General features: G+C 42.8%; 2 protein-coding genes across 3 annotated transcripts; both read left to right on the top strand.

Moving 5' to 3' along the window:
* The first annotated feature begins 59,181 nt into the window (after positions 1-59,181).
* On the top strand, positions 59,182-121,210 carry LOC147432578 (syntaxin-52-like). 2 transcript variants are annotated; one of them, XM_086492459.1, is made up of 7 exons: positions 59,182-59,563; positions 119,137-119,238; positions 119,945-120,051; positions 120,274-120,374; positions 120,471-120,515; positions 120,611-120,743; positions 120,831-121,210. In XM_086492459.1, exons 1-6 carry the CDS (start codon positions 59,334-59,336, stop codon positions 120,740-120,742), a joined length of 717 nt encoding a protein of 238 aa, XP_086348585.1. In that variant the 5' UTR covers positions 59,182-59,333; the 3' UTR covers position 120,743; positions 120,831-121,210. The 2 variants fall into 2 exon arrangements, with proteins under 2 accessions (XP_086348585.1, XP_086348584.1); XM_086492458.1 differs by having other exon boundaries at positions 120,611-121,210.
* LOC147432579 (uncharacterized) lies at positions 80,359-82,371 on the top strand. Its single transcript, XM_086491487.1, has one exon. It carries the CDS (start codon positions 80,359-80,361, stop codon positions 82,369-82,371), a length of 2,013 nt encoding a protein of 670 aa, XP_086347613.1.
* Positions 121,211-124,366: the final 3,156 nt, after the last annotated feature.

The raw sequence follows: 124,366 nt of genomic DNA on the forward strand, positions 1-124,366 counted from the left end.
GCAAGGCTTTATCGGTGAGTTCATGAATTGCAGGACATGCTTCAGCCCTCGTGCAAGAAGGAGATAACATTCCCCATGCCAAGGCACTCTCGTTGGTACAACCCTCGCGGCATATGATGGAGGTCAATGATGCTGGTTTTTGCATGCAAGGGGCGGCTCCCACAACGGTAGTTGTTGAGCTCTCCAGGTTTTCTTCCTTGCATTTTGAACTCAAGGTGTTACAGCTTTGATTGGAAATTGTCGATGCTACCCAATGTTTTTCTTGGTCGTTGTCTTAGCTTCACCTCGAACTCTAAAATATTTCTTCTTTTAATCTCCAATAAATTCATATACAATTTTGTAAACTCCCTCAGATCTCCTTCTTCGTATCTCTATGTCGGCTTCTTAATCACTGATTCTCTCTCTTTGAAAAGCTTTGGTTTCTTCAATTCACGGTCTCCCATCTTCACAATCCAAAGAGTTAGTAGTCAATTGAAATTTAAACTGGCCGTATCGAGTCTCGATCATCTATAAGCAGATTTAATTTGTCAATTTGTCGATTAATCTTTGATTCGCCTTAATTTGCAAACTCGATGCAACAGATTCACAATTTACTCTTTAAAATTTAAGTTCAATTGCCGATTTTTTTTTCTCAAACCTGAAGCTATGATACCATTGTTGAAAGGGGAGATGGGGAGAATGGTTGCTTCAAATTATCAAGCTTGCTTGCACACTTCTTTGTCAACCTTTCACCATCCCTTTCAATTACCAAGTACTCACACACACCTAGACTATGTCAGTGCACACACACACACACAAGAGAACAAATTGACAAGGGAAGCGTGTAAGAGACTGTAAGACGGGTGTAAGAGATGCAGACATAATCATGGAGTACACAGAGTAACACAGCATAGCATAAGAGAGAGGGAAGGGAAAATTAAGAGAATCTACACAAGAAAGGCCTAAAGATTGCAGCCCCAAACTCCATGGCACCTCTTCTGGAGTTTGGTATTTGATATTTGATATTATTGTTGGTGCCAAAAATTGGAGGCCCCTCTTTTACACTTTACTCCCACTTTAGTTACGAGTGGAATACACTACTTATTGCATGACCCTCTTAGGGTGAGTTCTCACTGTTCTATTTACAAAGCATCCATAGTGGCTTATTGATAAAAGATCTAAAATACTGTGTTAGAATAAAATGACTGAGAGGATTATTAGTTGCCGGCGTCTCATCGTCAACTCCCATAATTCCAATTTACAAATCATCATGCACTCATTGTTAGTAAAATCAAATAGATAGCACATAATTAACCATCAAGCCAGCTATCCCAATTGCACTTAACCACATGCAACAGGAGGGTGCCCAGTCTCATAACACTTCTCATGGACAATATGCAGAGAGCCTGTTAAGAAGCGTTTCCCGCAAGAGAAGTTCAATTCCTCAACAAGACCAAAAGAAAAAATTAAAGCAAAGACAAGCAAACATCAAGGGAGTCTCTCTTTGATTGTGAAGAGGTGCTTCTCGCAAAGAAAAGAGTGACTTCACATTTGGTCACTTTTTTTTTGTGAAATCCCTTGAGGATTCATTCGCACAAAGCCAACCTTGATGTGTATGCAATGCACAAAACCACAATGTGCACGGGATTAGACACTACCATCAAAAGGAATGGTAAGACCTTCCCGTACATGACGAGTATACACACAAGCACACAAAATGACATGTATATATGTTTTGCATCATTAGCCATGGAGGCTGCACCTTCAAGACAATGGACCAATGAAAATCGACATCGACATGAAGATGAAGATGAAAATATCAAATAAAGCTAACGAAATGAAGATGAAGCAAATGACAACAAACAAACGACAAAAAAAAAGAAGACAATTTTGAATAGGACAACCCTATGATGACCTCTTCACAAAAAATGAATGAATGAATGAAATTTATTGTATTGCCTAGGACTACTATTGAATCTGCTACATCTCACTTGTGAACCATAGTGATGAATCCAATTGAGAACCACTATGGATGTATCATGGGACATTGAACCATGGTGATGAATTAAATTGAACCGCCATGATGTATCAAGTAGATAAATCATGTTAGCCTAGGAGTACACCATGAAACGAATCCATGAACCAAAACACATGAAATCTTTGTAAAACACCAAGTTTATCTTAAGTGGATGATTGCAAGGGTAAGCCCAACTTGTGGCACCATGTGGGTAAGCCCTCTAGTCACCCAAGAAAGATAAGTGATGACATGGGTCCAATAGCAAGAGGGTGCAACCGCCAATGATTGTAAAGCACTAAGCCTATTTGAGAGGTTGTTTTCTAATCAATCTTTGCACTTTGAGCTATCATCATTGTGTCTACACTCTACCTTTGTAGCTCTAACCCTAACCCTAGCATCATGTTGAGCTTAAGGGTTCATCCACCATAGCCTAGCTCAGTAATGACGCTTCCGGTAGAGCACGCTTTTGCTCCCCAATTCTAACAACCCACACAAAATTTTCAATTTTTAAACGTGATCATGTAGCACCACCCACTTAGCATCATCATTAGAATTGGATCACAAAATGGGAAACATCCTTCTGATGTCATATAATATCTTAGGTGAGATAAGAATCTGCACTAAGGGTGCCATTTGTCCATTACCACAAATTTAAGAACATCCTCAATTTTCTCGATCCCCAATTACACCTATGGTGACTTCAATATCTTCAATCTTCTCTTGTCTACCTCAATGTTGATCAAGCAGCCTTAAGCTATGGCGTGGTTCAATTGCTTTTTCAAAATCCTACCTCTCATTCCACCACTTCTAAAAATCACCAAGCTACAGACTAACCAAATAGCTAGGCAAAGCTCCTACATATTGGTTTTGCTTATAGAATTTCACGTGATTCCGATGTTGCAATGAGACTATCACCTTGCCCCACAATTAGGCTCAAATTTTTATGAAAGTTGATTTTGATGTTGCACTGCGACTATCACCTTGCCCCATGAATAGAATCTATATTCTATGAAAGGTAAATGGTGTTGCTAAGCTTTGCAACTAAGTCTCTCCAACAACCTCTTCCTCTTGGAACTTCAGCTCTGGAACTTGAGATATTAAACAAAAAAATTATTGAAAGAGTATCCATGAGAATGATAAGCCTTGGGACTAAGTAACACCCATGTTAAATGCGGGGTGGAGTGATGGGATCGACGGTCCTGGTTGAGGGGCGGGATCTTGGGCGCACTAAGCACGGTTGCACAAAAAGCGAGGCATAGTAAATTCGGCCGATGGGAAAAACAAGGTGCGCTATCGGGTTTTGAATCGGTGGCCTTACAGTCAAGGTTGAGGGTCGCATAGGCTAACCACCTCACCTACGCGCACATCATGTATGCCTAGTCGTTTTTATGGCTTTATATTGTGAAGTGATATGCATTGTTCAGGCTGTCCAGGTCTAGTGCCCATCCAAGTTTAGTTTTTGATTTGACTGTTGCGACTGCGATCTGCTCTGCTTTCGCACGTGAGCTTCTTCGCCTTTGATCCCATTGACACCCCCCCCCCCCCCCCCCCCAAAACCCCCCCCCCCAAAAAAAAAGGGAGGTATGATAAGTTTGCTACAGAGCTTTTAGTAAGGAGGAGTTGAGAGCTTGCTACGATGTCTACTCTTTATTAAAAAAAAAAGCAAAACTCACAATTGTGAGTGAATTATATTTATCAACCCAAATAATTACAAGGTCTTGTCATGCTCGTGTTGAGCCATGACGTCTTCCAAGGACCATAATTACATCGGCTATCACGACAGCCATCCCACCCAACTTGCCCCCTTATCCTTGATACATAGGGTCCCTTATCATGTTCTTTTGAGATCTTTTGATTACTGATAGCCAAGATTTTTCCCTGTCCTAGGCATGCCCTCTGCTGTCAACAAGGCACAAGTAGTCCTAAACCAATCCTCGAAGTGTTGCTTGCGTCTGAACGTCCATATTAGCACTTTGCTTTCTTGTATAATTTTTGCGAAGCTTGCCACCTCAAGACCTCCTTCAAACACACGGCCGTCTACTCTTAGATCTTGTTCTTTGGAAAGAGGAATCCCAATCAGAAGCTTATAACAGTATTGAGAAATGCAAGTTCCATTGAAGGCTACCTCACTTTTCCTTGTGTAACTTTTCCACTCGCTCTCACGCATCAAATTTGTTGCATCTTTTGAGTGTTGACTTCAAAATTGACTCCAAGATCTTAAACTCACCATCTTTGCTCGAGGAAAATCTACTAAATGTGAAGTAAACCAAGCTAAGAAATCTAAGAAACCCTAGGGCCATAGAGTCGAGAGGACAATACCCCAAGAAGATCAATACCCCTCTGCACCTATGTTGACCACTCTCCTAAGATTCTTGGGAAATAAGGGCCTTTGACTTCAATCATGTTTCAATTTCCTTGAGCTTGGCCACACTCAAAATGGCTCTCCTCCCACAAGAGGTTGCCCTAGTATGGCAATAAGTTTTCCTTCTATTGTAGGCCTCAAAATTAACCACCTCTTGGGATGTGACCATTTCCTCCACACACCATTTCTTTCTCTGTGGACACTCGTCGATGCTCGTCTCGTGTTTTCACTCTTTTGATAAAAAGTGGGCTTTTGGCCTTGACATTAGGCTGTAAAATTTTCCCACTTCCTTATTAGCAATCTATTCCACAATGTACTTTCGATCGCCAGATGCCAAAGCCAATCAAGTCTCACAATACCACAACCTACAATCCTTTCAAGACTTTCAATATTGGCAAAACGGTCTGTGAAGTACAAGAAAATGCAAAGTCTAACCAGGTTGTCATAGTAACACTTTATTTTTCCCAATTTATTTATTTATTATTTTTTCTTATTTATTTCACACACTCATGGCACACTTATTGCAAACACCCATGATCACAAACAATTAGTAAATCTACAACAAAGTTATTAGCGCTCTTGACACATAAAACTTGGAAAATAGTTATTGCATACCATACACACTAAAACTACAAACATGCCAGAAAGAGAAAAACTAGTAGTAACACCTTTAGTATTAAGTATTTTGAGTATGTTGCCGCGATTTTGACAGCAGGTCAAGGTAGAAGGTATCTCGTGAGATACCCTGGAATTGCAGTGACGGGGAGAGAGAAAGAGGAAAAAAAAGGGGGAAAGGCCGCGTGTCAGCAATTTCGTGAGAGGTGGGGATCTTTTTTTTTTGGACGTATGCCACAGGAGCCGAGTCTTTCTGCCTCGTCGAATTTAGCTACAGCCGCGGAGTTTTTCTCCCAGAGCCAAGACAAGAGCAGAGAGAGGGAGGCGTACAGGCTTCATCGTGCACAAATGCTCAGAAGTCGGAATCGACCCAGAGAGCAGGAAAGGGAGCATGGCAGGAGGGTGGTACCGATCAAGGCGAGGCTGACAGGCACGATGAGTGGGGTGGGCGCATTTTCCCTGATCGCCGGAGGGCAGAAAAGTGGTGAGTGTGCACGCAGAGCAGGACCAAGCTGCTCTCTCTCCTCTCTCTCTCTCTCGTGCTATTTCCTCTGCACGCAAAAGGCATGCATGCCGTGTGCATGAGGAGCTATAGGAGAAAGACCACATTTCCCTCGCTTGGATGCTCAAGGTAGGAGCAGGAGCACGAACGGAGTCGAAAGGCGATGCGGAGCTGCTCACGACAACATACGCGACGGGTTCGTGTGCACGTCATGCAATAGAGAGATCCAGATCGATTGTTAAGGTCTAGGGGAATCTCGTAAACAAATTATTTAATGGATCGTGCAATCGACCCAGTATGTCCAGCAAACCGATTGGTATTTTGATGATATCAAAGATGCGCATGGGCCAATTAGTTAGATTATTATTTTTATCATGAAGATTTTTCTAAGCATGACAAAGCTAAATGGGCCTTCATTCATCTTACTACTAATGTTGCATCGTGGTGGATTGCTATCAAACAACATGATGAACATCCATGTACATGGTTTTCATTACAAAATTTGTTTTTGCCATAATTTTTACCTACATATTATAAACCAAAGGCACTTAGGCAATGCAATTTAGTCCTTGGACAAGGTAAAAATGAAGGTGCACACTTAATTTAGTGTCAGGCCATCAAGCATGGCAGCTAGAGAAAATCGAAGCATAAATTCATCTCAAGTTTAGCAACCCACCTTAGTGCTGAAGTTGACATGTGTGATCTCTACAGACTATTCCAAGGCTATTAACTTAGCATTGAATGCTAGCTGTTATGATATGCATGGTAGTGATATGTGTGAACACATTTAGAACTGGCGGGGCACTTTTTCCTTTACTAGGAGAGTTTTTTCCTCGTGCATTGTATATACGCCTGTCACTCTAGGTCTTATTTGCACATCAAGAAATATACTCTCTTCTTCATCTTCTCCAATTGTGTGTGCATCCCTGTTACCCTAATTCCAACAATTGGTATCAGAGCAGTTGTGTCCTCCTGGGCATATTGAGCAGCACCCCCTTGCTCACTTTCTCCAAATTGGGTGATCTTTGGTGAGCGTCAACAAGTTAAGTGATACTTTGGAGGGGATCATTGAGCGTGGTGTGCTCAAAATTTTGATTCGGGCTTATTTGTGCCTTCATTTCCACTACGAGCAATACCATGCATGCAATTTTTCCTTTTGTTCCATAGAGCACATCCGTTATAACCCTCTTTAGGTTGTGCTACATAGCACGTGTTAGTCCTACTTTGTTTTACCTCTTTTGGAGCTATTTTCACATTAGGTGTAGTCACTCGCCATGGCTGACAACAACAAAGATGTTTGCTTCTAAGGACAAACTGGATGTGATAACTACCCAATGTGGGCTCACATGATGACGCATGTTCTTATGTCAAAGGGATTTTGGAATGTTGTGTAGGACATTGATGTAAACTCGGCCCCCATGGCATTGATGTACGCACATCTTTTGTGGATATAGGCTCTATTGAGGATGTTGCAGGTTCTAACAGATTTGTTGCTGCTGTAGTTTCTGTACCTACAATTAAGCAATCTTGTTGGGGTGTTAGAGATGCACATGCTCATGCATTGATTGCATTATTTATGAAGCACCCTATTATGCCTCACATTTGCTCATCAAAAAAGCCTTGGGATACTCTAGCTGCCCTTTACGCGCGCAAGTAGCAATGAGGTAAAAAATGCATTGTTGCGTAAAAAGATCATGCAAGAGGAAAATGACATGGACACTTTTCTTGCTAGTATTAATGATATCAATGAGCAAGTCATTTCTGGAGGTGAAATTATTTTGACAGTTTTGTAGAAGGCAGGAACCACCTCTAGCAGGATTGGCAGGTATCAGAAGCTTTGAGAAGCAGTAACCAGCAAGTTACCACGATAACTAATAGTGCATAGTCAGTCAGACACCGAGCCTATAAATAGGACCCACTATTCATTTTTGAGGACCTTTATGTGACTTTTGTAATCATCTTGTAATGACATCTTGGATTGCTACGCTCTCTCCCCTCTCTCTCTCTCTCTCTCTCTCTCTCTCTCTCTCTCTCTCTCTCTCTCTCGCTCATTCGAAAGCCATTTACTAGCATACTTAATACTCACCAGTTGTACTTTGAACATTTCTCTAAATACATTTCCATTTTCAATTTCCCCCATGAGAGTAGTCACCAGAAGCAAGGGGGTAATGATTAAAGAGTTTCGTACTGAAGAAGAGAATCAGACTGCTGAAGCCAAAAAGTGGAAGCATCAGAGAAACGTATGGAAGGCTAAGGGTAAAGAGAAGATTGTAGATGAATGACATAGCAGAAGGAGATTGCAGTGAAATTATTGAGAATTGGTCAAGTAAACTACCAGAATAACCAAAATGTCCAAAAGCTCAAACCATTCAAAAGTTACCATCTCAGTCGTTGGAACCAAGAAAGGAGAACGCAGTAGATAGTCTCAAGGAGTCTATGATTGTTGCAGTACAAAGTCTGGTAGATGAAACCAAGCAAGTCAGAGTAGACTAGGCCAAAGCTGGAAATAATGGCTTGGGAAAGGAACAAGTGGATTCATCACAGAGCCAACCATCAACCAAATGTGAAACAATGGAATGGAACTATGAAGACACTCAAGAGGAGAAGTCTTTTGGTTCAAACAATGGCAACTCTGGCAATGACCAAGATGAAATTTATGTGAAGGCCTATGAACAGATCCAAAAGTTAACAATGGAATTGGATGATATTAGACGCACATTGCTTGAGGTGACCAACTTCATCAGACAAAAGAGAAAAGCCAAAGCAGAGGCTAGAATAGCGGATTTGGCAGCCATTCGAGATGATGAAGTTCATGTGATCTAAATAAGCTCAAAAAACAGTGGGAACCATTGTCTGGTGTGATTTTAGATGGAGGAGACGGAGTCAATATTCTTGGTGAGCATCTAAGACAAAAGCTGGGAATAATAGAAATGAAGCCAGCTCCATTCAAAATAAGGATGATGGATCATAGAGTAATTCAAGCCGCTGGCCTTATAGAGAACATGCAGATAAGAGTGGGGGAAAAAAGTTCAAAACCAGCTTTTTTATGCTAGACGTTCAAGGAGCCATAAATGACTACACAAAACAAACCTGAACTATCCAAGGCTCCAATAGAAGAATTCAGATAAAGACAAACAACACCAAAACATGGAGAAAATCTATGAGACTAGAGGAACTTTATAAGAAGTATGGAACGAAGAAGATTGAGAGGATGCTTGCCTCCATGGACATCTTTCCCTTAACAGGAATTGATGTTAGTGCAGTATTGATGGACAAGGAACAAACTGAATGACAAAAGCAGCAATATCCTAAACAATTTACTACACTAAATTTTGGAGAAAGCTCACTTTAGATTGATGGTTGACTACCAAAATAGTCTACATCAGAAAATTTTAACTTTAAACCAGAGGAAGAATCTAGTTCAACAAACGGTTTGGCAACTTCTGAGAAGAAACCCCATTATTACTTTACTCATACCAGATGTTCACAACAATTTACTGGAAGTCAATAATCCTTTTAATGACTATGTTGCTGGTATTCAGACAGGCAAAGAAGCAAAGTCATTGGCCAAGAGAAAGGGAGGTGGGCCAAACTGGTTATTTCTAGATGATAAAGAATTGGAAGAATGGAATCTTGGCTCAGAGGAGAATCCTAGAATGATTAAAATCAACAAGCATCTGAGGCCAAAGATTAAGGATAAGGCCAAGGTACTATTTCAAAAATACAAAGACGTATTTGCATGGGAACATACGGATATGAAAGGAGTAGATCTAGAAGTGTGCTAGCATCGGATACCACTTAAGCCTGATGCCAGACAAGTACGATTGTAGAGGTATAGAATGAATCCTAATCACACAAAGAAGGCAAGGAGGAAATCAATAATCTTCTTAAAGTTGGGTTCATCATAGAGGTGGCAAGTAGCGAGACTGGTTATTTCCCATACTGGTTGTTCCAAAAAAGAATGGAAAACTCAGATTATAGGAAGTTGAATGCTGAGATTATTAAAGATCCCTTTCCATTACCATTCATGGATATGATGTTAGATGAGATTGCACGCCACAAAATGTACAACTTCATGGATGACTATAGTGGCTACAATCAACTGAAGATTGCACCAAAAGACAAGGCCAAAACAACATTCATCATTGAATGGGGAGCATTTATGTATTTGGTAATGCCACTTGGACTTTTTAATGCTCCGGCAACCTTTCAACGGTGTATGATGGAGATATTCAATGAATTTTTGCATAAGTTTTTGGCCATCTTCGTGGACGACTTTATTGTCTTTTCCGTTAGAAAAATGCATTTATTGTTTCTAGAAATAGTCTTTGAGAGGTGCAAGGAGAAAAGGATCTATTTAAATCGGTTCAAATCTTTTTTTATGATTGGAAGGGTCAACTACTGGGCCATATTATCTCAAGAAATGGCATGGAGATGGTTGAAGATAAAATTAAGAGTATTCAGCAAGCTAGAGCACCGACCACTATTTCAAAATTAAGTTCATTTTTGGGGTATATAAATTTCTATTGAAGATTTGTTCATATGTTTGCAACTAAAGCATTACCCCTATCTCAGCTAACAAAGAAAGGGAACAAGTTCATATGGACTAAGGAATGTGAACAAAGTTTCCAGTGCCTGAAAGATGCAATTAGCAAAAAGGATGTTATATTTCATGTACATGTGGATGTGTTGGGTATGGCAATGGGGCTATATTGGCTCAACCCGATGGGTAGACATACTATCTAGTCTACTTCGCCAGTCGACGATCCAGTACAGCTGAACAAGGCTTTTCAACTACAGAAAGAGAGGCACTGAGAATGGTATTCAATGCCACAAAATTCAGACATTATCTACTAGGCAAGCTATTTCACTTCTATGTTGATCATCAGGCTTTACTGTTTCTCATCAACAAAGTAATTATACAAGGAAGGTTAATCAGGTGGATGATGTTATTTATGGAATTTGAATTCAAGATTTTCCACAAGCCAGGCAAAACACATTGCGAAGCTGATTTTCTTTTCAGAAGCATTGAAGGCTATGCAGAAACATCTTTGAGAGACAAACCAATAGATGTTGAATTATTTCAAAACGCAGTTGCCTGATCCAGAATGGCAAGAAGTGTATGATTTTCTTCAGTTGGGAAAATTTCTAGATGACCAATCCCGAAGTAGTAAGAAGGCACTAATTATCAAGAATCTCAAGTTCACTATCATTGCAGGAGCATTATATTAGTTAGGAATTGATGGTGTACTTCGTCGATGTGGGCCTATGAAGGGCAGAATGCAAGTCATCACCAAAGCTCATAATTGAGATGCAGGAAGCCATTTCTCAATTAACATCACCTATAAGAAAATTCTTCAAGCAAGATTATGGTGGCAATCAATGTTGGTTGATGTCAGAACATTTTGTAAAACGTGTGATATATGCCAAAGGATGGGTAGGCCTACAACAACTAATATGACACCTCTGACTCTAGTACAACCATTGTGAGTATTTATGAAATGAGGACTCAATTTTATGGGACCATTCAAGAATAAATAAATACAAAGTACGGTGACTCCCAAAAAGAATAAATACATCATTATGGCTACTTGTTATGTCAGGAAGTGGAGACTAAAGCACTTCCAGACAACACTGCTAGGTCTACTGTCTTATTTATTTATGAGAACATCATATGCAGATATGGCTATCCTATTGAGATAGTGTCAAACGCGGGCACTCATTTCATTAATGACACAATGGAGATCCCAATGGAGACATTCTCAGTCAAACACAAGAAATCAACATCGTATTATCCCCGATGCAATGGCCAGGCTAAAAGCAGCAATAAAACAATCAAAACAATTCTCACTAAGTTTGTTCAGAAGGAACCACATCAATGGGATACCAAACTTTAGACAATGCTATGGGCATACCGCACTACTTACACTGTCACTATAGGAATGACCACATTTAAGCTGGTTTATGGAACAGAAGCAGTAGTGCCAATAGAATTTGTCATTCTAAGCTTACGACTCGCAGTTGAGCATGGGAAGATTTTAATCAAAATTTGAAACAACGAATGGATGAATTGCTATAGCTGGATAAGATAAGAAAGAGGGCTTTACTAGAACAAGAAGTGGTGCAACAAAGAAGGAAGCATTGCATGACAATGGGATCAAGGTCAGAGAGTTCTAGAGAGGTGATTTAGTACTGTTGTACTAGCCCAAACTGGGACCAAAGAAGCCAAATTTGAAAATAGCTTGGTCAGGACCCTAAGAGGTACATTGGGTTTTCTCTAATGAAGACTCGGAGTTTTGTTGGGTTTATTGTTACCTAGAGTCTACAATGGGGCCAAGATCAAGTTATATTATTCCACAACAGAAGAGGTTCCAGTTGAAATAGTACCAGAACCAGAAGAGAAACTACTGGAGTTGTTCTACATCAGGCCTGTTATGCAACCAATAGAGAATTCAACACCAGTATCAATTTCAGCCTTCCAACCAGGGTCACCAATTCCAGTACCAATATAGATTCAAGTTGTCCTACCAGTTTAGTTCCGCCAATTCAGTTCCGGCCACATACAACCGCACCATTAATATCATTCACCAGTCACAAGTGGTAAATGTAGCAAATCCCAAAAAAAATCTTGCCAAAAATGATCAATCGGACAAGCCAATGCATGTTTCACACGTCACAAATAGAGCACAAAGATCAAGGGTGGGCGACAAGTGGAGCATTCATGGCAAGGATACATATAACTATGCGACAGGTTTGCCCATTGACATTTTACTTGCAACCTCTGGTGCCACTTGCTTCTCAACCTGAAGAGCACGCTTTGAGTTCATTGATAGATTCATCTCTACAGACCCAAACTCCTTCAATAGTTACCATCCCTGACACGCCTCATTTCTCTTTCAACGAGTCATTCATGACAACTACCACAAGTAAGTCATCTTCACCCAAAACCTCTTTGTTTGAGTCGTATATGGGAAGAAAATCGAAGTCAGAGAGCATGCAAGAAACCCTTGATAGAATGACAGTGGAAAGAGAGAGAGAGAGCCTTAAGGCTTCACTTGAAGAGTCTTTGGGACTAGTGGTTCAACACATTAAAATAGCTAAGTACGTGTTTCAAGAGAATGAGCAAGCTTTGCTCAAGTTATGGGGTCTAAAAGTCATTGTGGAGGCTGCGACACTTCCATTTGATGGAAAAATTACACAACAGGTACTAGCTTCATACTAGCCGGATAAAGGTACTTCTGTTGTCAATGAAAGGGAGCCAAATTTGGCACCTGGAGAGTTGGAGCATGTTTTCAGGCTCCCAATTAATACTCAAAAAACCACACCAGCAATGACCGATGCAGTCAGTCAATTTTTGAGAGAGGATGACCAAGCGAGGAAGAAACACAAAGATGGTGCTCAAGGCATTCCAATAGCAGTACTTAAACACACTGTAGTATATCAATTTATTGTTGAGACCATCAGTTTAAAGAATAAGTCAATGTATTTGTCAGACAAAATTGTTTGTGATGCTGTTGGCCAAGGTTCAGAACCCAGACACAAGTATCAACATCACACAATTTTTGTACAATAGTGTCATCTAGCAGACTGTCAAAGACAACAAAGACAAATCCAGGAATTTATTCAAGGCTTGGTACATCTGGCAATTTGTGTATTGGGAAGATTTGCCTGTATTTATGGTTGTTCAAACAATCTAAGACAAAGTCTCTACTTCTCGAGAAACCAAGATCAATGTGGAATCATTAGATGAGGATAGGGATGATAAAGTTCACAGGCAAAGGAGGGTACAACAAAGGTATCTGATGACAAAGGCAAAGGAAAAGAGCTGGTTGGAAAAAAACAGTCTCTCACTAACACAGCCACTGGATTTGCAGCAAAGAAGCCAAGGACACTTGAACTGATCAAAGGATTCAAGGCCAAAAGTCAAAAAACTAGGTGACACTAATACCGCTACAACACATACCACTACTGTGAAGGAGAAACCTACTGAACAACCAATCATCACAATGAAGCCACAACAAGAACCCGACAGAACTGAAGAAGGCAACCAGGCATCTGGCAGTGGCTCACCATTGAAAACCAGTAATTTACCAATGGTAAAGTTGAACCGTCCACAGGGGCTCTAGATAGCACCCCTTAAGGGAAAGGTGATCATAAAGAAACCTGATCGGGCTGCTTTACCATATCCTTTTCCAATGATCGTCTATGAGACAGACCAAGCTGACCCAAACGTCATAACTCAAGGTTGTGCGATGGCCATCCAATCTGAATGGAATACAATTGTGAATTCCATTGGCTCATGCATCTACTTCCAGTGCTAATACACAAAGATTTCATGGTGAACTTCATCAGACCCAGGCTGAGTTGAAGAAGCTACAGGAGGAGAATGTTGTGGCTGGTCCTCTAAGAATCTAACCCTACAGATACGGGAACAACAACAAAGAAGAGAGATGGAGGGACTTGAAAAGAAGATCCATAAGCTTACTCACGAAAATAGAATAATGATGGAATCAAAAGAGGAAGCCGAGAGAAATGTTGATTGCTTTTCAGACACTTCTTGAGGCTAAAAGAGCAGACTACAGGGGACCTATACAAGACACATCAAATGATGAAAGAGGCCATTTTCCAAAAGTACACTTATCACCATGTGGTGCAGACTGTGGACAAGAATGGATATTTAACCCTCAATGTGACTGACCTAGAGAATTTTATTGAAATAGCTCAGTCCAAGCTACGAGAGAAAGCAAGTCAGTACACTACAACACTAGCCAATGAAGCCCTCATGGAATATCTAGACAATCAACAAAATCAAGATGAGGACTATGAAGAAGAAGAAGATGATTATGATAAAACCCATGATCAAGATCAGCAAGATCAGAAGAAAAATGATGATGATGATAATGAGGACGGACCGAGTGGCCACAACATTGGTTCAGCCGCGGGTGGTTCAACAACTCGGAGCAAACCTCCAAATGAGTCTTTAGAAAAACCAATTGAAGACCACACCCCACCGGCTGGAGAAACTCATAATCCACCTCAATAGGCTGGAGGACATGAAGGTGAGGCAAGTCACAATCAAAAAATCTTGTTAGACACTAATTGTGAATTTGACCATAAGAATTCTACTGAACTACTGGCATTAAGAAAAAGACTGTGAAAAGATAAGAATCTTCAGATCCAGCATTTTTTGGAGGATGACGCAGTCTACTCGAATCTGGAGGGATTCCAGATGCTTTATGTCGGAGCAAGACGGATGGCTACATATTGGAAGTCAGCCACCAGTTATCACAACCAAGAAGTTTGTCAGTTACCTACACATCCTGTATGTGTCCAAGTATTGGAAAGGATTCTAGAATGGGACCTCACTAATGATGACATAGTGGTAAACCTCGGTGCTAAAGACTTGACCACAACAGCTCTTAAGTCACTAGGGCTTCAAGTGGAAATGATGTTAGGTAATAAGCCAACATACAAATGCCTGACAGATAGTTGGCAGCAAATGAAGGAGATGCTCATTTACATGCAAAGTGCAAGGGGTTCTAGATTTGAGGGTCACAGCCTTATTAGAAAATAATACAGCTAGCAGTAGAGGACCCAAATGTGCGGGAACAGGAAATACACCTGAAGGCTCTTTGGGCCACTTAGTACGGGTTACCAAGAAAATGAGCAGCAGGAGAATCATATGGTTTTGAATTTTCTAAAGTTTGTTCCTAATTCTCCATCACTTTTATATGCTATCCCAGCCAAATAAGCTCAATCAACTCGCTTTTTTCCAGCTTTCTATCTAACTCACACTGAGCCAACACATAAGAAAAAATATTTTCAGATAGTCGATGGGATCAGAATCTGGTATGAAGAGGCAACCAAGAATGACTTGCATGGAATTAAGTATTGCAGGACGCGCTTCAGAAGACTATGGTCAATGAACTACTAAGTGAACTTCGCAGGTTTCAACTCTTAATGGACCAACGGAAAGTTCAAATCAAAAGGCTGATTAAGATCACAAACCAACTGTAACAGCTGAAAATTGAGGCCTGTAAGATTGCAGAGAAGGAACTAGCTGGCAAAGAAAGTTGTGAACCCTAATACAGAGAAATGGCTGAGATCTGGTTTGAAGCTCGCATTATATGCAACCAGTCATTGCCTCAAGGATGGATGCACACTACTTCCTATTGTCACAAACTGGCCAGAGCTAGACTGATGTTCTATGTATAATGTTGATACTAAGACATGGAATCCTCTAATGCCTTATGAAGTGGAAATGAAGACGGCTAGTGATAGCCGTTTTTCGGCTCTCCATAATTGCCATAGTAAGTTACTCCACCCTACCAAATTCACCCAAACGCTATGGCTATCCCTACCATTTCACTGTACATAGGCGTGTGTGAGTTAGGGGGTTTTTCCCATATCTTTTTAAAAACCCTCAGCTAGCTAGTCACTGGGCTAGTTGAGCCAAAAAAACAAAAAAAAACAAAAAAAAGTATATTATGGCCTCTTTGTGTGTAAATATTTCATTGTATATATGGCCTAAATATAGGGATTTTTTATAATTATTTTGGTATTTTATTTAAATATTTCTACTTAGGTGTGTGTTTTATTAAACCTATGTACACCTTCTTTCATCCTCTTACACCATAATTATATTTTTTGCCAATATGTACATACTCTAACCTCATATTTTTCCTTTATACAAATCACTCCCACATTTTCACCCTCACCCTCATGAAAACAAAAAATTGATTTCTACTCATTGGTTACGTTTATTATATTATTTACTTGCATACCTTTTCCTCTTTCACCCAATATAATTCAAGGAGGGACCATATCATATGATTCCAATATCTTTCCATATCCATAACTCCTCCATATTTTTATTATTATTTTTACTCATTATTCTAACACCATGTGCTCATTGAGCTAAAGTCCATGAATAGTCCATACACTAGTCCCACCATGTATATATTTCTTTATTCACCAATAATCCTCCTCCATGCATGGGTCAAGGGCAACTTGGATGCTTTGTATTATAATATGACAAAGGAGGGACTCACTCTTGGATGCATTGTACAAATTCAACAAAGGAGGGGGCCACTAAAAGACTTTTGCAGGCATAAAAATAGGCTTTTTGGTGAGAATTTTGGCACCTATCTCCACTCTGAATTTGGAGCGGTGGTCAAAAGAGAAAATGTAACCCACGCTCTGAATAATCACCTCAAATTTTTGCATGATTTTTGAAGCTACCAACGGTGAGCTATGATTTTTTGAGTGGACCCCAGTCTGCCCACTTTTCTCACAAGTAGCCCTTAGTCTTCTCTCACCCTTCCACACACCTACTCACTCTTACACATCCCTCCCTCTCCTTCCCTCACTCAAACCTGCAATTTTCATGGCTTCTCCCACCCTCTTCACCATTACCCTTCTCTCTCATCCCTATAGTTCTTTTATGAACCTCTACATACATACACCCTCTCCATGTCTCTCTCTATTGCTTCTATGTTACAATTTCATTTACCTCTCCTAAAAATATCTAAAATTCAGCATCTTAACCATGATAACTTCTGCAAATTGAGGATTTTTCATCAACAAATCCTCTTTTCATCGTGGTGGTCAACCGTGGCGGCGGCGTAAAGAAGCGAAGAAGAAGAAGAAGACCAACGGTCATTTTTTCCACAATCTACACAAGGGTGAGTTCAAGCTTCTTCAAAGCTTCACCATCTCAATGATTCTCTTTTAATTCACCCCTCTTCCTTCATCAAATCAACTCATCCTACCCATTGTAAATGTATCACTAACAATTCTAGTGATTATTACCACTAACAACTAACTTCTCTTGTAAAAATGCACCCACACTATCAACATATGGAGTAGGCAACCGCACAAGTAAACCAAATTCACTCACTCCCATGGAAGTTTCTCTCCTTTCACCACATCAATAATTCTCTTACTTGAGCCCACATCCATGTGACTCAAGAGAAAAGAGAGACCCCATTCTCATTTGAAATTCATAAAAATTCATAATCCTTGATCTTTCCTAATAAAATTGATTAGGCTTAATCCTAATCAAGGCTTCTAAAACCTATAAATAGAACCCATTCCTCCTTGTAAAAGACATCACTATACCATTGCACACTAGATTGAGCGTACCACACGCCAGTTCTATCTTGGTTGTAAAGAGAGAGTAAGCTTTCTATTCAACATCACCTTGGTGCATAGAAAAGCTTGAGCTAGTTTGAGTGAGTGCGAGTAGAAGATATTCTTCCGACCATTGTTGTATCTACCCCAACATCAATGAATTGGTAGTTTTGGGTGCAATTCATGTCGAAAGGCTCACGCTTCTCCTCCAATTTGGCTTGGCAAACTCATTCAGCTTCATAAGGTGACTTGTTGCATTGAAGGTTGTTGTTTTGTTGCTTGTGATTCATTGGCTATTGTTTGGCTACCATTGTAAGAGGGTGGATGGTGAGAGGGCTCCCATAACCCTAAGACAATGTGTTAGTGATGCTATAACCAAATCTTGTCACTTGATTCCGCAAGCTCTAAGTTCCTTTTTTGTGCAAAATATAAAGTTGAAGCTAAGTTGTACACCATCTCTCTCTCTCTCTCTCTCTCTCTCTCTCTCTCTCTCTCTCTCTCTCTCTCTCTCTCTCTCTCTCTCTCTCTCTCTCTCTCTCGTGTTTTAGTGTGTGAGAGTGTTCCATTGGTGTTAGGGTTAGTGTAAATTCCTTGCTTGTTTGTGGGTTGCTCTAACGATTCTCCTCTTTTGCGTCCTAGTTCGCTCTTCAACTAGGTGGTGCCCCTTGTGTAGTTGGGATTTGGCTGTGGGTTTGTTGTTTTGGTTTGTGTTGTGTTGTGCCCCAGCCCCATTGAGCAGCACGGGAGCCTTGAAGGGTGTCTAGAGGTTGCTCTTCTTGTTGCCCGCTCCGGACCGCCTCACTAGGAAGGACCAATTGGAGCAAGAGACACTGTTCAAGCTGATTCAAAAGGAAAATGCTCGAACCACTACCTTGGAGGCATCCCAGGCACCAACCAAGAGGAAGAAGGCACCTGATAAGAAGACACTGGGTGAGTTAATTGGTGTTCTACTACTAGCTTTTGCAAGATGAAGTAGATCCAATGGTTTCAACATGCACCTTTGGAGTCGTATGATGACATAGGAAGGTTCGATGCCCAAATACAACAGTTATAGAAAGTAAATGGGAATTTTTATTGGGAAATTGAGAAACAATCTGGAAATCGTTATTTGGAATTTTGGTTTATACCAAAATTCAAGAAAGGAGAGGAGAAATGTAGAGGTGGGAACCACCTCTAGCAGGATTGGCGGGTATCAAAAGCTTCCAGAAGCAGTAACTAGTGAGTTACCACAATAATTGATAGTGCGCAAAGAGGGCACTTAGTGCAAAGTTTACTCTCTCCTTTTGTCCATGATGCATGTATTTGGTTGCTATAGAGTCACATGTTTGGTACTTTGATAGCGGTGCTACAAAGCACATTACTTTGCATCATGATTTGTTTGCCTCTCTCGAGGTTGTTCCTCACACAGGAATATGGTCACTTGTGCCAGCAATGCCTCTTATCGTGTTAAGGGAGTTGGAAAGATTGTTATAAATACTGCAAATTTTAGTTCTTTGACACTTGTTGATTCCCTTTATGTACCAGGCATAAAAAAGAACCTTTTTGTCTATGTTTTATTGAAAGGCTATTTCAAATGCCAAACTTTGGAGTACACATTTTGGGCATCTAAATTTTGCTAGTTTGCTACATTTGCAAAAATCTAATATGGTTGCTTCTTTGCCGCCTCTTGATGCACCTCCTAAGCATGCTTGTGAAGGCTATAATTTGGGTTAGATACAACATTAAAAGTATCCAAAGGATGGTTTAGTAAGGGCTAGATGCAAGTTGCAGCTTGTGCATAGTGATGTTTGTGGGCCTATGCAAATTCCATCCTTGGGTAATTACCTATATTTCATGACTTTCTTGATGATTACTCTACACATGCATGGGTGTATCCGCTTAAAGCTAAGTTCAAAGTGTTCATGTGTTTCAAGCCTGGTTATGACTAAAAATGTCTCTAAATGTACAATGTGCACCCTCAAGAAAAAATAGGTCTCTTACGAAGATGGCACGATGTATGGTCAAGAGTCAAGCCTTACACATTTGTTTTGGCTTGAGGTTGTCATGTGTGCTACTTATGTACTTAACCTGTGTCCTACCAAAGCCTTGCAGTCTATTACTCCTTTATGAAGCATGGCATGATAAGGAGCCATCTATTGATCACTTGCACGTTTTTTGTTGTTTAGCTTATGCTTTGCTGCTACAAATGAAATGCAAAAAATCGTTTGATAAGGCTATCAAATGCATTTTTGTTGGTTACAGTCCTAAAAGCAAAGGTTATAGGTTATACCATCCGTTAAAAAAATGTATCTTGGTTTCACAAAATGTTGTATTTGTGGAAGATTAATCATGTTCTGCCTTTGTTGTCATGTACCAGAGACGATTATGTAAGCTCACTGGACATTTATGTTACTTTGTTGCCTCTTTTTAATGGTGGAAACTTGAATGTAAGTTCCAATGAGAAAAATGTATAGCCTATGGGGATTCTTGAAAATGTTATGGATCAACCTATTATTGATACATATGTACATGATGTACTTGATGTGGAAAGGCCTGAGAATGAAGAGTCTAGAGGTATGCCAAATGGTTTATGCATACTTTGCATGGAAATAAATTGGATCAACCTATGTCTAGTTGTTACAGTTCGTAACCTCACACTACTCCGAGTGTGCACAAGGAGGGCGACAACCCTAGTTCACCACCCAGCCATATAGGATAATTATGAGAAATCCTTACTCATTCCCGGGCTTTATATTGTGTGGCATGCCATCCACATTAGCCCGGCTGCCCGGGCATCTGAAGCTCATCACTCAAAGGAGGAGAACTGGGTATGGAGAAAAAAGACACACTGCCAACATTGGAACAAGAAGGATTCCTCATTTTCACATGACTCCACACTTTGGAGAATGTCTCATCATACTCCTATTTGCCCTTTAGAGATCCCAAAAACTCACGTCAAAGCTCAATAAAGAGAAGAGAGTTGATCTCATGCATACGACTAAGAGCGTCAGCTACCACATTGTGTTGTCCTTTAAGATATCAAAGCTTTGCATCATACTCCTGAAGAACATTGTTATTGAGGCATAGGGTAGTGGGAATAATAACTAAATTAACCATTAAAGCATTACATCATCATCCCACATAATCAAAACAATTTCAGTACTTGAACATGATCTTAACAGAATCAGGGAATTGAAGGAAAACTGAAGACTGAATACACAGAGAAGCATAGAGTCTTAATGGCCATAGCCTTGCATTCATCACCCTTCTCCCATACAACGCGCTACCATTAGGTGCGAAGATAACTACTTAGGAAGAATGAAGAGGTACAAAGCTCTTCCCCAATTACAAACTGAAAGTAAAACTACTAAGGTTCAAGAACACTTTACTGAAAGAATATGCAAGGCTAACACCTGGCACAGCCCGGTGGCAAAAAGTTTTTGAAAACCAAAATAAAATAAAATTTTAACTTGTTTCCCATCAATCCCTTGTTAATCAAAATCTAGTGCTCACAAGATAAAGTAAAACAAAGTGTAGTGCCTAGAACCAAATCCAAGATACACAAATGTATTACTATATCCAATGAAACACCACCCTTTCCCACTTAGTGTTGAAAAACACTATTAATCATTTAAACATCAGTTTCCCCTGGTAACTCCCTATTGGGCTCCTCCAAGGTAATTGTCTCTTGATTCAATTCTGCAGCAACAACTGTTGTATTTCTAATGCCTTCTTCCACTTTTTTTTTATCATCAAGCATTGCCTCCTCTTTGTCAAAACCTGGAAATTCCTCAATGAATTCTTTGGTGCTCACGATCTCCCCTGGAACTTCTGTCACTGCACCTGTCTCAGTTTGTTCAGATTCCAAATTCTAAAATGAATCATTTTTACTCTCAGGTACAATATCTCCTACATTCATTGCCTCATGAGTTTCCACAGCACTAACCAAGGTATGAAAATCAGTACTAGATTCAGGATCAACTTCAGTACCTGTGACCATCTTTCCTTTATTGCCTTGTTCAGTTTTATATCCTTGAGTAAACCCTGAACCTGATGCATCTTCAACTGCTCAAAATCCTCCTTCAAGCCATCAAATTGCTTTTTCAAAAGACATAATCTTCATTCTGCTCCTCCTTTGCATAGCTTTGATAGGGAATATTTACAAGGGAAAACATTTTTCTTCTCAATTCTGACCACAGCTGGTCACCCTGCTTTTTGACTTCATTCTTCAAAATTTCTACATCATGTGGTAAGAGGTACCAGCCATTCAATTCAAGGTCCTCCTCATGCATATCCCTGATCTTTGCTTCAAGCTCTTGAAAAGCATGGACTCTACTCAAGAGTACACTATTCTCTGACTGCAGTTTAGAATAGTCATGAGCTATGACTTCCATTTGAGTATTCAAACAAGACATCCACTGCTCTTTCCAAACTTGAATCTACTCTGAAGATTTCTCCTTTCTCTCCAACTATGATCTGTAAAAGTTAATAGAGTTTTTAGCAGTAGCTAATTCATCTTTGAGTTCATGAATGATTCCCCCCTGTTCCTCAATCAACTTCCTGTCTTCTTCACTTCTTTTTGAAACATTTTGTAACTGAACCACCTGAGTTTGTAACGGAGATTTTTCCCTATGCAGTACTGAACTATTCAGTTGTGACTGAGATGAAAAATTTCTCACCAGTTCAAGAGCTTTATAAACATAAAAATTTGCAATTTGTTCACCAAATTTACCAAATTGTATTGCCTCCTGCAAGTCTGTTTTGATCTCTGCTACTGGGCTACTAAACTTCTTTCTTTTGAGTTTCAGAGAAGACTTAGGGGAGAACATTGTAGTAGTATCATCTTTCAATGCAGGCTTGGGAGTTTCAATGAAAGAATCCAGATCAGTTTCAAACTGATCACCCAAATTTCTCCATAGGTCTTCCTCCTCCTGTTCTATTGGGTTAAATTTCTTGTCCTGCTCCTAAGGATCTGCTACCTTCTTCTTTCTGTTCTCTGCTTGAGGACTGCCTGCTTCATTTTCTTTCTTTCCCTCAAGTTGACCTCCAAAGACAGAGACTTTTGGGGAAATTGTACCTAAGGTCGTCATACTCATTGCATGGATTTGTAAAGCAATGGATAATATCCTCTTTCACCCTGAGCTGGTGGACCAAATTCTTTGTTCATCAGGGCCTCAAAAGCTCTGCCAACTGAATTATCTTCCTCCGATTGAAGATTAAAAATTGTAGGGATCAATTCAAGGCACGCTAGTAAGTACCAAAAATATGTACACGACTGAGCAAAGTCATAAGGGAATCGTTGTTCCTCCATTGTTTCCATGGAAGTCTTGCAAATTGAAGAAGGTTAATCTTTGGTAACCACTCATGATGTGCCAACACAGACAAGTCAAGTTCTTGTCTCATCTCCAGAAGGTGTAGCTGACTGGACCAATGTCCACTGCCAATGGAGATGCTCCCAAAGGAGTTGAAAGTTCTTCATCAATTTTAACATCCTCAGCTGCAATAGCCTGAGCTCTGTGTAAAGCTTTCCTTGTTGACCGTCGCGTCCCTCGACTAGTGTGCTCTTCAGATTCTTGACTAGGGATAGCAGAGGGGATATCAACGGTGAGTGACTTCTTCGACATGGCTAGGAAGTTTAAGAAAACGTAGCAGAGGAGGTGTAAAAAACGCGCGTAGGAGAAAGAGTTTGTGTGTTGCCAAATATAAACTTCCTGGTAATGTTTAAAAGTAGATTTTGAACTTACCCGACATGACATTCCGACATCCACGTCACCAATCTCTACGGAAAATATTCCATGTGCTAAACCATGATTATTTTTACTCTCTAAGAGATGATTCACACCCACAAAGGGTTTTAACCTAAAGCCATTAACTGCCTTTGGGAAAATTCTCCCCTGTTCATCTGCCAGCAAAAATGTTGAATCTCCTATTTCTTCTGCTATCTGAAAAGGCCCCAAGTACCTTAACTTGAGTTTACCAGGTCTTTTGCCAAGTCTACTGTTGTACATAAGTACCCAATCACCTTCTGCAAAGGATTTGTACTTAATGTTCTTGTCCACCCAAGCTTGTCTTCTTCTTTGAATTGCTTCAGTGATATATGCTGCCTGAATTCTACAATTCTCCTCTAATTTCAGTAATTGTTCCTGCCTGGAAACTGAAGACTTATCTTCTGACAATTTATACTGAAGTGCAATCCTCAAACTTGGAACAACAAATTCCATAGGGACTATGGCTTCCAGACCATATACCATCTTAAATGGTGTCATCCCTGTGCTAACTTTAAATGCTATTCTGAATGCCCACAATGTTGAATCTAGTTTGGTATCCCAATCCTTCTTGTTTTTTGAAACAATTCTCCTCAGGATCCTTACTAGAGTTTCACTACAAGAGGTTGTGTGCTCTTGTGACGCTGTTAGCGACGGAAATACACTGGGTTTTTATAACCCCCGGCGTCGCTAAAACCGTCGCTACGAGAGCGTCGCTATATGCGTCGCTATAAGCGTCGCTATATAGAGACGCTCATAGCGACGCTCATAGCGACGGTTATAGCGACGTTTACACTGAAGACTATAGCGACGCTCATAGCGACGCTACAGAGCCATAAATAGCGACGGTTATAGCGACGCCCGAGAGAATTTTCTTTTGGTGGCAGGGCATTGAATGCCCTGCCACCCATCAACCATATTGTACTTGATTCACTTTTTAAAAAAAGTGCAAGGGTAGATAATAGACCCAAAATAGTCACCCACGAGACGCATTGTTTGCAAAATTGACAATTGTACACATCATAGGCAAAATGAATTGATTGGCAAATGTAATAATGACAATTGTACAACATCATAGGCATAAAGAATTGATTGGCAAAAGGAACTGCGGTGACAAATGTAATAATATACATGGTTCAAAAAGACGTATAAAATCCGTCTCATGATACATAAGCTATGAGAAACCCTAAACTAATGCTATCTAGCTACGGCTAAACTGACGTCGTCTAGTCAGACGTCTCATCGCGTCCAAGCGGCGTATCTGTCAGATTCTGCAAAAAAAGACAATAAGACAGCTTTCAGTAAGTATAAACATATAACGACATTTATAAAACAATACAAAAAATAAAAAAGAGTAAACCCTAATACTAACCATGCCGCCGCGAGAACTGAGAATGTCCATCAGGGCGTTTAAGCCCTTCCTGCCTGCGTACTCGCGCTCGTACGGTGTGGGATCACGTCCTGTCATCGACCACTGTCAAAACATACAAAGATTTCATTATGTTAGAATTAAAAAACTCATAAACCCTAAACTATCGAACATAAAGAGCAATGTGAAAACACTTACAAAATCGGCCTCAAATGATGCCCATCCACCGCTCCCCAAGTGGTGCGAGCTCCCTGCCTCTACTCGCGCTCTGGCTGCATCCTTTTGTTGCTTCCACTTGTCGGGATTCTCGCGCGCTGCTTTCTTCGCATTCTTCCAATCTTCTTTGGCCAGCCAATCTGGCCTGTTCCACCCATTCTTGATTGCTTTTTGCACTTCGGAACGCTTGTGTTTGCAGTATTCGCGCATTCGAATCTTCATCAGGTCTTCATTGAAGCGTTGATCCCGTGTTGGAACGGGAAACTCATCATGAAGTATGCTGATGACTCTGTTTTTTAAATCACTTGGTACTTCACTCCATTTGTTTAGTATGTAGTGTCTAAACAGCTGAGAGCAAAGACCACGCATGCGCGAGATCACCTTCTTGCCGTCATCATCCATGATGATGCCGCCGCTGAAGTCGATGGAGTAAGACAAGCCCTCTGGCCGGTGATGCGTGAACCTGACACATTTTATGCCAATCGTGTGACTTCAAACCGGTAAGCTTTCCTTCTTTAGTAAAACACGTTCGGAGCGAGTGCATTACGCCAGTGGGGGTCCGCAAAGATCGAATGGTCTCTTTTACTTTGCGTTCTTGGGCTCCTGTGAAAATCCATTGTGCTTTAGGGAGTTTTATCGATCCATCAGACGCTGTTTGCGGCCAATATTGCTCCATATGATCCACATTTCTAAGGTCAACTCTGGCTCCCAAAGTATCTTTCTTGCCGGTCAGATGGTCCCATAGTAGATTACCCACATTCTTGGATATGTGCATTGGATCGAGCAAGTGATTGATCATGAGTCGGGGCCAGTACGGTAACTCGTACCATAGAGATAGTCTCTTCATCCCTAGAGGCAATCCGTCATCGCACATCTCCTTCTGCTCTAACCATGCTTGTGCAGACATCCTTGGTGGCTCTCTTCCCAAAAAGCCGTCGCGTAACACATGATTCTCTGGAAGATACGCTTGATGACCTTCGTAGATTTGCTTCTTCAGTGAGGGTGCCCTACGTGCATTCAGTCTAGGTCCACATGTGACACATGCTCTGTATCCGCTTGTTTGAAGCCCTGCATGTATACACATGATAATAGATCAACTATGGGAAAAAACAAGATTTACAGTGTTTGAGTGAGGAGTGTCAATAGATCACCTGAGCATTCTGTTAGCCCGGGATAGTCATGCATGGTCCACATTAGAATGCCTCTGATCAAAGCATTCCGTCGTCCTGTGTGTCGGCTCATATCCACCACCTATATGCCAATCCACAATTGTTGTAGCTCTTCCAATAGTGGACGAAGATTAGCCATAGGTGCCCCTTCTTCGTAGTCAACCACGGGGGAATGTTGTAGTTGACGATGACAACGGGCCATACACTGTAAGATGTTGATCTTTGACCAAATGGATTTACGCCATCCATAGCTAGGCCTAAGCGCAAATTTCGAGCTTCCCTAGCAAAATCCGACCATGTTCCATCTATATGTTTCCAGGCTGCGCAATCTGCAGGAATTCATAGCACACCATCCGAAGATTTATTCTCCTCATGCCATGATGCTAGGGCGGCCATGGACTTACATTCGAAGAAATGCTTGATGCGAGGAAGCAGAGGAAAATGTCGCAAAACCTTTTGTGGAATTTTTGTCCCATGGAGATCTACTCGATATCTTTCGGAATCACATTTCGGACACTTCTCCATGTCTATGTGTTCCCCTCTGAAAAGAATGCAGTCATTAGGACAAGCGTGGATAGAATTGTAATCCATCCCCAAGTTTCGCAAAATCTTTCTTGCTTCATCTCGGGAATCTGGCATCACATTGTCAGCTGGTAGTATGTGCTCTTTCAGCAATCTACACAACATAAAAATATGATACAGTCGTGTAAAAATCTATCAGATCATTATACATTTAGAGTTTTATTAAAGTAAACTAATTGTAATAGATCACCTGAAAAGCGCTGTGACGCTAGTGTCACTCCATCCAAACTTTGCCTGCATGTTGAGAAGAACCAGGAGTGCTTTCAATCTAGACATACGTGCTCCATTATACAATGGCGTATCGGCTTCACTTTTCATATCATCATAGATAAGCCTTTCTGAATCCATGATCGTCTCGATCATTTCATCAATCTCGGGCTCAAACATTGCCTCGTTGGGAATGTGCTCTGCATGATCATCCCCCGAGCTGTCAGAGGCTACATCTTGTGGCCTCACATATGCTCCTTGACCAAAGCGCCTGCGAACACGTCTATTGGGTTGCAAGATTGCTGCTTGTTGGCCAGTGTCAGAGTCCGACGAGTTATAATTGGCAACAACTCGATCTATAATAGATGGATCGAACTCGCCAAATTCGTGAACGTGCTGCAAAGAAACACGTCTTGTCCGTCGCACAGCATGCTTGCATTGATTACAAGGACATAAGACCCTCGTTGAGAGATAGGTATTTCGGTTGGACGGTCCCACATCCTCGTCACTACTCATAATGAGGATATATAAAAAACTTATAACCTGGACAACAAATTTAATATTCTATTGGCATTCTTCGTCTTATCTCTCTCTCTCTCTCTCTCTCTCTCTCTCTCTCTCTCTCTCTCTTTACCTCACATTCTCTAGTCATGTCCAATCTCCGCACACCTCGGTCTAGAGGTGCACGGAGATCAGAACCACCGGGTTATAATTTCGTCTTTATTGGTCAAGACCTATATTTGTGGGTACAAGAAATCTACACACCCACGTCTACATGATACTGTATGTAGTGGACAAAACCCCTTTGCCTCTTCTCTAGCTGTAGCACTTCACAGCATCTTAACATCTTTTCACAGTAGATCTTTTCACTGTTCGTCTAACTCTAAACCCTAAACCGTAAGTAATTCTTGCGTGGACTCGATCTAACGTAAATAAGCGTAAATCTAAATAAACGTAAATCTAACTAAAAATAAACCTAAATCTAATTTAACGTAAGTCTACATCTAACCTAATCTTTAACGTCTTTTGGGATAGTTTCCTACGACATTAAAACTCTCTTCTTCTTGTGTGTGTGTGTGTGGGGGGGGGTAAACCTAAATAAACCTAAGTCTAATCTAATATAACATAAATCTAAATCTAACGTAAATTATGTTATATTAAAAACAAAGAACTAAACTAACAGGGATTATAAGAACCTTAAAACTGATTTAACACATAATTTTTCACATAACTCGGCAAGAGTTGGCATTCTCATCACTAAAGATGTGAGAGTTAACTTCCGGCGGTGACGCTGCCTCATCTCCATCCACATCTGACGACAGCAATTGGCCCTTTAGACCGTTCTTGCTCTTGTTACTAACTTTGAAGTTGCTGTTGAATGACTAGAGGTTGTCTAGATGGTCATTGTGTCGAGGATGTAGTGACTCTTGCCGCCCTGAAGATCCACCTTCTTCCCTATCTTCTGAAGACATTTCACCAGTACTTTTGGATCGACGGAGCCCACCATGAGTGAAGGCAGTAATACCCTATATTCCATTGAGGGCTTTCTTCACCCGCTTCATGCAGGCATCGCAGTCTATGGAGACCTAAATCTAATATAATATAACGTAAATCTAAATCTAGCGTAAATAAACGTAAATCTAGTTAAAAATAAACCTAAATCTAATTTAATGTAAGTCTACATATAACCTAATCTTTAACGTCTTTTAAGATAGTTTCCTACGACGTTATAACTCTCTTCTTCTTGAGTGTGTGTGTGTGTGCGTGTGTGGATGTGTGTGCCAATAAAAAGAGATAAATGGTATAACCTTTCTATCACCCATGCCAAGTATGATAGATTGATTATGCCATTTCCCTCTTGAATAATAGGTCTTGAGTTCAACTCCTCGTCGGCTAGATTTTTAGGTCTTTTAATTTTAATTAGTTTCCTACGACGTTAAATTAGTTTCTCTCTCTTTCTCTCTCAATGTGTGTGCGTTTTTTTGGATCGTATGCATGTTTTCTCTCTCTTTTCCTCTCTCAATGTGTGCGTTTTTTGTTTATGCATGTTCTCTCTCTCTTTTCCTCTCTCAATGCGTGCGTTTTTTGTTTATGCATGCTCTCTCTCTCTCTCTTTTCCTCTCTCAATGTGTGTGTGCATTCTTTGTTTATGTATGTGTGTGTGCGTTTTTGTTTTTGTTTGTACTCTCTCTCTCTCTCTCTCTCTCTCTCTCTCTCTCTCTCAAAAACACTATGTGTGTGTGTATGTGTGTGTGTGAGAGAGAGAGAGAGGGAGAGAGAAAGAGGGGAAGGGAACATGAGAATGAGGAGAGGGAAGGAGCATACCTGGCTCTCCTTCCTCTCCTCGTGTGTGTGTGTGTGTGTGTGTGTGTGTGTGTGTGTGTGGAGAAGAAAAAGAGAGAGAGAGAGAGAGAGAGAGAGAGAGAGGGAGAGGGAGAGCGTTACCTGCTCCTTCCTTGAGGGTGCCGAAAAACTCAGATCTGAGATCTGAGTTTTTGGGCGCGCTCGGTTATTTTTTTAGCCCAGCCGGCGTCGCTATGAGCATCGCTATAAGCGTCGCAAATTTACAATTTCTTTGTAAATTTGCGACGCTCATAGCGACGCCGGGAAAAAAAAATTTGAGCGTCGCTGTGTGAGCGTCGCTAATATGAATAGCCTCTTGTAGTGTTTTGTTGGTAGACTATGCCTGACCATCAGCTTGTGGATAGTAAACCGTGGACTTCTTGTGGATAATCAGGTGATCCATCTCCTTCTCCAAGCTCCTTGAGAAGTTGAGAGCCTACGCCAACACTCTTGGCTATGGAATGCAAATCCAACCAAGAGCTATGCTTCAATGCTTAAGCTTTCCATCTTCTCCATCTTCATTACTAATGCTAAGTAAGAAGAGTGAAGATAAGTGAGGAATTATTTCTTTCTCCTATGGAATACTTCTTCTTCCTCTTCCCTACCCTCATTCCGTGCTAGCTCTCTCCACCTTTGAAGGTGTTTGAGGTCTTGGGACTGAGGCTTGGGATAGTTAATGATTTCTACAAAGTGCATGTTATGCTTATTGCAAGAAGGCTAATGGTTTATTGCAAGTAGATTAATTGTATTGCAAGGTAGATTAATTGCTGCTTTAGGCACAAGTTGATGCATAAAAGTATACATCTTCATGCACTCAAATGATTTAGGGAACACAAAGACTAATGATGTTCACGAGTTCTTGATTGTTTTCAAGCTAAGATTGATTGTTGATATTATGCAAAAGCTTGTTATATGAAGCTTCCATCTCCATAATGCCAAAGAGGTCTCAAGGAACACAAAGATTGTATTGTACCAAGTCTCTCTTAATAAAAGAATCTATAATACAAATGCCTTTTGGAGGGGGGACCGGCTCCACATAAATCCGGTCCTCAACTGTTGTCATATTCTCTAAACTCTCTCTCTCTCTCTCTCTCTCTCTCGCAAAAGTATTGCTCATGCCTAGTTAATTAAGTGTTATGATTAAGTTGCTACTACCAATTAAGTTCACCCTCTATGCTCTCAAAGTTGCTCACTCTAATTCTCTTAATTCCGCTATTCTCTAAATTCATAGGCCATTTCCATTACAAGAAGAATGGTGGACAACCCTCTCACACTGATCAAACTGCTAACACTAACCATAATAAGAGACCTCCTTTCTCTACTAACTTTGACAAAAACAAACATAAAAGCCGTACCTTTTTCAAGAGACGCAGATTTGACAATTCTCCTACAACTGCTCAACCTCAAAGCAACAACAACAACAATACACAGCAACAACGAGGCAACCAAAATTCTTTCAACCAACGTCCTACTGCAAACTCTAATGGTAACAAAAAGGTGAAGTGTTTTAAATGTTTTCAGTATGGTCATTATGCAGATAAGTGCCCAAATGGTCCTGCTAATGGCAATGGTCAATTTAATGGCCACTCTAATGGAGTCAATCGAAATCCAAGACAAAAACCCTTCAACAACAACCGCCCCAATGGTGCTACTCTTAACCACATTGAAGATGCTAATCCTGACGACAATGAAGTGGAAGCTAATTACGGTGAGGGATATGATCTTGAGTATGATAACGATGACTACCCATCTTTAGGTACTCTTATATCTCCTAAACTTTGTTTAAAGTGCAAGGCACTGTTAAGGGTGAAAGTGTCACCATTCTGTTAGATAATGGTAGTAGTCATGATTTCATTTCTACACGCTTGGCACAACAACTATCTCTCTCTGAAATCTCATCACCTCACAAAGTCAAGACTGTTTTTAGTAATCAACGTTTTAATTATAATACCCAAGTAACTGTTGAAGTTTGTATTGGTGAATTTACACAAGCACGTACATTTCTGGTAGCACCATGGTCTAGATATGATTTTGGGAATGCCATTTCATCATGAATTTGATCCGTTGATTAATTATAAAACTCGTATTATGTCTCTCACTCATAATAATAAAAATTTCTTCATCCAAGCAACACTAGCAAATCAAAAATTTCCACCCCTCTCTCACACTCAAGCCAAAGGAGCAATTCGGAAACAGGGGAAAACATATCTAGTGTTGGCAAATCAAATTTCTGTTGAAACTGAAACTTCACGCAACTCTACACACAATGAATTTCTCTCACAATTTAAAGATTGTATCATGCATGATCTGCCACCTGGAATTCCACCATCACACCCAGAAGATCACAAAATAGATATTATACCAGGTAGTGAACCTCCTTGTAGAGCACCTTATCGTGTAAATCCAACCGCACACAGGGAGGTACAAACTCAAATCACTGATTTACTTAATTGAGGCCTAATCCAACCTAGTAGTTCACCATACGGAGCTCCTTACTTCTTGTCAAGAAGAAAAATGGAACCTTTCGTATGTGTATCGACTACAAGGCTTTAAACAAGATCACCATTAAGAATAGGTTTCCTATTCCTAGAGTGGATGATCTATTAGACAAACTGAAAGGGGCAAACATCTTGAGCAAAATTGACCTTAAATTAGGGTATTATCAAGTCAAAATGTTTGAACATGATGTCTACAAAATTGCTTTCAGAACACAAACTGGACACTATGAATTTCTTGTCATGCCATTTGGTTTGACAAATGCACCAGCCACATTTTCACATGCATGATGAACAGAATTTTCATTGACCATCAAGATTTTGTGATTGTATTTTTTGACATTCTGGTATTCAGTGAATATGAAGAAGAGCATAAAGAGCACATAACATGTGTATTTGATCTGCTTGCACAAAATCACTTGTATTTGAATCCTGAAAAGAGTTCATTTTTCAAATTTGAAATTGAATATTTGGGACACATTGTATCGGGTAAGGGAATACATGTAGACCCCAAGAAAATTGAAGCCATCCAGTCATGGCCTAGACCCAAAAACTTGCATGAGCTACGATCGTTGTAGCTATTACAGGAAATTTGTTCGTAACTTTGCTTATGTTACCATATACATGTGGTAGTGATGTGTGTGAACATAGTAGGACCGCTGGGGCATTTTTTCCCTCTTTAGGAGATTTTTTCCCCGTGCATTGTCTATAGCCCATCACTCTAGGGCTATCTATATTTCCATTGCACACTAAGAAACACACTCTCTATCGTGTGCCTTGAGCTTCCTTCGTCTTCTCCAAGCTGTGTGCGTTTCCTTGCAACCCTAATTCCAACAGCTTACAAGTCACATTATTTGACTCTTTTGTTGAAGAAAAATACACCTTATGAATGGACTGAATTGCAAGAAAGCTCATTTAATGCACTAAAGCATGCTTTGACTAATGTACCTGTATTGCAACTGCCTGATTTTGAAAGACCAGTCTTTGTTGTAGTCATTGATGCTAGTGGAAAAGGTATCGGTGCAGTCTTTATGCAAGATAACCATCCACTTGCTTCTGAAAGTCGTAAATTCAAACCTTCTGAAACAAAGTTTAATAGTTATATAAAGAATTGACTGCTGTGATACATGCATTGAAAATCTGGAAACACTATTTAATGGTATTGACTTGATCATTAAAATTGATCAACAAAGTATCAAATATTTACTTTCTCAGCCCTTAATAGAAATGGACATATTAAGTGGGTCTCTTTTATTCAAAATTTTCAGCACAACATCCAATACCAGCTTGGTAAGAAAACGTTGTAGCTAATGCTTTGAGTAGAAGACCCTCACTTAATCATCTATCAACTAGTACAGGAACTTCATTTGACACTATGCCTAACACTTATGCACATGATGATGACTTCAAAACGACATGGTTGCATATGCTTGACAATTCTGTGCACACATTTCTCGAATAGACTATTCAAGAAAACTTCCTTTATTTCAAACAAAAATTGTGTGTAACTAAACCTTTCCATACATTAATTATTGAAGAATTGCACAAACCACCCTATGTTGGACATAGAGGATTTGCTGTAACTTTTCAAAATTTATGTCGTGATTTCTATTGGTCTACTATGAGAATTGATGTTAAACAATATGTTTTAATTTGTTTGATTTGTCAAAAGATCAAAGCAGCAACACGTAAGAAATTGGGACTTTTACACCCTCTCCCCATTCCTAAAAAACCTTGGAACATATTTTAATGGATTTTGTTACCGGTTTCCACTCACAACGCACAAGCATGACATGATTTGGACTGTTATTGATCGTTTTTCTAAACAAACGTATTTCATTCCTTCTAAGAAAACACTCACAGCACATCAAGCTGCACTTTTGTTTCTTAAGACTGTTTTCTCACATCATGGTTTGTCTAAAGTCATTATTTTTTATCGTGATCCAAAATTTTGTAGTGCTTTCTAGACTACTGTGTTTGAAAATCTTGGCACTACACTTGACTTCAAATTTTCATTTCATCCTAAATCTAATGGTCAAACCAAAGTCAACAATCGCACTATCATTGATTTGTTAAAGGCTTATGTTACTGCTCAACCTAAGAAATGGGATGATTACCTTCTACAATTTGCATATAACAACACCACTCACACTGCCACAAGTAAATCTCCATTTGAAGTTGTATATGGTCACTCTCTTCCTACTCCTGCTACACGTCTTTCTAATGTTGTGTCTGCAAACTGATGATTTCACTACTGACTTTCATGATTTTATGCAAGTGTGCATTCTGCCATTAAACACTCACAAGAACTTTACACTAAGCATTCTAACAAGCACCGCAAGGCACACCAATTCAAAGAAGGTGATTATGTTTTACTTCGCATTGAAAACGAAGGATCAAAAGTGTTGATACCAATGTCTTTGTTAAACTTGCTCCTCATTTTTATGGACCTTTTAACATTTCAGTTGTCATTAATGATGTTTCTTTCCGTTTAGACCTACTTGCACATTGGCACATTCACAATGCATTTCTCATTAGTCTTTTGCGAACATTCAAAGGATCCCTATCTACACATCACATTTATGAAGACCCACCTTCACTTGTAGACCAAGAAGAGCAACTCATCCCGGACAAAATAGTTGATTACGAAACCACCACTACACACGCGGGTATGGTTTATAACCGTTACCTTTTGACTTTCAAGGGCCACCCTAGAGAGGATGCCAAATGGATTCCTGAAAAGTTCTTTCGCAACTTCCCAGACTTTCTCCACAATTTCCATCACTCAAGTCCAATTGATTTCTCTATTGAGCAACTGAGGACAGTTGCTATCCCTGGTGGGAGGGATGTTATGAGACTGGGCACCCTCCTGTTGTAGTGGCTAGCTGCAATTGGGATAGCTGGCGTAATGGTTAATTATGTGATGTCTATTTATTTTTCTAATTGAGCTGATGATGATGATTTTGTAGAGTGGAATGCGGGGAGTTGACGAAGAGGCACAAGCAATAACTCTCGGTCATTTTATACTCGCACAGTATTTTAGATTTTCATTCCAATAAGCCACTATGGCTCTGTAAATAATTGTAGTGGGAACTCCCCTTATGAGTCATGCAGGAACTGATGAGCTTCACTCACTCACAAAAGTAAAGTGGTTGTAAAAGAGGGGCCTCAAATTTTGGCACCTTAAACTCACAAATAATATATTAAATACCAACTCCACAAGAGAGGTGCCGTGGAGTTTGGGGCTAGATTTAGGCCTTTCTCTTGCAGATTCTCTTCTCTACTCTCTTATGCTATGCTCTATTTGCTGTGTACTCTCTACTCAAGTCTCTATCTCTTGCAGTTCTCTTACACACTCTTACAATCTTGTTTATGTCAATTCCATGTTCTCTGTGTGTGTGTGTGTGTGATAGTCTAAGTGTGTGTGCGTGCTTGGAATTTGGGAAAAGAGGTGGACAGGTTGATGGTGATGTTTTGTGAGCATGTGTTGAATAGTTTTTAAGCAACTGGTCTCCCCTTCTTCTCCCAACACTATCCCTTATGGGAGGGATGTTATGAGACTGGGAACCCTCCTGTTGCATGTGGTTAACTGCAATTAGGATAGCTGGCTTGATGGTTAGTTATGTGATGTCTATTTGATTTTACTAACATGGAGTGCATGATGCAGACAAATAATAATCCTCTTAGTCATTTTATTCTAGCACAGTATTTTAGATCTTTTATCAATAAGCCACTATGGCTGCTTTGTAAATAGGACAGTGAGAACTCACCATGAGGGGGTCATGCAATCAGTATTGTGTTCCATTCATAACTAAAATTGGACTTAAGTGTAAAAGAGGAGCCTCCAATTTTTGGCACCAACAATAATATCAAATATCAAATACCAAACTCCAAAAGAGGTGCCATGGAGTTTGGGGTTGCAATCTTTAGGCCTTTCTTGTGTAGATTCTCTTAATTTTCCCTTCCTCTCTCTTATGCTATGTTGTGTTACTTTGTGTACTCCATGATTATGTCTATATCTCTTACATCCCTCTTACACTCTCTTACACGCTTCCCTTGTCAATTTGTTCTCTTGTTTGTGTGTGTGTGTGTGTGTGTGTGTGTGTGTGTGTGTGTGTGTGTGTGTGTGTGTGTGTGTGTGTGTTGTTATAGTCTACGTGTGTGTGAGTACTTGGTAATTGAAAAGGACGGTGAAAGGTTGACAAAGAAGTGTGCAAGCAAGCTTGAGAATTTGAAGTAACCGTTCTCCCCATCTCTCCTTTCAACAAGAAGGACCTCTAAAGAGGGGGAGCTCAAAAGAGAGGTTCGTGGGAGAGGCCCCTTGTGAAGATTAATACAAGTCAAAGCTGCTAAATTGAATTTTATTTGAAGGTAGAAGGGCTCTATCGACTCTGAGATCCAAAGGGTTGTCAACCCTCAAGTAGGACATGTGAGCAAAGAGCCGAAACATGCACAATAGAGGGCTTGTCGCTGAATGCAATTGGCATTAATGCCTTGCGCAGGAAGTCCCTATCACCGCAAGGACGAGGGTTTATGGGGCTTTGTGGCTGACAATCGAGTAGAATAGTTGAGGGAGCAACGAGCTGAGAAGAGAGCTTTTGCAGGAGCAGTTGCGACTTGCGAGGCTTCAATGTGGAGAAGGCTAAAAACAACGGCTGTAGACGATGTCTGAGCGAGATCGTGTGGGCTCCAGGACTAATATGGCCCTCTTGAGCAATACAATGCGAGCAATGGATCATGATTCACAATTGGGTGAGGAGTTTGGAGGTGATGACTGGGTGAAGTGGATATGGGTGAGAGTCACTGAGAGAAGTGGATTTGATAGCAAGCAAAAAATCCGTCGACATGGGCTTTGCCCAAAAATAAAAAATTTCTCATTCCCCTTCTTTACATAACCAGCTGGCTCAACTAGGCTTTCCAAGTTCTCACGTGGTCGACATATGCCCCACTAAATAAAAGACTTTGGGCACTAAATGTTCTCCACTTTCCAACCGGCCAAAAAAGGAAAAACACACACACACACACACACACCTAACAATAGAGAAGCAATTAAGTGAGATTAATAAGTTCTAGAGACCAAGTAGCTCTAATAATATGACAAAAGGATTTAGGTAGGCTCAATCAAGGATCAAATGGAATCCGATTTTAACACTTCAAAGCTTTATGGAATGACAACGAGAATCACTTTGCGCACACACAAATTGCACTAGCCAATGGTAGCTTCAACAAAAGTTGTGAAGCGATTAGTAAAGCAAAAATGAGCACAAAAACACGAAAAATTAAACACACACAAGATTATTAAGCCACTAATCAAAATGCCACAAAATTAAGAAGGGCAGTGGTTCATTGGTATTGTCAAGAGCATGCCCAAGCTTAATTAGCAACAACGATGGTGATTAGGGCAAAGGGAGAAAGGCAAATATGATTAGGCTTAGGGGAGAACCATAGGCTCTGATACCACTTGTTAGAATTGGGGAGTGAAAGTGTGCTCTACCCTAAGTGTCATTATTGAGCTAGGCTATGGTGGATGAAGCCTTAAGCTCACCATGATGCTAGGGTTAGGGTTAGAGCTATGGAAATTAGGGTTAGGCTATACCTTAGGGAAAAAGCATAAAGGTAGAGTGTAAACACAATGATGATAGCTCAAAGTGCAAAGCTTGGTCAAAAAATAGCCTCTCAAATAGGCTTAGCGCTTTACAATCATTAGCTAGAGAGGTTGCACCCTCTTGCTATCAGACCATGTCATCATTTGTCTTTCTTAGGTGGCTAGAGGGATTTCCCACATGGTACCACAAGTTGGGCTTACCCTTACATGGGTTGAGCTACATGATCACATAAAAAATTTGGTGATTGTGTTGCCTTCATTAGTACATACTAAGACTATATAGCGTACATTGCAAATAATATGTAGTATATGATAAGAATATATAGCATGCATTGCACATCATATGTAGGCCTAACTACCACGATCGTTGCCACCATAATTTTGCCAATGCGAATGGCAATTGAAGAGTGCATGTGCACACATACATGCATGCATGGTGCGGATGTAGTGCGGTGTGTGCGTGCGAGGGAGAGGGAGAGGGAGAGAGTAGACCATTGTGTGGGTGGAGTCAACCTCTAAGTGAGGAGCTCCTTGTTCTTGGTATATGTAAAAGAATAAGGTGATGTCAATGGACGGGCACCCATAGCCCGGGCATCTGGGCAAGGCACATACACCTTTATCCCAACAATCTCCCACTTAAAGGAGAATGTGCCAATAAGTGGGTCCTATTAGCAAAACTACTAGTATGTAAAAGAAAATAGGTGAACGACTCTCTCAATCTATGCCCACTAGCTCGCTCAACCGATTTACATGAAGCTGTATCGGCTCTAGTGATAGGTGAGCATGTGTATCCACGCTAGAGCCTGCATGTAAATCTCGTAGACAACTCTGATGGTCTGCAAAACTCCACAATGCATCATGCTAGTGTGAGTCGCCGTACGATCGATAATCTCGGCTGCAAATGCTCCCACTGCAGTTGCTAGGTCGGGCTTCGAAACTAGTAGGTGACAAAATTTGCGCAAACTTGGATTTACTTGCCTCCCCTGCTCTATTTTCATGTACTGCATCATCAAGACTATTCACATCGCGTATGGATGCGTCAACGCAGACACTTGGATGGCTACGTCCTCTCACCCATAGGTAGAAGTGTGTGTCCTAGCACCAACTCATCAGCCTCTAGCATGAGCATATCAAAGAACTCCATATCTGTCATCTCTACCTGTGTCTCTAGGGAGCAGACCTGCTTTACCTCTGTTAAGGCGGTTACGCCGCTAGCGGAAGCTAAATAGCGAGAACTCAACCAACAACAGAATTTGTCAGACGAGGACGGAGCTTGACCCGCAGGCGCATGGAAACAACTAGGTGGGTGTCAAATCACCTACTCGACCTTCTAATGACAATCACTACTAAGGAAATCAAATCTAAGTTCTAAAACACGCAAGTGACTGAATTCCGTACTACGAACGAATGCTATACGAAACAGGATCTAGAATCATCGAATCGATCTCAAACTCAAGGGGAAGTCTATACACTAGGTAAGAACAACACCCTAAAGACTTGAACTGTAAAATCAACCTATAACCACTCCGTGCGGTAAACGCGTATGAAGACAGGCCGAAAAATACAGGTGACCAAAACTTGACCCCGATGGTACGAATGTGTAGCTCTACTCGTTGTGGTTCTATAGATATGCTGCACGCTCTATTCCGACACACGAGTTGGAAGAAAACTCACACCGAAGCTCGTAGGAACTTACCACACATAGAAGCCGATAACGCGCACTCTTGGTATCAGTGCGTAGCTCTCGCCGTTGCTAGCACAATGGCGGTGTCGCTTCTCCAATGGCGGCTCCGTAGCTCGCGTAGCAAGGAGATAAGACTCTCTCTCTCTCTCTCTCTCTCTCAGACACAGTCACAGCGCTCAAAACTCACTTTGATTAATAATTGAATCCTCCTTTTTTTAGGTTACAAAACTTTGGCTTATATACCTCAGCCTTGGAGGTGAGAACATCTCTAATTATTTACATCAGCAGGTGAAATTAAGTCGGGATTACAGGCTGGAAACTCAATTGAGTCCCGTTACTTAATGAATGGCTCAAATCAAAATTAATGTCGGAAAGACATTTATTACAATCAATGGTTACATAATGATGGGTGTGAGCAAAAATGCGGGTGTGATCCTCTGCTGGCTCAACACTCCCCCCCCTCCGCGTTCATGTCGTCCCTGACATGACTTTGAGGCTTGATCAATAGAGTCCTGTCGTCTTGAGCATCTGCAAATGTGATTCGTAGCGTAGGTTGCCGATGGTCAAGGTTGGGCCGAATATTTTGCTTTCGTGAGTGAAAAAGCCGGTGTAGAAAGCTTCTTCGAATGTTTGCATGTGGAAGCTAGTAGACTCGAGGTCGTGGCTTTGTCTGGCGCGAACACTTCAATGCATGCTAAGAAAGTCCGGCAGATTTTCTTTAGCATCTGACACGAAAGGTCAGGAGAGCCAGTAAAGAGTTTGATGGTGCCCGTTAGGGTTTTCACCATGTAGGCTTTACCTATTCTCTCTCCTTCCTTTGGTCCTGGCATCCTGGGATAATTAAGCCAATTTGGCTTCTTTTCTGCAATCTTGCCATGCTCTTTCCAGCTTCTGACTCTTGGCACCGGGCAGAAGGTTGCATCCTCCCGAATCTCTTTTGGAGCCTCTACCAAGTAGATGAGGTAGGCTGGGTATTTGTTCAGCCAACCTTTCCTCCATCTAGGTTGAGAATCTACAATCTTCTTTGATTGTTCATCCTTTGTGATGTCGCCTTCATAAAGAGCGACATATTGCTCCTCCTCTATTCTCTTTTTCGTCTTTATCACTTCAAATTTCATCAGAGGGAAAGGCAGGCTTGGTTGCATCCACTCTTCGTGGAGCACTTTTGTGTCTAAACCTTGAAGTCTAATGGAAATGAGGAGTCTCCTTTCCCATTCCATTTCCGCCTTGGCACTTTCCTCTGTTGACTTTTCTATTTGGTCTTGGAGCCTTTGTTCTTCTCCTTCAGAGATTCCTGAAGTCGAGGCCACTTCTTGAACTGGGGCTGGATCTTCGATTGTGGTTGCCTCTCCAGTTTCTGGTAGCTCTATGGCTGCTCCCCCTGCTTCTTCTTGTGGTGTCTCTGTTTCTCTTCTTTGTTGCTCTTGGAGGTCTTGGAGCTGTTTGCGGAGGGCGTCATTTTCTGTCCTTAGTGTTTGGTTTTCTGATGTGAGCCTCTCCTCTGCAGCCAATGATCCCTCCGCCATGTGCAACCTTTGCACTTGCTCTAACCTCAGCTCTCTTTGCAGACTTCTGACCTGATCTTCCAGAGCTGGTACGAGGGCTCCCTCTTGTTCTGTTCCTGCTCTGCTAGCTCTAGGGGTGGTCCTGAGTCTCATGATTGTCCTTTCTTGAAGTTCGACTCTTTCCCTTAGCTCAATGAGCTCATCCTTGGCTGCCTCCAGCTCATCTTCTATTCGCTCCTTTGCTTCCTGTGAGCTTGTTACCTCTCTTGAAGCTTCGGCTAGTTGGAGTATCAAGCCGTCCCTCTCGTTTTCTGCGTCGTAGAGTGATGCTTTATGACTTTCAAATTCAGTCATAGCATTCTCTAACTTCTTCTGCAACTCTGCTTCCTTTTGTTTTGCTGTCTCAAGTGCTACTTCCTTTGCTCTGGATCTTTCTTTAATCTTGCTGAGCAATTCATGCACCATGTGCATGTCTTTTTCATCTTCATCTGTCAACTTGACAGCTCTTTCTGCCACCACCTCCAATGGCTTCGGCTCGACCATTTTTTCTTCACTCTCCATTGTACCCTTTGTCTTTTCTTTCGTCCCTTTCCGATCATCTTGTTTCCGTAGGGATATCCCATAAACTGCCTCCAGGGCCTCTTCTTCACTGTATCCGATCGCTACCAGATCCTCATAATCATCTTTCTTTTGCTGAACTGGATCTATCCTCTTTTCCTTGGTCCCGGCCTCCGGCTTTTCCATAATTTCTGCTTCTATTTCTATTGTGGTTTCCTCCACAATAATTTCCATCTTCTTCGGGCTTGGTACAACAGTAAAAGAGGGCTGATTGTCTTCAGTCATCTTGGCTTTCCCTTTGTTTGCTTGCCTTACTGTCTCTTTAGGTTCAGTAGACTCATCTATTTTTTTCTTCCCCTTGTCGTCCTTTTGCAGCTCAGCTTTTAAAAGCTGTACTTCCTCTTCAGTATAAGGCTCGACAGGTTGCTGCTCCAGTATGGCCTCCGACTCCTCATAAGCTCTAATATATTGATCATATTGATCAACATGTGGCCTGGCTGAGCTGGTTCCGACTTTACTGGGGTCTGGCACCCACATTTCTTCGAAGTCCCCCTTGAGAGCTCTTTCCGCTCTGAACTGCTCCACCAGCCTTTCCATTCTTGCGGCTTTTTGACTTTTGGTTTGCTTGGGATCGGCCTTCTTCTTCACTTTCTTCTTGAGCGGCTCGTCCACAGCCTCTTCAGGTTCTGAAACTATTTCTAGTTTTCGGCGTGCTCTTGTGGACGCCCTCTTGGATACTTCTTGCTGTTCTTCCTCCTCATCGGCTTCTCTAAGCCACTCATTTTGGGAGGGAATCTGTGGCCCTTGATCCCTAGCTCCAATAGCTTCATAAGCTATTCTTGTTAGGATTTCTCCTCCTCCTATGTACCTTGGCTTCTGGTTGTGCATGGCGATTACTTGCTCGTGGATGTATTGAGCATAATTCACCTCCTTTGTCACGTTGCTCTTCAGTGCCCATGTGATGGTTGTCGCAATGGCATGGGGTGGTGTAGTGTACTTCTGCGGTCTTTTACTGCACACATGGAAAAACTGGTTGTATAATCGGCAAAGGGTTGCCGCTCGTTGATGTGCCATATCTCCGTAGGTTGTATTTTGTTTCTTTGATCCATAGACCTCTATGGCCTCCCTTCTTTCTCTGACAAAACTCCCTTTGTTGTGCAGCTTCAATGCATCTGCAATGAGCTGTGGAGTGATCTGTACTTCAACTATTTCTCCATCCATGGCTGTCAACGTGGCTTTCCCATCCTTCTGAATGGATGTTGCCAACTCATACACTCTTCTTGTGTCTACACCCGATGGTCTCGAGGTGAAGAACCTGTGTAAGTCAGCCTTTTCCAGGTATCTGCTTATGTTCTCTGATCTGCTATAATCCACTAATTCTCGTGGGATCATAGGTACATCGATCGATTGCCCTTGAGGATCTCTGAAAGTCCCCTGGTAGATCTTTATTCCCTCTTTTTCTAGTACTGCTTCCTCCACCCAAGTCTTGGTTGGCTTGAGGGTTTCTGTTGGAATATCAAAAGGTTCTGCCTCTGCAAGAGCATCCTTGATGGTTGGTCTTTTTCTCTTAGTTGCCGATGACTTCGCGGAATCCATGGATCCTGTAACTCCAATTTCAGAAGTTAGCGTCTTTTTAGTACTGAAAGCCGAAATGAAGCTTTTAACTATTCAAATGACTTGAAAATTGAAACATGAGCTATTCAGGGCCTAAGGATGCAATGTAGGTGAAAAAATATGCAAACTGGGCTCAAAAACATGCTTGAGACATCATACGCGTATGATGTCTTTTGTGTCAAAATGACTTCATATTGGTTGTGCTTGTAGGTGAGAGTGTATACATGAGTGTCATATGCTTGGATTTGAGTTTGAATCCCATTTGGTCAAGTTTTGGCCAGTTTAGTCCAGTTCAGGCTCTTGGCAAAATTTTGAAAGGGAAATGGATTTTATGATCCAAATTGGGTAAAACTTGGTGGATCACCTTCAAATGGCATGTAGAACACTTCTGTTTGGTGGTTGAAGCCCTGAGGTGCCAAAATCACATAGTGAGACATCATACGCGTATGATGTCTTTTAGTGCATTTTTGGACCAATTTTCTCTATAAGCTTGGATTTGGCTTTAGATAGGCTTATTCATTGGATTTATGAAGTTTGGGTAGAATTTGGACTAAAAATGGCTCTGGGGACATCATACGCGTATGATGTCTTTTTCATCAATTTTTCATGGGATTGGTTCTGTGGACTCTCCATGTGCTAGTGAAGGACTGTTTATACTCAAATCTTGGTTTGGACTTGAATATGTTGGATTTGGGACAAAAATAGGCTTTGTATGAAGGATTTTCTCTTAATTGGGCTAATGGGGTGATCCACTTGACCAAATGGTTCCAAACTTCATATGTAGCATGTATTAGATATATATAATGGATGTATGATGACAAATGAGCATTTTTGGCTCTGTAAGTGCAAATAGACATCATACGCGTATGATGTCTTTTGTGTCAAAATGGTGCTTTTTGGTTCCAGATAGCTTGTAGATGTGTTAATCAACAATCCTACAAAGTTTCAATGAGTTTGGAGTTATTTTGACAAAATTAGGACCAAAAATCAATTTTATGGCATAATTTGCGTCTTTTTGGTTTTCCTTGGGTTTTCTAACTCCAATTCTCATGATACTTGGTTCATAGGATGTGATTAACATGTGGAATGAGGCTATGCACTCAAATGTTGAAATGGATGTGAAAATCATGCTGTGAGACATCATACGCGTATGATGTCTTTTCTTGAAATGTTGGTCTTTTTGTGCAAAGAATGCTTTGTGCTAGTGCCCTAAGCCCTGCTAACTAGTTTTCAACTTAAAAAGTCATCAGTTTAGCTAAAAAGCCCCCTTATAGGCATTTCAGTCTCCGAAGTCGTCTTTTTGCCTTGGAGTTGAATTTCTTCAACTTTTCTTCTTGAGAGTTGCATTTTCAGCTCATTGGATATGTTGTGAAGCCATCCAGTTGGTTGGACTTGACTTTGGCTCTCCGTTTTCCATCTTTATCCATTTGGTTGCCCGAAAGAGTCTTTTTCACCATCGGTAAGTGAATCAGCTTTCTTTTGGGTTTTGCTTGCAAACATAAGTCATCCATGTATAATTGGAACTGCTTGTGAAGTTTCATGTCATTTGGTCGTCAATTTTAGCCGTTATGCCAAAATGACGCTTTGTGTGTCCGCAGCCGAATCGGTTGTTCTGACTTACTTTTGGTGGTACAAACCTGGAGATACTCCATGGTTGCATTGCCCTCGATGTTGTTAAGCTTCCTGAGAAGTTTTGTGTCGTTCCGACAACTTTTTTCTGTTTGCCTCTTGCAGGCTCTGTTGACCTAGGGTTTTTCCAGTCGTTCTTTCTCGAGCTTTGAGTGCTAGAAACTCATCCTCTATGTTAGGGTAACCCACCTCTAAGTTCTTGCAAAGTTTGGTTAGGCGGTTGTGCCCCTACCTAGCGTTCTTCCCCATTCCCTGTCTGCTCTTGTTTCTTGGTTTTGGTGAGTTTTCGCGACAAAAGTTAACGATAAGCATCAAAAGCTTATGGCAGCGAGTCTACCTCTCATGTCTGGTGTCCTCTGAGCTCTCGTAGCAGTCGTAGAAGGCGGTAGAAGGCCGGATGCTCCTGTGTGCTCTTTGCTCTCTCCAAGAAGGTAATAGTGGAAATGAGCTTGATAGTGAAGTGAAAAATACTTAACTTCGGGCTTCCCAGATCACTTGTTACCAAATTTGACATGTGCTCCTATCTCGTCGTGAAATGCACTTTAGGATTTGAAATTCCTCAATTTGGACTCCATTTGACCTGTTTCTGAGAAATCTGTCCACTTTGCCAAAATTCTGTCATTTCGGGCTTTCCGCAACTTTTTCAGAATTGTACCCAATTTTTATCCTGGGTTTCCCTTGTCATGAGGATCATCACCGTCTATTCTTTTCTTTTTTCCGATCTCATTTCACCTGCTTTTTTATTTTTCTTTTATTTTTATTAAGAAAATCATAAAAAATAAAGGAAAATAGCAAATTGAAGCCAAAAAATTCCAAACATACATGATAAATAGCTAGTAACCCTGTGTATATGAATATACACTTCTTTGTGATTTTTGGACTTGGATTACCACTTTTTTCCACTTTTTAGCTCCAAAAACACTCTTATTTAGTGATATTTACACATCTAGAGACCCAAATTCATCATTTGATCTCTTCTTGTTGCAAAACAAGGTATATAAGGGCATAAATATTATCAATATCCGCAATCAAACATAAAAAATTGCAAAATCATGTAAGACACTGCCCTTGTAATATAATTTTTGTTTTTCTTTGTTTTTCCCGCTTGTAGCTGCTTTGTAGCTCCTGTATACCTCCCCCCCTCCTAGTCTGAGTCCTCCCGGACGACTATGAAGTGTCTGTGGGTGAAGCATTGTAGTTGTTTTGGTCATAAGTTCCCAATGCAATTGTAGAGCGACGATACAACATTCTTTCCAATAAAGCTGCTCTTTGTTTGATTGAAGGATTGGTGGTCGGGTTTTGGGTTGGTCTTGGCACTTCGGTAGTAGAATCAGTAGATGGATTCTTCGTTACCTTGTTGTCTTTTTTCACAATCCAAATCTGCTTCCGCTTTGCTTGTGCTTGCCACAAACTCTTTGCGACCCAAACCTGCTTTGTTCTGTGTGTTGATTTCCTCGCCTTGAAATACCTAGGAGTTTCCGTTGATTGTCTTGAAGGGAGTTCCTGTTTATAAATCTTTGGGATCCAAATTTGCTGGCTGGAGCTTTGTGCTGTCATGAACTTCTTTGGAATCCAGATCTGTTTCACTTTCCTTGATTGTCGGGGATCACTCTGTTGTCTGGTATTGAAGACTCTGTTTGTTTTTTCTGGCACCACCTTTTTTGGTCTCCATACCAACTTTGACTCCGTTTTTTTCCAAGGTTGAGCTGTTATATTATTGCTTGTCTTCCTTATCCACTGTTGAGAATTCCTCGTCGAAGAGTAATCCGGTTGTATAGAAACTTTTGGTTGCCATTGCTTCTTCTTTCTCTCTGTTTGTTGTTTGCCCTTGTTCGTGGATTCTTCCTTTGGAGTTGGCTCTGCTCCTTTGGTGAACTTAACTGATTGACTTTCACCTTCGTATTTGATAAGCACTGATTTAGAACTCCAGTCAATCATTGCATTGTATTGCTTCTGCCATGGTTGTCCTAGCAATAATGGATGTTGTGTAGCTTGGTCTTCAACCACGTAAAACATATGAGGATACACATATTGGTTAATCTGTATATGTAAAACTGTGCATCCGACAGTTTTGATTGCATTCTCAGAGTAACCCTTTAACTCTTGCTTGGCAGCAGTTAGTTTAGTGTCATTTGTCAATTGTCTATACAAACTGAGTGAAAGTAGGTTAGCTTGAGCTCCTGAATCCAATAGTGCTCTGACTTTGATTTGGTTGGTTCCTACTTTGCATTCAATGATGGGTTCTTCTTTGTCATTATCCATTTTTGTTATACTAACTGCGTTTATTCGCATTGCTCCTTCATTGCGCTGTTTCTGACGCAGTAGTCTTCTTTTCTCCATTCTTTCCTTCGCCTCGGCTTGCGCTTCCTCCACAATCTTTTTCTTTTTCTGGACACGCAGCTTTTCTTGATGTATTTTGAGAAGCATGTCTTGTGTTAGCGACAACAGATACTTTTTCACTCTGCATCCACTAATCCAATTGGGCATTTCTTCTCCGTCTAATGTAGCAAGCTTGACGGCTCCACTTGGTGATAGATCTTTAATCACCAGAGGTCCCATCCCTCGCTTTTTAAGCTTCTTAGCATGCTGTTTCAGAGTGTAAACTAGGACATAGTCCCCAACTTTAAACTCTTTAGTCCGCACATGCTTATCAAAAAATTCCTTTTGTCGCCTTTTTTGAGCGTAGATAGAAGCTACTGCTTTTAGGCGAAGCTCATCTAGCTTTTCTAGGTCATCTATTCTATCAGAGAGCTCGTGCCCTGTCCACTCTAGATCCTTAGCCACCCTTAAGGTTGAAATCAAGAATTCTATTGGTAAGATAGCATTTAGCCCAAAAACCATGTTATATGGGGTCGTTCCTATGGATGTTTTATACGCTACCCTATATGCCCATAATGTTGAATGTAACTTTTGGTCCCAGTCAGTTCTCGACTCAGATACAATCTTCGTGAGGACCGTGCATATGGTTTTGTTTGTTGCTTCAGCTTGTCCGTTTGCTTGTGGATGATACGGGGCTGATTTCCTATGGATTACCATGAATTCATCTAGAAGGATCTCTATCACTTCATTTATGAAATGTGTGCCTCGATCACTCACAATTTCTATTGGCAATCCATATCGTACAAAGACGTATTCATACAGAAATTGTGCCGTGGTCCTGGCATCTGCTTTTTGAGTTGCCTTTGCTTCGACCCACTTTGTTAGATAGTCTGTAGCCACAATGATGTATTGTGTATGAGTCTTATATGCAGGAGGCGAAATGGGTCCAACATAATCAATCCCCCATTTTGCAAAAGCTCTTGCCCCCATCATTGGTCTAAGCGGCATATCATCTCTTTTAAGTGGTACTTTGGTCCGCTGACAGTCATCACACCTTTTAACGTATTCCTCAGCGTCCATATGTAATGTTGGCCACCATATTCCTGCGGCTAAGACAAGTTTTGCTGTCTTATCACCTGAGAAATGGCCTCCACCTACTCCTCCATGAGCTTGCTCCAGGATTATCACATACTCAGACTCTGATGCGCAAATCCTAAGCTGGTTGTCTTTACCTCTCTTATAGAGTTGATCTCCTATTAAAGCGTAATCTCTAGCTTCTGTCTCTACAGATTTCTAACGAGCTTTTGACGTTCCTTCTGGGAAAGTTCTATTTGTGAGATATTCAACAATATACTGACTCCATTCTGGAGCGATCATTGTCTGATATAATGTCGAATACTCAGCTGGAGGTTTTGATGAGCAGACAATACATACAGTGACATATTCATGTACGCTTTCTTTCATTCCTGGCCAATAGACTCCCAATTGTAACAAATTCCTATATGTGTTCCTTCTTGAACAATGAAATGCACATTCCTGAACATGTGCTTCGCGCAGATATATACTATATTCCTCAGGATTGATGCATAGTCGTAAAACATGATCATTTCCCAATTGATACAACCTTCCTGCAATCAATTGAAGATTCTTGGATTGCTGAATAGCAATATGTTTCAGGTTGTATGCTCTTCTATCGAACTCTCCTCCATAGGTTAATAGGTCAACGACATTTTGAGACCACTTAGGTATCATTTCTATGTTGAACAAGTACGCGTCTGGCATGTCGTCATCTACTCCTATAGGGTCTTCTCCATTCGTTAATCGCGAAAGATGGTCAGCTCTAAGATGTGTTTTTCCTTTCTTCACTATTATCGTGAAGTCGAATTCCAGTAAGATAATGAACCATCTCACTATTCTCCCGGTATTGCATGGTTTATTCACAAGGTAGAGCAAGGCTTGGTGATCCGTAAAAAACACAAACTTGTTGGCTAGAAGATAATGCCGAAATTTCTTCACAGCATAGATCATTCCTAATCCTTCTCGCTCTGTTGTGGTGTAATTCTTCTCTGCATTGTTGAGCTATCGACTGGCGTAACAGATAGGAAAATCCATGTTTCCTTCTACTGGCTGAGCCAGAATGCATCCTATTGCATATGCCGAAGCATCTATGTGCACATGGAATATCTTCTCCCAATCTGGTGATTTCAAGACTGGAGCGGTAATGAGTGCCTCTTTCAATTTCTTGAATGATTCCTCACATTCCTCTGTCCATTCAAAGTTCACTATTAGCCTGTAAAGTGGTTGGCCTATTATAGCGTACATGTAAATGAATCGTCTATAATATCCACAATGTCCCATAAAGCTCTGTACTTGTTTCGCATTGGTTGGTCTAGGCATATCCACTATAACTTTTATCTTCTCTAAATCCGTGGATATTCCGTTTTGTGAGACAATATGTCCCAGAATTCTGCCCTGTCGGACCATAAACACACATTTCTCAGGATTGAGACAAATGCGATATGTCCTACATTTCTCAAATACTTTTCTTAGGTGTTCTAGATGCTCATCTCTCAGTAGAGAATGTATACATAAGTTATCCATGTATATTTCGAGAAACAGCCTTAAGTATTCTTTGAAAGCATGCGTCATCAGCCTCTGGAAGGTTGCGGGAGCATTGGTTAGACCAAAAGGCATAACCCGATAAGCATAAATTCCCCACTCCGTTGCAAAAGCTGTTTTATGTTGATCTTCCAATGCTATGGCTAGCTGGTTATATCCTGAAAAACCATCAAGAAAGGAGTATGCTGTTTTCCCTGATACACGCTCTAGAACATGATCAGTTATCGGCAGGGGATAATTGTCCCTGATTGTTGCAGCATTCACTTTCTTTAGGTTGACACACACTCAGAGTTTTCCGTTCTTCTTAGGTACTACCACAATCGGAGATACCCAATCAGTGTGTTCAATCTCGTATATGAATTCAGCTTCCATTAGCTTATCTATCTCTTCTTTGATTCGCTTAGCAAACGTATCATTATATGTGTATGGTCTCTGTCTGCTAGGCTTTGCGTCTTGTTTCAGTGGGATTGTGTGTTGGCATATCGATGGGTCAACTCCCTTTAAGTCCTTATAAGACCATGCAAACACATCCCTATACTCTCTGAGAAGACTCAAAAGTCTCTCTTCCTCGCCTGGAGACAAATCTGTGGCTATGTATACCGGTCTAGGTGGCTCACCTGGAGCTGCTAAATCAACTTTTTTTGCATCCTCCGGTCCGTCATAAGATTCGTTCTCCTTCCTCTCTCGAATAGGTGGGGTTAATATCACCTTCCTATCCTCTATTGTGAATTTCCTATAGTGAGAGGGAACATCCATGTTTTCCTTGATTTTGGCGTTTTTGTCCTCTCCACTCTCAATTTCTGTAGTCCAAACTTCTTTCAGAGTTTTCTTGAGCTCTCTGTACTTGTTTCTACGTTCTAACTTGGACTCTGTGTATTCTCTGTTGCGCTTGTTCTTTTCTGATTTTTCTGTTTCAGTTTCCGTTCCATTATTTTGAACTTGATTTCTTGAGCCTCTTTTGTCTTTTCGTAAGCTCTTTTGATCTCTGCCTCTCATTCTTTCAGAAATCTTATACTTAACACAATCTTCAGCCTTTATTAGCATTAGGAATTGATTTTTTCCTCTTATTCTAGGCATCGGATTGGTTCTAACCCCTTTTGTTTTTTTCTTTGCTCTATAGTGTTTCTGGCGTTGTTTAGTTTGGTTCGAAAAATCATAAAATCGGACATCCATTATAGGTTCTTCGTTTCCGCTTGAATTGTCCGTTGACTCGTTGTCTGCTTCATTTCCCCACTCTGGATGATTGGGAATGTCGTGAAACACCTCTTCTTCATCTTCCTTTTCCAGTGTATCGTTCTTTTCAGTTTCTTTTTTGAGTACAGTTCTCAACATGAAATACGGAACCACGTCGTACCCGTCCTTGTCGCAAAATTTCGTTGTGGGACCATCCGGAATTGCACAAACATCTAGGGTTGCTAGAATGTGTGTCCACTCTAATGGTTCAAACGTATCCTCTGGAAAGGGTTCTCCTACATAAGTTTCGTCTTCGATAGCCCTTTCTAAAACACATTCTTCTCGTTTCAGACTTCCACATTTCGAAGCTCCACACATCCATAACTCCTTGGGTTTACCTAACCAAGCTGGAAATTCGGATCCCGCCAAAGTAGCTGAATCAAACTCCTCTACCGGTGTTCGGTTTACATCTTTGTAGCTATGGTCTTTCAGGTTCACACGTGTAGTGGTTTCCATACTTCTCAGGTATATGTGATCGTAGCCCCAATCCTGGACCATTTTCAACTGTCTCATGAATGGTCTTCCCAGTATGATATCATAGTTATTCTCCTTGCCAAAATCGACAATGGCGAAAGTATGTTCGTATTCAATGCCGCAAGAAGTCACTACAACTTTCTCTAATAACCCCATAGGTTTCTCCATGTGTCCATCTGCTAATTGGAGTTTCAACCTAGTCTTCCTTATTACTGGTTTCCCCCATTTTTTCCAAATTTCTTTTGTAGCTATGGCTACCCCAGCTCCGCTGTCTAGTATTGCTATTGTGTTCACTCCTTGGAATTCAATTGGTAAGGTTGTATTCCCCTCTTCACCTTCGCAATACTCTCCGACCTTGTTTAAGGGTACCGGCTTAGCGTTCTTTTGTGGCTTGCTCAGCTCCTCAATGCTCTCTTGCAGTCTCGATGTTGGGTCTGTTATCCCGAATTTCTCTAAGCATTTTCCTACAGTGGTCCACATATGTGGTCTTAGCCTCAAAAGCTCAGCTAGAGTGATAGTGCATGTCACTGGTGTTGACAAAATCTCTATCAATCCTTGCGAGTCCATGACTTTTTCTGATGAGATTTTTCGTGAGGGAAGTGCTCTAATCTCGGATTTTGCTTCATACTCTCCTAAGTAGGAAGGTAAGGTTTTCAGTGAATGAGGTTTGCTCTCCATTGTTCTAACAGAGCCCCCATCTCCCCAGTAAGATTGCAGATCCAAGTCTACTTGAGATCCTGCCTCAAATTCCACTATGGGAGGATTCCTGATGTCCTTTTCCCAATTTGTCTGATTAGCTTGGCAACTTAGCTCGTTTGCAAAGTTTGCCTCTCTCACTTGTTTCCAAAATTCATTGTAATCATCATCTCTTCCATAAGACCTCTGTATGACTGGATGAAAACTCTCTATCTCCTGATCGGTTGTGTTCAACACTATGCGGTCATCCTTGTGTGTATTTTCAGGCTTTTGTGCACTGGGAGTCTTTTCGGCTACCCGTGAAACAATAGTCTCTTCCTGAATTGGGTTTTCCGTTCCACAATTCATTGTTTCTTTTGGTGGTTCTAATAAGGCTTGTGCAGTCTCGATCATTCTCTGGCACATTTCAAGTCTCTGCTTTTCCAATTCCGCGTTTGGGTATGTCATCCACCTCTGTTCTTGTGTTTGGTTGTTCTTTAACCTAGCTTCGTAAGCTCTCATCAGTGCGTCCAATGGTTCGTGTACTTTGTCGACTAGCACCGATCCCCCTGAGCTTAAGCTCGTTGTTTCTTTGATACTCTTTTGTTTCGTTCTTTCCGGGCTCATCTCTCGTTTCCCGTTTTGACTCTCAAGTTTTTCTAATCTATCTTTAGTTCGCTTTAGTTCCTCAGCTAGAATAGCGTCTTCACGTTCTTTTCTCAACTTCATGCGTGCTTTTCTAGCTTTCCATGTGTTTTTCTGACTCCGCGGTCCTTGACTAACTACGTCAGTCGCTAACTTTCCATTCTCAGGTTCTCTAGTGGTTTTCTTAGCTTGAGCTCTAGTAACAACTTGCGTTGGTATCAGAGTTTCATTTTCAGACCCACTGCTGGTAGGAATAGTTTCTAACATATTCAATGTCGTCTTTTGCACTTTGTTTGGATTCTTTGAACAATCCTCAATGAAGTGAGTAACCCCACACTCAGTGCAATAAGCGTTAATTCTAATGATTTCCGTATGTGGGCAAACATTCATCAGATGGTCACCTCCACACTTGTAACAAGGTCCTAGTGTTGGTCTTGGTCCCATTTGATTCGTCCTTTTTGGATATGATGGTCTTTGTCCTGTTAACCCTCCATGAGCTATGAACATTAAGGTTCTTGCGTCCAAATTGTATCTCTCTTCATCAGAAGCACTTGTAATTGTTGGTATTCCAACATTCCCCATCATGCCCCATGGTTCTGGTTGTTTTGGTTCTTCTGGTGGGTAATACACTGTCGGAGACATGTGTGCACCCGATTCTTCATAATAGGCTTGAACAGGCACTAAGGCTTGTTCTTCTTGATTCTCTAAGGTTGGTGCATATCTAATGCCCACTGGTCTTGCTCCTGGTAAAGGTGGTTGTTGTCCCAATACCGGTTGCGGTCTTTCTATCCCCATAGGTTCAGGTACATTTCCCGTTGGGTATCGAGGTACTGGATGTATCTGAGGTGGTGCTAATTGAGCAGGAGGTGCATACTGGCGCTCCCTTACATACCCTTTGTTGTAATAACACTCCTCTGTTGGGTGATTTGTCCATTTTTGCTCAATCGCACACCATTTCAGTGGTTTTGGCAATGGTTTTTGGTATGGTGCCATCCTTTTTAGAGCATCTTCTATCATTTGCTCTACATTTGGCATGGTTGTTGTTTGAACATTCTTTTTAGTGGTAGTCTCGCTCGCTACGGAGGAGGAGCTACTGGATGCAAAATCTGTATCCGCTGACACCTCTCCATAAACCGTACAGTTATCCACTAAGTACAATGCCTCTCTCGTTACTTGCTCGAAACTTGTACAAGCTTTCAAGTGCAAGTCCTTCTTGAGAGTGTCGTTTCTCAGTCCCTCAATAAAGAGAACAGATAGTCTGTCATCTTGTGGTCGTTCACGTACTGGACATCTCTCAATGTATTGTTTGAAGCGAAGTGACGCTTCCTTCACTTTTTCGTGTTCTCTCTGTTTAAAAGCATATATTTGTGAGACCGTATTGTGCTTAATCCCTCGTTTTGAGAATTCCTCAGCAAACTCTCTTAGCAAATGGTCAATGTCATGGAATCCCCCTATGTTCATTGGTTGAAACCATGTCAATGCAGTACCTTCTAGAGTAAGACCAAATCCCTCGTATTGTGTATGGAAATCTGTTATCTGCTCAGCTCTTAAGACTTGCTTAAAGAGTGACACATGTGCATACGGATCTCCTGAACCACCATACTTCTTTGGCATACACTTGGCTACTTGAGATGGTCTCATACGTCTATGATCTGCTACCAATCTCATTGCTCCTGTGTCCCGGCTAAAGCTTTCTCTAGCATCATGGACTTCATGGGTTACCCTTGTCGGTTCCCCTGCCCTGAATCTACTACTGGGAGGTAAATGTGATGGTTCCGCTTCAAACCTTGGACCTAGAGTGGTATAGGTGGGGATTGGAACTGCACTACCTCGATTCGTCTCCATTGACTCTCTGGAATGTAATGATCCCATTGGTCCGAGCTTCGAGTCCCAAGGTTGACTGAAAGAGTCAGCAACCTGAGTTCTTTGTCCTCCTGTTGTCATTGAGTTTCGCACTCCATTTGTTGGTGCTGGTCTATGTGAGCTAGAAGTAACATAATACTGATGTAGTGGTCCCCCAAAGTATGTATATCCTTCTAATTCTTTCTTGCCCATTGTTGAGTATTGCCTTCCATACTTATCGTAAGCGGCAATTTTCACTTCCGATCCCTCTGTGTAGGTAAAGACATAGAGTCTTTTTTTGTCTGTCAACTCTCCGGTGTAGGGTTCTTCACATCTATAATAGAGATCTTGCTCCCCATTATTATATTTGTACAGCCCCACATAGATGTTATCAGTGTTGATCCTTGTAGTTTCATTCTCTCTTCTTAACCTCGCATTAGGGAAGTTCATTATTGGTGCTTTCTCCTCGAGTTCTTCATCTATTTTGGCTTTGGTACCCATCAATCCCCACTTGTCCACAATGTTAGGGTTTAGGACTACCAAGTACATGGTACCCTCATTATCTAGATATCTATCTCCGTTATAGCTCACAGGCACTAAGTCCTTGAACTCACTAGGTCTATCTTCTATCTTTACACAATAGCGGTCCATTCCATCTTTGTAGATCTTGGCACCTTGCTCATTGTCGTACTGGTATTTTATGAACAATAGCTTCATGGTGGCGGAAGGGTTTGATGATCCTGCTGCCATATTTTCTCTGTTGTTCAGGTTCAAGTGTTCCAAGTTTTCGGTGAAAATCTCGTAAGATCTCTCCGAAGAAGTATCAGAAACACTTCCTTCAAAGATCGGCTCTAATGGTTGCGCCCAACTTTGGTTTACACTTCCCTCGGTTGATATGACACTTGCTGGTTCCCCTTGTTTTGGTTGATTATTCCGGAGATTCCTGCCGGATCTCAAATTCATCAATTCCCCTAAAGGACTGTAACTTTTCTGTCTCGGCAATTTGTTTTCCCCAAGTTTTTGTGGTCAGAATTGATCCAAACTGACTGATACTTGGTCAACTGTTTAATCTTGTCAATTGGACAACTTCTGTTTCATCAAGTGAGAATTTTGTTGCAGTTATGCTGAAAAAGACATTATACGCGTATGATGTCTTTTTTCACAGATTTAGACTATTTTGGTTATGCTCACTCTCAGTGACCCCTTTATGCTCTGTTCACTCACAAAATTCAGTTTGAACTCTGTTTGAGCAAGTTATGGCTAATTTAGGCTTTTCTTGGCAATTTTCCGCTTTTGACTTGTTTTTTGGGTCAATTGTGATCCAAATGGGATGAAACTTGAAATATAACCTCTAGACAGCTGTTACAATGGATCTGTGTTAGCAAAGTATCAAAATATGTCCAAAATTAGGTCAAAGACATCATACGCGTATGATGTCTTTTTCATCAATTTGGGTCCAAACTTGATATTTATGCTTTCAACAGTGATTGTAACAATCTTGTCAGGTCAGATTTCAAAAATAAGCAGTGGAAGTGCCAAAAGACATTATACGCGTATGATGTCTTTTGTCCCAGATTTTGACTATTTTTGGTTTTAAGCCTTCTCCAATGTTTATAATTGAGTTTCAAGTGTTTTTGTCAGGTTTGAATGTAAAAACAAGATTTGAATCCAAAATTTCCTATTCTTTGCGTTTCTTGGACTCCGACTTGTCTTTTTTTGGGTTTCTTTGAGTGTTAATGTTCTTGTTTTAAGTTGATCTTAGGGTAAAACCCCCCTTCTAAACACTCTGGCAATGTCAAATTTTCAATTTTAGGCTCTGTTTAGGTCCTAAGACATCATACGCGTATGATGTCTAAAGTTGCAGATTTCCAGTTTTTCAGCACAGAACTCTTCCAATAGCTCTTTTAAGTGCTCAGCAACAATCAGTTACGCAGAAAATTTTTCTGAACTTTGTTTATTGCATATTTCACTACCAAAGAGACTTTTTCAGTGATCTAACATGTAATCAAACACATCAAGCAAATAGAACACCAATTGATAGCTCTAGATCAGGATCAAATCAGGCCCTACCTAAGCTACTTCTAATCATAAAATGGATTTTTTGCAATTGAAAATATAAAGAGATTTACTACCACACAAGGAGTAGCAAATGCTTTTTATGTCAACAACCACTTAAACACCATCAAAAACAATCTAATCTAAGCTAAACTAAAAATACTGTCAACACGGAAGACCCAGGAATACCCCACTTCCTAGTATCTCTCGAGACCTTCAGAGTCCACCACTCCTAGATCTTTTCTAACTAAAGTATACAAAGTAGTTTATACGACTCACCTCGTAGGATTAGTCTAAGGTCACCTACTTAGGGCTCTCGTCCCCGGCAGCGGTGCCAAATGTTAAGGCGGTTACGCCGCTAGCGGAAGCTAAATAGCGAGAACTCAACCAACAACAGAATTTGTCAGACGAGGACGGAGCTTGACCCGCAGGCGCATGGAAACAACTAGGTGGGTGTCAAATCACCTACTCAACCTTCTAATGACAATCACTACTAAGGAAATCAAATCTAAGTTCTAAAACACGCAAGTGACTGAATTCCGTACTACGAACGAATGCTATACGAAACAGGATCTAGAATCATCGAATCGATCTCAAACTCAAGGGGAAGTCTATACACTAGGTAAGAACAACACCCTAAAGACTTGAACTGCAAAATCAACCTATAACCACTCCGTGCGGTAAACGCGTATGAAAACAGGCCGAAAAATACAGGTGACCAAAACTTGACCCCGATGGTACGAATGTGTAGCTCTACTTGTTGTGGTTCTATAGATATGCTGCACGCTCTATTCCGACACACGAGTTGGAAGAAAACTCACACCGAAGCTCGTAGGAACTTACCACACATAGAAGCCGATAACACGCACTCTTGGTATCAGTGCGTAGCTCTCGCCGTTGCTAGCACAATGGCGGTGTCGCTTCTCCAATGGCGGCTCCGTAGCTCGCGTAGCAAGGAGATAAGACTCTCTCTCTCTCTCTCTCTCTCTCTCTCTCAGACACAGTCACGGCGCTCAAAACTCACTTTGATTAATAATTGAATCCTCCTTTTTTTAGGTTACAAAACTTTGGCTTATATACCTCAGCCTTGGAGGTGAGAACATCTCTAATTATTTACATCAGCAGGTGAAATTAAGTCGGGATTACAGGCTGGAAACTCAATTGAGTCCCGTTACTTAATGAATGGCTCAAATCAAAATTAATGTCGGAAAGACATTTATTACAATCAATGGTTACATAATGATGGGTGTGAGCAAAAATGCGTGTGTGATCCTCTGCTGGCTCAACAACCTCTGCGTGCATAGACTCTGACAACACCTGTTGTGTCTCGCTAGAGCACTGTCGCTCTATCTCTATCTCTATAGAGTCTACTGGTATGCCCTGCATAGCTAAATGCTCTGTCTCGTGAGCATGGTGGAGCTCATCCGCGAAGAAGACATGTTTCATCTCTTGCTCAAAGCATGCCAACAACAAAATCGAGACTATGCCGTCTCGAACCTCAGATACATGCATAGGATATACCAAGTCACTTTGGGCTCCTCTGACAATCACTAATGAACCACAATGCATCTGGAAAGACTTCTCTCTAAGAAATATCTGACACCCAAAATCTGCTAATTGTCTCACCGAGATCAAACTCTGTCTCAGTTGAGGAACATAGCGCACATGTCGTAGCATATATGATGCACCGCTGGGCAATGCCAAGCAAACATCTCCTATGCCTGCAATGTCAAATGCCAAACCATCGGCCAAGTGCACACAACCAAAGCTCCCACTAAAGAAGATGCTAAACCAGTCACGATGTGGTGTGACGTGAAAAATTGTTTGATACCAATTGAAGAGTGTGTGTGCGCGGATACGTGCGTGCGTGATGCGGTGCGGTGTGCACGTGCGAGAAGGGGAGAGGGAGAGGGAGAGGGAGAGAGTAGACCATTGTGTAGGTGGAGTCAACCTCTAAGTGAGGAGCTCCTTATTCATGGTATATGTACAAGAATAAGGTGATGTCAGTGGACGGGCGCCTAGAGTCTGGGCGGTCGGGCAAGGCAATAGGCTTTACCCCAACAACAATAAGACAAAGATTGACAACGAAGAAAAATAGATAGCATCTAAACAACTAAAATTGCAGGTTTGTTATGTCATTCTTGTTTTTTATGCTTTTGTAGAAGGTAGGACCATGCACTTGACTACAAGGAAGGGCACGACTTCCATTTCTTAGAGATTGTGTGCCACCTATCCACCATTCTTTCAAATAGAAGTATGACACTCAATTTATCTAAGCACTATATAACAATGCCATATTCTTTGAAAATTTTTGTAGTGTAGGATGTTAAATTGTTGCTTTGCCTTTGTTAATATTTCTTTTAAGGTTAAGATTCTTTTGAATTGAAATTGCACTCAAGTGGACTTCCAATAAATCCAATCGTTATATAAAAATTCTTTCAAATATTTGTAGTGCAAAGCGTTAAATTGTTGCTATGCTTCTATTTGTAGTGTAAAGTGTTAAATTGTTACTTTGCTTCTATTTGTGCTCTTTCAAAGGTAATCTTCTTTTCAATCACAATCTTACTTGCGTGATTCGCCTATGTCGTCGAGGCTATAGGGAACACCGTCGGATGAAGCTCCTTTGCGACACGTGGCCGAGGGAGGGGCTCTAATTCCTCCCTACTTTATATTTAGTATAGATAGATATAGATTTAAAGGATACCACTTGGTCTTGATGCACCCACACCCACCTTAACCCCTTGGATATTGCATTTCCATATTAGAAAGAAGTGTGTAAATGAATCACATTACATCACTACTAGTATGGTCGGTCGCCTTCTTCCAGCATGTCTCTCTCTCTCTCTCTCTCTCTACACGCACTATTTGCCTATGACACCGGGGCGATAGAGAATACCGCCAGATGAAGCTCCTTGCGACACCGGGACCGGAATTCCTCCCTGGAATTCGTCCCCAATATAAACGAAAAGGCCGACCGAATAAGAGAGCATATTGTTATTGTTTTGTCTGCTGCACATTGGCGTGATGTGAGGGACTGTGCGCGCGTTTTGAAGGTGCCCCCGCCCTTCATTCCCGCATGATCTTGGGACCAATTTGCAGAGATCCGCGTCGCTTCCTTTGCACGCCGTCGTAGGGTCACATACGATGGCACAGAATGATTCATGGATGCGGGAGTTTGAGGATGCTGTCCGGCTTGCAGAGGATATAGCAGCCCGCATTGCAGAGCGCAACTCTGCAGCCCCTGTTGGCAGTGGGTCCCGTGCTGCTGACAATTCCCGCCTTGTTTCTGCCACCAGACGGAAGATCACCATGCTTGGTACCCGCCTTGACAGCCTTCAGTCCCTCCTGAGCAATCCTTCCCTCACCAAATCTTTGTAAGTCTTTTTTCCTAGCATCTCTTTTTCAATATTTCTACCTACATCTTTTGTAAGGCAGACTCATACACACATGCCCCAAACATGAGAATAAACTTCTTACAGTTTGAATCCTTCTGTACATATGCCCCACTTTTCTTGAGTCATAGGTGAGTGGAGACAGATTTTTTTGGGCACCTCTGCATTGTTCTGCAGTGCTGAACATGTACATTGTCTTACACCGATTGTTCAAATACAATACAATTGTGTACACGAGTACTTGTCATCATAGATTCATACTTTTTCTCTTTAAATTATACTAGTCTGCTCTACCCATTAACATATTGAATGAAGAATTGAATTGTCTTCTTTTCTTTTACAAGAGCTTGCAGATTTGAACATTCAACACATTCTTTATTTCTCCATTTTAAAGTTCTGTTCTTCTTCCAAATTGTTTTGAGAGCTGTTGATATTTGGTGCTTTGTTAATGAGCAATGCATGTTCTGTGCATAGGTACGAGCAGTCTCTTGAGTTACACAGCCTCGTCCTTTTCACACTTCCTTAAAAATAAAAAGTAAAATACGTTCAGTTTGAGTCCAATTGACAAGAGTCAACCTCGTGGTTAGCCCATTAGTCTGGTTTGCATGTGTTCTTGAGATCAAACCTCTATTCGCGATGTGTGCTGAAAAACGCTTGCGTCCGGGGGGTTGAGGCCTCTTGCATTTTGGTTGTCCCGGAAATGAAGTATATGCCTGTTTTCCCAATCGAAATGTGCCAATGCACACGCGACCCCTGTGTTGAGTGGTCCATTGTGCAATTTGAACACTGCCTAAGAAAACTATGTGCAACAAGCTGAAGAAGCGGCAGCCCCGTATGGATGCAATCTGATGATGTGGGCCGTGGCAGCTCTGTACGGACCCGGGAGACAATACAGATGCTTGGCGAGGACTATGAATCGTTGATGTGGCAAGTGTACGGAGATCTGGACGAACACTGGGATGATTTCGTGGCAACAACGCACTCAAGCTTTTTATGTATGTGTGTGCGCATCTGTCGCACGTGTCAGTGCAAGGGACTGGCCGTACACTGTGTGCGAGCCACAAATGGTTGCAAGCACACAAATAGACTAATCTAGCAAGCTCAAGAGAGCAAGGGTGTGTCACGCACCGCCCTACACTCGCCTTCGTGGAGGATTCCTCGTCGCGAAAGAGGGAGCTACCGCCGTGCCGCGCTCAACCGCCTTGCCGCCGTCGTGTCTGCGTAACGCTCGATCACACACTCTCTCTCTCTCTCTCTCTCTCTCTCTCGCATACACACACACACGCAAGGAGAAGAAGAAGAACATGAAGATCGAGCAAGATTACTCTTTAATTGCACAAATGAGAGAATGAGTGAGTTTTAGGTTTAGGTGACTTTATATGAGCTCGCCCATTCACACTTGGGCGTCCATGCTTAGCCAACTAACCTTTGAATGTTCTAGTTAGAGTGCGCCTCTCATCGGCGATCACTCTTACCTTTTTCCTATTGGATCGACAAGCGTGGTCCTTGACTCAAAACAATGTAATGTCCGTGGATGTTTACTGTGCCGACGTCCATTTGCCAAGGTCAGTACCATGCGATAGGTGGCGTTGGGCAGTCCCCAAGCCTCATATTCGCCCGGTGTCGACTTCATTGTCGCACCAAGGTCAACACCAAGCGATAGGTGGCGTTGGGCAGTCCCCAAGCCTCCTATTCGCCCAGTATTGACTCAATTGCTTCTTATAATGACTGAGCGTTGGGCAATCCCCAAGCTTCCTATTCGTCCAGTATTGACTCCTCTGCATGAATTGTAATCACATAAAGGGTCTCCATCGTTCGGTTACATCAAGGTCAACACCAAGCGATAGGGAGCGTTGGGCAGTCCCCAAGCTTTCTATTCGCCCAGTGCTGACTCCACTGTCTGACTTGTCGGTTAACATGCCCCCCTTCCTGATGTAGATTCCGTCCTCGGAATCTATTGTATTGAAGCTCGGTCGTCAAGGTGGAAGAGTATTTGAGATGAATGGCCTTAGCCTTCTTCTATTAGTACAAAATCAAACAACATTGGCACAGTAATTGCATTCTCATATACAATCAAAAAACATATGCAGTTGTAGGCAGATAAATTGATTGGTAACAGAATTTTAAACCATTTGTCAGCAATAACATTAAATTGTAATATAATCAAACTCCTAAACAATTGTAAAGGTTAAAAATTAAACAAGTCTGGGGTCGCTAATTTAACGATCAACAATTAATACCATGGGCAAGCTTCTCAATTTTCTCTGGTCAATTAAATTATTTAATCCCGAGAGCCAAGTATTTCATGTCCGAGAGCTGACTAGAGGCTATACCTAGAAGACCTTGTAGTTAAGCTACGATAAAAGGAATTGCTCATGGAATTATCTCTTGACTTATTTCTGTCACAAAGGGATGACGTGGCTACGGACAGTAGAAACCCTAATTTCTGCCAGAAACCCTAAAATTCCTGCAAACCCTAATTTTTGCCAAAAACCCTAATTTCTGGAAATTGCGGAGGCTTATTAAATTTTTTTTTTTTAAAAGAAAGATGAGCGACACAAATTTTGCTTTTTCTCTACCTAATGAGAAAGAGAGAGAATGCTTTTGCTTTCAAGTTTTGACTCTCTGTGAGAGAGAGAGAGCAATTGCTTTTGATTTGAAGCTTTTGGGGCTCTGCTTGTAACAGACTTGGACACTCCAAGTCAAGAATCAACCGCGACAGCACCAAATAACCACTTCAAAACAATTCACAGATCACAATAGATTTGCACTGGCCCGGCGGAGTTCCGTGCCTAGAGATATTGGCTCCAAAGACTGGCGCCCCTTTCGGTATTTCTTTTTATATTAATCAATCATCAAAGTACAAGAGAGCGGTTAGGGTTTCACTCTCAGACTCTGCGTCCAGATGCTCTGAGAAGTGAGGCCCTCACCACTAATTTAAAGGTTACAAGGGATGCCCAAAAGCAGAGCCCCAAAAGCTTTTAAACTCAAAAGCATCAGTTCTCTCTCTCTCTCTTAGAGAGTCTTTTCTCTTTTAAAAAAAAAAAAAAAAAGCAAAAGCAAAATTCGCGTCGCTCATCATTTTCCAAAAAATAAAAATAAAAATAAAAAATAAAAAATTTAATAATAATCCGCCTCCGCGATTTTCAGAATTTAGGGTTTCTGGCAAAAATTAGGGTTTGCAGGAATTTTAGGGTTTCTGGCAGAAATTAGGGTTTTTGCTGTCCGCCACGTCATCACTTTGTGACATACCCCCCTCTTGAAAGCATTGTAATCGACCGCGATTACGTCTGCAAAACCGACAAAAGCCATAAACCGTCTTAGCAGACACTGACTGTTAGTACCTACGTACTAGGAACACACATCTAGCACATGTACAAAATCGACAGTCACATCACACGACATCACAGGACATCACCAGACATCACAGGACATCACATGACATTCAACATTCATTCGGATCTTAGACCATGATTTATCGGCAATGTAGCTAGCAATCACATCTAGGTCCAATCGGGACCTCATCGATGTCTGATTGACTAACCCCTATTGCAACCATGTCTATTCGAGATCAAGTAGACCAAAATGCTGCAGTCATTTCGTCTATCAGTTCCTGCACTCACAAGAAGTCAAGAACAAATCAGTATCATAATCAGGAATTCCATTTCATAAAGTCATCCAGCAGAATACTGTCAGCTCTCAGTATCCCTGAAGCTCAAAGAGACATCAGTGACTTTAGTATCAAAATCAAGGCATCTGTTGACAAAGGAGTGGAGTAACTCCCCTCTTGTGCATCCCACTGCACCAGATCTTCGGCCAAGCTGAATTCTGGGTTCCATTTGGAGTAGACTATGCTAAACCAAAAGCATCGAGGTAAAGTTTCACAATCTGAGGAGTATCTGCTAGGTCCTCCTCCTCCATCCACTTCGCATCAAATGCAGGAAAGTTCTTGAACTTAACCAAGAACCGCCTTCGGACTTTACCTTTCTTCGTATCGTTATGTGCCAAAATCTGTTCATGAACAAGGATCTCCTCGTTTTCTTCCACTTTGGGTTGCTCATCAGGCTCCCCATCATCAGGCACATCACCCTTAACAGGTTTCAAGAGACTCACCTGCAATGCATTGTGAATCCTCCAAGTATCTGGCAGTTTCAATCGGAAGGAGACATCATTTATCTTGTCAGTAATCTGGAAAGGTCCGTAGTATCACATACTAAGCTTTGGAAAAAGCCTCTCCTTTCCCTTCTTCTTTCTTAGGCGTGCCTTCTCAAAAGTAAGAGCACCCAATCATCCTCCTTCAGTTTCAAGTCGTGACGATGGCGATCCGCTGGCTTTTCTTGTCGTTCTTGAGACTTCTGTAAAGTCTCGCGAACCTTGGCAAAAGCCGTATCCAAATCTCGCGAATATTCATCCGCTTCAAATTTCTAATCTTTCGTGCTCAGGAAGGATGGAACCTTCGTAGCAGTTTCAACAATCTCACATGGCGTCTTCCCCGTCGGAGAGTGTATCGTGTTATTGTAGGCAAATTCCACCAAAGGTAAGTTCTTTTCCCATTGAGTCTTCTGATGCGAGATACAAGACTTCAATAAATCTAAAATCACTGAATTGGCAATCTCAGATTGCCCGTCAGTCTGCAAGTGGAACGATGACGAGAACTGCAACCGCGTGCCAATGTTCTCCCAAATTGTCTTCCAAAACAAACTCATAAATCTGGGGTCTTTGTCGGAGACAATCGTCTCAGGCGTGCCATGTAATCGGAAAATCATCGTGAGATAAAAAAAAAAATGAAATCCATTTCAATATTTTCCCAGGGGCGTGTGGGTATGGGTAAAGGCTGTAACAATCCCTGTGCCTTATGCCTGTCAAACTTGACCTTCTGGCATACCAAGCAACTGCGCACAAACTCTTCCACATCCTTCTTCAGTCTTCGCCAAAAGAAATCTCTCTCTACCCCTTTCATGGTGGTAGCAATGCCGCGGTGACCCGTAAAAGGTGGACAGTGGCAATCAGTCATAACCTTTTCCCTCAACGGCTGTGTAACTCACAACAGTCTTTTTCATAAACCATCTCCGGATGACCAAGAGCGATACAGTGAATTCTTATTGTGAAAGATTCTGGAGCTCTTTTCTTCCCGCCTCTTCATTCAAGAAGATCTCGTTCAGAGAACAGATTGAACGGTTTACCTTGGGTCTACCTACAGAGATCTGAGATCACTGCTTGGAACGGAAGTCAGCTTCTATTCAGGAGTTGATGAGTCATGCGAAGCGGGGCTTTGCCATTCACTCTGGCAGTCTGACCTACCCCACAGATGAGGCCATGACACAACGAGCCGAACAGACTTCTGGGAATGAAGTAGAAAGAAAAAGAGCAACCCAGAGAAAAATGATGCACGACCCAAGCTTACTCTTGAGGAGAGAGCTCGCTTCATCAGAGAGGGGAAGTGCTTTGGATGCGGGGAACATGGACATATCTCCGCGAAGTGCTCTAAAAAGGCACAGAAAGAACAGAATGATAAGAACGACGACAGGCCTCAGAGTTCGAGAGCACCTGAGGAATGTGGCAAAAAAGACAGATAGAAAAGTAGAACTGGTACCACATGGCGTGGGACCTGCACCGAATCTAATGATGAAAGTACAAACTTTGCCGCTTTTGGGGCAAAGTGAAGGATCAGGAAGCTCTTTTGAAGGAGCCAAGGCCAACTTCTTTTCACTTGGAATTGGCGGCTCGATTTGGAATTACGCCCGACAGACTGACGCCACAGGCAGAGGTAGTTCGATTGGCACCCGGATGGGATATTTCCATTACACCGAGCATTGGCAAACTTTGTTTGCAATGACAAGGGTGTTCAGGGCACGCGAGTGACGTTCTTCTCAGGATCCCTTGGTACCACAAGAACTACGCCGTGGTTGACTACCGGGCCGAGAAAGCGACTTTGATAAATGAAGGGCTTAGAGATTGTACTTGATGAACTTCAGTTTCTTCCTCATTCTTTTGGAAGAGAACTGAACGATGGATAAAGGTTGAATATGTTTTGACCTGATCAAAAGAACGCCAAGATTTTTCTCCACACTCATGCCGATTGCTTTTTAGAGGGCGTGAAGATTAAACCATTGATCTGATACCTGGAAGCACGCCACCGAATCGGCCACCTTACCATGTGAGCCGAGTACAGAATGAAAAGATTATGAACCCAATGAAAGACCTCTTGGAAAAGGGTCTTGTCCAGCCTAGTACTTCACCGTATTGCTCTCCAGTGTTGTGGGTTTTGAAGAAAGACGGATCTTGGAGAATGTGCATCGATTATAGCACTCTCAACGAAATCACCATCAAGAACAGATTTCCGATCCCTAGGATCGATGATATACTCGACAGGTTACAGGGATCCTCGTGCTTTAGTAGGATTGACTTGAAGAGTGGATATCATCAGATCAGGATAGCGCCAGGAGATGTCTACAAGACAGCTTTTCGAACGACTTTTGGGTTATTTGAGTTTTTGGTGATGCCTTTTGGCTTAACCAATGCTCTTGCGACATTTAACGGGATGATGGACAAGATTTTTCGAGAGTACAGGCTATTTGTTGGCACTTTCTTTGACGACATCATTGTTTTCTCCAAGAATGAGGCAGAACACAGAGATCATCTGCTTCAAGTCTTTCAGGCATTACGATTTCACACGTTAGTGATTAATGCAAAGAAAAGTGATTTTTTTCCTACCAGAGATACACTTTTTGGGACACATTGTGTCAGCACAGTAGGAGTGCAAATGGACCCGGCCAAGATAGAGACTATCTGTGATTGGCCCGATTTGAGGAATGTCCATGAAGTTAGAAGCTTCTTGGGACTGTGTTCGTACTACAGGCGGTTCATACGAAAGTTTGCAGAGGTTGCTTCCCCTTTGCATACCTTGACACAGAAAGGAGTGGGGACCCACAAAGGTGACTGCCTTTCGGACATTGAAAGAGAAATTGACTACGGGACCTATTTTGACTTTGTCGGACTTGCAGAAGTCATTTTAAGTATATTGTGATGCTTGTGGTCGTAGTCTGGGTGCGGTCTTGATGCAAGAAGGCCATGTCATAGCTTACGAGAGCCGTTTGTTCTCTAGGCCGGAGATGACAGCACAGATCTATGAGAAAGAGCTTTTGGCGGTTATCCATGCTCTTACTCAGTGGCGGCATTACCTACTCGGAGCGGATTTCACTGTCTTTATAGACCATCAGAGTTGGCGCCACTTCTTGTCACAGAAGCAGCTTTCGGAAAAGCAGATGCGGTGGACGAACATCTTGTCACAGTTTCACTTCCAGATTGTCCATGTGCAGGGACAGAGAATGTGGTGGCAGATGCTTTGTCTCGGAAACCGTTGGTTCTGGCTGTTTCCGCGATACATCATAGGAGCTTTGAGGATATGGTCGATCAGTATGCCACAGATACAGATTTTGCAGATATTTTCACACGGATACGGGATGGGGCGACAGTAGCTGGATACTCCCTTCGGGAAGGCTACTTGATGAAAAAGACTATGTTGTGCGTTACACAACCGTTGAGGGATAAGGTTATGACTTAATGCCACTGTCCACCTTTTACGGGTCACCGCGGTATTGCTACCACCATGAAGGGGATAGAGAGATACTTCTTTGGGCCGAGACTCAAAAAGGATGTGGAAGAGTTTGTGCACAGTTGTTTGGTATGCCAGAAGGTCAAGTTTGAAAGGCATAAGACACAGGGATTGTTATAGCCTTTACCCATACCCACCCACCCTTGGGAAAGTATTGCAATGGATTTCATTTTTGATCTCCCGAGAACACAAAATGATCACGATGATTTTCCGATTACATGGCACGTCTGAGACGATTGTCTCTGACAGGGACCCCAGATTTATGAGTTTGTTTTGGAAGGCAATTTGAGAGAACATTGGCACGCAGTTGCAGTTCTCGTCATCGTTCCACTTGCAGACTGACGGGCAATTTGAGATTGCCAATTCAGTGATTTTAGATTTATTGAAGTCTTGTATCTCGGATCAGAAGACTCAATTGGAAAAGAACCTATCTTTGGTGGAATTTGCCTACAGTAACACGATACACTCTTCGATGGGGAAGACGCCATGTGAGATTGTTGAAAGTGCTGCGAAGGTTCCATCCTTCCTGAGCACGAAAGATTAGATATTGGAAGCGGATGAATATTTGCGAGATTTGGATACGGCTTTTGCCAAGGTTCGCGAGACTTTGCAGAAGTCTCAAGAACGACAGAAAAAGACAGCGGATCGCCATCGTCGCGAAAAAGACAGCGGATCGCCATCGTCGCGACTTGAAACTGAAGGAGGATGATTGGGTGCTCTTACTTTTGAGAAGACACGCCTAAGAAAGAAAAAGGGAGAGGAGAGGCTTTTTCCAAAGCTTAGTATGTGATACTACGGACCTTTCCAGATTACTGAAAAGATAAATGATGTCTCCTTCCGATTGAAACTGCCAGATACTTGGAGGATTCATAATGCATTGCATGTGAGTCTCTTGAACCCTGTTAAGGGTGATGTGCCTGATGATGGGGAGCCTGATGAGCAACCCGAAGTGGAAGAAAACGAGGAGATCCTTGTTCATGAACAGATTTTGGCACATAACAATACGAAGAAAGGTAAAGTCCGAAGGCAGTTCTTGGTTAAGTTCAAGAACTTTCCTGCATTTGATGCGAAGTGGATGGGGGAGGAGGACCTAGCAGATACTCCTCGGATTGTGAAACTTTACCTTGATGTTTTGGTTTAGCATAGTCTACTCCAAACGGAACCCAGAAACTCAGCTTGGCCGAAGATCTGGTGGAGTGGGATGCACAAGAGGGGAGTTACTCCGCTCCTTTGTCAATAGATGCCTTGATTTTGATACTAAAGTCACTGATGTCTCTTTGAGCTTCAAGGATACTGAGAGCTGACAGTATTCTGCTGGATGACTTTATGAAATGGAATTCCTGATTATGATACTGATTTGTTCTTGACTTCTTGTGAGTGCAGGAACTGATAGACGAAATGACTGCAGCATTTTGGTCTACTTGATCTCGAATAGACATGGTTGCAATAGGGGTTAGTCAATCGGACATCGATGAGGTCCCGATTGGACCTAGATGTGATTGCTAGCTACATTGCCGATAAATCATGGTCTAAGATCCGAACGAATGTTGAATGTCATGTGATGTCCTGTGATGTCTGGTGATGTCCTGTGATGTCGTGTGATGTGACTGTCGATTTTGTATATGTGCTAGATGTGTGTTCCTAGTACGTAGGTACTAACAGTCAGTGTCTGCTAAGACGGTTTATGGCTTTTGTCGGTTTTGCAGGTGTAATCGCTGTCGATTACAATGCTTTCAAGAGGGAGGTATGTCACAAAGTGATGACGTGGCTACGGAAAACAGAAACCCTAAAATTCTTGCAAACCCTAATTTTTGCCAAAAACCCTAATTTCCGAAAATCGCGAAGGCTTATTTATTTATTATTTTTTTAAATTTTTAGAAAGATGAGCGACGCAAATTTTACTTTTTCTCTACCTAATGAGAAAGAGAGAGAGAATGCTTTTGCTTTCAAGTTTTGACTCTCTGTGAGAGAGAGAGAGAGCAATTGCTTTTGATTTGAAGCTTTTGGGGCTCTGCTTTTGGGCATCCCTTGTAATCTTTAAATTAGTCGTGAGGGCCTCACTTCTCAGAGCATCTGGACGCAGAGTTTGAGAGTGAAACCCTAGCCACTCTCTTGTACTTTGAATTGATTAATATAAAAAGAAATACCGAAAGGGGCGCTAGTCTTTGGGGCCAATATCTCCAGGCACGGAACTCCGTCGGACTAGTGCAAATGTATTGTGATCTGTGAATTGTTTTGAAGTGGTTATTTGGTGCTGTCGCGGTTGATTTTTGACTTGGAGTGTCCAAGTCTGTTACAATTTCCTTTTCTTTGACTCCCCAAAGTCTTTTCACAGTGATTCAATTTTGATGTGTGTGCTTATTTTGTATGCCTTGGGTTTTTTGCTTTCAAGGGAAAGCGCCCACACTAGGAACCTCTAGGGCTCTAGTATCATAGGCGATACATATGAGTGAAGTACCAAATCAAGCTGAGATTTCTCTTCCTGCTTAAGATTTTACTTTGTGGCACTTTGATTTTTTTGTTTGTTCGTTTTCAGCATTTTAATTTTGTAACTTTGGGGGGTCATATAACAATGTTACCCTCCCCACGCTCATCACATTAGTAAACTCCCTTTATAATACTTAAGCTAAAGGTCAATAGGGACTAAGCCCACTAGAAAGCCCTAGTACATTGCACACAATGCTACCTAAATCGGATTAAAAACCTAAGTAACCATTGATTATTAGGAAGGCATTCCCCATGGTATTAAGAGAAGATCTCTAACGTCTAACTTGGTCAAACTGGCTTAGTCGGACTGCTTGATTTTTAAACCTCCATAAGTGATTATGACAAAAAATTACATTGGATTTAATGTTTGGTACTAAGCAAATGCGCGGAATATTATGCTACCAATCACAATTAAAGCAGACAAACATGGATACAAAAAAGATAAGGGGCAATGTTAATGGATAAGAAATACCTGTTTGTGTTGATGATTGTGCTTGATCTGAAGAGTGAACGAGAGAAAGATTCCATGAAGGTCCAAATCCTAACAACAGCAACACATTCCTGTATACACTATAAAACACAAGAATACCTCTAGGAGGCACATCAGTGGGAATAGGCACCAACCCTTATTGAACACAATTAAACAACATAAGTAACCCTAATCTAATTATTTGCACTCCCCTTAGAGAGCCAAGGAAATAGGATATTGTAGAGATTGGGGGGAAACCCTAAGGCTAAACCCCTATCCTCGTCGTCGAGAAAAACAAAGTCATCATGCGTGAGACCATATGTGCCATCCGTGTAATCATGTAAATTGTCTTCATCATTAGGGGTACCAATGTTTACTAAGGTCACTAGACGTCTATAGTCATCTTGGTCAAGAGGGTAGTCTTGTGCAATGGGAGAAACGCTCTCTACTAAGTATGGATTAGTCGTGGTCAAGAGACGTATCAGCCATTCTTACTCGTTGAAATTGCTCTCACATGCTAGCGTACCTACCAAATCCCATTCATAGGCAAGCATTGGAAAGACCATGTGAAATACTTGTGAAAAGTAACGAGGGTACCTCTCACCCAAGGTAGTAGTAGATGACTCTAGCATACTAGCCATATCTGTACACATAGATAGATGATGATTAGAGTGTAAATATTATAAGGGTCGTGTCTAAAGGTCGTTTCCTTGTGCATAATGTGTTTTTATGATTTTGTGTTATGTATAGAACTCGTAGGTTTCTAGATTTTTGTTTGGTGGCTCTTGCTCTTTTACTTTTTTATTTTGTTTTTGTGAGTATAAGGCTTTATATATACATTCTCTAAGATTGGGAGATTAAGAGGTCAGGGAGGAAGGTTGAGGAGGAAGTAAGTGAATGATGGATGTCAGCAAACACTCGCCCCTTCCTTGGGTAGATCATACCTTTTGGAATGATGTCGTCACCTTTTGAAACCAATTGTTCCAAGTTGTTATGGGTGAAGACTTTGACCAATAGTTTTCGACCGCCCGAGGCATTTCATCTAGCTGCAAGGGTGGTAAGGTACTCTCCCATGATTTTATTTGCAACGTTGTTGTAGGTGGTGAACTTACACCGGGAGGTGCAAATTCTTCCTTGTTTGTATGGATATGTACAATGGTAGGTGGAGGTTGTGGCGAAGCTTCTATTTCCATATAGGAACTACACGAAGAGCAAGAAGCTTCATTTGACTTCCTTGTTTCTAAGTTAGGTGGAACAAATTGTTCTTTCTTCAGTACCCGAACTAACTCTGGAGCAGGTGTATAGCATTCCGTGATTTTTTTCCTTTCCGCGATCTTCAATTCGTTTTGGAGCTAAAGGATTGGGCTCACATGGGTCAGGTGACCAACAAGAGCACCATTTACGTTTTGGTACCTAGATTTGATCATTTTCTTCATAGTAGCCTTGGACTTCTAATAGTCATTTTGGAATCGATCGTGATTTGGTCTTGACTCTCCTAGAGCGCGCTCTTTGTTTTCCATGAGAAGTTTTTTTTGAAATGGATGGAAGGGTTGAGGTATCTAGAAGTAAGGCCTTGGAGACCCATTGATATGTACTCTTAGGTCGTGCAGGTTGAGTACTTGCAATATTACTGCCTGCTGCAACTACAAGTATTGAAGTGCTAGGTTCATGGGCAGCCGACAAGGACGAGTTAACCACTGTGGTTTGTGAATCTTGGCTATCCTAGAGTCTGCAACGTAGGTGACTTTGCTTCAATGATAGGGGTAAGAGTCGGTGGTCGTGTCGTGACACTGCTAGTATCCCAATCAATAGTGCATTTGGTTGTTAGCATCCACGTGCGTCCTAGGTTTATATTACCCTCCATAGTTCCAATAGGCATGACCAAAAAGTCTTGAGCTACAACTCCATTGTCATAACTGACAGAAGTGTGCTAGATTCCAAAAACTGCAGTTTTTTTCTTGTTGACACCCTTGACTTGGATGGTGCTTGTGGATAGGGTGGTTTTTCTAGCTGACACCAAACTCCTTAGGATAACAAATTATGTTTAGCACCCGTGTCCAATAAGGCGTAATATAGCACTTTTCCATAGGCGCTATTTAGCTCAATAGGGTATCGTAGAGGTGTGTCAGAGTCCAACCAATCCTCGTCGGTTTAACGTGGAATACATGTGTAACTCCAAGGTTAGCCTCTCGTTGGCGTCTTATGCATCGTTGTCGTTCCTTAGTCTTAGCTTGAGCTTGTATCTTCTTCAATTCTGTTTGTGCTTTGGCTGTCTTTTTTTGATGGATGGCACGTAGATCCTCTTGGCTTAAAGGATCATAATATCTTTTAAATTTCCTTCCATTGAGGAATCCAATGGTTTCAACTCCATCAAGAGTCTCCACACGAATGGTCCCCTGTGGGGTAATTTCACATACTCGATATGGTCCTTTTCTCGCATATTTCAACTTTTTCTTTTCATTACGCACTCCATACATAAGGACTTTATCACCAACATTGATATCCTTGTTCTTTAGATGACAGTCAAACCATTTCTTCCTCCTATCTTTCTCCACAAGTGCGTTTTGCATAGCCAATTGCCTTTCTTCATCTAACCTTTGAAGGATATGTCACAAAGTGATGACGTGGCTGCCAGAAACCCTACTTCTACTGAAACCCTAACGCTAAAACCAAAAACCCTAATTCTGTTGAAACCCTAACTCTAAAATCAAAAACCCTAATTCTGTTGTAAACCCTAACCTTAAAAGGGCTGCAGAAAATGCTAACGTGGTAGGCCAGCTGTCACGTGACACATCCCAACCCTATGTGTCCGTGGACAAGCTACACCACAGTAGGGTTCAGTCAGTTCAGTCAAGTCTAGATTAGCAGTGATCTGGCACTTTTGTGAGTCTATTCGTAGACCGTGCATGCCCAGTCACTTAGCATAGATGCATATCCTCCGGTTGCACACAGTATGATCATCAGTATTCCCTTCAGAATCCATCAGATTCAGTCAGGGGAATTTTCCAATGCATTTAGCCTATTTTGCCTATTTTTGGTATTTTCACATATTATTTTTAAGTGACTTTTCAACAAAAGTAGGTAGGGCAATTTTGCTAAGTTTGTATATAAGCAAATCCAAGTTAGCACTAAATGGCAGAAGAGGCAGTAGGAGCTTCCAGCTCATCAGGCAACTTCTCAGCAGTACCCCCTCAGTCATCTAGCGTTTTTGCATCTTCACCCATCCTTGGCGTTTTTGCATCTACACCCAAGCCCTGGCGTTTCCTTCCACAGCAGGACATCGCCATCGACCTTCAGTACCCTAGCGTTAGTAGATTGTTGCCATCGCTAGGAATTCACCAGCTTCCCTAGAGTTTTCCCAAAACAGCCCAATTAGCGTTTTTTGATTATAGAGTCAGATCAGCCCAGCGTTTTTGGCTAGCAGCAGGAACCATTAGCGTTTTTGTTTTCAGCCTTAACCCGGAGCAAATACACGCAGTTTTCAGCCTATGGTACAGCAGCAGATCAGCCCCCAGTCGGTTGCAGATGATCTCCCATTTTCAGCCATAAAAACGCAGCCAAAACAGTCATTTTCAGCCACCGAAACAGTCCCGAAATTCAGCGATTAGAAGATCTCAGATTTCAGCCATCAAGTCGTCATCGTCATCACCGTCGTCATCGGCATAGTCCCATTGCATTCGCATTGTACACCTTTGTGCAATCAAAGTAGACCACTCTCGCCGACGAGAGTGGGGTCTTCGGAGGAGGGTTTTACAACCTCTCGGGTGTCGTATCTCTTCTATCTCCTTCTCTCAGTCTCATTCACTTGCACGCACAATCCACTCACTTTGTTCGTGATCATAGCACTCTCCACAAGACGGAAAGCTCTCTCTTTCCCTAAGAACTAAAAGGAACCTTGAGCAATAAAGATCACTAATCTTGAGAAAAAACCACATTTATTCCGCTGCACCTAACATTGGTATCAGAGCTTTGGAAGTGTTCTGCATTACTCAAGGAAAGAACCGCAAGAACCACAAGAATTTTTTTTGCCTGTTGAGGTCGCACGAACCCAAGTTTACTTGGGCGTGGCGATTCCTAATTGTGTTTTGTTGAATAGTGATAGGAATCCCAAGAAAGAAGGGCTTGTCCAGCCTCCCCTTGTGTCTCTTTTCACTCATTGAGAGCGGACCGTGCACTTAGCGGCCAGCCAATCGATGTGAGGTGGGAAAAAGCAACCTTGGTGTGAGCGCAAGGCCGCCAAGGGGTGCGCCCGCAGAAAAGGGTAGAACTCGGGTGAAGAGAAGATCCTTCTCAACGCGATTTGCAAGCGAAAGAAAACCTCAAGAACCCGAAGAACCCAAGACCCTCAAGACTCAAGAACCTCAAGAACCTTAAGAACCCTAGATTCTCACGGATCAAGGACCTCAAGAATCTCAAGACCCTCAAGAACCCAAGTTCCTCGCGAGCTTAAGACCCCAAGATCATAGTGCATGGTCGTCATCCGAAGCGGAATGGATACTTCGCATTCGGGTGATGAGCATGAGAGAGGTGAAGAAGAATTTTCCCCACCAAGAGGTTTTTCCGACCCTTCCTCATCTACGACAAAGATTGCACTAACTCCTATGGAGGAGTTAAAGCAGATGTTTAAGAAAAGATTGACAGAAATGAAACGCAGACACGCAGAAGAAAAAGCAAAAAGAGAAGCTGAAAGAAAGGCAAGCCAAGAACGGTGCGACCGACACATGCAAGAGTTTTTGCGACTCTTGTATCCCATGCCGACACAGATGCAAGAGATTCAGGAGACGGAGACTCTCTCAGTCTCTTCTTCTCCACAGCATGACACACAGGATTTGCATGATTGTGTGAAGCATGATGATGATTTGATTGATAATGATTTGCATCATGATGATTTGATTGACAATGATAAGCATGATGATTTGGATGACAAAGATAAGCATGATGATTTGAATGATATTGCTAAGCATGATGATTTGGATGCCAATGACAAGCATGATGATTTGCATGATCAAGATGCGATTTCTCACAAGCATGATGAATTGCATAAAGATGATGTGATTGTTCACATGGATGATGTGTTAGTTGATGCTGTTCCTAGCGAAGCTAACCTCGTTGTAGGTTCGATCAATCACCAAGAATCGATCTTGGCTTTCGAGTCGAGGTCCACAGATCCCCCACAAGAAGATTCGATAGACCCCGAAGCACCGATCTTGGCTCTCGAGCCTTGGTCCAAAGAACCATCACAGGAAGTATTATATGTCGCATGATTGATACTCACGCATTTTTCGAGTGTTTCATTCGTGAAGGTTTCCTGTATTGTAGTCAGCATCGTTATGTGATTCCTTTTCCTATGCATGACATATTGTATGTTGAGCACGTTTCTCTCATGGACGAGCACGAATGTATGCGGATTTCTCATGAAAAGCTGAAAAGTATGTATGTAAGGAAGTCACATTTCATGTCTCTTCCTTGACACAGTTTCTGAAAGAGCACATGATAGTATGAGCACCAAGTATGGGCATTTCCATTGTGATTTGCCACAGTTGATTGATTTCGATCAAACAGAAAATCTTCGAACGCATTGTTTGCATGTGTTTGATGAACGGTTTATCACTCCGTCTCTATGTTCATCGACATTGCATACACAGTCTTTAGAGAAGACAAGATTTTTTTCCTTCACTTTACATGGAATGGGTATGTTCATGGTTTTCTGTTGGAGATGGTTTCAGGAATTTTCAGCCATAGAGATTCTTGAAGACGAAAGAAGCAGGACTCTAGACGAAGTTGAAGCAAGAAAGGAGATTCAAAAGACTTTGTGTCGCTTTCGGCGCGGCCCACAGAAGTAAGCGTTGCAGACCTTTATGAAGTTCAAGTACCGCTCGATCCACACAGCAGAGTGGGCCAGGCGCAAGAGTCCCTTCTAGGATTCCGGATGCTGTTGGCGATCTCCCTCGACGCCATACACTTCGGTATCAGTACTTCACTTTGAAAAGGAGGGGATGTCATGTGACACATCCCAACCCTATGTGTTCGTGGACAAGCTACACCACAGCAGGGTTCAGTCAGTTCAGTCAAGTCTAGATTAACAGTGATCTGGCACTTTTGTGAGTCTTCGTAGACCGTGCATGCCCAGTCACTTAGCATAGATGCATATCCTCTGGTTGCACATAGCATGATCATCAGTATTCCCTTCAGAATCCATCAGATTCAGTCAGGGGAATTTTCCAATACATTTAGCCTATTTTTCCTATTTTTGGTATTTTCACTTATTATTTTTAAGTGACTTTCCAACAAAAGTAGGTAGGGCAAGTTTGCTAAGTTTGTATATAAGCAAACCCAAGTTAGCACTAAATGGCAGAAGAGGCAGCAGGAGCTTCCCGCTCAATAGGCAACTTCTCAGCAGTACCCCCTCAGTCATCTAGCGTTTTTGCATCTTCACCCATCCCTGGCGTTTTGGCATCTACACCCCAGCCGTGGTGTTTTTGCATCTACACCCCAGCCTTGGCGTTTCCTTCCACAGCAGGACATCGCCATCGACCTTCAGCACCCTAGCGTTAGCAGATTGTTGCCATCGCTAGGAATTCACCAGCTTCCCTAGCGTTTTCCCAAAACAGCCCAATCAGCGTTTTTAGATTACAGAGTCAGATCAGCCCAGCGTTTTGGGCTAGCAACAGGAACCATTAGCGTTTTTGTTTTCAGTCTTAACCCGCAGCAAATACACGCAGTTTTCAGCCTATGGTACCGCAGCAGATCAGCCCCCAGTCGGTTGTAGATGATCCCCCATTTTCAGCCATAAAAACACAGCCAAAACAGTCATTTTCAGCCACCGAAACAGTCTCGAAATTCAGCGATTAGAAGATCTCAGATTTCAGCCGTCGTCATCACCGTCGTCGTCATCGGCATAGTCCCATTGCATTCGCATTGTACACCTTTGTGCAATCAAAGTAGACCACTCTCGCCGACGAGAGTGGGGCCTTCGGAGGAGGGTTTTACAACCTCTCGGGTGTCGTATCTCTTCTATCTCCTTCTCTCAGTCTCATTCACTTGCACGCACAATCCACTCACTTTGTTCGTGATCATAGCACTCTCCACGAGACGGAAAGCTCTCTCTTTCCCTAAGAACTAAAAGGAACTTTGAGCAATAAAGATCACTAATCTTGAGAAAATACAACATTCATTCCGTTGCACCTAACACCAGCAGTACGACATCTCTGCAATTTACGGCGAGAATTACGGCAGTAGGAAAAGCATGCTGATTTGCGGCAGTTTTGCTTTTTGGGCTGGCTACCCATGTTGGGAGAAAAAGAGAGCTTTTCTGCTTTATTTTAAAAGCTTTTGATTGGACAGCTTTTTGGAACTTGCTTTATTTTATAAGCAAGAGAGAGAAAGAGCCTTTGCTTTATTTATGGGCTTTTGATTTTAGCTTTTGGGGCTTTGCTTTTAGCAACCCTTGTACTTTTAAATTTGTGAGTAGGCCTCTCACAACTCAGAGCATCTGGACGCAGAGTCCGAGTGTGAGCGCCTGCCCGCACTCTTGTACTTTGAACTCATATTAATACAAAAAGAAACACTGAAAGGGGCGCCAGTCTTTGGAGCCAATATCTCTAGGCACGGAACTCCGCCGGGCCAGTGTTGAATCAATTATGAATTGTGAACTGCTTTGAAGTGGTTATTTGGTGCTGTTGTGGTAGATTTCTTGACTTGGAGTGTTCAAGTCTGTTATAGTGGTATCAAAGTATGGCCGATTTCTCTTCTACGGGAAATCCGATCCCAATTTTTTTTTCCGCGGCACCTATGGCTTCAGTCAAAGATCAGTCGACTCCCTTTGCATCCGGAGATGCGGGAAGGGATTACAACGAAGATTCCGGCAAGGAGTATGGCCCGCCTCGGCCTACTCAGGCGGAGCGTTGTCAATTGTTCGGCGATGCAACAAAGATGATGCTTAATTTTGCCAAGGACCGGAAGATGGCAAAATATATGAGCAAGACCTCTTTGGAGGAGGTGCACACCCAGTGGCAGAAAACCACAACACCACCCACAAAACCCGCTCTCAAGAAACCTCCTGTGTCACAAAGTGGTGACTGTCCGAAACCCTAATTTTGTTGAAACCCTAACCCTAAAAATCAAAAACCCTAATTTTGTTGAAACCCTAACCCTAATCTTGATTTGCTGATGTGGCGGGCTGACACGTGGCTTGTTGTACGGACACCAGCGTGATTTACGGAAAGCTGGGCAGATTTTGGCTTTTGCTTTTTCTCAACGCAAGAGATGAGAGAGAGAGAAGCTTTTGCTTTTATTTTATAAAAGCATAGAAGTAGGGGGTACCCAATGATGAAAAAGGTAAAAAAAAAGCGAATCTGAGCTGATCCGTCTCCAAGCGTAGAGCGAGGCAGTGATGACGGTGCTCAGAAGGCCTCAACGAGGCTTGAGGCAGCCAGCAGCAGGGTGCAGACCAAGAAGCTACAGGGTACAAGGGTCGCACGCAAGCCTTCAGGATGCTTCTGCAAGTTATGCATAGGTGTCCATCGTGCTGGTAAAGTAATGGAGCTTGCAGGTAGTGGGCGACGAGCAGAGAAAGAGAAAGGTGTTGGGCGATGAGCACAGAAAGAAAGGTGGCAGGTGGTTCGACCGGCAACCAACAACTTGCCGTAGGCGGGTTAGGGCAAAATAGCACACTTGAGAGGTAGCGGCAGTGCCGCATGGAGCAGGGCGAGAAACAAGTTTGTTTTTAATGCTCGCATTACCAGTGCGAAGCATGATTGGCTCAGGAGTGAGCTGGCTAGTACAAGGATCAACGTTTTGTATGTAGCTGTCAGAGTTCAAATCCTCCTCTTCACCTGTGGTTTTACATCTCTCATTGTACAGAAGGCAAGGATGCAGAAGAATCCTTGGAGATTCCGAGGTAATAAAATAAATGTAGAGCCACTAGAAGGCGACACAAATGAGAGAGAGAAAAAGCTTCTGCTTTATTTTAAAAGCTTTTGATTGGACGACTTTTTGGAACTTGCTTTATTTTATAAGCAAGAGAGAGAAAGAGCCTTTGCTTTATTTATGGGCTTTTGATTTTCAGCTTTTGGGGCTCTGCTTTTGGCATCCCTTGTAACTTTAAATATGTGCGCAGGCCTCTCACAACTCAGAGCATTTGGAAGCAGAGTCTGAGTGTGAGCGCTTGAACACAGATTAATACAAAAGGAAATACCGAAAGGGGCGCCAGTCTTTGGGGCCAATATCTCTAGGCACGGAACTCCGCCGGGCCAGTGTCGAATCAATTGTGAACTGTGAACCGTTTTGAAGTGGTTATTTGGTGCTGTCGTGGTAGAATTCTTGACTTGGAGTGTCCAAGTCTGTTACATCCTGCTCCGAAGAAGTATACAGAGAAGAATTAAAAAAGGTGGTCGATGCACGAATTGCTCAGCTTTTTGACGCGCAAAACAAAGCTAAAAAGCACAGCAAAAAGTAGAAGAAAGGCACTGACTTCCCGGGTTATTTGGGTCGTTAGTCGACTTTTGACAAGGCAAAGAAACAGAAGAAGCGTGTTTGTTCTGCCTCGCTCCCGGCGAAGTGAAATTCTCTCTGTCCATAGTAAAGCGGAAGTGGATAGGTGGACCCGTCGATCCCTACACAGGGTCCGGTGCTCTGCTAGTTATTTTGTTATAAACTTTTTGATGTTATGGTATACCTAAATTTTGTCATTGCATTAATACATGGTTGCCTGTTCCATTTAGATCGGCATTTAAAGTTGTCATCTTCTCATGTCTTTGTGCACTCTATTTCACCCTCCACTATATTCTCTCTCTCTCTCTTCCCGCAATGCGGTGTACACCATAGTTTTTTCCAGGCGCGTCCGATTGCCCAATCGGGCTTCCTCACGCGTGCGCGCATGGTTGCCGCATGGTTCAGTTTTTCGGACGCGAGCAGGGGATTTTTGACGCGCTGGCAAAAAAACCCCCGATTTGTCAAATGTGGCCCAAAACGCCTCTGTGCGACTTGTGAAAAACCTGCAGCCATCCCGTTTGTGCAGAGAGAGCCCCCATCAAAGCTTGAGAGCCGAGAGGACTCGAGACCGCGAGCCGGGAGCCCTACCCAGTGCCCACACACTCTCCCGCGCGCGGTTGATTCTTCACCTACGCCGTCCGTTACTCGTGAGGCCTCCACTTTGTCAAGGTTTGCAACTTTGCAGTGTGCACCTTGCAAGTTTGCAGAATCCACATGGGCCGAGTGAAGCGTCCCGAATGGCAGTATGTAGAACAATTGAAGCCTCAAAAGAAAGGGCAATTTACATGTAAATGCAAGTATTGTGGGCATACTTGGGACGGCGGTCCCTCCCGTATTCGTGCACATTTATTGTCCCTCTCTGGCTATGGTGTAGGCCCATGTGGACTGGTGCCAGAGGACGTCAAAGAGGTGGTCACAAGATTGCATGTAGATGTACAGAATGATGGGAAGGACCCAAATGCATTTGTAGATGCCTTGGTGGATGATTTGGGAGCTAATGCCTCTGCCTCAGGCTCAATGAGTACACATGCATCAGGGAGTGCTCATGTAAGTGCCCCTGGGACTTCGGCTTCCAAATCAAATGTGGGGTCCTCGAGCAAGAAGAGGAAGGTTGCACAAGGGCCCTTGGCAAGTGCATTTAGCTTGCAAGCACGCAAGCAAGCAGATCAAGCCTTGCGCAGGTTTTTTTATGCAGAGGACATTCCTGAATGGAAAGTGCGGAGTCCTTTCTTTTTGGAAATGGTCAAGGCAATTGGACAAGTTGGTCCATCGTATGTGCCTCCCACATACAATGCTTTGCGCACCACAGAGTTAAATGATGAGGTCAAATGCATTGGTCATGAGATCATGGGTGTGCGCGAGAAATGGAAAAAACATGGATGCACAATTGTATGTGATGGATGGTCTTACACTAGACGCAGGTCTATCATTAACTTTCTTGCATGCTCTATACATGGTTCTGTGTTTTTGAAATTTGTGGACACATCTGGGGAGACAAAGACATCAGAATTTATTTTCAAGCAGCTTAAGGATGTGATTATTGGGGTAGGACCCTCCAATGTTGTGCAGGTATGCATGGACAATGCAACTAATTGTGTTGGGGCCGGGCAAATGGTGGAAGAGAAATGGAAACACATTTTTTTCACGAGGTGTGCATGCCATTGCTTGGACCTCTTGTTTGAGGATATTGGGAAGCTCCCTTGGATTGCAAAAATTCTTGAAGATGCAACAAAGGTTGTCACATTTGTCACAAGGAAGTCCACTGTCTTGGCATTGTTTCGAATGCTTAGCAAGAAGGAATTGTTGAAGCCATCGGCCACTCGATTTGCCTACTACTTCATCATGTTGGCTAGTCTTGTGGATGAGAGATGTATGCAAGGTGTGCGTAGGCTTATGATTGATGCAAAATTTGTGAAAATGAAGGCATCCAGGACTGCAAAGGCCATAGTGGTCTCGGACATTGTGTTTAATGCATCCTTTTGGCAAGAGGCCAAGTTGATTTTGAAGATTTGTGCTCCCATCTTGAAGATACTTCGTTTGGCTGATAGGGAAGGAGCCACCATGGGGCTTGTGTATGAGCTTACGGATCGCATGGTTGAGCAAATTCAAAACATGCAAGGTATTGATGCGGCAAGGATGCAAGAGATCAAGGACCTATGCGTTGATAGATGGAATATGATGCACACACCATTGCATGCTGTGGGATACTTGTTGCATCCTATATGGCGAGGAAGAGGGCAATTCAATGATAGTGAGGTTCATGACGGGTGGATGACATTTTTGGACAGGTATACCAAGGGTGATTTGACCATGCAGGGTACCCTCATTGATGAGTTGGACACTTTCCTCACTGAAAGAAAGTCATTTGCTCATCCTATTGCAAAGGATCCAAAGAGAATGCAAGAGGGTGTAAAATGGTGGGAGACTTTTGGGGCTTGCACGCCCACATTGCAGACTCTTGCACTTAAGGTGCTTTCTCAAGGGACATGTGCCTCTCCATGTGAGAGAAATTGGAGCACCTTCTCTCTCATTCACACCAAGAGAAGAAATAGGTTACTTCCTGCTCATACCGAGAAGCTTGTCTACATACACACCAACTTGAGGCTCTTATGCAAGATCAAAGAGCGCGGCTATGAGAGAATGGAGGTGACATTGGAGATGCTTAACAAAGAGAAGGATGAGGATCGCTTGCTTGAGTTGCAGGAGATTCAGGAGGCTATTGCATAGAGCACTGCTGATGTATGGAGTCTCTTCCGATTAGCATGCCCAGTGATATTGGGACTTCATGCTCTGTTGCTGAGGATGAGGCTTGGGATGAGGATGAGGATGAGGATGATGAGGGTGATGATGAGGATGATGATGAGGAGGTGGCCTTTGATGAGAGTTAGAGCTCATTGCATTTTGCTCTAGCCTCGGTCCTGACTCCTCTTAGCTCTACAGTCTACTTATGTTTTGGATTCACTATTTAGCATGGAGCGGCTGGACTCCACCCTCTAGGCTCTATTTATGTTTTGTCATTTGAATTTTGGAGTACTCAGAACACAGTCTTGTTGGTTTTGGAGGCTCCATATTTTGCCATCTAGTATGATCATGATTTATTGATCATTTGATGTATCTATTGATCAGAGATCTTGATCTGTTTCTCGGCTCCCGACTCCTTGATTTAGCTAGATTCTACATTTTCAAGTTTCTATGATGTTTTAATGCATTATGTGGCTTTGGGCTACTCTCTAGAGTTTATTGTTTTAATTTTAATTGCTATTTGTTATGAGATATATATATATATACACTAATTTTTTAGTGCCGTATGGTATTCCACGTATGGAATCTTCGGGGGGCTGAATCGGGCTTATATCGGGCTTCCATACTCGCCCGAGTGAGACGCATGGTTGCCGCATGAAAAAACTATGGTGTACACATAAATTCATCCTCCACAATGTTATATTTTTCTTGAGTACGCTTTTATTCATAACACCCATTCAGGGGCACAACTCAGAGCATCTGGACGCAGAATCGGAGTGTGAGCGCGTGCCCGCACTCTTGTACTTTGAACACAGATTAATACAAAAAGAAATACCGAAAGGGATGCCAGTCTTTGGGGCCAATATCTCTAGGCACGAAACTCTGCCGTGCTAGTGTTGAATCAATTGTGAACTGTGAACTGTTTTGAAGTGGTTATTTGGTGCTGTCGTGGTAGATTTCTTGACTTGGAGTGTCCAAATCTGTTACAGGATATATAAGCGCTCAACTAAAGGGTTATCATCCCAACCTTCTTGTGAAGCTACACGTAGACTAGGAATTAAAACTCCCATGGCATAACTGCTTCTTGGCCATATACCATTTTGAATGGTGTACAATAAATAGCCACTTTATAAGAAGTACGATAAGCCCATAGGGTTGAAGTTAGCTTCAAATCCCAATCTATGCGATGAGCTTCTACCGTTTTGGTTAAGATAGAGATTAAGGTCTTCTTGGTGCTCTCAGCTTGGCCATTTGCTTGTGGATAATAAGGTGTGGACTTATGGTGAGATATCATGAAGTTGATTGTGAGTTCTTTTATCACTCCATTTATAAAATGAGTGCCATTGTCACTCATAATTTCAAAGGGACAACCAAATCTTGTAATAATGTTCTCAAAGAGAAACTTGGCAGTTGATCTCTCATCAGCCTTACGTGTCGCCTTGGCTTCCGTCCACTTTGTCACATAGTCAATGGCAACGATAATATACCGAGATTGAGTGCTACGAGCTGCCGGACTAATTGGGCCTACAAAGTCCAACCTTCTCTTGAGTCACTTTAACAGGATGTAAGGGGATCTTATCCTTTCGTTGTGTGATCTTGTAACGTTGGCATTCATTACATCCTTTTGCAAAAACTGATGCATCTTTAGAGCCGATTGCAGATCTGTACCAGATTGGACAATTGCAGATGAGGGATCAGGGAGGAAGTGAATTCATGGGCTTGAAGTGCTCGACTTGTGGAGCAAGTCGATTTTTTCAGATTGGCAATCGCCACCAATAGCGTGATTGCAACACCTTTCTAGCTGTGAGTTCCCCTGAGCAATGTCCTCTGGCTATACCCATGTGGGCTTCTTGCAGTATGTATAAATACTCATCCTCACGGGCACAACGTCTAAGAATATCATCCTTCCCTAACCTGTAGAGAGTTCCTGCAATGAGAGAATAAGATTCACATTCTTTTAAAAGTTTTCGAGCTATGTCCTTACGAAGCTCTTTGGGTGGAAAACCATTAACTAGAAAGTTTACAATCTTCTCACTCCATTCATGTATGGTTTCAACTAGGAGTAGAGAAGTATTGGGCAATTCATCATGGACTCCAGTAGGGGCTTCACCATTGGGTATGCGAGACAAATGATCCGCCGTGACATGTCTTTTACTAGGTCTCACCACAACGGTAAAGTCAAACTCAAGAAGAATTAACAACCATCGTGTAATTCTTCTCGTGGAACAAGGTTTATTTACTAGATACAACAAGGCTTGATGATCCACATAGAAAACAAACTTGTTGGCAAGAAGGTAGTAGCGAAATTTCTTCACTGCGTAACTCATAGCTAAACCTTCTCGCTTTGTAGTGCTGTAGTTTCTCTCGACATCATTCAATTGACGACTTGCAAAGCTAATGGGGTAGTTCAATTTATGTTCTCCTGGTTGAGCTAGAACACACCCAATAGCAAAGTTTGATGCATCAATATGCACATGAAAAATTATGTTTCAATCGGGCACTCGTAAAATGGGAGTGCTTGTCGAGGTCTTTTCAATGACTCATAAGCATGGTCACACTCCGTGGTCCGGTGGAACTCAATAAGAAGCTTGTACAAAGGACGAGCTATTTCGACAAAGTTTAAAATAAACCGTCGGTAATAACCAACATGGCCCATGAACCTTTGAACTCTTTTATAGTTTGTAGGTCGTGGCAATTCAGCAATGGCTTTAATTTTGCTCTCATCTGTGGAAATCCCATTTTTGGACACTATGCCTTAAAATGACTCCATATTTAATCCAAAACTGGTACTTGAAAGGGTGTAAGGAGATGCGATATAATCTGCACTTCTTAAAAACTTTCCGTAAGCATGATAGATGTTCTTTCCAAGAGGAATAAACACAAAGGTAATCTAAGAAAGCTTCGCAAAACTCCCTCAAATATTCTCTAAAAGCAGTGTTTATTAATCTTGGAAAGGTAGCAGGGACATTGGTTAAGCCAAAAGCCATAACACAAAATGCGAACACTCCAGATTTGGTTACAAATGCTGTTTTAGCTTGATCTTCTAGCGCAATTGTGATTTGATTGTATCCAGAGTATCTAAAAAGCTATAAGCTTCCTTTCCTGCAACTCTTTCAAGCACATGTTCTGAATATGGCAAGGGGTAATGGTCCCTCCTAGTGGCTGCATTGACCTTCTTGAGATCCAATCACTATTGGAGACACCCATTCTCAGTGCTCAATAGGGTATATGAATCCGCATTTCATAAGCTTTTCAATCTCTTCTTGAATGATCTTTGCATATTTAGGATTCATTGGGTAGGGTTGTTGCTGAACTGGTTTAGCCATGGTATTCATGGGGATTGTGTGCTGCACCATGGAAGGTGGAACACCTTTCATATCATGATATGTCCAAACAAATATATCCCCAAATTCCTTGAGAAGTTCTTTAAGTACACACTTCTCAGTCTCTGTCAGATCTTGGGCAATTAAGACAGGTTTGGACTCTTCTCCTGGGTTTGCTAACTCTATTTCCTTAACTATCGCGAGACCGTCATAAACTCCATTTCTTCCATCGATAGGTTTTCTTTGAGGCTTTGTATACACAACCTTACGTTCCCCTGCGGTGTAGCATTTGAAATGTTCAGGTGCAGAGTGTAAGTCTGTGGGGTTTTGTTGTTCTATGGACTGTGATTTCACTTCCGATTCCTTTTGTTGTTGAGCTAACGCTCGATTTTGTCGTCCCTTACAGTTGAACTTTGGCTTCTCTGTAGCCTCTACTTGTGCGATGTCAATGGGTTGTGGACTACACTACATAACGCTTTGAAGGTATTCACCCCAGTTATTTACCAACTTCCGATAAGCATCACATGCCCCTATATAATTAAGCCATTCTGCGGTAGATTTATTTTCATTTATTCTAGCACGCACATTTACTCGATATCGTCGCCTCTTATATCTCTTACTCTTGTCTAATTTTCGATTACGGCCGATCTCTAGTGAAGAGTCACTAGATGAATCGCTACTTGTGTCTTCTGCTCCTTTGGATAGATTGTCATCTAAGGTAACACTAGGCCCTGAATGGTTTGTCCCCACATTTGCACTAAGATTTAACTTAGATTCTTCGTCCTCAAAGTCAATTTTAATTGATCATTCTGACCCCATATCGTGTGGGCTATAGTCTTGTGAGACGCTACTGGTTCCAATGCCGGTCGGACCTTCATCTTGCAGGGCATTAGAAGCTACATGCATTGCTTCTAGCATATTTAAGGGTACGAGTGGTGGCATTTTCTCCCCTCAGGTGTTACCCAGGTCGTCCACCTGTTTCTACAAGTGTCTATGGTTGTTGCTAAGTGGACCCAATCCACATTGTCCAACTCAGTCATCCCAGGTAGTACATCCATATAAGGAGAATCTTTCCCAACATCAGTGTCTGCTTTACACGTGTAACAATACTGCATTGGGGCCGAGTGAACTGTGGTGTCAGATCTATGATCAATTATAAACTTGTTTCCTAGAGGATGTGCTCGACCAGTTACAAGATCCACTCGATGACATAATCTTGGAACTGTAAGTAGACATGGTTTTTAGATCAATCATGCACCATTTTTACTTCCCTCATGAAAGGACGTCCTAAGATCATCTCAGATGCCATAGTGTGCTCGGAGAAACCCACAACAATGAAGGTAATTCTTATTTTATGTCCAAAGACCTTGATCTTGAGATCTTCTAGCATCCCAATAGGTTTAACAATAAACCCATTGGCCATCTTTACTAATATGGTTGTGGTCCCAAGGTGAGGTCTTCCCATAGTTTCCTCAGCAAATTTTAGTCACAATGTAACCGGCCTGTTCAATCCAAAAAGGGCGGTAGACTTTACTTCAAACCTTGATTTAGCTTTCACCCATTATTAGTCGTCTATTATACCTGTGCTATAATGACACAAGAGAGGGGAATGGGATACAGATGCTAGAATGCACCTGTATGAGAAGACCGACACCAGATTGGCCCCTAACTTAGGCGCCCCTTTCGGTATTTCTTTATTGTTTAAAAGAGGGAATAAACGCTGTGGTTCTTTCCAAGCTGCCCCGCACAACCTTGGATGAATTTTGACTGTTCTGGTCTGATTTCGGTAGCATAACTGTACTAGAACCCTTCACGGCCAGTATTCCCACGCATTGAATGACTTTCCCGACGTATACGGGCACTTTGCAAAACCTGGCGAGAATCTGCAGCACGCTGAATTCTCTGTTGTCAGCCCTAAAAATGTGCCAGATCGCCTGTACAGCGGTCCCCTTGCGTCCCCGAACCTCCTGGGGTATTAGGGTCCGTTTAGGGCCAAAACCCTAAACCTGCAAAAATACACAGCAGGCTGTAATTTACTGTTTCGGGCTCCGTTTCGCGTGCCGGTCGCATCCGTAGCAAGTCCTCGAGCTCCCACACCTGTAGGGCTACTTGCCCTTTGAATCGGACGAGATTTCTGGCGTGAAACCTCTCCGAATTCACCTGTACCTGCGGGGGGATTAGCCGCTAGCTAATCCAGTACCTGTGCAAGAGGCTCTTGCCTCGGCAATCGCGCATGAACCCACACAACTGTACATTGGTCAAATGAAAAGCCTACTAGAGGGGCATAACATACTGCCAAAGGGGAGAGAGAGGGCAGTGCGTAGTGTGCAGGGCATCACTCCTGGCACCGCACTGTGCATAAGAGGGAAAGCAAGCACTCCATAGCTCTTAACCTGTGACAAAATCTGAAAATCAGCCTCCTCTCTCATTTTAGGCGCCCCCTCTTTGGCCAAGAGTAGCAGAAAGCTCACAGAGTGCCACATGGCACATTTTCCGACTTTGGGCATTCCCGGCTAAAAATATCTCAACTGGTGCGTCAGTTGACTTTGCAGCAGAGCAAGAAAATGTTCCCCTTGTCATTCCGGAGGTAATGATGCCAACACATTTTCAGGTCCCAAGATAGCAGTTCCCTAAATTTTAGGAGATGCTGCCATTGTATCTTTCTAGGTCATCCGACCCTCTTTGTACACTGCGGCCACATCCAGAACTGAAATGTAGCCTCTGTAGCAAAGGATTTCACTTTGGCTAGTCAATGACCCCACTTGGCTAACCATAGTCCTTGTCCAACCTTAGTGCTCTCTTGCCCTCAGGCCTGGACTCCCTCTGAACAGTTCCACACTAGCTATGCAATGCAGGGCAGTTAGATTTCCCGAGGGGTGTTTCCAAAAGGTGAAAGTAAATAGATAATAAGAAAGAAATCAACAAAAAGGATAGATAGTAGTCACACGCTGGTGACACACAATGCTAACCCCAGCGGCACCATCAAGGATTTCCTTCACAGTTAATCCCTTGGTAGTGATTGGTATGGTTGCATTGGATTTATCGCCCTCATAGAATTGTCCCAACTTGTTATCAGGTATTTATACAACAAGGTTCTCATCTAGGTCGGGTTGTGGATCTGAGTGTTCCTCCGCTATTGGCATCTCCCTAGCTCCATCCATTTGTTCTTTATTGAGGAATGCTCGAAGAGCGAAGAATAGCTCAGGGTCTCTGTATAGTTTGGACATGATGGTGGTTCTAACCTCTGAAGCCATGAAATCCATCAATTTGGCAATATTTAACGGCACCTTTTGGGCTTCAGTCCCTTGACGTGGGGAAGTTGGGATCTCCATTTTCTCGATAGGGTCAGGTAGTCCCTCTGTAAACATTCTTTCCAACAAGAAGTGAGTACGTCCACTTTCCTATGACTTTAAGTTACTTTCTTCTTGGATGACACTAGGTATGGCTAGGGGTCTATGGACTTTCTGAGGTGGTTGTTGCGTATGGAACAATGTGTCTGTAATCTGGATCTGCTTAGGTGTTGGTTCTAGCTCCCTTTGGGTATCTTCTACCAAACTCCTTAATTGCTTGACTTGCTCGATCTCCTTTGTAGGGTTTGGATAAGTTCCTATCTTTTTCTTGGATCCTGGCTATTGTGGCTCATGACGATCTTCCTTGCTGGTTTCTTTCTTAGTGTTTGTTTTGGTCTCCGCGGTTTCATCTGAATTTGAATTCTCTTCAGCGTCGTTCATATATACGGGGTCATCACCAGTCCCTATGTTGGGTTTTGAATTGGGGTCTGACTTTGTTGCTTTTTGCGATCTCTTCCTTCGTGTTTTCTTCTTCTTCTGAGATTGGGCAATTGATGCTGTGTCTCTTTCCTCAAGAATAAATTTTGTTTTTGGAGCATCGATCGTGTGAGTACGTTTACTGGTACCACAGGCGTACTTTGTGATGGCTCCTCGGTAACTTCAATCAAGTTTAATGGTGTGATCTTCGGCGCATTTGGATTATTCGGACATTGAGCAATCGAATGATCTATGCCACACATGAGTATCAGCATTGTAGACGTGCTCGCTTGATTGGTTTGCATTAGTGTTGCGTTCTTTTGTAGCCTAATAGGACACTCGGCCACACGATGTGGACCTCCATACTCATAGCATTGAAGAGGTGGTCTCTTGGCAGTGTAGTTGATATTTTGGCCTCTTGCAGCAAGAGCAGCTACTTGATAGACAGGTTTGACTTGTCCCCAATAGTGCTCCATGTAGTATTGTGGACTTTCTTCAAGCGCATCAATCCCATAGGCAATATTAGGGTCTATATCCTCCTCACAGCCTTCCAAACACACAATAGATGACTCACAACCCACTTGATTCACAGAAGTGATTCTTGGATGTGGTAGTTACGGTCCTAGCACTGGAGGTGGTAAGGGTGTTGTTTGAACAACATTTTGGGCCCTAGGGACCATGTGTTGTGACGTTTGTTCAAGAGGTGGAGCCGGCATCAATGCAGGCACTCGAGGTGTGTCTGTCTATGCTAAGGTTGGTCTATTGGTCATCGCGCGCTTAAATACTATGCAATCCTTAGCTCGATGACCATACCTTCCACAGGCATCGCAATTCCCATTGAATTTTACTCTAAAAGTAGGGCATTCACTAGTACTATGCGGACCATAGCATACTGAGCACCATTGTTGCTCCCTTCTTGGATATATATGATTGTTTTGCGGAGAACGATTGTCTCTAAGACTCTCTTGAATGGCCTTGGTGAGATCTGCTAAAGTCATCTCAGATATCTTTGGCTCCTTAGCAATAGGCTTTAGGGTCATTGGCTGATGCCACGATGGTTGCGAGCTAGTAGATTTAGGCTCAATAGACACTCTTTCTCCTTGAATTATTAAATTATCCTCCAATTGGATCGCATTGGTGGTGATTGCTTCCCGAGTGGTGATACCTCTAATGACTAGGCCATTGTAGATATCCTCATGTCGTAATCCCCTAATGAATCTATCAAGCAATTGATTATTATTGAAGCGCTCATTTAGATTACAACGAGAATTCAAATGCTTTATGAGACTGATAAAGTCTCTCACCGACTCTCCTTCCTCTCGTTGGGCTTTCTGGAGCTGAGAGGCTACACCCCAAAGCACTCCCTCTTGTATGTATTCTTTTAAGAACAGTTTCCTAAGAGTAGGGTAAATCATTTTTTCTTCCACCCTTAGGGTTCTATACCATAAGGTTAGACTTAAAGCATTACTCTTATGCAGGTCATTGTGTTCTCCTAGGGAATCGCATATTTGTTCAAACACTTCGATATGCTTTCTCACATCCCCATCTCCACTAAATTTTTGTGTGAGCTTGGCTATTTGTACTGCCTTACCTCTAGGGCCTAGGCTCTCTATCAGGCGTGTTATGCATATTCTCAGCAATAGATCGACCGATAGCTTGAGCAAATGTTGCCAAGTCATCTAAGTGAGCAGGCACCGGGGGTGAAGGCGCTCCAGAGACTACATTTGGAGTAGGTATTGGCATTGGGCTTGGCGCATAGGAAGCCCTTGGGTTCCAAGTTTGGTATGGTGTTGTGCCATGTGGTGATCCAAAGTTCATGTGTGGCCCTAGGCATAGCAGGTGTCGGATGGGACATGCTAATGCTAGCCGGTATGGTCCCATGGAAATAAGAGCTTGGGTGTTGTGGTTGTGGAGCATAGGTTGTTGAAACAATGGGAGGGGTAGGAACTACATGAGTACGAGGACTTATAGGTGTTTATGATTGGTACACACTTGTAGGTACTGTTGCATGCATTGAGCTACCATGTAGCGGTGCTTTACTAACAAATGAGGTCCATGGCATGTTTCTTGGCATGCCCATCATTGGGGGTGGCATGGTAGCCGTGGTGTCATCAAGGAAAAGATGAGCTAGACTTGGAAAGGTAAAGCTATCACTTGTGGGCTCAGATTGCACTGAGACCCCTGGCGAAACAACATATGGAGGATCCATCGGAGTTACCGAGGGAGTCTCCATTTGCGATAATGTTGGTTGTTTAGCCTTCCCTGTATCCGAGCATCTCATGAGACCTGTTGAAGGCATGTGGATCCTCTTGTTCTGTCTCTCTAGCTCAATAACCCTATGGATGACCTCACAAACTCTTTGTTGTTGATCCTCTACACTAGTAGCATCCGTTGTGGATTGTAGGACATCTAACGAACCAACGTGATAGGTGTGACTTGTATATAGGTCGGTTAGAGTTTCTGTTTGTAGTTCGTACTCCCAGTTCTCATTTAGGAACGCTCCATCTAGGATTGAGGTGCTAGGGGTGTCTTTTGAACTTGATGCAATGTGGTTCTCTATGGGTTGACCCTTAGTGGTTGCTAATTCAGGTTCATTTGATTGCTCTCCTAGCAAGAATATTGTTATAGGGGCTTTCGCTTTTAACTCTCTTCGTTGCTCTGCCTTGCGTAAGCTCTCGATATCCTTTTCCCTAGCCGCAATGATATATCGCTCAACCTCTTGCACTTCGGCAAGGCTTCTACCATCAGGTAATATAACCTCAGAGGGGAATAGCTCTGAAGAGTCAGGGGGTGTAGTGAATGGAGTATTCACATGCATACTCTCTAAGAGTATCGGGTCTATGTTGGTCATGAATGGCGAATTTACTTTCGCACCCTCCTCATTTACATCGTTAGCTCCATGTTCGGAGCAAGTGGCTCTACTAAAGGTTTCCTTTAAGCGGCTAAGCACACTCGGCCCGAATCGTGGGTCCATGGCATGCATGTCTTGGCTTGAGCTATCGGGATTAGGCATTGGGTAACCCTTCATGATGTCGTAGTCAGAGGAAGAGTCACTGGACGCGATATGCGGACCCTGAGTTGCACTACCTTGGGTCCCCGCCGAGGGTCCGGAGACTAAGGTAGGTGGGTATTGAGAACCCGCGTAAGTCGAAGTGCTCGATAGTTGCTTGGCCTCTAGCACACGACTAGAGCTCAGATGCATGTGCCTTTGGCACCCTACAAGCGTCGGCGAATACCCTTGAAGGTTAACCGTTTGATTTTTTTTGGGACGTTTTGTACCTCGTTTTCACTCGTTTTTTATGTTTTTTAATGTTTTATTACAATCAGTTTTTGGATTAGAGCATGTGATAGCTCAAAACAAGCGTATCGCTCAGGGACCGTGGTTTGCTTTACATCACAACGTTCGGTTATCTGAAGCTTCGTTGGTCCTTAAAAAGATCTATTTTTACTTAAGCGTGAGGTTAAAATAAGTAATTCTAAAGGGTGACTGAGGCCCCTGGGCGTGGGCTTGGGCTTGGGCTTTGGAAATATTCCCGATCTCGGTCCTACCTTTTTTTTGTTGTTTTTTTTTTGTTAGAAGGTCGCCGTGGCCGTGCCGCGCGCACGAGCACACACACACCTAACCTACCTACTTGCAACTAACAGAGCTACTGTTACACACTAACACAGTACTAAAACAACTAATTAACTAATAGGTTTACTTCATGTACCTTACAGAGCTACATTATAGATATACTACCTTAATTCTAACATCTTATGAACAGAAAACACAGTACATTGCAACACCTTATTAACAAAAACAGTACACTGTAGCAAAACAAAGGTCACAAATCCTTCTCAATAAGCCACACACCTTCTTTCTCTACCTTTTCTACATTTCATAATGCACCACAAAGCAGCGTAGAGTACTATTTGAGCTTAATGCAGGGCATTTTCCCGGTAGCGGCGCCAAAAATGTGCGCATTTGCGCACGTGTCAATGCAAGGGACTTGCCGTACATTGTGTGCGAGCCACAAATGGTTGCAAAGCTCAAGAGAGCAAGGGTGTGTCACTCACCGCCCTATGCTCGCCTTCGGGGAGGATTCCTCGCCGCGAAGAAGAGGGAGCTACCGCCGTGCCGCGCTTAACGGCCTCGCTGCCGTCGTGTCTTCGTAATGCTCGATCACACACACACTCTCTCTCTCTCTCTCTCTCTCTCGCATACACACACACACACACACACACACACACACACACAAGGAGAAGAAGAAGAAGATGGAGATGGAGCAAGAGCACTCTTCAATTGCACAAATGAGAGAATGAGTGAGGTTTAGGTTTAGGTGACTTTTATATGAGCTCGTCCATTCACACTTGGACGCCCATACTTAGCCAACTAAACCTTGAATGTTCTAGTTAGAGTGCACCTCTCATCGGCGATTACTCTTACCCTTTTTCTATTGGACCAACAAGCCTAGTCCATGACTCAAAACAATGTAATGTCCGTGGATGTTTACTTGGCCGACGCCCATTTGCCAAGGTCAGTACCAAGCGATAGGTGGTGTTGGGCAGTCCCCAAGCTTCATATTCGCCCGGTGTTGACTTCACTGTCGCACTAAGGTCAACACCAAGCGATAGGTGGTGTTGGGCACCCTAAGCATCCTATGCGCCCAGTATTGACTCAACTGCCTCTTGTAATAACACCAAGATTGGCACCAAGCGATAGGGAGCGTTGGGCACTCCCCAAGCTTTCTATTCGCCCAGTATTGACTCTTCTGTGTGAATTGTAATCACATCACCAAAAGGGTCTCCATCGTCCGGTTACACCAAGGTCAACACCAAGCGATAGGGAGCGTTGTGCACTCCCCAAGCTTCCTATTCACCCAGTGTTGACTCCAGTGTCTAACTTGTCGGTTAACAATGTGCCACGTGGGCAAAGTCATCTGATGCTTTTAGTTGAGTGAATTAGTTTAGTAGTGATTGGAGGTGAGATCGGTGGAGGCGGATCCAAATGTAAGGGTGCAAAAAGTGTACCCCTCTGTCAAAAAACGCCTCAACGTGGAAGAATAAAAGAATCTCCAGAATTTTGAGTTGAGACTCATAAACTACGAGTAGGGTTTTGTGGATGTAACCGGCTTGGCACTAACAAAACGGTATTCTCACAATAACACACGAATAGAATTGGAAAACTTAATCACTTGAACTTCAAAACTTAAAGTAGTTGCGACATGAAGTGGAGTTTTGCCTCCAAACGCACTTGCTCTAGAGTCTGGTGCTCCTTTCGGTACTTACTAGGAATCACAGAGTACAACCGTCGGGGAGTCGCTTTGCAACTGTGCCACCATGCATTGATTTATTGTAGACGACACCCAAGGCACTTATAAATAAGTCTTGGTGAAAGCACCAATGCCCAAAGCTAGGTGCCCCCAAAAGCAACAACTACTAAAAATCAGTCAACCCACCCTAAAGCCTTGCGCGTTTCATGCCAGGAGTAGCATTGCGTTTTACGGGAACTGCCACATTAATAGTACGATTGCCATGTCATCAATTGACGATGTGTGTGTGTGTGTATTTTTTGTCTTTCGTCGATGAGTCTTTGAAGTAAGCCCCTACATGTGTGATTACATGCTACTTGAATACCCGTGCCCGTTCGGTGGGCGGTATGCGCTATGAGCTTGACGACGAGAAGATCCATCGCGATAGACACGAGATATATTGGCTGCCCGGTACAAAGAGAAGGTTTGCTCGCGGTTGCAGACAAGTTGATCATCGGATTCACCCTTTTCCACTGCACCCTTGACTTGGTATCAGAGCAACGACGTGCTCTTGAATCGGATCGGTGATTTGTGCGAGTTTTTGGTGTTGAATTTCTGTGTTGACGAAAAGGGATGGTTTGCTGTTTTTTCTATGTTTTTCACTCATTTGGGGCTGATTTCGGCTGAAGTAGGCAGATTTGCACATTTTCTCAATTTACCTTGACCTAGCCTCTATGGACATGAGTGATGACTTTGATACAAATTCAGCCCGTGATGATGAAGTACACAATGAGGGCACTACCGGCGGTGATGGTGAACCGCTCATCAATGAGGAGTCGGGAGATTGGTCCCAGTTCTACTTTGTCACAAGACGGGGACCACGTGCCAATAGAAAAGAACATACTGAACAGACTTTTAGCACTTCAATAACAATTGAACTGAAAGAGAGAGACGACACACGACACGGAGTGGCGGAATTCCACCCTAGAGAGTATTGGCCCCAAACCTTGGCGCCCCTTTCGGTATTTCTTTATATTGCATTAACACAGTACAAGCCAGTACTCCGGACTCTGCACCTTCTCCAAGAAGCATGCCAAAGAATGAGCCCTAACCTCATATTTAAAGGCCCTTGGCCTAAAAAGCAGTTACAGTGAAAAGCCTTCAAAACTCAAAAGCTTCTGGTCCCCAAAAGCAATGCCAAAAGCTGCTAGCGTAATTTACGAAAATCCGTACAGCCTGCCACATCATCAGTGAGCGTAATTTTCGGAACTTCCGTACAACTACCACGTCATCAGGTTTGCGTGAGTGTGTGTGTGAGTCTTACTTTATTTTAGTCCATTTATGTCACTGGGGCCGCAACAGACGAGGTTCCCATAAGTTGGTAGGACTTCTTCTTCTTCTGCTACTTGTTCTTCTTAGGGTTTAGGCCCCTTGGCCGGCATGTGTAAGTTGGCTCCATTCTTTAGGCTTTGACACGTCAACAGTTTGTGACATACTGCGGTGTAGGTGATCAACCAATCAAGATACCTACCCTTCCTATTTTTCCCTAGCACTAATTGGCAGAAGAGCAGCAGGAGCACCTTGCTCAACAGGCAACTTCTCAGCAAGACCAACCCCGCAACTACTTTGGCGCTTTCTCCACAGAAGACCTAGCGTTTTTTCATCAACCTCAGTCCTTGGCGTTTTCATCAGCAAGCTTCACCGCAGGAGACCCCCCAAACCTAGCGTTTTTGATCCAAGCCAGCATCGCCCAGTATCTGCAGCCCTGGCGTTTTTCAGGAGCCCTAGCCTTTCTAGATTTGTAGCCTCAGCCATGGCTATTTTCAGCAGATGAAGACCATCAGTTTTCAGCAGACAAAGACCTGCAGTTTTCAGCCCTAAAGACCAGCAGATTTCAGCCTGCAAGAACCTGCCCACATCAGCGTTTTGGTGTCAGATAATCTCAGCCATCAGTGTTTTTGGAACAACAGCAAAACAGCCACAGAATTCAGCCAGTAGCGTTTTTGGACAGCAATTAGAAAGCTTCAGAATTCAGCCCTTAGATCGGTCGCGCCATCCCCGTCGTCGTCGTCAATCGAGCCTAGACTTGCATCAGTCACATGCATCCTCTTTGTACCAGTTTGTGCAATCAATCGTAGACCACTCTCGCCAACGAGAGTGGGGCCTTCGGAGGAGGGTTTTACAACGTCTTGGTGTCGTATTTCTCTTCTCTCTCTATCTCTCAGTCTCATACACTTGCACGCATGGTGTCCATTCACTTTGTTTGTGATCATAGCATTCTCTCATTAAGAACGAAAGGCTCTCCCTTCCATAAGAACAAAAAGGAACCTTGAGCACATTATGGAGCACTCATCTTGAGAAAGAACAACATTCATTCCGCGGCACCTTACATTGGTATCAAGCTTTGGCAGTGTTTTGTATCACTCAAGGAAAGAACCACAAGAATCACAAGAATTTTTTTTGCTTGTTGCGGTCGCACGTAACCCAAGTTCTCTTGGGCATGTCGATTCCCAATCGTGTTTTGGAAGAGTGACAGGAATCCCAAGAAAGAAGGGCTTGTCCAACCTTCCCTTGTGCCTCTTTTCACTCATTGAGAGTGGACCGTGCACTTAGCAGCCGGCCACTCAACGTGAGGTGGGAAAAAGCAACCTTGGTGTGAGCGCAAGGTCGCCAAGGGGTGTGTCCGCGGAAAAGAGCAGAACTTGGGTGAAGAGAAGATCCTTCTCAAACACAGATTGCAAGTGAAAGAAGAACCTCAAGAACCTCAAGATCCGTAAGAACCTCAAGAACTCAAGAACCCCAAGAACCAAGACCCCCAAGAACCCAAGTTCCTCGCGAACTTAAGAACCCAAGAGCACAAGAACCCACAAGAACCCACGACTTCAGAATGGTCATCACTCGAAGCGGAATGGATACTTCGCTTAGAAGTGATGAGCATGAGAGAGGCGAAGAAGAATTTTCCCCACCAGGAGGTTTTTTCGACCCTCCCCCTACACCATCTACGCCGAGAATTGCACTAACTCCTATGGAGGAGTTGGAACAGATGTTTATGGACATGAAGTTGGAATCGCGAAGCAAGAAGAGTAGAAAGAATGACAGAAATGGATCGTAGACACGCAGAAAGAAAAGGAGAAAGAGAAGCAGAAAGAAAGGCAACCATAGAGCGTGAGCATGAGCAAGCGCGACACATGCAAGAGTTGTTGCGACTCTTTTCTCAAGTGCAGACACAAATGCAAGAGATTCGGGAAAAGGAGACTCTCTCAGTCTCTTCTTCTCGAAAGCATGACACACGGGATTTGCATGATGATAAGCATGATGATTTGAATGATAATGATACGCATGATGATTTGGATGACAATGACAAGCATGATGATTTGCATTATCAAGATGTGATTTCTCACAAGCATGATGCTTTGCATGAAGATGACGTGATTGTTCACAAGGATGATGAGTTAGTTGATGCTTTTTCTAGCGAAGCTAACCTCGTTGTAGATTCGATCAATCACGATGGATCGATCTTGGCTCTCGAGCCTAGGGTTAAAGCACCCCTTCAGGAAGAACGGATCTTGGCTCTCGCGCCTCGGTCCAAAGAACCTTTACAGGAAGTACTATGTGTTCGAATGATTCATACGCACGCATTGTTCGAGTGTTTCATTTGTGATCGTTTCTTGTATTTTAGTTAGCGTCTTTATGTGATCCCTTTTCCTAGGCATGACATATCGTACGTTGAGCACGTTTCACTCGTGAATGAGCACGGGTGTATGCGGATTTTTCATGAAAAGTTGAAAAGTATGCATTCAAGGAAGTCACATTTCATGTCTCTTCCTTGGCATGACACATTTGTAGAAAGAGCACATGAAAGTATGAGCACCAAGCATGGGCATTTCCGTTGTGAATTGCCACAGTTGATTGCTTTAGATCATAAGAGAAAGATTCGATCTCATTGTTTGCGTGTGTGTCGTGAACGGTTTGACACTCCGTCTATTGGTTCATCTGCATTGCATGCATAGTCTTTTAGGAAAACTAGATTTTTTCCAAGCACTTTACATGGAATGGGTATGCTCATGTTTTTGTGTTGGAAGTGGTTTCAAGAATTTTCATCCGTGGAGATTCTTGAAGACGGAAGAAGCATGACTCTAGACAAAGTTGAAGCATCGAAGGAGCCACAAAAGACTGTCGCTCTCGGCGCGGCCCAAAGAAGCAAGCGTTGCAGACCTTTACGAAGTTCAAGTACCGCACGACCCACACATCAGAGTGGGCCGGCAAAGAGTCCCTTCCAGGATTCCGGATGCTAATGGCGATCTCCCTCGACGCCAGTATCTATTCTGGAACGAGTATCTCTGTCACCAGCGTGTGACTACTATCTATCCTTTTTGTTGATTTCTTTCTTATTATCTATTTACTTTCACTTTTTGGAAACACCCCTCGGGAAATCTAACTGCCCTGCATTGCATAGCTAGTGTGGAACTGTCCAGAGGGAGTCCAGGCCTGAGGGCAAGAGAGCACTAAGGTTGGACAAGGACTATGGTTAGCCAAGTGGGGTCATTGACTAGCCAAAGTGGAATCCTTTGCTACAGAGGCTACATTTCAGTTTTGGATGTGGCCACAGTGTACAAAGAGGGTCGGATGACCTAGAAAGACATAATGGCAGCATCTCCTAAAATTTAGGGAACTGCTATTTTGGGACCTGAAAATGTCTTCGCGTCATTACGTGCAGTTTGACATGGGGATCATTTTGTTACTCTGTGGCCAAGTCAACAGAGGCTGCAGGTGAGATATTTTTAGACCCGAGGGTCTAAAGCGGGAAAATGCACAAATGAGTGACACTTGGCACTCTGAGGCCAGTTTACTACTTATAGAGAAGGCAAAAACGTGATTTATAGCTGGGAGGCTCATTTTGCAAGTCTCTGTCACAGGTTAAGAGCTATGGAGTGCTTGCTTTCCCTCTTATGCACAGTGCGGTGCCAGGAGTGATGCCCTGCACGCTACGCACTGCCCCCCTCTCTCTCCCCTTTGGCAGTATGTTATGCCCCTCTAGTGGGCTCTTCATTTGACCAATGTACAGTTGTGTGGGTTCATGCGCGATTGCCGAGGCAAGAGCCTCTTGCACAGGTACTGGATTAGCTAGCGGCTAATCCCCCCGCAGGTACAGGTGAATTCGGAGAGGTTTCACGCCAGAAATCTCGTCCGATTCAAAGGGCAAGTAGCCCTACAGGTGCGGGAGCTCGAGGACTTGCTAGGGATGCGACCGGCACGCGGAACGGAGCCCGAAACAGTGAATTACAGCCTGCTGTGTATTTTTGCAGGTTTAGGGTTTTGGCCCTAAACGGACCCTAATACCCCCAGGAGGTTCGGGGACGCAAGGGGACCGCTGTACAGGCGATCTGGAGCATTTTCAGGGCTGAAAACAGAGAATTCAGCGTGCTGCAGATTCTCGCCAGGTTTTGCAAAGTGCCCGTATGCGTCGGGAAAGTCAGTCAATGTGTGGGAATACTGACCGTGAAGGGTTCTAGTACAGTTATGCTGCCGAAATCGGGCTGGAACAGAGGAAATTCAGCCGAGTTTGTGCGGGGCAGCTTGTAGGAACCACAGCGTTTATTCCCTCTTTTGAACAATAAAGAAATACCGAAAGGGGCGCCTAAGTTAGGGGCCAATATGGTGTCTGTCTACTCATACAGGTGCAATCTAGCAGCCTGTATCCCTCTCCCCTTTGTTGTGTCTTGAAAGTACAGGTAAAATAGACGACTAATAATGGGTGAAAGCTAAATCAAGGTTTAAAGTAAAGTCTACCGCCCTTTTTGGATTGAACAGGCCGGTTTCATGGTTCCATCGACGGGATTAAATCACTTTTTCCCATAGAAGTGAGCCTTGGGCAGTTTTGGGCTTGAAGACACAGGGGATCATAGACGAGACACAGGGAATTGTAATTATGGCTGACAGACCAGATGATGTGACTGAAGAGGTTTCCTCTTCACAGGGTCAACAGACACATGAAGTGGGTGAGTCCTCAAGACCACCACAGACTGATGATGATATATTCAGGACCCAGTTGGCTACTGCTGTGGCTATGTTCACACAAGTAATGCAGAACCCAAGGTTTTTAGCCTTTCTGCAACCTCCTGTTCCGTCTCAGCAAGTTGGGTCACTGGATCATATTCAAAAGCCTGTTAAGGCTCGAGCACAGGTGATTCATACCGCACAGTCAATGGAAACACCTGTACACTTGACGGAGAACATGCAGTCTCCACAACGTATGCCTAAGGTGCAAGAACAGGTGGCTGAGATGCCAGTTTTTCAAGCTGTACCAATTCAGCCCGCCACCTTTCAGCAGCCTATAGCTGGTTCTAATGGGCAGGGAAGCAACCTACAGGCTATGCAACAGGTCTTCCCACCACCTTCAGTACACCCTGGCTATTTTGGAGGTGGATCGGTATTTCAGAGCATGGCTGGTCATGCACCTGGAAATCAGTTTTATACGCCAGGAACAGTGTTTGCGGGTGCTCAAACGATGATGCCTAACCCCATGTACAGTGTCATGGGTATGCAATCAGGGTTTCAAAGCACTCAGGGACAATTTGGGATGCCACAAGCAAATTTTGGCATGGCTGGAATTACAAATCAGCAGCCAAATATGGCATTTCCAGGTCAAGTTAATAGCGGCCAAGGAACACAGATGAACCTTAATAGTGTTCCCATGTTTCAGTCACTTCCATATGACAATTTAACGCCGCTGGAGAGGCCAACTCCGTACAAAGAAGGTGGCAAAGGAGTGTCATTCACGACCTTTACAGGGTTTGATGACAGGAAGAAGGCTCTTTCATTCCTCCAGCAGTTTGATAAGGCCTATGCAGGGGGAAACTTTACAGAGGCTTCAAAGGTCCGCAAGGCAGCCACTTTCTTGACAGGGAATGCGGGACAATGGTGGACAACTTTATTGCTTCAAGGGCAAGCTCCGTCCACATGGATTTACTTCAAGCAGATTTTTGCAGCAGCATGGTTATCTGATGATTTCGAAGCAGATGTCATGACAGAATGGCACCAGCTAAATGCTGCCACTTGCAGAAATCTGGATGATTATAATCGGAAGTTTTGGAAAGCTCTACTTCCAGTAACTTCCTATAGGTTTGTGCCATTGACAGAACAGATAGAAAAATACTGTTGTGGCCTACCCAAAGGATTGAGAAAATACTGCACGAAGACCAAAGTCACTACTTTGACGCAGCTCATCGAGGTAGCAAACACTGGCAATGGTTTGCTCAAGGGAGAAGATTGTGAATTTAACACTGGCGTCAAGGCAGGATCAGGCAAGAAAAATTCAGCCAAGAAGCACGTTCCCAATGAGGCTCCTAAAGGGACTCAGGAGTCGGCCAACGCAGGGAAAGACAAAGCTACGGCTGAATCAGAAAAAGGACCAGCAAAGAAATGGAAAAGACGTTTTCCTCGCAAGTCAGAAGAGCAAAAGAAGGTCCTGAGGACAGAGAACAAATGCTTTATATGTGAGCAGCCTGGCCACATTGCTTACAACTGTCCTACAAAGAAAAGGCCAGCTGATTCTGAAGACAAGGAAGACAAGAAAGGAAAGAAGCCCATGGCTGGTCTAGTGCCAGATATGGTGGGCGACAAGCCAAATTCAGATGCAAGTGAGCTTTGCAGAGCATGGGGAAAGGTTAGGGATCAAACAGTGCTTATCTTCTTTGATCCAGGTGCCAAAGCCAACTTTATTTCCCCAGAATTGGCTTCAAAGTTGGGAATCAGACCTGAAGAGATGGGGTATACAGCAGAGGCAGGTTTGGCATGTCCTGGCCATACAGAGGCTGTGACACCCATCATTGGAAAGTTGCGTCTACATATCCAGTCCTATGTAGATGCTGAAGAATTTTACATCATGCCACTGGACGGATGTGATGCGTTGTTAGGTATTCCTTGGTTGTTTCGTGTACAGGGAATCATGGATGCCTACAACAAAAAGATCACTGTACAGAGCAGGGGAAAGACTCACATTCTGGATGTAAAGCTTAAAGGGGAGTCTATTCCTACTGTATCAGCTTCTGCTATTACTTCTGTAATGAAAAAGCATCTTTCTGCGTACTTGGTTTTTGCACGTGAAGTGTCAGATTGTGATGAATCAAATTTATCTGTGCTAGATAAAGAAAGGTCAATGTTTTTACAACAGTATAGTGACTGTTTTTCCGATTCATTACCGTCTCAATTACCGCCAGAGAGACCCGAGGACCATGCGATAGATTTGGTGCCAGGCAGTAGCCCACCAAATAAGCCTCCGTACAGGGTTAGTGCGGCTCAGCAGAAAGAGATAATGGGCCAAGTACAGGAGCTGTTAGAAAAGGGGCTGATTCAGCCCAGTTCATCTCCATTCTGTTCTCCAGTGTTGTTGGTGCAGAAAAAGGATGCCTCATGGCGTATGTGCATCGACTACCGTGCACTGAACAAGAATACCATCAAGAATAGGTTCCCTATACCTAGAATTGATGATATTATGGACAAATTAGAAGGAGCAGCTATGTTTAGCAGGATAGATCTAAAGAGTGGGTACCATCAGATCCGCATTAGATCAGAGGATGTGCACAAGACTGCTTTTAGAACAACGTTTGGCCTTTACGAATTTTTAGTGATGCCCTTTGGTCTCACAAATGCTCCTGCTACGTTCAATAGGATGATGGACAGAATTTTCCGTCCACACTAGTAGTTTGTTGGTACATTCTTTGATGACATGATAGTCTACTCAAAGAATGAAGAGGAGCATAGGCATCACTTGGCCATTGTGTTCAAAGAGCTACGCAGTCATAGGTTGCTCATCAATGCAAAGAAAAGTGAGTTTTTTCTGGAAGAGATTCACTTTCTGGGACACATTGTCTCAAAGGACGGTGTCAGAATGGATCCTGCAAAAGTTGAAGCGATCAAGTCATGGCCAAATTTGAAGACGGTGCATGATGTCCGAAGCTTCTTGGGACTATGCTCCTATTACAGAAGGTTTATCCGAAATTTCGCTGAGATTGCTTCACCTTTACATGCTCTTCAAAAGAAGGCAGTCACCTTCAGATGGACACAGAAAGAGATTTCAGCTTTTAATCTCTTAAAGGAAAAGATGACTTCGGATCCAGTCATTGTGTTGCCAGATCTTAGGAAGTCATTTGTGGTCCAGTGTGACGCCTGTGGTAGTAGCATTGGTGCAGTGCTAATGCAAGATGGCAGGGTAGTAGCCTATGAGAGCAGAATTTTGCAAGGGCCAGAGATGACCATGCAGGTCTATGAGAAAGAGTTACTGGCTGTGATTCATGCGCTCTTAAGTTGGAAACACTACCTGCTAGGTGCAGACTTTGTTGTCCAAACGGACCATCAGACCTTGCGATACTTCTTGACACAAACAAAGTTATCTGAGAAGCATATGCGATGGGCAAATATCTTGTCCATGTTCCATTTTCAGATTGTGCATGTGGAAGGCAAGAAGAACGTTGTGGCTGATGCCTTGTCTAGGAAGCCACAAATTTCAGCTGTGTCAATTCCTTATCATCATGAACTTGATGATATGAGAGAACAGTATGCAAATGATGAAGATTTTGCAAGGGTCTTCGAGCAACTAATGGATGGACAACGTCATGAACACTATCTTCTTAAAGACGGGTTCATGATGATGCATGGCAGATTGTGTGTCACAAAGCCATTGCGACACAAAGTTATGGAAGAGAGTCATGTCCCACCGTATGCAGGGCATCGTGGTATCGATGCTACAGTTAAAGCGGTAGAGACATTCTTCTATTGGCCTACATTGAGAAGGGATGTGGATGCCTTTGTGCGAGAATGCCTAATATGCCAAAAGGTCAAGTTTGACAGGCAAAAGGCACCAGGGTTATTGCAACCACTACCTATTCCAGATAAACCATGGGAAAGTATTGCTATGGATTTTATCTTTGATCTTCCGAGAACGCAGACAGGAAATGATGGTATTTGGACCATTATTTGCAGATTCAGCAAACAGGCTCATTTTATTCCTGTCAGGAAGAAGATAAAGCCAGATCAGATGGCACGCTTGTTTATGAGCAATATTTTCAAGTATCATGGCATGCCACAGTCGATTATTAGCGACCGTGATCCACGCATGACAAGTTTGTTCTGGAGAGGCTTGTTTGAGAATATGGGCACCACGCTCAAATTCTCTTCGTCATTTCATCCTCAAACAGATGGGCAGTCAGAAGAGGCAAATTCTACTGTCCTAGATCTGCTGAAGTGCTATGTGTCAGAGCATAAAGGAAAGTGGGAGCAGTATTTGCCATTGGTGGAGTATGCATACAATAATACAATGCATTCATCAACTGGCAAGGCACCCTTTGAGATAGTTGAAGGTGGCAAGAAAGTTCCTCCCATACTGCATACAAAGGACAAGATATTTGAAGCAGATAAGTATGTTCAGGACATGGATGAAATGTACAAGAAGGTCAAAGTGGCCTTAGAAAGGACTCAGGCAAAGCAAAAGAAAGCAGCTGATCGTCACCGTCGTGAAGTGGTATATTCACTTGGTGATTGGGTGCTTTTACGCTTTGAAAAGGCAAGGTTAAAGAAGATGAAGGGCAAGGAAAGACTGTTTCCAAAGCTCAGCATGCGTTACTATGGGCCTTTTCAAGTATGCGACATAATCAGTGATGTTGCATATAGGCTGAAATTGCCTGACAGTTGGAAGATTCACAATGCGTTTCATGTGAGTCTTCTCAGACCCTATGTGGGTGATGTGCCAGAAGATATACCAGCTGAAGATCAGCCGGAAGTCGAGGAACTTGACGAAATCTTGGTCCCTGAACAGATTTTGGCACACAAAGAAAGGAAAGTGAAAGGCAAGGTTGCTAGGCGTTACTTGGTAAAGTTCAGAAACTATCCACCAATGGATGCTAAGTGGATGGAAGAAGGTGAACTTGCAGAGTCACCAACTGTGTTATCACTTTACCTGGAAGCCTTCCATTTGCAACCTACCTTGACCCCTTGAGTTTCAAAGCTACATGGATTGTCAGTGTGACAATGGCTTCTGAAACAAATGATGTACATGGTATTTAAAGTGAGCTCAAATCAAATACCTGTTACATGAATGTTAGAGCTGTACAGATTGTCAGTTTGGCAATTGCTCTTATGGAATGTCCAAAAGTTTGGTTAGTGCTATAGAAGTGAGTATTTCTTGTTAGTTTGTCAAGGATACAGTGATTGCTTCTATTGAAGAGTACATGTGTAACTGCATTCTTAAACTGTCGGTTTGGGTATGCTCGAAAGTGTTACGGGATCCAACGTGTACTATAAGACAGTGGCAAAATGTGCAGCTACCATTTTGTCGTTGGAAAGTTAGTGACTCAAAGCAATGGCAGAGTGCGAAGCTACCACTATGTCATTGGGACAGGGTTCACACGCAGGCAATACATGAGTCGACGAGGTGTTGAATACACCAGGGTTGACAATGAGCATGTATGTGTCGTATATGTGTCGACAGGTGTTGAATACATCAGTGTTGACAGTAAGCATGTACGACATAGATGCAAACGAGGACGTTTGAGATTTCAAGAGGGGGGTATGTCACCAGCGTGTGACTACTATCTATCCTTTTTGTTGATTTCTTTCTTATTATCTATTTACTTTCACTTTTTGGAAACACCCCTCGGGAAATCTAACTGCCCTGCATTGCATAGCTAGTGTGGAACTGTCCAGAGGGAGTCCAGGCCTGAGGGCAAGAGAGCACTAAGGTTGGACAAGGACTATGGTTAGCCAAGTGGGGTCATTGACTAGCCAAAGTGGAATCCTTTGCTACAGAGGCTACATTTCAGTTTTGGATGTGGCCACAGTGTACAAAGAGGGTCGGATGACCTAGAAAGACATAATGGCAGCATCTCCTAAAATTTAGGGAACTGCTATTTTGGGACCTGAAAATGTCTTCGCGTCATTACGTGCAGTTTGACATGGGGATCATTTTGTTACTCTGTGGCCAAGTCAACAGAGGCTGCAGGTGAGATATTTTTAGACCCGAGGGTCTAAAGCGGGAAAATGCACAAATGAGTGACACTTGGCACTCTGAGGCCAGTTTACTACTTATAGAGAAGGCAAAAACGTGATTTATAGCTGGGAGGCTCATTTTGCAAGTCTCTGTCACAGGTTAAGAGCTATGGAGTGCTTGCTTTCCCTCTTATGCACAGTGCGGTGCCAGGAGTGATGCCCTGCACGCTACGCACTGCCCCCCTCTCTCTCCCCTTTGGCAGTATGTTATGCCCCTCTAGTGGGCTCTTCATTTGACCAATGTACAGTTGTGTGGGTTCATGCGCGATTGCCGAGGCAAGAGCCTCTTGCACAGGTACTGGATTAGCTAGCGGCTAATCCCCCCGCAGGTACAGGTGAATTCGGAGAGGTTTCACGCCAGAAATCTCGTCCGATTCAAAGGGCAAGTAGCCCTACAGGTGCGGGAGCTCGAGGACTTGCTAGGGATGCGACCGGCACGCGGAACGGAGCCCGAAACAGTGAATTACAGCCTGCTGTGTATTTTTGCAGGTTTAGGGTTTTGGCCCTAAACGGACCCTAATACCCCCAGGAGGTTCGGGGACGCAAGGGGACCGCTGTACAGGCGATCTGGAGCATTTTCAGGGCTGAAAACAGAGAATTCAGCGTGCTGCAGATTCTCGCCAGGTTTTGCAAAGTGCCCGTATGCGTCGGGAAAGTCAGTCAATGCGTGGGAATACTGACCGTGAAGGGTTCTAGTACAGTTATGCTGCCGAAATCGGGCTGGAACAGAGGAAATTCAGCCGAGTTTGTGCGGGGCAGCTTGTAGGAACCACAGCGTTTATTCCCTCTTTTGAACAATAAAGAAATACCGAAAGGGGCGCCTAAGTTAGGGGCCAATATGGTGTCTGTCTACTCATACAGGTGCAATCTAGCAGCCTGTATCCCTCTCCCCTTTGTTGTGTCTTGAAAGTACAGGTAAAATAGACGACTAATAATGGGTGAAAGCTAAATCAAGGTTTAAAGTAAAGTCTACCGCCCTTTTTGGATTGAACAGGCCGGTTTCAATCTCCTTGCTCTCTTCCACTTCAGGTTGCTCCTCAGGCTCCTTGAGTGGCACTTCACCCTGAAAAGGTTTCAAGAGACTCACATGAAAAGCATTGTGAATCTTCTAAGTATCAAGCAACTTCAGTCTGAAGGATTACGCCTTCCCCGTCGATGAGTGAAGTGTGTTGGTATAGGCGAACTCCACCAAGAGCAAGTACTTTTCCCATTGAGTCTTTGATATGAAATGTAAGACTTCAATAAATCCAAAATCATTGAATTGGCTATCTCAGATTGCCCGTCTGTCTGTGGGTGGAATGAGGACAAGAACTGCAACCACGTGCCAATGTTCTCCCAAATTGCCCTCCAAAACAAACTAGTGAATAAGGGTGACCCAGGACTATGGATTCATGCATGCCATTTAACCGAAAATATGTGAAACGAAGTCTCGCGAAATGGTCAGGCTTAATTGTCTTCTTTACCGGAATGAAATGGGCCTGCTTACTGTCAATGACTGTCCAAATGCCATCATGCCGACTTTGAGTCTTGGGATAAAATCCACGGCAATGCTTTCCCAAGGACGGGAGGGTATGGGTAAAGGCTGTAGAAGTCCTGGTGCCTTATGCCTGTCAAACTTGACCTTTTGGCATACCAAACAATTGCGAACAAACTCGTCCACATCCTTTTTTAGCCTCGGCCAGTAGAAGTAATGCTTAACACCCTTCAAGGTGGTAAGGTGGACAATGGCCCTGAACATGGACTATCTGGAAATGAAATTGTGATAGAATGTAATCCCATCGCATCTGCTTTTCCGAAAGTTGCTTTTGCGACAAGAAGTAGCGTAAACTTTGATGGTCTGTAAAGATAGTAAAGTCAGCTCCGAGAAGAAAATGTCGCCACTGTGTAAGAGCATGGATAATTGCCAACAGCTCTTTCTCATAAATCTGTGCAACCAGTTGAGGACGAGCAATGACATGGGCTTCTTGCATCAAGACTACTCCCAAACTTCGACCACAAGCATCATAGTAAACTTCAAATGGCTTTTGCAAGTCTGGCAAGGCCAATATTGGTCCTATTGTCAACTTTTCCTTGAGAGTTTGAAATGTTGCAATCTTTGTCGGTCCTCAAGTAAAAGGAACCCCATTCTGAGTCAGCACATGCAAGGGAGAAGCTATCTCTGTAAATTTGCGAATGAACCGCCGATATTATAAGCACAGGGACGTCATTGAAAAAGAGATATATGCAAATGCGGAGACTTACAAAACAACTACGTATACAGATATGAGGAAAGAGTTGGACAAATAGATGCTTAGTAAGCGTGACGAGATGTACACATCATTGAAGGCCGAAATGCAGACGATTGTGTGGACGGAAGTGAGTGTAATGGAATGTATCATGCAAAAAACATTAGAGGATGCACTTGCTGCGTTTGAATCCTGGAAATAAAAAATGGAAGAACGCATGAATGAAAAGGATGCATTGATTGAAGCACTTAAGGGAGACCCCTGCAAAGGGGGGAGAAAATCAACCCTCAATGATAAAGGAGCTCGAAGGCATCAAGGAACAGGTGAAAACTCTACGAGAAGAGGAGCAGCAGAAGGCACGAACAACCTCTGGACGGAGCACCTACTCAAAACACAAGAGAAGGTTGATAAAGCTGAAAAGTGGATTGAGGACACAAAGAAAGGAAAAGATAAGATGCTTGAAGCCACAGTGACATCCTCTATCATCAATATGACAATTGAGGAGGAGCAAAAGAGAGATACTAGAGCCCTTGATGTGCGTGTTACAGGTCTCAAAGACATTGGAAAAGTAGAAGAAAAAGTACAAGAGCTCTTGAAGCGCATGGGTATTTCTGAACCCACACACAGAGGTGCTTGAGGAGTTGGCAAGAAGGAAAGTGATGAGAAAGGAAGGCCCAAGGAAAGAGCACTCGTTATATGTTTCCCTACGTTGGAAGCTAGGAAGAAATTCCTGAAGAAGAGACCAACACTCAAGAAAACTGGGATATTTTTGGGTGATGACCTCACTCTTAACACAAGTAGCACACATGTAAGAGCTGATGCTAGAGATCAAGGCGGCGAAGGAGAAAGGGAAAATTGCTTTCTATAGGGGAGGGAGAGTAGCGGTGTTGGAAAAACGCACCGCATGATGGTGCGAGACCTATATGGGCATAGTCACAAGGGACGCGTCAGGGGACGGGGCTCAAATGGATTTTTAGTGTAAAAAAGAGGGTGGGCTGGAAAAGTGGGGACGGGAAGCCCAAAAATGGGCGTCCCCTGTGACTATGCCTATGAGACCAACCTTAAAATGGTAGCATGGAATTGTGATGGATCAATGAAGCTAGATGTAGGTGCATTTGAGGATAGTTTTCAGGGAAGAGACATTATTTTTTACCTGGAAATGCATCACTCCTGGCGGCACATTACCTAGAGTGACGTGATACCATTGGGAGACTACTTGTAGGCAGGATGTGAGATCAATGCATAGAGGACGGGGGTCAAGAGGTGTGGCAGTCATATTCAAGGAGGAGCTTCAACCCCTCATTTGTATTGTTCGGAGAGATGAACATGCCACATATACGTGGGTCAGAGTGAGAGCGGAGACAAGGAGGCCACTCTACATTGCAATATGCTATTTTGCCCCCAAACACATCTCATTCTGCATCGCCCAGGGGACAGTCACCCTACATGATATTGGATGAGGACATATGGGAGTTCTCTAGGGATGGAGATGTCATTCTTGTGGGAGACTTTAATGCCAGGACGGGTGTCACGACTCAAAAGACGGGCACCACGTGCCAATAGAAAAAGAACAGACTGAACAGACTCTTAGCACTTCAATAACAACTGAACTGAGAGAGAGAGACGAGACGCGACACGGAGTGACGGAATTCCACCCCAGAGAGTATTGGCCCCAGACCTTGGCGCCCCTTTCGGTATTTCTTGATATTGCATCAACACAGTACAAGCCGGTACCCCACGCTTTGCACCTTCTCCCAGAAGTGTGCCAGAGAATGAGTCCATGGCCTCATATTTAAAGGCCCTAGGCCCAAAAGCAGTTTACATGAAAAGCCTTCAAACTCAAAAGCATCTGGTCCAAAAGTAATGCCCAAAAGCTGCCAGCATAAATCACGGAAATCCATACAAGTGCCACGTCAGCAGTCAACGCAAAATGCGGAAATCCGTACACTTTGCCACGTCATCATGTCAACGTAAAATCCGGGTTTTCCGTATAGTTGCCACGTCATCAAACCAACGCAAATCCTTCTCTCTCTGTGTGTGGCTCTTGCTTTATTTATATGCCTTTATGTCACTTGGGCCCCATCGGACGAGGTCCCATAAGTTGGTGGGAACTTCAACTTCTTCAGCTTCTTCTTCTTAGGGTTTAGGTCCCTTAGCCGGTGGCTCCGTGCTTCAGTGACTTGACACTTCAACAATTTGTGACAACGGGCGAGTCTCATACAGCTTTCTACGATACCTCAGAGGAAATGTTGAGAGAATTGGATGTCAATGATATGGGATTGGATGAAGAGCACATTGGATATGGGGGATATCTGACAAATTTGAGGATTGCACATGGACTGGCCATCTTGAATGGCCTCCAGAGATTTCCAGCGTCGAGTAGGTTCACTTCTTTTCCTCATAGCCATGGGGCTAGCACAGTGGATTATGTTTTGGCTCAGCCCAGTTTCATACCCTCTATACAAGACTTTACAGTCGGGCCTTGGCCTATTGGGGTAGCAGTAGATCATACCCTCCTGACGTTTATCGTCTCGTGCAAGTTCAACACAACTCGACTAGCACTAACATCTACGCATACCCAATACACTTTTACTCTGGAGACTGATTTTGTCTACATGGATGGTATCTACAGACGCTTATGCACTGAGGATCCGGGGACACCTCTAGGGGAGATCACTTATATATTAACAGAGACACTACAGGATGTGGCAGTAGAGGCATACCCACACACTGAGCCTGAGCAGCGACGACGTTCTAAGAGCATACTCTAGAGTAGCTGGTTTGATGAGGACTGCAGAGAGACTAGAGCCTGACTTCAGAGGGAGGTACTTCTAGGAGTCATTACTGACGGGTAGTCACGGATTGCTTCTCGGCGTTTGGTACGACGGAAGAAGAGGGCGTTTCTAGCTCGACTAGGGAAGGATCTATATCAGTTGTTTTTGAGCCAAGATTCAGGCGAGACATGGACACTCTTCCATGAGCACTCTCCCCCACTAGTCATCACTTTTACGGAGGTATGGGGTTTGTCAGCATCATCCCTCTACACAGTCTCGGGGCAGCCACCTCTTCTAGATCCGTCAGAGCCATGCCCACACACATGTGCTTTCTTTACCGCCGAGATGGTAAAGAAAGCCATTGATAGGATGAAGACCAGGAGAGCATTGATCACGATGGCCTGGTAGTAGAGCATTTTATACATGCCAGAGATCTAGCAGTGACGTTCAACCGTGCCATGTGCGAGGGCCTACCTACTATCGTACCTATCTTCAAGTCAGGAGATCCTATGGAGCCTCGAAACTACCGCACTATCATGATTGGACACACATTGGCACGGTTGTACGCATCCATCCTTGAGTAGCAGTTGAGTAGATGGGCAGAGAGAGGGTGTACGGACAGCTAGAGAGGCGGGTTTCAGGAGAGGTTTCTCTATACTTTATCATATTCCGACACTCGGAGCTATTATTGAGGAGGGGAGGTCAGGTGAAGACGTCTCTATTGTTGCTTTGTGGATTTCTGCAAAGCCTTTGATATGGTGCCCAGAGCTAGATTGATGCGTAGAGTGCAGGAGATAGGGGTACCCAAAGAGTTGATTTGGGGCATCATGGCTCTATACAAGTCAGTAGTGGGGCATGTACGCACTCCAGAGGGGATTTTTGATTTGGTTCACTCCACTATTGAGGGAAACAGGGCTGCTCGCTATCTCCTACACTATTTGGCATGTATGTGGATGAGGTTGCTAACTACATTGAGAAGGATGAGGATAGACGAGCACCGTTGGCAGGGACATGGATCCCACTATTGTTATACGCCGATGATATTGTGTTGATTTTTGACTCCCCAGAGGGGGATGCAGTGTCATGTAGATGCTTTGTGTCACGATTGTGACTAATATACATCATATACATACACTCATGAATGCAGATACGCGAAGTGCCATGCCAAGAAGGATCCCTACGCATGGTCACACCCCTTTACCCAAAAGACATGCCTCTTCGCCAAAAGCCACACTCCTTCGACGACTGGTGACACCTCTTCGCTCTACGGGTGCGACTCTTCGCCCAATGGCTACAGCTCTTCGCCGAAAGAATGTGTCTTTACGTCTAAAGTCGCATCTCTTCACCATGAGACGTGTCTTTTCATTTGTTTCTCTTCGTCTCCTATATAAGGAGCCTATTGTACTCAGTTTTCAAGCATTTGTTCAATCAATCGAACACACATTCAGTCTCTTGAGTCTTAGTTTGATCTTAAGTATGAAGTTTAAGTCTTAATTATAGGATTAGCACCACTAATCCTCACAATGGTATCAGAGCCAAAAAAATTCCCCGGACCTACAGGTTGTGAGCCTCTCACCCTAGCCGCTACACAGTCACCCCCTCCCGTCGTTGCATGGAAGCCGAAGAACGGTGGTGTATGCACACATATCGGCACGAGGTAATCTAAATTTACTCGTTTTCTAATGCTATAAATAATACAAAATACAAGGGACAACAGCATGGCCATGTGTGCGCGTACTGGTCATGCTCGTGATTCTGGATGGGGCTATTTGAAGGGATGTGCCTTTTCGAGCTCAAGTTCGTACCCCTTCGTATGAAAAGCCACCACCCCTTGCGGGATCGCATCCCTTCCTTCCCGAGGCTACCCCTAGCGCACCCCTTTGCTGCCCTTGTGCACCCTTTTCCTGCTGTTGGGCTGATTATTCAGCGCATGCTGGGCTGCTGCTTCTGAAAAAGCTGGGCTGTTTACTCTACACCTGCTTGGCTGAACTTTTCACGTGCCCCTTTGTCGATGCTTGCACCTCTCTGCGGAGAGCCATGCCCTTTTGCAAAGGGCTGGCCTAATTGCTGAAACTCTGGGATCTGCTGAAAAAGTCCTCGCTGGATGCTGCAAACTCTCTACGCACCTTTTCGTTGGGTTTTTTACGTGAGCAGCCTGCCACCAACACCTATTAGAAATACTTCAAATTTATTAAGCCCCAGAGTGGCTGGCCAAACTTGGCTGGCTGCCCCAAATTTAACCGTGTGAACAATTTTTTTAATCATACAAACCAACCAGCAGCGTGGAAAAAAAAGAAACACAACATTGGCTCCTTGCCTCTCTCTTGCGTGCATTTTGACCCACAGCCATGGTAGACGATCACACCTAGGTGCCTATTTCGTATCTCTCATATATAGACGAGGTTCCGGAGGACAGTTTGCCAGAGAACCCCTTTCCTCGAGATTATCATTATTCCCGACACTCCGCCGACGGACACAGAACCTGGAACAGATTCTGGAACCAATTCTCGAGCTGACGTATGTACCAATTCCAAGCCGGAATATATTGGTCGCATGTTCATAGCGAGCTCCTAGTCTCGGATTACACACCTGTCACTCGCTCCTGAGTAGACACCTCCCATTAATGAGGTCGAGATCTCCATGTCGACGTCCCGGGAAGAAGATGGTCAGCAGGCGCAGATGCTTGCCCTTCTAAAAGCCCAAATGGAAACTATGCAACAGACTTTCTCAGCTAGTCTTGCTTCCATCAACACTTGCTTGGACCAGTTGCAGATGCAAACCTCTGATCGACCAAATCGGAGGTTTTGCAGCCAAAATTTCCTCAAACAAAGCATGGTTTCTCAAAGACAACTAGACACAAAGTACCTTCGTGCGAGCAACAAAAGTATCAGCATGAATATTCTTGGAAATGTTACAGTTCTTAGCAACCAACTTCTTATTGGAATCATCAACAACAACAGCGACAACATGAAGCTTCCAAAGGATCATTAGCCGTATCGAGATGGGCTTACTTAGTGGCACATATATCCGACCCTAGTCGAGTACTCGATCAATGCCAGACGCTGGACAAGTTCCCCCTCGTGAGCCATGCCCTACATTTAAGTCTTTCTTGTTTGATGGTGGTACAATTGAAGATTTATTGATCCTTCCCTTGTGCAAGAGGATCCTTCAGAGATCTAAGAGGCAACAGCTCCCTCGACCTCCCCCTTCTCAATTGGAAGCCTTAATACCTGCTGAGAAAGCTGAAGATTCAGACGATTCTGGTTCTTGTGTGACATTGGACAAGCACATAACCCCTTCTATGGCCGTGATCCAGGCAGAAAAAATCGCCTCATCACCGCCCTTGCAAAATAAAGTCTTTGTCTCTGAACACATACCTAATGCAGTGGTGAATGATAATTTTTCAAACTTGAAGACACCAGTCCTTACATTCAATGGTATAATGGATTAATCAGATGCAGACTCTTGTAGCATGACTTTAGTCGTTGCAATTGAATCTTTGGACACAACTTGTTCCAGGGATAAACCTTTACAGATGGATATACCTTCAAACACTACTCTGTCCAGTCTACGACATCCCTTCAAGAAGATTTTTATGTTTTAGACAAACCAATGGAATACCTTGCAAATTTTCAACCAATGGTCATCACTCAACATAAACCTCAAGTCATTTTGCCAATAGTTTCACTTGAAGAAGATAACGATTCAATCTTTTATTGAACAAAGCTCGAAGTTACAAAAGACTTTGACAAAGGCACTTATCAAGTTGCATATATAATCAGTTTTCAGTTTTGCAAAATAGTTATGATCAATAACAGTGCCATGACGTTGGAATTAACAGAAAGAGCTTTGGATGCAGGAGCACTACATAAATACATTTCCTTCTCCCAGAATTTCTTCGACTTCCTTGAGTTTTATTTAAAGAGGGAGGGAATGTCACGATTGTGACTAATATACATCATATACATACACTCATGGATGCAGATACGCAAAGTGCCATGCCAAGGAGGACCCCTACAGGGCTAGAAAAATACATTTTTCCTAACCGAACAAAATAAGGGAAAAATTGAAATTCTCCCGGTTTTTAGGTCAAAATTTGAAGCTTATGCCGGTAATTACACTAAAACTTGTGTAAATTTGCCGGTTTTCTTAAAGGCAAGCTCAAAATCTAACCAGGATTTTATAATTTCAGCCGGTTAAAATACACTAGACCCCGGTTCTTTTCTAACACTGGACCCCTACGCTTGGATGGTCACACCCCTTTGCCCAAAAGACATGCCTCTTCGCCAAAAGCCACACTCCTTCGACGACTAGTGACACCCCTTCGCTCCATGGTGCGACTCTTCGCCCAATGGTTGCAGCTCTTCGTCGAAAGGATGTGTCTTTACTTCTAAAGTCGCGTCTCTTCACCATGAGACGTGTCTTTTCATTTGTGTCTCTTTGTCTCCTATATAAGGAGCCTATTGTACTCAATTTTCAAGCATTCATTCAATCAATCAAACACACATTTAGTTTCTTGAGTCTGAGTTTGATCTTAAGCATGAAGTTTAAGTCTTAATTATAGGATTAGCACCACTAATCCTCACACTTTGTATACATTTGCCCATGATAGTGGATTGTTTGTTAACTTGGGGAAAACCAAGGTTATGGTGTTTAACACCATACCATAGTGGGTCAGGAGGTCAACACCCACTTTTACATATGGCCAGGAGATGGTGGAGTATAGAGATGCATGCACCTATCTTGGGGTAGTCTTCAGTGGACTGGTGTTTTCATTGAGGAGAGCAGCAGAAACTAGATTGACGAGAGCTTATGCAGCCTTGGGAAGATTGGAGAAGATGTGTTCGCAGGTTTAGTTTCAGGAACCTCGAGCAAAGCTGTGGCTTTTTGACACTCTAGTGGCTTCAACTATGCTTTATGGGGCTCATATTTGGGGACCCTCAATGGACCCACCATGGCAGATCTATGGATGGAGATGTATGGAGAGGCCTCTAGTCTCTATGATCTCTCGGCTGATTTGGGCTAAGGCCTCAATGCCACATGAGATTACTCGAGCCAAGCTCTCCCCCCCCCCCCCCCGGTAGTCGAGGCCCTTACTAAATCAATTTCCTTCATGTATATGGGACCTCCCCAGAGACAGATATGCTTGGCTAGCCCTCGAGTCATCCCGATAGCTAGTGCTACAGGGGGACACAGCATGTTGGTATGGACAAATGACATCATGGTTTCAGTCACATGGCTGTAGCATGGGATAGACTGCCTCCATTCCGGTACTCCTTGGATGCACCCTCCCTTTCTCTCACACGGATAGAGATCACTAGACTTATACGTCAGGATTTGATTCAACTAGATACCAGAAGCAACAGCCGATACAAGAGTATCTTCTCCAACTAACAGAGGATGGATATGTGATCAGGCCGTCCTATATGGACACTCATCCTATGGGATACAATGTGCTATTGATCAGATGCACACATCATCGCATCAGCTAGAGATTGAGACTGGCAGATTTAGGAGAGTACTAGCAGAGGCCAGGATATGCCGGTTGTGTAATATAGAGCCAGAGACAAAGTTACATCACATTTGTCATTGTCTAATATACTATGAGATACAAGGCCGCTTTCATTGTCTATTCAGAGAGGGCTTTGGACCGTTGGCTAGAGTCATGAGATATCGGGATCAGAGATGCCTCGGGTTGTTTTTGCTAGAGCTGCGCAGACACGGGGAGAGTCTCTTGAGGAGACAAGGCAGTGGGAGACATTCACAGAGGGAGATCACTGACTTCTTCAGAGTAGGGACTCAGCAGCCAGATGAGCATGCTTCACAGCGGACTTCAGAGCCCACTTATATCAAAGGTATACTAGTGGATAGAGCCACTGAGCTCGGGAGAGCTAGACGCCCACATCTATGAAGGCGACCACGACATCGACGGAGGCTCCATTAGAGGATCGGGACTATTCTAGCACGATATGGGAGATGCCCAGTATGACTATTTACATAGGCGGACATTGACAAAGCTCTTCAACGACTGATGCAATACTTTCCCGGACAACGCCCGATGCCGGGTATCCTCGGGCATTGATGATGATGATGATGATTCTAGTCTGATGATTTTAGTCTTTCACTATACTTCATTTTATTTTTGTACCCAGACATTGGATTAGATCCACAAGGATCGTATCAGTTTGGTCTCATAGGTCATTTTGGCCTTTTGAAGACGTTTACTATAACATTTCATTTCATCTCTCTCTCTCTCTCTCTCTCTCTCTCTCTCTCTCTCTCTCAGGTGTCCTGCCTCTTTCTACCTCAGTGATTTCTCTTCTCCACAGTTGCTTTGTATATGTATGTAGCATTTTTATCTCTAGTGTCGGAGTATCTTATCGGACCCGAGGTGTCACTGGATTGGAGGCCAATTTTTCTTCATTGTATCTTCCGTTGCCTATTCTGACAAGTAAGGTGTAAGGTGCCCCTTATGGTCCTTTTTTTTATAGGAGAGTGGTGGCCTTCTGTAGCATGGTCCTCTCTCTAGAATAAAGCTATTACAATTTTTGAGAAACAGCCAACAGTGATGTTGATTTCACGTTTTTAGTGTGCTTCTCTGCTAAAACCTTACTTACTCTTGCATGTAAGCCAAATTACCACTGCATGGTTAGAGAAAGAGAGTTGACGGCGCTTAAGAAGTCATTATTTACAGAAGGTTCCTAAGCTTCATGAGGATGAGATGCATGGGGTCCATGTGCAAGAAAGGTGATTAGGCTTAACTTGAAAGTTCATGATGCTCAAATGTAACGATAGACATGGGCACTCTTTCTCGCAGAATATACCCTGCTGGAAAGTTTCTGAGCATACGTTGTATTCGTGTCAAACTTGAGAAGGCTCAAAAAGATGATATATTTGGTACCACATGTTCATGAACCGGAAAGGATAGGTTCTACTCCGGTTTTTTTCAGTTGACGTGCTGAATGTTACCTCCCTTTCTTTTGAGAATATATATGGTAAATACCTCAAGGGAAGTGATGTAAAAATAGGTCGTGTAAGTAGCTAGCAGCAGCTGATATTCTGCATGGTCTCCAAAATATCATCTATTTTTGTTGCAGTTCACGGCTTGTCCATTTGCCAGAGAGGAAAAATCGCTGTGGTTGCTGTGTTTGTCAATGGGGGAATGCAGGGGCAAAAGGTTTGTTCTGAAATAGTTGAGTTGGAGACTTTGTGGCCTAATGTCAAATCTAGATTTAAGTAAGAATTCTGTTGGCATCTTTGCCTAGAGAAGGGATACCCTAAGCAATAAGATCGATTTGGTTGTCTCGATTGCAATCTAGGTTCCTGAAGTTTTTTTCTGTTACTCTCTAGGTCCATTCAAGAAGCTAAATTGGTTAGAAGTTTTTCAGGAATGAAAAGGACTTGAGCAAGCGACAAGACATGGTTCTGAGTCTTCGTTCCAGGATGAATCAGATGTCAAACAGCCTAAATTCCTCCCAAGCTTCTAACAGGTTAGTGATTTATTCTAAAGTGTCCATTTTCCAGCGACGTAGTTTAATAGCTAATAGCACAGAATATTAATCTTATGCTTGTGTGAATAGAGTTTGAAGTATGGGAACCAAGTCTTTGCGCTTTGTCTATCCTTGTTGTGCATGACTTAAAAGTCATTTTTGAAACATGAGAAGGGAGAAAACAGAGACTGTTGTTTTGCACGCATTGGTGACTGTGGTCGGTGCTTTGGATGGAGTTTACTTTAGTTGGGATGTCTTCAAGTTCCATTTTATGGACAGTAATAACAGATGCTCCTTACAATATGGAAAATTATGCATTGCCTTTTGTGATAATGATCTACAAGATTTCTAGGCAGCTACACTCCTCTCAATTCAGTACAGGGAATGCGCAAATGGGTTCTTTTTGAATTTTGGAGATGGTAATTAAGCAATTTCATTGCATGGTCCTACATGTCAAAAGTTCATTGCAGGGGTCAATAGCTATGATAGGAGTCAGGTAAATCGGTTGGCGCAACAAGACTCAAGTAGAGTTTTGGAATAAACAGAGTACATCACTTAGCTCGGCCTCACACTAGTACTTTTCTTGGAAGCTTTGAACGTTCTGGTTGGACTGAAGAAATAGCGTGCAGTTTTTTCATGTTGGTTATTGCATGGTTGTATGGCTGTCATTAAAGCTATGGGTATAATTGTCAATTTATGTTCGCAGGAGTAATCTATTGGGTCAGGATGGGAGAGGGGAACCTAAAGAGAACAATAGAACAACAGGCCTAGATAACTCTGGAATTGTTGGTCTTCAACGACAGATCATGCGGGGTAAGTGCAGATAGTCTGTTTGTGTTATTGCTTGTTGCACCTGTAGCCTCCATGTTTTACTACCCTAATGGTGTTGTTGTAAACTTTTGCATCTTATCTCCCTCTTTTTAAAAGACCGCATATTATTTAGGCATATGTACTTCCAAGATGCCTCCCTTCATGTGATTGGCCCTTACCAAATGCTGATGGATTGCCTGAAACTTCTTATGTCTGATATGACAGAGCAGGATGATGACCTTTTGAAGCTCGAAGAGACGGTGACAAGCACAAAACACATTGCCTTGGCTGTAAATGAAGAGCTGGATTTGCACACAAAGCTTTTGGCAAGTATATCTGGTCATGATTAGAAGTATATGTATATTTTATCGATGTCAAGGTGGGAAGACTCTTGTGAGCTAATTTGAGTTCTGCACTTTCAGGATAATTTAGATGACGACACAGACAGAACAAATACACGACTGAAGGTCGGTTTAGTAGCGGGCAGTTTTTTTTGTTTCTATTTCTATAACTTTAATAGATCAACATGTGAACTAAGCGATCAATTTCGTGCTCGTATCAGGCTATGCAGAGGAGGCTAGGCGTACTGGGGAAGAAGGCAAGCAGTGGGTGTTCAGTGATGTGCCTCATCTTGATGGTTCTTCTGATTGTGATACTAGTCCTTGTCATAATTGCGTTGATCCGATATTTGTGAGGTATACTAGCCCTCGTCATAATTGCGCTGATTGGGTACTTTGTGAGGTGTCTTTGTGCGAGCAATAGGATTGATGGTGAGGTTTCAGTATGTGGCAGCTGCTGAGGTCTCCCCCCTTCGGAACTGACAAGCTGCTGCTGACTTCTAAATTGACTGCCGGCATTTTTTTTTCTGGTTTGACAAATAAGTAATGCATGTAATCATTGTGTATTAAGATTCTACCAAAGCCGCCGCAACATCGATCATGGTCGGTGATGCAAGAGGAAGTTGTAAGATAGCGTGTGTGTATGCTATGGGTTTCTTGTTTGGAGGACCACCTTTTATCAAGGTTGAACTACTTTTTGCCTTCTGTGTAAGCAAAGATTGGTATCAGGTCTGTTAACCTGAATACCCACCAAGACACGAGACGTCTTATTTTGTGACATTTGTCTTGAATTAGAGTAATGGACTAGTTTTTTCTTCGGCTTCTTTTATCTAGTTCTTGAACATTGCAGTCTTGTTTTAACTCGATCATTTTTTAACGATTTTTATTGCTCAACATGAATCAATTAAGCATTGTAGTTTATGCAGAAACAGTAGCACTAAGCGGTGCATTGCCTAGCTAAGAGTTGATTAAATTCGTGCTAATCAACCAAACTATGATTTTACATTCCATTAGTATTGTGATGTAATCCTTCAATGGACATTGGTTAGATGTGATACCAATGTCTTGAACTAGAGTAATGGATCATTTTTTCTTCAGCCTCCTTCAATTAGTTTTTGAATTTTGCGTCTCGCTTTAGCTTCATCATTTTTTAACCATCTCTGGTGCTCAACATGAACTGATGAAGCAATGTAGTTAATGCAGAAACATAAGCACTAAGCTGTTTGAACTTCTGCTCTAATTTGCGTTGCCTAGCTAAGAGTTGATTGAATTCATGCTGATCAGCCAAACTATGATTTTACATTCCATAAGTAATGTGATGAAATCTTTCAGTGAACATTAGATGTGATACTGGTGTTCTGGAAAAATAATTTTCCAAACCATACACAATTCCTCTTTATGCCTCAAGGAAAATTGAGTTTTTTAAACACACTTTTATATCATTTCTTGTGAACAGAGCCTCATTTTTGAGGTGCGCCCTCTCTAGGTTGGTCGTCGGAAATTTTATCGTCATAACTTAATCCATGTATCAAAGAGAGGTTGCAGTGTCCTCGATGTTAGTCGAGGCTTCATGTCTTATGAAATAATCCTCCTAAAGATTCTTATGCCTTTGGGCCATCCACTTTGTAAAACCATTTTTAATTTTAACACAAGTTTGCCCACGTGATAGGCTTTTCCATTATATCATGCCACCATGTAAGCACCTTTCTCCAATGGTGTGGAACTATCAAAATCTTTCATCCATGTAGTTTGGCATGATGAGCAAAGTACATAGTTCATTGGTAAAGAGAGATCCTATGGCCGTGGGGTCATAGGGTTGCCATGATGCCCATGTAGGTGCCCTTTGTTAAGTATGGAGCTTGTTTCACCCTTTGTAAAAGCTTACCAAAAAATGCACATTTTTAAGCCCATTGTTATGAAGAGAAGCCATCATGCATGATAAAAATCACTACTCGAATAATTTTAGCGGGACAGTGGCCAAAAGGTGACCAAGTATGCCCAATCGGTGGCCAGTAGGTGAAACTTGATGTTTGACGCATCAGTGGGTCCGAGCAAGTACGAGAGGAGAGACTTCAAGGAGGTGTAGCTAGCGCATGTGAACGCCCCCCCCCCCCCCCCCCCCCCCCCCCCCCCCCCACCACACACACACACACACACACTTGGATGAGTGTTCTAGGACGTAGCCAGATAAGGGAGAAAGAACTACTCGAAGGGTCAACTAGGAATCGTACATACTACTAGGGGCTATCCTTGTGGATGGATTTTTCCCAACACCTTGAGGGATCGAGTGCTTTGATCTTCTTATCATAGTGGCTCTTCACCATAGCTTTGAATAATTGAACTTGTGCAATACTTCAACTTTGTGTTTGATGTACTAGACCCAACAATACCTACTCTAATCATGAATAAAAGTGGCTAGTGCCTACATCGAATGATTGTCTTGGTCTTAGGTGTACGGCAATCTGAATGTATGGTTGAAGTGGACTAATTGACCTTGAATTTTATCATGAAAACTCATTTATGTCCTAAAAGTATTTTTCATCTTAATTGGGTCACTTAAGTCCGAGGTTAATAAAAGAGAACAAGTGAAGTTGATTTAAGTGCATATGGACCAGCTCGATGAAAGGCTTGGGACCAAAAGGAGAGAAGTCCATAAAAGAGTAAGGGTAATTGTTGTTTAGTTATCTCAGTCATAGATACATATAAAAGAAGTATGGATATATCTCGAGCAGCCTTGATCAAAGGTACAAGACAAAGGAGATTATCTAGAAAAATTATAGGAGTCTAAAAATAGAAAGTAGTTATGCTAAGTTCAAGTAATAAAAATAACTCTTTACACTCCAAGTATGAAGTTTGGAAAGCCTTAGGATAAATTTATAACTTTGCCATGAATAGTGTAAATTTAGCGGATCTAAAGTTAGCAGGTTTTAGAATCAACTTGACGGCACCTCCAAAGCACTGTGCTTGCACACGAGATTAAGCTTTAAAGCGCAAGGGTGAGTTCTATTCTTACCAAAGTTTGTCCTGATTTAGCAGGTAGGCTCTAGTTTGGTCAGCTTCATAAAGCCTCCAAAGATTTGTTGCACCCAAGATAGTTAAATTAAAGGGTAAGTTTATGGTTTTTATTAAATGAACTCGTATGAGACCCGCGCGTTGCTGCTGCCAAAAAGAAGGTACACTTCAATTGTCGCAATCTTTGATCTCCTTCTTTCCTTAGTGGCGAGTAAATTTCTATGATTTTCATGTAAGCTTTTGGAGCTCTACAATACTAACAGTTCAAACCACCATCCTAACTACTTTCAATAGGGCAATGTTTGACAACTCATAAGGTGTAGACATGCTGCTCTAAACATTCACATCAACCACGTATAACCCTGTCTTTTGGATCAACACTCTATCATTCAAAGAGAGAAGTCATCTTGGACTCAATGCTCTTTATCAATTTGTTGTCCTTTTCAAGTACACCACACCACTAGCACCTAGCATACTTTCTAACAACCATGTTGCAAAAAAGCCTCGTCATAAATTCTATTCTTAAATATATCCACTACTTGCAAAATTCACATCAACCAAGTACAAACAAACCTGTCTTTTTGATCAATACTCTATCATTCAGAGAGAGAAGTCATCTTGCATGGAATGCTCTGTATCAATTTGATTCTCCTTTGCAAGTACACCACACCTATTGACATACATCCTGATCAATATGTGAGTGCACCTATAATACTTTCTAACCAATGTGTTGCAAAACAAATCTCATCATAAATTCCATTCTCCAATATATCCACTACCTGTATAATTCCCAATGCCAATAGGCATCTTGAGAAAAATCCCTTTCCACATTGGCGGATAACGGCCCAATGCGTTTTGGCCTAGCCATGTCCATGTCCTTGTGGCTCGAGCATCCACATTGCCCAATGTCCTGACACACATATTGCTCCCATACATTGTGTTCTACTATGCATACATTTAGTGTGCTA

The sequence above is a fragment of the Adiantum capillus-veneris genome, chromosome 20 (assembly GCF_014529385.1).
Source record: "Adiantum capillus-veneris isolate H3 chromosome 20, ASM1452938v2, whole genome shotgun sequence".
In the NCBI taxonomy this organism is placed as follows: Eukaryota; Viridiplantae; Streptophyta; class Polypodiopsida; order Polypodiales; family Pteridaceae; genus Adiantum; species Adiantum capillus-veneris.

Bases quoted from the DNA above. Each gene is read 5' to 3' on its own strand.
- LOC147432578 (XM_086492458.1), top strand. From the start codon at position 59,334: ATGGCACAGAATGATTCATGGATGCGGGAGTTTGAGGATGCTGTCCGG. The intron at 59,564-119,136 runs GTAAGTCTTTTT...GAAGTTTTTCAG, and splicing joins CCTTCCCTCACCAAATCTTT to GAATGAAAAGGACTTGAGCA. The intron at 120,052-120,273 runs GTAAGTGCAGAT...CTGATATGACAG, and splicing joins TCAACGACAGATCATGCGGG to AGCAGGATGATGACCTTTTG.
- LOC147432579 (XM_086491487.1), top strand. From the start codon at position 80,359: ATGGGCCGAGTGAAGCGTCCCGAATGGCAGTATGTAGAACAATTGAAG.